The 144179-nt window shown below is 37.8% G+C and overlaps 1 protein-coding gene across 3 annotated transcripts; it reads left to right on the top strand.

Moving 5' to 3' along the window:
* Positions 1-61654: 61654 nt before the first annotated feature.
* On the top strand, positions 61655-140813 carry LOC145981146 (MAM and LDL-receptor class A domain-containing protein 1-like). 3 transcript variants are annotated; one of them, XM_083114286.1, is made up of 18 exons: positions 61655-61740; positions 86673-86846; positions 92126-92222; positions 96626-96775; positions 98090-98216; positions 105919-106135; positions 107054-107230; positions 107758-107914; positions 111970-112154; positions 115812-115896; positions 117376-117558; positions 125434-125542; positions 127809-127992; positions 128660-128747; positions 136172-136333; positions 137464-137669; positions 139571-139736; positions 140569-140813. In XM_083114286.1, exons 2-18 carry the CDS (start codon positions 86751-86753, stop codon positions 140616-140618), a joined length of 2439 nt encoding a protein of 812 aa, XP_082970412.1. In that variant the 5' UTR covers positions 61655-61740; positions 86673-86750; the 3' UTR covers positions 140619-140813. The 3 variants fall into 3 exon arrangements, with proteins under 3 accessions (XP_082970412.1, XP_082970401.1, XP_082970407.1); XM_083114275.1 differs by having other exon boundaries at positions 92126-92627; XM_083114281.1 differs by having other exon boundaries at positions 61689-61740; positions 86679-86846; positions 92126-92627.
* Positions 140814-144179: the final 3366 nt, after the last annotated feature.

Below are 144179 nucleotides of genomic sequence, written 5' to 3'. Positions count from 1 at the left end.
ACTTATGAGACCAGAGCGAGATGAACCTTTCCATCCTGAAAGAAACATTCTTATTAACACGATACCATTTAAATTACATCAAACATGCCTGGATACGTAATATTGATTTGGAGTCAGAAATACTGCTTTGACTACAACTATTTATTTACAATAGCATGCAAACAAATTTGTATTAGACAATGAATATTTTCTTACAGGTCAGGTGCCAAGTACAAATTATTATTTTTCCTACCGAAATATTTTAACGGTTTCAAATACCGGCATTGTATTATCCAAACAAAACAAAACTGAAACATTCATCAAAGTTTGTCGTAAAGACATACGTCAGAGACCTTTAACCTTCTTTAACGACTGTAAGTAAAATTCCTCAACGTTCTTATTTACTTTTTTCCAATATGGCTGCCACGGACGCCAAGTTTTCCGCCAAATCTTAAAACAAAGAAAGCACACGAATTATGGCCATTTGTGACACACGGATGCTAGCATTATTATATTTGTGAAAGAATTTGGGTGTAGATCACAAATTCTTCCCATTCTTGTAACTGTGATGCAAGGAATGACATCAAAACAGTACTTACGGATCAGATGCCATCGGGGAAATTTCCGTTATGTTTAACTTAAAATATCCATCTTTATACACAATGGAAAATCCATACTCATCGAGATTTTTGACGAACAGTCCTTCCTCAACAATTTAAGACATATGGATTCACTTAACACTTCCCATTATGTTCGATATCCATTGATGCTTCCTCCAATCCCTTTTTACATCCAACAAGATTATTTCCTCTCCTGGACCGAGTCCTGAACAGTTCCCTCGATTCCGATTCCTGCTCTTTCCAATCCACCGCTTATGCACAGGTAACGGGTGCGATGACCCGTTCCTCGAACCAGTTCACTTTTATTGTGCAGTCTTCCGGCGTTGACGAAAGTTTTTTCTTTTGTTGCAATACCAAAGCGCAAGTTACTAATTGCGATATATTTTAAATGTTCATAATCTAATTTAAATATTATTTTTTGATGTATGCACAATACAATCTTATTTATATCACTCATACAAACATTCGTGTTAATTTTCACATAAAGTACCTTGAGGCCATCTATTGTCAAATCTTTGTACTAATGTTCGGTTCAAGGTAAATTTAACACTCAAATGCCATCTATCGGCAGTTTCGGCACAATCGGCCTTAAATCACTTTACAAATGTTACAGCCAAATTAACACTCAAATGCCATCTATCGGCAGTTTCGGCACAATCGGCCTTAAATCACTTTACAAATGTTACAGCCATGACAAATATTGTCATATCAGCCTATTTGGTTCGACACACAATCAAACACTTAACTACCATAAAGAGACAGCCGAAAATTTTATGAATATCGAGAAGAGAAAGCAAGATGTTGCGTACATAGACATTTTAGTGGAAATTGCAGGCTCTACCAGGATCCAAATCAGGGGACTGGCATACCGTGCCATCGCTCTAACAACTGAGCCACCGAGTCACCCTTGACTTCGACTGATTTTTCGCTAAAATGTATACATATCACGTATATGTCAAATCGTAACGAACAAGCACAAGAAATAAATGAGAAAGAAGAAAACTGAAGGACATTCCCACCGGTTGAGGAGACATTTGACTTCTGTAGTCACCACGAGCTGCCTCTTCTTGATGACGATGACAGTGGCCTACTAAGGGAGATTTCACACCGTGTCGCCTGAGGATTTCACAAGTCGAACGTTGGTTTGTGCAGCCTTTTGTGTCGCTACGGTGTGAAATGTATCTGAGTCTTGAAGATCCACGTCACAAGGATGGAAAATTAGGGCTTTGTTAAGGTTAGGTGCGATGCAGGCGACAGCACCCTAAATTAATTGATTGATTTAGTTTATTTTACTTCGCGTTTTGTGCCTCTTGGCTAATTTGCGAAGATGGGAATGGGTGATGAAATGATGAAATTGATGAATGGACGTTCATAAACAACCAAGCCCGAGCGGGATTCGAACCCGGGACCCTTGGCGTCGCAGCGCGATGTGCTAACAACTATTTTTTTAAAATTCTTTATTTTATACAATATTGACTACTTACATGATCCTATGATATCATTACACATATATGAGATCTAGATTACATAATTAGGTGTACTTACAAGAAAAAGGCCTGCAAGAAATTTGCATAGAGTGTTTTGCGGTTAGCTTGGTCTATCTGGTAATAATTCTCATTGTAATGATATTGCAGCGAAATTTGCATTGACACTGAATTATGTCCTAAAATATAATATATATATTGAGCTACTAAAAACTGGACCGTTCTTACTTTAGTAGGAGGGAAGAACACAAAATCTGGTAACAATAAATGATCTGCAGTAAATGTATCAGGCGATGATCTACATATAGTACCAAGGCATTTACAGAAATACTTCCATTGATCTACCGTTGCTGGACATGTTACAAAGCGATGTCGTAAAGTGTCTTCAACTTGATGATAATTTGAACGTACCGCACTGTCAGTCATTTGGTATCGCTACTTTCGAGCACCGGTCGCAATGGCATCGTGAACTACTAGGTACCACAGGGATCGAACACGGTTAGAAAGATGAGATGCAGATATATTTCTCCATACGTTTGACCACACTACATTAGTTCGGAGAAGCACAATTCGTGGCTGGTGATGTAACCTGCAAGTCAATTGGTTATAGAAAAATTTCACTGTCATGCCATCGACATCCATGTGAGGTGAACCGATTAGGAGATAGCAAAACTCGACAATAGTTGTCCTCAAATAGTTATAGTGGGAAGGGATCTTCCCCAGATAAATAGGTGTTCGCAGTTCAACTCCATCTATCAGAGTATGTAGTAATCTTGCTGTTAAACTATCAGGGTAGTGCAGAAGCAACTCAATGTTCCGTTGTAGAAACAAGGCTGAGGCTTGTCTCTCCACTTGGCGCAAGTTCAGTACTCCTTTACTTGCTGGGAGGCATAACGTTTCATGTGCGACATGAAACAAATGTGCATGCCATATGAAGCGCGTTATCATCTTTCGTACTTGCGCCACGACTTTCGCAGGGAGCGGCAAAACTTGCACCACATACCACAACTTCGATGATGCAAATATATTCACATACTGTATTCTAGAGCTTAAGGATAGTTGTCTATAACGGTTAATGTTCAACACTGCCTTGAATTTTGGGAGAATAGTTGAAAAAGTTCTGGAGACAGTCTCTGTGATGGTCGTAGTGAAGTTTATTCCCAAAATTGTCACTTTATCTACAATGGGTATAGCTACAGGTTCAGTCCACCGAGTGGGGTGACGCCCTAGGGGTAAGATTTTAGATTTATTCTGGTTCAAACTAAGTCCCGTCTGCTTTCGTAACGTTTCAAGTACTTCCTCCATACGAGTCAAATCTTGCCGATTTTTCACGATTACGGTCACATCATCTGCGTACGCACATATTTTGTGGTCTCTCCCAAGAAGCCTGAGTCCCTGAAGTTTTTCATGCATCATTCGTAAAAATGGAGCCAGAGCTGAGCAGAATGCAAATAAGGAAAATGGACATCCTTGACGGACAGAACGCTGAATAGAAAAGGCTTGCAACAGAAAACCATTGATAGATAACTTAACTCGAGCTTCTCTGTATAAGCTCTGAATAGATTGTACAAAGAAATCTCCACATCCCACTTTTCCAAAGTATTGGAAAAAATAGTAATGTCTGATGGAGTCAAAGGCACTTTTAAAATCTAACACCACTAAAGCAGCTGAAGAACCTTCAATATCTTGCATAGAAGTGATGATGTCACGTACACTAGTTAGAATGTGAAATATTTTACCACTTTTACCATATACATATTGATACGGCCCTAATATAGTATCCGCAAAATGTTGTAACCTTCTCGTGATCAAACATGCAAGGATTTTATAATCTGCACATAATAATGTGATTGGTCTGAAGTCTTCTGGCTTTCTGGGTTGAGAGATTTTGGGAATCAAAACCATAACACCCGTAAGACTCGTTCTTCCAAGGCGTTTCTTCGTAAACACAGCATTGAGCCAGCGTGTGAACAGTGGAGCCACCGTTGTCCAAAAAGTTTGGAACAATTCTATCGGGACACCATCGATTCCCGGAGCTTTCCCTCTTTTTCCACTGTGAACAGACTCGTACACTTCTTTCTTTGAGAATGTCTGTTCTAAATAGCGACGGTCATCTTCCGTTGACATGGGGAGGTCCATCCCTTGCAGTGGATGGCGATGGGAGTATGGATCATCCTTTTCTTTAAACTGATCTGCATAAACGTCCCGTAAGAAATTTCGTATTAACTTGGGTTCGGTTATTCTCTCCGTGGCTGTATCGAGACACATTATCCTCTTTCGCTCTGCACTGCGCCTCTCTGCTAACACCTGCACCAGCCAGGCTTCTTCTTGTGCATCAAACATAGGAAGACGACTCCTAACATTGTAACCTTGCATACGCTCTCTGTGCATGCTCAGCAGCACTGCTTGCACTCGTTTCACTTCTTGAAGCACTGGCTTCCCTTGTATTAGCTGTGTTGTTAGTTCGTGAAGAACTCTGTAGTAAAAGTTATATTTCTTATTGAACTCTGAATATTTTTCACGACTATATGCTAAACAGAAATATTTGATTGATTGATTGATTGATTTAGTGTTTTAAGTCCACTTTGTGCACAGTAAGGCTAATCGGGACTGGACCTACAGTTTAAAGTGGGATCCGAACCACTTGTGTCTCCACCGGGTATCGAACCCGGGACACCTTGATTACAAGGCAACGACGCTACTACTGCGCCATCGTGGAGGCCCATAACAGAAATATTTAATGGAAGGTTTTAGAAAAGTGTCCAACCACATAATAATGTCAGTTTGACGCACGCTCATTGCTTCCCACTTCTTCCATTTTGTTTAAATTCGGTACGAAATTGTTCATCTTCCAATAACCGTACATTGAACTTCCAAAATCCCCGCCCTTGTCCAACTGAAGGTACATCCAAACTCATGTCGAGTTGGACACTTAAATGATCACTAAAGCATGTTGGGAGAATTCTAATCACAGATATTTTGCTAAGCATGTGTGCACTCACGTAAAAACGGTCAAGCCGACTCGCTGTGCCGGTACGTATGTATGTGTAACCGTCTATATTCAGACCTTTAGCCACCCAAACATCGTGCAGTTTAAACCCTTCAACCAGGGCTTGCAAGCTAGGTGATGTATGGAATCCTGGATATTGGTTCTGTCTTCTTAGAGTACAATTAAATTCACCCACCAGCACAATGTTTTGACGGGAGCCACCTAATGCCTTCGCCACTTCTGTAGCGTAAAATATGTTCCGAGTATTTCTAGCGTTGGTACCTGATGGTGCATAAACATTACAAAACCATATGTTGCCTATTTGGATACATGTGATACGACCAGACGGGTGATGGTAAACTTCCGATATACATGTAGGCCTTCTTTCACAACTATGGCGGTTCCTAGAGAATTGTGAGTTAAATTGTTGTACACGGTACGGTATATTCACTGCCCAGACAAAAATCTTCGGTCGCGACTTCTTGCAGGAAAATTACATCCAGGTAATTTCGCTTGATATAATCTAAGAATGCATAATGCTTGACACTAGATTTCATCTTGTTAATGTTTATTGTTGCAAAATGATATATGGGTGTCGTCATGTGGGAGTCTGTTGTATTGTACCCCGTGGGAATGTTATGTGCAGTTGCTGATGTTAAACTAGTTATCTTTTTCAAATTCACTAAGACATACGACAAACATACCCATAATAACATTGTGAAGAGAACACCACACGTCATAACTATGATATGTTAGACATATATCACTCATTTACTTCAAGCGGCCAATCAGAGCCGCCGTCATATTTCTCCCTTTGGTTAAATATGACATATACTGGTCAAGCTGAGTCACCCACACTTCCTGCGCAAGGGTAACATCCACTGAGAAGCGTACTAGAAAATCCCCTAAAGCGCGTTGTTTCGTCGTGGAGCTTAAATTATTTATGTTCACAGTCGCTACTCTAACAGTTGTGTTCATAACTATATTTATCAGAAGTGGGGAAAACAGATGGATTACTCTCATTAACATGTTGTATGTTCACACTGTAAATCTTTTCATAGTCCGCACTTTTCCACTTACTGCCTTAGGGGAGAACATCACTTTCTCAGTCACGCAATGGGTCGGGGGTCACCTCCATGTCTTTGTTCTTCCATTCCTGCCCCTAATATTGCTTGGTTTTGGGCATCTAAGCCAGAGGTAGGAGTATTTCCAATTTTATTGGCACTTGAGGAATCACTGCTTACAACTGTTGATCTACTTACCAGTTCACCCTTTTCCTTCTTTTTTGGTCTCAGTGTCATATGGTCGTATGGGGGGGGGGGGTTGCCTCCTCTCGTTGTCGATCTGGACCGGGATGGACTGATGGAAATTCACTCTCAACGAACATCGTGCCTGTCAAATTGGGGGAAACCTCTAAAGGTTGTTCACTACACACAGAACTCAAAGTGTGTCAATTGACACACAAAAGTGCATCATTTTTTTGACTCCAACGACACATTAAAAATGCATCAAACCCAACGATCCACCTAAATGCATCAAAATAAATGTGTCAAATGATTCACTAAAATGCATAAAACTGGATGATGCACCTAAATGCATCAAAATAAATGTGTCAAATGACACATTTAAGTGGATATTTTGTTTGATGCACCAAAACGTGTCGTTGGAGTCAAAAAATTTGATGCACTTTTAGTGTGTAGAGTGACACGTTTAAGTGCGTTAGGGTGACACGTTTAAATGCGTCAATTTTTTTCGTTTTCTTGCTCATGCGAGTTGCATATGCAAGGGAAAAGTTCCAATACATGTCTCCACTGTAAAAGTATTTCACTTTTCGTACACTTTCTTGAAGCACTTCACATTTAATGTGCTTTAGAAGTGTTGGAATTGCTGAAAAAGTGATGGAAAAGAGTATTGTCAATATTAAATATTCTACAAGTGTGTAAAGTGCATTCTGGAAATTACTTTTTATCATTTATGGTACATTTCATTCATACATTTAGAACATGATGAGAATACTTCTTAGTACACAATGAGAGAATTCATGATTAATGGACATTTTTAGGTGGAGGGATGCTTAGGCCTAGTGTAAATTTCTCTACTGGAGGAGAATGTGGGTGTTAGTATCCTCCTACTTAAGACTACTGACTTGAAGCTGCACTTAAATAAATAAAGGGCTTCTCTTGTTCACTTTTCTCTTTCAAAGTGGTATCTTGTGAGTTTATAGTTATATGTGCAAATATTAAATTGATACATAAAAATAACACTTTCAGGACATTCTGAAAATAATTTGTGACAAAACTAGAAATCATAATCACTTTTAAGGTGAGAAAAAGAAGTAAATTGATTTTCCTTCCCATTTAATCTACATGTTTATGTCTTACAATGTACATGCAGATTAACAATCACAGAAAAATCGAAAAATTTCAATTATGAACAAAAATTAAGTGATGCAGGAGTAAAAAGCATTGTCGAGAAACTTAGGTGCAATTCATACTATCAAATTATATAGAAGATCCTGAGACAGAACATTTATTGTTTGACACAGATACACTGGTGTTTAATGCACATTCTTTTTTAACTCCTTGAACTTCTCACATAAGATAGATGACTTGAGGCAACAGTCTGTATTTGTGGCCTAATACGTAGTATGTACTCGTCAACTGCAAACAAGTGCACAGATAAATGTTTGTAAAGTGGCACATTGCACTTTCTACCATCCAGCTACCAGGACAACTTTCCTCCCACTAATAGTGCCAGCCAGATAAGGTGCTTCATTTTCAAAATATTCTGTTAGCAAATGGAGATACTTCCTGAAAATAAATTAAGGAAGTACTCATAAATCTGATATTTTTCTTGAATTTTATTACAAAACATCACATTTCAATTCACACTGGGAAAACATTACCACATGTAGGTGGGGTAAATATATGTAATAGCAATAATAATTTTGTACTGTAAAGGAGATATATTCTGTTATATGATTATGCTTATAGGCCAAAACGAAGTGACATAATACTTTACACAACACACATAGGTTAAACAAAAACTTTCTTATGGATAACATGTTCAAATCAATTTCCAAATCCAGCCAGTTACGATCAATATTAGCAATTCAAAAACACAAACAGAAAACAAATAGAACATTCAATTTTGTTCATAAACGTTTACCTTCTTTAATATATAAAAATTGATTTAAAAAAATACAAGGCAGTATTTTTTCTGTTGTATCATATAATATGAATGTGGAACTGTGGGCACTTTATCACAGAGGAACATGACGTGGAGCTTTGAAAATAAAATAATTAGTGACTTATGTGGGACGAAAACAGATTAAATCAAGCAGAACTGGAAAGATTACATAGTTTTGAATGGTGTAATTTGTTTACGAATTACAATCAGGAACCCTTTATAACTCTTCTCTCTCTTCCCTCCACATAAGAAGGATAAGAAAGTAAAGCGAGAGAGAGAGAGAGAGAGAGAGAGAGAGAGAGAGAGAGGGAGACCCACTTAAACCTTTAAAGATAGTGAAATAATGAGAGATAACTTCCTTTCTCAAATAGAAACATTTCTCCTTCCTCTCTCGCAATCTCTCTCTCTCTCTCCTTCTTGGAGAGAATGAAAAAGGAAAGAAATGCAGTGAGAGGCTCGTAGAGAGAGAGAAAGGGAAGATGAGAGATAGAGATGACACACACACATATATTTATTTCTTTATCTTTCTGAAAGAGAGACTCTCTTATACCTAGGTATATGTATCTTGAAGAGAAGAAGAATGACAGAAATGCAGTGAGAGACAGAAGGTGAGAGAGATATATAGGAGAAGAGGGAAGGAGTCTTCCTCTCTCTCTCTCTCTGACAAAGAGTGAGAGGGGGGATTGAGATAACAGGTGGAAAAATAGGAAATGAAAAAAATAAGAAAGAATGAAGGAAAAAGAAATGAAGGGAGAACAGATACCTCTCCTCCTGTACCACTTTTCATGACTAAATATCATTGGGTAGCTTGATATGCTAAAAACTTGTATGTTAATAGAAAAAAGAAATATTAAAAGCCATTCATCGCGTATCTCAAGCAATTAATAAAATGAAAGAGAAAATACATGACTGAATCTTGTGTTGGGCATTATGTATATATAGTTACTTAAAATTATTTATCATTTGCATTTAAAATAAAGAAAATATTTTCAGGGGTGTATCCTGAATTTTCCATATGAGGGTGTAAGTTTGTATTTAGGGGTGGTAGGGTATATTTATAGCCAAAATGACCTTATGACTTCTAAATGTATATTCCACATGTCATTAAGATAATAGACATCGTGCTGGAGACACATTTGAAATGAAGCATAAAAGGGAGTAATAAAATATATACAATAGAAGAGGCAAGATATAGTTATTGCACATTAAGCAGTCAAAAAGCAAAATTAAACAGGAAATTGACATGATATCCTTATTTATAACGCCTATAAGTACAGAACTCCACCACTGAAACAAATTTAACATTAACTCTTTGGATTTTGTATACAAATAAGGAACACACATAGTATAATTTACATGCACACATACAGAGAGCGAGACTACATATATGTTATCAATTATCAGGATTGTCAAAAGGGGGGGGGGGTAGATATATGTATTTTTATTAATAAGCCCTCAATTTGCCATCTTTTCTGCCTCTGATGTTCTTTTGTTAGGAATGCCAGGCCAAAGAGGTGGTTATGATCCCCACCAACCCCTCTTGGGCATGCCACTGGATGTTATGTCAAGCAGTTTAATTAATAAGTCTATAATCTATCTAATGTTGAAGCGAAGGAAAAATATTCTGAAGACATTTTCAAATACTTTATATTCAACATTGAAATATACTATTTATATTTGTTAACTTGCAAGTCCTAATTTAAAACATGAGCAACACTTGCACCATGGTAAATTTTCTGTGGAAAGTGAGATTTTCTTAGCACTTATTGGGTTGGAAATGTAATTTTTCTTGTGTCGGATAACAATATGTCACACACACCTACCTTTTGCTTGCTTTGTTGGTGGGTATCAACAACAACCACAGAATAGTCCCTCTTCAGTCCGTTAATATGCTTGACGTTCCTCTGCACAATAGCTTCTGAATATTTCTCTCTTGTCTTCATGACAGGAACAAGTGCCTTAAATTATAAAAGAAAAACTTTGCATGAGACATTTACTTGGGATAAGCAGAAAAACAAAATACTAGTTGAGTATAATTTTAATGGCACAGTTAAAATTAATGAACAACAAACAAGTAGCATTCAAAAATAAAATTTCAATCCTAATTACTAAGATGAGTGAAATATCACATTTTAAAATTCTTCTGTTGTATGAAATAATATTAGTATGGAATATTAATTCGACATTATCCATTGTCTAGTTCATAAAACTACACTTATTAAAGCATTAGACAATGGATAATATCCAGTTAAAATTGAATGCTAATGTAGAACCCAGTGGCGTGCCCAAGGACAAAGTTGCTTTGTGGGAATCATACCCCCCCTTTTGCTCCAGTACTCTTAAAAAATAACGTCAGAGGCACAAAAAGATGGCAAAGTGAGGGCTAACTACTAAAGAAAGTATACGTAAGCCCCTTCACCCTTTTGAAAAACCTGGGCACACCACTGGTAGAACCAGGGCCTCCCCGATGGCACAGTGATAGCGTCGTCGCCTTGTAATCAAGGGGTCCCGGGTTCGATACCCGGTGGAGGCACATAGTGGTTCGGATTCTACTTTAAACTGTAGGTCCAGTCCCGATTAGCCTTATTGTGCATAAAGTGGACTTAAAACAATAAGTCAACCAACCAACCATTGGTAGAATCATTATCACTAACATTCAGGGATGATAAAATAATATTTCTGAACTTTCGTAAATAAGGTTAAGATATTCTAGATTTTTACTGTATGTACGCCTCCTCCATTTTTATAGAAGATAGAACAAAATTCAGTTTGTGTAAATGCGATGTTGTTGGTGATTGGTGCAGGCGACCATGGGAACCCGTAGATTGCTTTTCTATATATTTCTCTCCGTCTCTCGCTCGTTTCCCTATTTATGCCCCCCGCTCTCTCGCTTCCCTATTTCTCTCTCTCCCATGTATTTTATATTTTATTTCTCCTCACCCTCTCCTCTCTGCCCCGGTTTTGTATCCCCCCACTTCTTTGGTGTATGTCTGAGTCTGAGTATCGCTTATTTATTTCGCTTTATCTTTCACTTGTGATTCTCTTCTTATGACGACATGCGAGCATGATGTCAATATGTCTACATGGCATCACACTCATAAGAAATAAGTGCCTTAAGGGAGATGAAAGAAGCGGCAGAAAATGTGAGAAAGGGAGATAATCGAAATTCCAGACAGAGTGAAGGAAAGAGAAGAGAATCACAAGTGACAGACAGATAAAAAAGAGAGGAGCGAGGAGCGCCCGCACACACACACACACACACACACACACACACACACACACACACACACACACCCCCACACACACACACACACACGGGGTGGAGGAGGGGAAGGGAATTGTTTTTTTGTTTTTTTAAAATCCACTTTATGTACAGTCACGGACAGTTCTGGGTTGTAATGAATGCACTGGCTTTCAATGGAATCATTACAACCCAGCAGTGTCCGTGACTGTACATATAGCGTGATCGGAACTGTGCCTACAGTTTTCGGTGGGATCCTAACCACTGTGCAAATAGAGAAGCGAGAGAGGTAAATAAGATAAATAGGGAAGCGAAGAGAAATAGAGGAACAAGAGAAAGAGAAAGGAATAGAGAAACGAACGAAATAGAGAAGCAAGAAAGGGGGAGAATGAAAGAGAGATAGAAAAGCGAGATAGAGAGAAAGAAGTGAAAAAGAGCAAAGAGAAATAGAAAAACAGAGAATGAAATAGAGGAGCGAGGGAGGAAGAGATATATAGAAGTAACGCAGGCAGAAAAAGAGACAGAAGGAAGAGAAATAGTGAAATAATATTAATGGAGAGAAAGAATAAAGAAACAGACGAAAATATGAGGATAAATGTAGAAGAAGGTCCGAAACTAGAAATTAGAATATAGATACAAGAAAAGAAATACACAAAAGAAAAGTGGGAGAGGAATGACAAGGCAATTTTACCTTATTACAATAGCGGGTGTCAAGTGAAATCCCGTATATGCTTCACGACACTGGGGTTGTCCTCAATTGCAAAAATAAATTATGAAATAGGCAGATAACAAAAGCAAAGAAACATTGAATTCACGCCTAAGACTTATAGTTTTTGCAACTTTAGATGACAGTGACAACGAAGTTTAGTGTGAAACTATTGGGTCCTGAAGCTGATCTCCCATTTTAGTTCAATCGTTTGAGCTGAACACGTGCTTTTTTTTTTACTCAAGCGTTTCGAATATGGCAGTGAAATCTGAACTTCAATGGAAAAAGGAAACCATAAATTAAAATTGTACAATATGCATAGATACTTACTTTTGTTACTCCGAAAATCTGTAGTTCTTCTCTCCTTGTAAAATCTGCGTACAACTACACAAAACACTCGAAAACAAAGCATATGTATCACAATCTCACAAGACGCCACGTCAACTACGGAAACAGAATGCTTGCTTCTGGTGGTCACGTGGTGAAAGTTGTCCTCAGTGCATAGCGTCAGCCAGCGCCCCTCAAGAATTTCCGTTAGAGTGATGAGTCAGTCACCTAGGGGTTGTTTACAAAGAATTTTCCGAATCGGGCGGGTGGAAGGGGGAGGGGTTTGGAGTAATAATAAATAAGTTGAGGGTGTTACTGACATCATGTTAGGGAGGTCATGGTGCAAGTGTATGCACCAAAAATCTTCTGTCTCTATTTGATTTTTGTTATTAGCGTCGCTTTTCTTACACTTTTCGCTAATCCCGACAATGGAGATGAGTGATGATATGATAAAATTGATGAAGAGACACGCACAAAAAAGAATCCCCAGTCCGAGGTTCGAATTCGAGATCCCTGACGTCTTAACGCGTTGTAATAATCTCTCTGCCTCGGAGCAGATTAAGGTGTTTTCCATATCTGTATGTCATGAAAAAGTACAAAGAGCCAAAAAACTGTTCATGAACAAAGTGATAGATAGATGCTTATGGAAAGAAGCAAAGCGAATCTAGTTTCTACCTAAATAACGTACACAAGTCTGAACTTGTTAACAAATCCAAAGTATTTTCAATTTCAATCTTATGATTTGTAAAATAATAATAACCATCACCTTTATTCTGTCACCTTTTTATTTATGAACATGTTTAAATATCCTATTTTGAGTAGTTTTTATAAAGAATTCAAGAACAAATCAATTTGAAGAGTACCGATCCTTCCAGATCAATAATAAAACTGAAATTTTAATTTTCTATGACTGGAGAGCAAGATGTGACCCCTCCCCTTTCCCCCGAGGAAAAAATACTGCTCACACCCTTACAATGCTGTGATGAGTTCAATTTATTTACAGTGCCGAAACAATGCATCAAAAATGCATTATTAGTGACTTGTACATGCACGAGTGGCACCAATTTTGACATTTAAGTTAGGAAATATAATTTAGTTACTTCAAATATATTTACTTTTGTTCTTGATACTTTATATCTTTTACTTCGATGAATTTGGGAGCTGATTAATTCAAAATGCATTTCATATTTTTGTAAGATCAAAATTTATTTTCTGTATAAGGTAAGTAAAATCACCGAAGAATTGCTTCGTATGAATTATGCATACAAATGTATAACTTGAAAAATATGCATTTAGATGCATAAAATCCCATCGGACGGGCAATTGACACACTAAGGTACATCAAAAGACACACTCCACAGTCGATATTCCATTTGATGCAGTAAAAGTGCATCAAATCCGGAGACAATTTCCAATAATCCAAGATTACACGTTTAGATGTGTCCTCTGATGCACTAAAAATGCATCAAATTCGCTTTGATGCACTTCGAGTTCTCTGTGTAGGGGTTGGAGATGTAGATTCTGTTCCTTCCTTTGTCTCTGTAGAACACTGCAGATCTGGTTGCACAAGGTAATCTTTTTAATTTGACTCATTGGCGGTCTGGAGCAACTTTGTCGGGGATTTCGTTAGTGTCACTATTCTCGGCGCTGGGCAGTAAGGTGACAGAAGGTTGATACTTCGGTTCTCGATCACTGGTATCTGGCTGACGGTAGTCCTAACTAGATTCGCCCTTTGGGCTGTCGCAAGGCTGGATACCGTCGCGGTTGCTCTGGTGCCCCTAGGGCGACGCTCATTACAGGTATTGGCGTAATGTGATGGGGAATCGCAAATGGCGCACGTTTTTTCCTGTCCATTATAAGTAACCCAATAACGCGATCCACTTATCGTAATGTATGACGGGATGGCCTTTGTCAATGTCATCTTCGCAAGTTTTCTACCTGTCCGGACTTGATATACAGGGTGTTTCTAAAGGTCGTTTACAACGCTTGGGAGGTGATTGCTCACACGAAAACAAGCAAATTTGGGATTTCCAGCAAGAACAATGAATGGAAAGGATATGTAACGCAGCAAGAAGGACCGTGACAATGAGAAATGCGTTAAAGACAACACATCCCGACCTCAAACATCAAAACATGAGCACCGAACACAAAATCAGAAAAGTTGAGCACGGTTGCATACCCCAGTTACACGCGAGGAATGAACGAGTCATGTCATGTGGCATACGAGAGACACATTACTCCACCAGGAGGAGGGAAAGAAAAACACAATACTATCAGATGATTGCGACAACGTGTATTTTTACACGCGACAACTACGTAATATCCCCCCCCCACACACACAACAAACAACAAATGCTACAATGTCTTACGCACAGACAGTGCGTGTCACGTACACCAACTGAAGATGTCACTTTCACCACAGAAAGCGGGTGGGGACCAATACCAAGACTGTTCTCACTGGGATTTGCCGAGGGCGATAATCATAGACGGGTTTCAAAATGTCTGCCGTTCACTTCTACGCAGAGATGACAGCGACGAATCAAGGATTATCGAGTACGAGCAAACAAGCCAGGTGTATTTGCTACCGTCGCGGCGGCGACGTTGATGCGAGCAACGAGGTCCTCGGCTGATGTGACAGGTGTGTCGTATACGGGGGCTTTTATTTCTCCCCAGAAGAAAAACTCGAGACGGTTGAGATCTGGCGACCTCGGTGGCCAAGGCACAGGCTCATCCCTACCAATGAACCTATTTCGAAACACGTCATGCACGAAATGTCGTACATTACGATCGAAATTGGCTGGTGCCCCATCGTGTTGGTACCACATTTCTTGCCGCAGTGCCAAAGGTACGGTCTCCAACAGTTCAGGCAGAACCTCACTAAGAAATGCATGATACGTGTGACCATTCAGGCGAACAGGGAGAATGTATGGTCCAATTAAATGATCATGTACTATCCCGCACCACACATTCACTGAAAACCTGTGCTGGTGATGGGCCACAAAAAGTGCATGTGGGTTGTCAAAGTCCCAGACATGACTTTTTCTACTATTGAAGACATCCATCCTGGTGAAAATGGCTTCATCTGTCCACAATACCTTTGCCCCGAAGTGAGGGTTTGTGTCCAGCTGATGCAACAACCATTGGCAAAACTCCATACGAGGGCGAAAGTCACGAGGTAACAGTTCTTGTACTTTCTGCAGTTTAAAAGGGTGCATTCCTTCCTCTGACAAACACTCGCCAAACATTCACATGAGACGTGTTTCGTGCCCGAGCGAGTACGCGCGTACTGGTGCCAGGATGTTCTGCGACCGCTGTTAACAAATCTTCTGCAAACTGCTGTGTGCGTACACTTCGGGGTCATCCAACTTCTTGCCGCGGTGTTAACACTGACCTTTTTTCACGCAGTCGACTGTCCACTACCTGAAAGAAGGCGTGAGACGGTAAACGTCTATGTGGAAAGCGTTCTCCAGAAGACGCCTTGCCTCACGGCTATTACCACGTGCCTCCCCATACATGAGATGCATGTCTGATAGCTGCTGGGTCGTATACGCAGCCATCTGTGTAATACGGAGCTGGAACTGCAAAGTATCGTTTTCGTTTAACACTGGCACACTGCACAAATTGGCCGTATCACCATACGAACACCACAGACCAATTGTTGCGATACTTAACTTGCCCACTCCACCACGTCAACTTCTTTCAATACAACATACTAGTACTCTTCAATGCGTATGACAACCTAGAGCGAACTGCTGATCATATCCCAGAACCTGCAACACGGCTGGGACGACTGCCGGAGAGAAATAACCCTTCGAGCTCCTCTCGCGGGTACAGCAGTCATGAAGGTCAAACGTAGACTACGAGAGCCAGACTTGCCTGAGCAGCGCTTCCAAAACTGGTCTCTTTTACGTCACAGTGATCACGTGCGAACACTCTTGGTATTGCTCCCCACCCCCTTTGTGTGGTGAAAGTGACATCTTCAGTTGGTGTACGTGACACGCACTGTCTGTGCATAAGACATTGTAGCATTTGTTGTTTGTTGTGTGTGTGTGGGGGGGGGGGGATATTACATAGTCGCGTGTAAAAATACACGTTGTCGCAATCATCTGATATTGTGTTTTTATTTCCCTCCTCCTGGTGGAGTAATGTGTCTCTCGTATGCCACATGACATGACTCGTTCATTCCTCGCGTGTAACTGGGGTATGCAACCGTGCTCAACTTTTCTGATTTTGTGTTCGGTGCTCATGTTTTGATGTTTGAGGTCGGGATAAGTTGTATTTAACGCATTTCTCATTGTCACGGTCCTTCTTGCTGCGTTACATATCCTTTCCATTCATTGTTCTTGCTGGAAATCCCCAATTCCTTTGAGGACTCCATTGCGAATGCGTACAGTGAACTTTTCATAGTGACTTCCGGACTGAGCACATACGATTCCTTGATGATTCCCTTCGAACCGCCTCTTTATCTGTGATAGTATTCATCCCAGTTAGGTGTGACGTTCACTTTGTCACCTTTTGCGAGGCTCCTATCTCGAAAACGAAGCCTCAGTCGTAAAAATGGAACTCACACTTTTTGCTTGTTTTCATGTGAGTAATCACCTCCCAAGCGTTGTAAACGACCTTTAGAAACACCCTGTATATGCTGATCGGAATCCTTCTCGTCTACCAGTGGTGCGATTATCGTCCCGAATTGTGCTAACACTGGTCGTATTTGGTCGTCACTTAATTCGATTGGCACAACATGTATTCTCACCGTCACATAATCGCGATCTGCCCAAGTCACTTCTATTTCGTAATCACCGTCAGTACCTGCTCTGGAATAACTTTTAACGTCTCGCTGATCCATCGGTGAAGATCCAATGTAATGGTTTTCCGTGTTACTGTTTGAAAGTTCAATTTCAACGTATTCACGCGTTTCAGAACCACTTTACTCACTGAATTTTCACCAAGACGAACGCTAGTCGCGTAAGGAAGGCTGACGCGCGAATCTTGCAGCGGGAGTAGTCACGCACACGTCTGCTCGCTACCGCGTCCCGAACGAGACTGCACCACTCGGCCACCACAGGGTCCGGCAACAGCACCCTAAAGGATAATATCCAAACCTACAGGAAGAATGCATCTTACTTCAGTCTTAGGGGCGGCGCCAGAAATTTTCGACCGGGTGGGCAGAAGCTCCTTATTGATAGATTAGGGTGGGCAGTATAAATGTAAGACCATATATAGTATATATGTGTATGTAAGACGTATGTATTCCCCTCTCTCTTACACTCCCGATTTTCCTCTTGCATCTTTTCCCTTTCCTTTTCTTGTTTTCCTCTTTATCTTTTCTAATCTATTCTCGCATCTTGTGCCATTTCCTTTCGCTTTGTCTCTAATGGACACAATTATTTCAAGGAAGTGTTTACCCATGCGCAGCCATACTCCAGCTATACATTCTAATCACATTCTTTCATGCATGTTAATACAGTGAAATAAATGTCAATTAGGTATAAGCTTGTGTTGGAAATACAAGGCACATACTCGTACTTGATTTTATGTATTCGGCGACAATAATAGAAAGTGCGATGGTAGACAATCGTAAAGTTTCTCGTAATTTAAATGCATGTTCCTGAGCATAGTATTTTCAAACTATGACAAATCTATTTGAACTGACAAATCTATTTGAATGTTTGTAGTAGCGGCGTTTGGGTGCCAACATTTGAGGGGCAAGGACAATATACTTTTTCTTGGTAGAAAATGCTTAGCATAAAGAAGCCATAGTGCGGGGGCAAATAGTGGCAAAATGTGCCGGGGGAACTGCATCCCCCACTTCCCGGTCCTCCTAATCACCGCCTCTGAATGTTTGGATTAAAATGAACATCTTATTAGGAATGATTTAAAACACACACGAAAACAAATTCTTTGTTCATTGTCCATGAAGTATTCCTAGGCTAATGAAAGGCGATTTTGACAAAATATCACTCATAAGTAATAAACAAGTAAGATTGAAAAATCTGTTCAGAATTGAAGAGATTATTAGCTAAGTTGCTATTCGTTTTCTGAACTGTCATGTTACTAATGCGGGGGAAGCAATACACGTCTGGTTACATGAACATATTTTTTGAGGTAACAAAATTATTTAGGACACAAGGAATTCATCAAAGTTGATCACCGTGCCAGTAATAATTTATCTATTTTTCATAGATGACTTGGGTTGTATGGTGGGATCACTTCGAACACACTAGAATGTCAACCTCTACCCTGTGCAGCATACCCTGGAAACTTTATTCTTTCAGGGCAACGAGTCCCTGGCGTTTGGAATCACTGGCAAAGTAATAATTTATGATGGTTTGTATTTTGAGTGTCAGCATGTGTTTGTTTTCGCCCCTTCATTACTTTCATCTAATCACCATTGAACCTTATCGTCGTCATTATCAAAATTAGCATAAAAATGACTTAAAATAAAACAAATCAACCACAACTTACTCTTCCAAAAATGGAGTTTAATTAGTTCATAGCTCTTAGAAAGTTGAGGTGGTAGTTTCAATCGCACAGCGTTTCATTAGTGGATCAAGGCAGCTAATTCCACAATGACGTTGTTTTCCGAAAGTCTCAAATATTTGTCTCAGGCAATCACCCTCTTAAAATGGACTCATCTTCTGTGGTGATAAAATGCCACGTTTGGTGCGAGTTCTTTCTGTATATTTTTCCCCAATGACATAACGATGTCGCATTATAATGAAGAGGTCCTGTGTTTGACTCCTCCTCCTCTGGTGGAAGCACAATGCACACTGGTTCGGACTACACGTTAAACTGTAGGTTTAGTCCCGATTAGTCTATCTGAGCATAAAAGTGGGCTTAAAAACCAACTAACAAAATCGTCTTCTTGATACTTCGTGACATAACTTTTTTCTTTACTTCAGCTGCATCTACAGATTCTGTTGATATTTTCGGTTGATTAATGTGGCAAAATTTATGTGTGGGACGAGGATTTCTAATTAGGATAAGCCACTCATTAGTAATTGAATAATTCTGTAGCTTTTTCCATACATAACTGGTTTATTAAAATTTATTCACTTCAGTATGGTAGTTATTATTGTGATTCCTTCTTATTAGTAGAATGAATATAAAGTTGATATTTGAAGATAACAGGTATATACAAATTGTAATGAAATAAAAAATGGGACACTTCTGGAATTTCAATGCAGAGCTAATTAAAACTATATTATACTCTCAAGCATACTTAAACCCGAAGGTTTATGGCTGCAGCAACAAAAGCCTTCAATCTGTCCCTATTCGGGGCAAGATCAATCCAATCTTTCCCATCATTGCCGATTTCTTTTAGGTTCATCTCAACGTTATCCCTCCATCCTCGTCTTGGCCTTCCAACTGGTCTCTTACCATCAGGTTTCCCAACAAGAATCCTATAAACTATTCTTTCCTCTGCCATTCGTGTCACATGGCCTGCCCATCTAAGTCTTCTTGATTAAATTATTCTAATAATAATTAAAAAGTCGAAATAAACAATAGTGTTGCCGGAGGAAGTAACGCTAAGATGATGTTTTTATTTGTGTATTTGGAGATTTTATTTAACCATACCCAGGCCGGGATTTAAATACGTATGTGGAGGCCCGGAGTTGCAGTCCTCAAGTTCAACCTAAATTCTGATCTAATCTTGATCATACCCTGCATAATTTTGAGCCTCCTAAGCCTGCTAGCTGCTTTTAATCATTGAAGTATTCATTTGGTTACAGTTTTAGTTCAATAGCTCTAGTAATTGCTTTCACTTTCTAATGACAAAATTGGCTTTTTATAGGTTGATAATATGTGAACATTTCTAGCATAGATAATATTCACAAGTAAAATATACATGTTATTAACACCAGAATACACTAATTTATCGAATCATTCATATAGCTATCTCCAAGTATATGCACTTATTGAATTTGATTGGGTGGGAAATCGGGTGAGCACAGGAATTTTTAGGTGGGCGCTTGCCCACCCGTGCCCACCCCTGTTGCCGTCCCTGTCCAATACGAAATGATCAAAACTTCTGATTAGTTCGACATAAAAAGTGGCGTGCTCAGGATTTTTGGAAGGGAGAGGGGTTATACATGTTATATTTGGTGGTCACTCCTCATTTTGAAATCTTTGCTTTTTTTTTTTTTAAGGAATACTTGGTCAAATGGTGTTACGACCCCACCAATCCTCCCTTGGGCACGTCACTGGAGATAAAGGAATAAGAATGGAATTTGATCATATTGGGAGACGAAACATTAGATGTGTTGGGAACTTTGCATTAATTGTTTCGCGATCCAGCTGTATTCGAGAAGACTTTCTTTGTTTCGTGCTCATACATGACAAGACTGATGTGACACAATTTTGAACACTTGCGAGTTCTTAGACCTGAATATGAACAATTTGGTGGGTTTCGGCTTTTATAAGAACTGCAAACATGGGAGATCAAGACACATTAGTGGTGTTCAGGCTCAAATCGGAGAACTGTCTTTATCCAGTTTGCAGCCCACAGTTTGAATCTCGCATTATCTAGTGGATTATCCAACCCATGCGTGTGGTGTAACAGCTTCTTAAAAGCAGCTTCCTTGCACCCCCCCTCCGTTTTGGAACCAAATCGCCATCACTGGCTTTAAACATACAATTATGAGGTTTTATCTATACCCCTAAAAAATATGGTGTTCAGCCCCCCGAAAAGAATTCCTTGATACGTGCCTGGCTAGATATAGTATGTTTATGCTCAAAGAACACTAAACTTGACTTCATTTGGGTCGTCCCTAGCTGCCATGGGTTGATAATACAAGAATTTAGATTATTACACTACGTTAGGTTTCTTTTCTGGTTGCGAGTATGTGCAATTCAACGACAGGAGTAAGAATCAGAGAAACTCCCAAAATTATAAAGAAAAAACGTATTAAGTGCGCAAGCGCATGATATTTATTATTATACACTATGACAGTGGCCGCGGTGGCTTAGTTGTCGACCTCCGTGGCAGAGTGGTTAGCACAGAGCGCTACAAAGCCAGGGGTTCCGGGTTCGAGTCCCGGGTAAGGCATGGATATTTGTGTTTGTCTGTCATGAGAAAATAGTCCCATTGATATGAGTGAAAGTCGTGTGAATGATGGGAATACTTCCGCATAGTGGGTATTCCTCTATTTTCTTAAAAAAAGAAAGTCGGTAATGCGTCTAACTATCATGCTAAAGGTCCCGGGTTCGATCCCCGGCCGGTTCAAATCCGGGATCTTTTCTAACGTTGGAAGCGGCCCCGGCGCCCACCCAGCGTCGAATGACATGGGTACCTGGGGGAAACCCTGGGAGGTAAAGGCGGTCAGGGGCGTGATGCTGATCACATCACCCCCACTCACGACCTGATCAAGAAAGTGTGGGGCGTTACCCTCACACCCCCTATGCGCCTTCATGGCGTAGTGCTAAGCACAGGGGAGCACTTTACCTTTTTTATGACACTATGCCCTATCCGATAACTTATTATTAACGTATGTTTTCCTTGCATTAAGCAAACATTTTCCCCTCGTATTTTCGTCCTTTGTTTTTTTGGCAACAACGATTTCAAAATTATAATACCTGTAAATAAGAAGCCCTAGTGGTTGCGAGACATGAAACAGAAGATAAAATATTTTTTGTAATAACTAATCTTCTCTATAAGTATGTGTATATAAAATACAGGTTTGGCTTGAGTTAGTGTTTTAAGTCCCCTTTATGCACATTAAGGCTAATCGGGACTGGACCTACAATGTAATGTGGGATCCGAACGACTATGCGCCTCCACCGGGTATCGTACCCGGGACCCCTTGGTTACAAGGCGATGACGATACCACTGCGCCATCGCGGAACAAGATACCACTGCGCCATCGGGGAAGCCCCTATAAAACAAAGGACCATATTTACTAGCCATGTGGAAAAATATGATATCAGGTGAAAAAATGGAGTCGGTTGTTAATAATAAAACAACTATAAAAATAAAAGTACAGTCGCATGGAATTATTATGTATTATTCTTTACCGGATTCACAACAATAAAGCACTTAAATTGTGAAAATTGCAAGTGGCGTAAACAAGTGCTGTGCAAATTTTAAGGTTTTCTTACGAGTGTCGAGGTCTATTGTTTTTATTAATTTAACCACAGTGGTAAACAAATTTTGATGATGTTTTTGTTGATTTTATACTATTGCAACTCTGTGATTTTTTATCTCGTACTTGGTACGAGTGTCATAATTTCTTACGAGTTAAATTACGTAACATTGCGATGGCTCGTAAGGTAAACTATTGTGCAATGTTTACGCAACAAGTTATTATGCATACCCGTATCTAGCGTGTTTGTTGGTTTTGGCGTAATAGGTGTCTTCTGATTGACTTACTGTTTCGGATGTTTTCATCCGCGCTTAGGTTACTTAAAGGGTTTTCGCATTACAGATCAGTCAGTATCGTGAGAGTGTTTGAAGAGTACGGATGTGTTGTTGCAGTGTTAAAAGTTAAGTATTTAATTTATTTTAAAGCTACAAACTATTTGTTATTTTTAAGTTTAAAAAGTGTATCAAGTGATTTTTTTTTCATAATAATTTCGATCAGATTGAGTTTTGATGTGATTAGATGTTACTTGTTGTCTCCGAAAATTCTGTATAAATAACATAGCTGAAAATTTTATCGTAATAGCTAAAATTATTTTATTTTGAAGGTGGTTCAAGTCGTTTTTCACACCGATTGAATTTGTATGAATTTGTATTTGTATTGAATTTTGTATTTTTTCCCGAGAAAATTTATATATAAATACCAGAGCTGAAAAAATATTATAACTATTGTTTTTTTAAGTTATATTCTATCAATTATCGTAAGTTAAAAGTGGTTTTTTTTCTAGTAAATAGAATCTTATTGAATTTTGGTCCTCCTCCGTAGCCGAGCGGGGCAGTTCGCTGACAGCACTGGCACGCGGTGCATCGTCTCTACGTGCGGTCCGTGTTGAGCATTTACGTGCAAGCGAGTGAAATTCCGATAAGTCTATCTTCCGTGTTCTGAACCATGTCTGTACGGCGAGTGAATACTGTGAAATTGGACTTCACGAATGTGCGACAAAAACCGACATCGATACAACTGCATCGGTGGATACAGCAGAATTTGTCACTAACAGAAGATCAAGTGCTTAGTATTGAAATCGATCAATATCGTAAGTGTGTGTTTATAAAGTTAATATCGCGAGTGTTAGGCGAGCAGATAATTATTACGATCGGGAGGCACATTAGTATACACTGATGGCAATGGAGAGCATGAGGTAAAACTGGAATCGGCGGATCAAAATAGTGTAATTGTGAATGTACACGTAGTTCCTATGGAACTTCCAATGGACGTTCTACAACAGACACTGACAACATATGGTGATGTGAAATATGTTGACGATGAAAAATACACGGATGAACATATATAACCTACGCGTACCGGTACAAAGCGAATTCGCATGACGCTTAAAAAACAAATTCCATCGTACATCACTATCAAAGGTGATCGATATTGGGTAACGTACTATGGTCAAAAGATTACGTGCAGGATATGTGAATCTACAGAACATCTCTCAAATTGTTGTGATAAGCGTAGAAAACCAGGAAGAAGGACAGCTTCAACATATGCGGAAGCCATCCACCGATCACCAATCAATATTGATGCAGCAGAACAACCACTGCCATACCAGCCTACAAGTTTTCAATTACCCAAGACAACCCTGGACATAGAAATGAAAGAATTCCCAAAGGAACTGTATGTAAAGGAACCCGAAGGTGCCGCACAGACGCCACTGGATCCTCCGACAAACAAAGTTTCATCAGAGAGGGCAGCAAAGGAAAATTCCCATTTGTTAGCAACAGAAGTTCACAATTCGACATGGGCCGCAGAAGTTGAACGCGAGGAACTTTCGAGTAACTACCAGGTCACGCCTGAAGCCCCGATTAGTGATAAGATGGTCCCTCCCCTACCCGCGAACAGCTGTGTATCGGAAGGTGAAAAGAGCCAGGCAGGTCATGAGCTTTTCCTGCCAGGCGCTTCCTCGTCCACAACGACCTTGAAACTAGCAGAAGGAAACGTGAGTGAACAACATGACCAACCTACAATTGTTCCCCCCCTTCCCTCATCACAATCGCAAGAAATGGTATCAGGAGATGACTCACAAACCGAAGAGGAATCCACAGATGATAAGCAAGTTATGGACAAAGGTCAACGAAATAGAAAAAAACGCACCAGTTCACGACTGAAAGCGGTAACAGAAGGTAAGAAAAAGAAATGTACAAGGATGTCTCTAAGCCAGCAGTCCGTCATACCCAGCAAGAAGACCCAACAAAAGCGAAATGTTAATTAGATTTGGTTCCGATCGCCTTTCCCTCCCCCTTCATTAGGTAGTTTGTGTAAGGAGAAATGTTTGTTTATGTTTTGAGATGAGAATGATTTACGGGTGTAGTGCGGGACAGAATTTTGTTACTTTCCTAATGTATACAGTGTAATGTTACATATTACATGATAGTGAGTTACAAGATGAATATCGATATAATAACAGGTAGAAAAAATAATGTAAATTGTGTCATGCACATGAACGATTATTATCATTCTGAAACCACTTAGGAATAATACTTACTTTAGTGTAATTGAGCACCAAAAATGCACATTTACGTGGTATTCTTATATTCAGTTTTTTATAACTTCATATTGTGCATGAATTACAGCACTCGTCTTTGTACCCTTAATATCAATGGGATCTTCACGCCAGTGAAATGCAAATTGCTTGCGGACTTTGTCCGAATCCACTCGATTGACATTTTATACTTGCAGGAAGTTTGGATTGTAGATTTTAACTTCCTGTATGGGTACGAGGCTATTGTAAACTTGGGGACAAGCGGGAGAGGGACGGCAATTAGAATCAAAAGTGGTATAGAAATAAAAAATGTAAAGAAATTAGTCGATGGGAGGGGAATTAGTTTTCAAAGTCAACACTATACTTTTGTTAATATCTACGCCCCCTCCGGACAGCAAAATAGGTGGAAGAGAGAACAATTTTATCAGGCTGAGATAGTATACTCACTTCCAAACAATGATTCGTGTATAATCCTAGGTGGTGATTTTAACGAAGTGCTGCGACCAAGTGATTGCGTAGGAAAGTTTCAAAATAGTTTAGCATTAACGACCTTGATCAGCGATTTACAGCTGAAGGACATCTGGACCGAAAAACGAAAGGACATAGTGTTTACGTATTTCAATAACAAAGCAGGTTCTCGACTCGACAGATTCTATACACTTGGTCATACTATAAAATATGTGACGACAATAGATGCTTTGCCGGTACCTTTTTCAGATCATATAGCAATCAGAACGAGTATTAATCTACAAGAATCAAAATTAGTTTGGGGTCCGTCTTATTGGAAAATGAACTCTGCCCTACTTCATCAGACTAATGTAAATGATATGTTTGAAGAAAAATGGAAGTATTGGTGCCGGCAACAAAAACACTATACTGATTACAATACGTGGTGGATAAAATACGTAAAACCTCGAATAAAATCCTATTTTCAATGGCTAGGGAAAGAGAGTGCACGTGACCGGAACTTAATGTTGAACTTCTATTACAAATGTTTACATGAGTTATGTATGCGACCTGACGTCACCGAACATTATCCACAGATACAAAAATACAAAGCACAAATCCTTACGTTGCAACGGCATCATTTGGAGGGTATAAAGATAAGAGCTACTCATGCGTCATCTTTGCAGGATGAACGAACCTCTCTATTTCACTATGTACAAACACAAAAACAAAAGAGAGCTCTTTTGATAAACAATATTGTCGATTCCGGCGGAGATACACATAGAACTCAACAAGGTATATCACAGGCGTTTTACAAGTATTATAATAATTTGTATACTGGTAAAGAAGTAGATCAATTGGCTGTACAACAATGCTCACCTCGGTAAATAATTTTTTGACGGACGAAGATAGAACTTTGTTAGACAGTGACGTCACTGTCGATGAGGTGTATGAAGCACTGCGTACTTGTAACGTTAAGCGCACTCCTGGGAACGGTGGTATAGGCTACCAATTTTATATACGTTTTTTTGATATTATGAAACATGAATTGGTCAAGATAATACAAGATGCTTTTCGAAACAAATGCGTGCTTCAAAATGAAGGTATAATTGTACTGATTGCCAAAAAAACGCGTCCAAGTGCAGTGACTGACTTTAGACCCAATACTTTACTAAACTGTGACTATAAGATTATGGCCAAAGTCTTGGCTAATAGACTGAAACCTATATTATCTTCCTTACTCAGTTCACAGCAAACATGTGTCAGTAAAACTCAAAATATATTTTCAACGGTGGCGGGTATACGTGATTTCATATCTTATTATGAAATGCAACAAACATCAGCTTGTGTACTATCCTTTGATTTTACAAAAGCTTTTGACCTTGTAATTCACCAATATTTGTTTGAAGTACTTCGAGCCTATCGCTTCAGTGAAGCTTTTATATCTGTTTTGCAAAGCTTCTATAGAAAGGCAACCTCCTGTCTTCTTATCAATGGATTCGTGACTCCTGCAATACACGTGACGAGATCCATTCGCCAGGGGTGCCCCTTGAGTATGCTTCTCTTCGCCTTGACCTTGGACCCACTACTCCGATATATTCAGTGCCGAGCCCCACCCGCAGCGAGTGCTTTCCTTGAAACGCAAGTGTTTACATTCGCAGACGATTTATCAGCTTGTGTAACAACAACGAACCAGCTTCAAAATATACGAAATGCAATGTGTTTGTATTGTTCTGCCAGCGGAGCGGAAATAAACATGACAAAATCAAAAGCTTTACCTGTTGGCAACTGGAAGCAAGATAATCCGGACATAGGGATACAATATGTAAACGAACTCAAAATACTGGGCATTACTTTTCATACTAACGAATCCAGAATGCTGGATCTAAACTGGACGAAAATTGTAAGCGAAATCACGTTACAGTGCTATCAAATGAGAGGAAGACAACTCAATTTAATTCAGCGTGTTTGGTTCCTACACACTTTTATTTTTAGTAAATTAAATTATGTCGCTCAAGTGTTGCCAATCACACAGCAATATCTCCGACAAATAAAGTCTGCTGTGGGATGGTTCATGTGGTACGGACATTTTTTTCGGGTACCTTTCCCGATCATGTGCCAAACACAAATGACAGGTGGTCTAGAACTATGGAACATTGAAAATAAATGTAAGTTGCTATTTTTAGCTAGAAATTATAAATTGTACTTAATCGAACAGTCGATTACATCAATGTGGTTGCGCATATTTACCGATACGTTTCCACCGAAAAATCCACCCAACTTGTCTCGACTAACAAAGAACCCTATGTATGTACGAATTTTTGTACAAGAATGGAGTTATGTGGAGTTTCCCATGGATTTGAAGGAGAATACTTTGTCCAAATATTTGTATGAACATTTTCAACGACAACTTACCTTGCAGCAGAGTCGAATAGAGAAAAAATTTCCTAATGTTATTTGGTCAAATGTATGGCAAAATCTCCACAAGCCTTTCCTTGACACGGACATACGAAGTTTGTGGTATACCCTGGTGCATGATCTAGTTCCAACAAATGTTCGACTAAATGAAATAAAAAGATTACCAACAAATGAGTGTAGACAATGTGGAGAGGTGGATACAAATGAACATCGCCTCACTACATGTAAAGGCATTCCAGAAATTTGGGCCTTTCTCATTATGTGCCTTGCCAAAATATGTCGTATATCGCCAAAATGCTTTCAAGCAAAAATATGTATATTACCAGACTTCAAACATTTCCCTGTGAAGAAACAAAATGCCATTGTGTGGCTAATACACATACAATATACTATATATATAGCAAAAAGTTTGAACCAAATATCACCCTATATACAATGTATCTTAAAAGATCTAGATGGAAACAATCAAAAAAACAAAATGTCAGATTGTCACAATGTTTTGGTAAATATCTGGATATAATGTAATTGTATTTATACATGTAGGGAAAAAAATCCATAGATGTAAACAGAATAGTGAAATAAAACTTATTTTTTTTTTAAAAAAGCGGGTTAAGGCGTTCACTCGTCTTGAGATCATTCGCTGCGGGACGGCGTAGGTTCGAATCCGGCTCTGGTCGGAATTTATTCGGCCTACGTATAGGGCCGGTGGCAACCCAACATCGTGAGGAAATTGGGGAGCTCCGAATGAGTGAGCGGTAACCCGGTCGAGAAGACCTACAACGGCTGGGGGTTCGTCGAGCTGACCACCCGTCACCCCAATACTGGTCTAAGATCTCCACGCTATAACAGGTGACGGAGGAACAGTGTGGGAAGGAGACCAGAAGTCGGTAGGTAAGCCAAGGCTCTCAAGGGCTGTCGCGCTGTGGGTTATTATTATTGAATTTTGAGTTGATTGTGCGTCTTATTGTTATTTACTTAAAGCATATTAACAAAAAATGTCATCTATCAAGTTCATCGAATGTGTTATTTGTGGAAAATTAATCTCCAAAACTAATATTAGCAAGCATAGGGCAAGATGTAGCGAAACAGGTTCAACAATAAATCGTTCGTTACCTACTAAGCCTTGTACTCAATGTGGAAAAATAATTAGCATTGTTAATTTAAGGAAACACATGAAAATTTGCATTGCATCAACCGGACATGGAACATTGAAAAGAAAAATTGATAATCCTGAAACTAAAGCTTCTACTTCCAAACAAATTAAGATGTCTAATGACCAAACGCCGATTAGATCCGAATTCAACAACCAACTCCTGGATTTTCCTTTTACTTCGAAACCAGGCTGTGATATTTCTAGTTTTTTGAGTAAAATTAAAACATCTATCATAAATATTTTGAAAAATAAACTGGAAAACAACTCCATAAAAGTATATGTTGATCTAATCTGTAAATATGAGAAAACCAATGGTACAAGAATTTTTTTTTTCACAAAACGAAAAACCAAGTTCTTTATTTGGCAGACATTAATAATTTGAATGTTTTTTATTCTAATCTTACTAGTGAATTGATTGGGAAACATGATGAATTCGAGGCTAAGGGATCAGGTTGGTCTTCATGTAGAAGTCCTCACAGATTAATCGCTTATGTAAACAAATTTACACCTTTTTCTGCTTCGAGCTACGTTCCACTTCCGGTAGAAATTCAGCATAAGAGAGCTGTGCTGAACATTCATAACACTGATAATAAGTGTTTTATGTTTTTCATAAAAGCCAAACAGCCAAGCTTCGTGCACACATCAAGATTTGTTCAAGGTGTTTAACCATATTCGAAGATCTTGACCAACGTAATTACCAACATTTCCAAAATCAAGAAATTGCCAAACAAAAACTTGCTGAACATAAAGTCTACTGTAGAGTCAACAGACCGGCTCGCATGTTGATGCCCAAAGCAAATGAATTCGAAGAATTTAAAATGCACAAGGCCTTATTGGAACATCCGGCCACTATCATTGCAGACTTTGAGGCTTTTCTCAAACCATTGTTCGATTGCGATCCGGATCCCAAATTTTCTTCCACAACACCGTACCAGTTTCATGATCCAAATAGTTTTGGATATGTTGTTGTTTGGCAGGATAGGATAGATAAACCATATATATATATCGCGGACCAAATGTTATTGAACTCTTTTTTAAAAAGATGGTGGAGGTTAAGAACAATTTCAGCCTCTTATGCCAATCGAAACCAATGCTTCCATTATCCAGTGAAGAACTTCAATCTTACAATAACATTGAAACGTGTCCGGTGTGTGATCAACATTTGATGAGAATCGGAAAGTATTTCAGCATAATCATTTCACCGGAAACTACATTAGTGGAATCTGTAACACCTGCAACCTCAAAATTCAGAAGCCTAAATTCGTACCAATATTTTTTCACAATGGATCCAATTACGACTTCCATTTTTTAATTCGGAATCTTGAATACGATACGCAAAAAATAGATATTCTTGCTCAAAACGAAGAACGTTATATTTCTATAAGTAAGAAAGTTAAAATTCCAGGAACGAATGAAATCATAGAAATGAGGTTTCTAGATTCTCTTAGATTCCTATCGGCAAGTCTCGATGCTTTAGCGAGTAAACTTACTGACGAACAATTGAAAATTACAATAGCTAGATTCCCCAACATACACGTAGAACTGATTAAACGGAAAGGCATTTATCCTTACGAATATGTACCCGATGAATCTAAATTTGACGATGACACTCTCCCACCTCAAAAAAAATCTTCAGTCAACTGAAAAAAACCGGAAATACGAATGAAGAATACGAACATGCGAAATTAATATGGAAGGAATTGAGATCCAATACTCTCGGCGATTATCACGATGCATATCTCAAATTAGACGTAACAATACTTGCTGATGTTTTTCAGGTATTCAGAAAAACAGCAATAAATATTTATAAATTAGATCCAGCGTACTTCTACAGTCTTCCTGGTTTGGCGTGGTCTGCTATGTTGCTCCAGACCAGGATCAAGTTGGAATTGATATCGGATGTGGACATGTTACTTTTTATAGAAAGAGGGATACGTGGGGGATGGTGCAATGCTCGCAGAGACATGAAAAGCAAACAATATTCACATGTCTGGGAATCAATACATTGCAAATCGACCATCGAATTACATATTTTACGCTGACGTAAACAATCTCTACAGTTTCGCAATGATACAAAAACTTCCATACGGAGGATTCGAGTGGATAGATCCCATTTCAATTTATATTAATCGTTTCGATGATCGTGAATTTGGTCTGTTCATTGAAGTGGACATTGAATTTCCAAATAATTTGCATGATACTTTTTCCGATTTACCTCCGGCTCCCGAAATAAAATGTCCACCTGATTCTAATCAAAGCAAGCTTGTGTTAACTTTAGAGAGAAAAGAGAGATATGTCGTCCACTACAAGAATCTCCGGTTTTTGATTGGGAAGGGTGTTCAGGTAGTAAATGTGAGAAGAATTCACAAGTTCAAACACTCTCCATGGTTAAAATCTTATATTGAGATCAACACGAGACACAGAACAGCTGCCATTTCAGATTTAGATAAAGATTTTTATAAACTGATGAATAATGCCGTTTATGGAAAAACGATAGAGAACGTCAGAAAGCATATAGACGCAAAACTGGTTTCAGATAACAATAAATGTAGAAATTTAGTATCTGATCCTAGATTCAAATCGCGAAAAATTTTCAACGAGAATTTAACACTTTTTAATCTAGATATAAAATTAATAAAATTCAGAAAACCTATTTACGTTGGTGCAACAGTTCTCGACTTGTCAAAACTGTACATGTTCGAATTTCATTATAATATTATGAAACCCTTCTATAATGATAAGCTGTCAATTTTGTACATAGACACCGATAGTTTTATTTATGACATACAAACACCTAACCTCTACGAAGATCTTAAACATCCTTCCATGCTTGGGTATTTTCACACTTCTTCCTATCCTCAACCAACAGATTTGGAATTCCTTCCCACAAGAAGGTTCTTGGCAAATTAAGAGATGAATGTAACGGTGATATTATTGTTGAGTTCGCTGGTTTGCGTTCGAAGATGTATACATTCAGAACAGAAAGCAGATCACGAAGAAAGCAAAAGGAACGTGCAAAGATACTGTGGAAAACAAACTAACATTCCAGGATTATATTGATTGCCTTTCTTCACAGTCGAGAATACTTCGAGAGGATAATAGAATACAAAGTTCCAACCATGAGATTACAACGAATAAAATAAAAAAAGTAGCCCTGGATCCACAAGAGGTTTATTCTTGAGTGTGGAATCCATACTTTGCCTTGGGGGCACTTTAGTTTAGAAGTTACTAATAATTACACTCAACACATGTGAAAAAATAAACTTAACATCAAACCAAAATTTTGGAAATAACAAAAAATCTACACGTAGTCTAATTTTTTATATATTATTCTCTCCTATTAAAATTTTTTATCACTCTTTCATTTTTTACATCATAAATATATGATTTCTCCACAATTAAAATTGCGCTGCATATTGTATTTTCAGATACAGTTTCATGAAATTCACAGATCAATTTTATATTAGTTCGATCATTGATAACTACCTATTTTCTTTTAGACACATTTATTAAAAACATTGGTCTGTGAGTTATGAACTCATCTGGATTATAATACATATCTATGTTACCTTCAGTTATTCTTTTAAATGCACTATAAGCTTCATATAATTTTAAATAATGTTGTTCTGCTGTATTTAAATTGTAATTTTCACGAGGAAATACTTCATTTCTGCCATTCTACAGATACACATTTTTAATTCAAACTGGCTTCTATTTTAGAGAAAGCAAGACAGTGGTTGGAAGTTCAAATTGTAAAGTAGATAAGTTATACTGTCCAGGAGGAATAATTATTTTTTCATTACCTAATAATAAAGTATTGTTGTAGGTAGTTACATTCGGAATCAGATACATACTGTAGAATGCTCTCAGAGCTATGGATTTTGGATAGATAATATCATCGTGAAGATGTAGTTTCAAAACCGAAGTCTCGCTGGAGAGATGGAAAATTCCCATATTTAATATATAATACTGCTTTTTGAAAATCTTTTAATTTGATGTTTGGTATTTTATTTAAAATTCTGAGGATCGTAGTGCAAACATGGCCACATATAATTTGATCGAAATCTTGAATACGATCGTCGTTGTAATAAATTTTAACATGTTTCAAGTAACGAATTAATTCTGTAGGGGGTACCCCTCCGAAAGAATCGAAAATAAAAGCATTGTCATTTTGTTTATAATAGCATATCCAGTGACTACCAACGTTTTCGGACTTGTCCAAATTCACCACGCCACATTCTCGAGAGTGAAGACTACCTTTAGGGGGAGAATCAGACATGAAAACCCCATTGAAGTGTTTAATTTTAAATATTTTAACTAAAGATTCAATGTCTTGGTTCGTGAGTGCTTCTTCTTTTTTTTAATTTTCTAAGTGCTCTAGACATCACACCTTTGCCTATTTTTTTCTTCATGGCAAGATTATGACGCTTTTGCTCTTCTAGTTCTGCCTTATTTTTTTCGAATCAATTACAGTTTTGGCAATAACAGCACTACCCCCAGCTAAGCTCCCAACTGCCCCCAATGCAGCCAGGATAGCTGGAATGCTGAATATAAATCCTCCACTGTGTGTTTTCTTTCTTGTATTTTGCAATATTTTTAATTGTGGCGTACTGAGTAATAATTTCATTTCATTTCCTTTGGCTATACATTGCCTCTTTTTTTCTTGTTGTTTTTTTAGTTAAAATCGAATTAAGTTTTAAATTTTTAAGATCAAGATATGGTATTTGGTATACAACTCCTTTTGGTTTCATGTTGTTTTATTATTGTTATTTTTCAGGGTATTTATATTACAAACCCCACCCTAATTTTTGTTTTGTAGTCATAGCAATAGTTGTACCCAACGCTGTTATTTTTTCACCCAATGATGCAACTCTGCTTGTTAATCTTCCAAAAGCTGACTCTTCTAGTTTTTGATCAGCCACATGACGATCATTCACATTTTTGTGTGTGTTGTATGCAATATCATGTTCTTTACAAGCTGCACCAGAGGATTAATACCCCTGTCCCTCTTTCTATTCCTTTCTTAAGGTTTGGACCAGGACCACAATATTGGTAACCAGATACGTGTAACTCGAACGGAAGTTTATTAAAAATATCATTCAGTAAACCTCGACCCTCTGAATTCTAGAATTTAGGAGGTAAAGTATTGATAATTTTCATTAAGTATCCTATACCTTTAGGATCGTTTACAATACAATTAGCTAATTTGTCACTAATCATGTTTACAATACCCATTTTCTCATTATGGAAATTATTGTTCCCAGCATTTTCCTCCCCTGCTATAACCAGCAACCTATCTATAAGTTTTCTTACATCTTTTACCCATACAAATTCCTTAGGTAGACTATTGTATTGTTTTATACCACTACCGGTTTTTAGTTGATTCCAAATGGGTTTAATCAGATTTTTGTATTTTTCCCCGCTGCTCGATTTCACACGCTTTTGACTGGCATCGTATTTTGGTACAAAGCATCAGAGAGTGTTAAAATTTCAGAGTAACTTTGATAATCATCTTCTGTAAAATTTTTTGGTTGTTTTTTGGTAATAAGCTCCCATAGCCCTACGGTACCAAGATATCTGAACCAGCTGTTTCTCCCACCCAAATTAATTTTTATGTTGTCCCCTTCGAATGTAACTTTAGACTTGCCAATTTTCCATACTACACCTTCATTAGTCTCCATAGTTGGATACAATCCAAATACTTCATCTTTTTCGAATTTTCCTGTACTCAGGTAATCCCTTGCCAGGGGACCCAACTCGATTTTCTCTGATTCTTCTATACCTGCTTTAGCAGGTGGTTCCTTAAGTACCAGAGGAGTGTGGATACTAGACAATGGCGTAGGATGGAAATCTGCATAATTTTTAACAGTAAGAGGTACCAATTCATTGATGAGGTTTTTATTTTGTTCTGTAACACTCTTAATCTCTTTAACAAGACCACTAATTGCATCGATAATATGTTGGTCTTGACGCTTGTGTTGTTCGTAAAAACCTCGATTCTCTGATTTCCAACCTTTGAAACGTTTGGACAAGTACTCTCGTAATTTCGAATTATCTTCAATTTTGTGTTTCTTCATATTTATTTTTTGATTAATGGTTATTTTATATCGTTTCAACGTTTGAAAAGTCGTTGATTTTATTTCTAAACTTACCATTGTTAGGTTTCCGAGTCATGTCGATAGTAACAAATCCAAAATCGTCGCTGTTCCAACAAGATGAACAGAATTTTGAAAATTGGTTGTAATTTATGTCTCCTCCCACATAATCATCGTATACATGTTTCAAATTAGTATGATCTTGACGAGACAAACAGATTAAGTTTGTATTATCTCGTAGTAATTGTTTGGGAATTTTGGAATAAGTTTGAGCTAAATAAAAGCAGTCTATTTCTTTTTGACGACACTGTGTAAAAAAATTCTAATTTCATTCTGATTTTCCAGAATAACATCATCGAATACCACAACATCATTTTTCAAACATTGATCGAGAGGTTTTATTGTTGATGCAAATGTAGCTATGTCCAGTCCCTCGTACAGCTTCATGAGTTGTTGGTATTTCGGTTGTTCTAAACTCTTTGAGAATACATACAAGTGTCTATTTTTCCAATCTAGCCAATTGGGGGCAAGCAAGAAATTATCAACCAGCAAAGTGGTATTTCCACAACCTGATGGGCCTGCAATGAGGCATCTTATGTTATCAGGTAACAACTCTCCATTTTTCTTATTAGTTTCTACTACATCTGGTAAACGCTTTACCACATTCCAAGTTGTTGTCAAAGAGTCACCTGGTTTGCTTCTATCCAACTTTTGTCTGGCAGACCTAACCATTTTACATACAATTTATTATTTTTCTTCTTCAATATTTTCTCGATTAGATATGTATCTCGATATTTTGTTTTACTAAGTTCCTTTTCATAAAATCTCCCTATCAATATTTTGTTATGATTATCTTTTATTATATATGTATTTCTATTCCCTGGTAAAACTTGAACCACTGAGAATAACTCTGTACTCCAATTTATAGTAAAACCCTTCTCGAATAACTGTTTATATTTACTGACCCTTACCTGATCCCCTATTTTAAACTTTGGCTTCTTGGTAGTATATTTATATTTTTGACACTAAACAGTAGAAATCAATCGCTGCTTATCAGATTTGGTTACCTCACAAGGTTTCATGTGAATGGTACTGTGTACTGTATTGTTGTAATCATGAACTAGCTCGGGTAAAATTTGCACCCACTTATAATTGCCCTGTAGAGTAAATTGTCTCCACATGCGATTTTTTAATGTTCTGTTGAATCGTTCCACTATACTAGCTTTATGATCACTGTATGTAGAATAATGTTTAATATCATGTTGTTGCATTAACTTAGAAAATGTAGAATTGTAAAATTCTTTCCCTCTATCTGTCTGTAATTATTTTGGTATCCTTCCCTCACTAAATATCGACTTAAAAGCCTCGGTAACACAAGTACCAGTCTTGGATTTTAGGGGAACAGCCCATTCTTATTTGCTAAAGGTATCAATAACTGTAAGCATATATTTGTAACCATGATTTATCTTATCCAATTTTTTAAAAATCCCCCTTGGAGGGGCCATCTCAATCAGATCAGCCTGGAAGAATTCATTTATACCTTTTGTTACTACACTTAATCGCTTATAATTGCGACGAGCTGGTTTGTGTAATTCATGAACTATATCTTGTCTTGACATCGAGTTCGAAGTGAGAATATCGCATAAAATGGATTGTCCTCAGGGTATAAGCACTTTATGCCTGGAAGAATTCATTTATACCTTTTGTTACTACACTTAATCGCTTGTAATTGCGACGAGCTGGTTTGTGTAATTCATGAACTATATCTTGTCTTGACATCGAGTTCGAAGTGAGAATATCGCATAAAATGGATTGTCCTCAGGGTATAAGCACTTTATGCCAAATACTAGCTTGTCACCAATTTCAATATCAAAAATTGATAATTGTTCGCCGTCATGTACTTTATATTTATTGGTAGACTCATCCCAGTATGCAATAGGTATTTGAACTGCCTTGTGTATACCATCTTTTCGCACTATAGTAAACTGAGGAACTTCAATATGTTTGCCATGTTTTAGAAAACTAAACTTCAGAAATCGTAAACTATCATCAACAAAAAAATTCATGTACCTGAGTGTACTGATATAATTTGTAAACATTGCCAGCATTGGCGTACGTCCAGTGTCCTCGAGCATTTGGAACACTTAGTAACCTAACAATTTCCATAGAAAAAAATTGACGAGTATCTACGTCATCTAGTCTGCTTAATACCGGTTCCAAGTGTTCGTTGATAGTACGAACCAACTCATCGTAGCTAGGTTTGATTTTTACATCAACATTCAGTTGCTTATATTTTTCTTTGAGATCGTGAAGTTGAGTAGCAAAACCTGATAAAGCAGATTCTTGACTTGCTTCAAGAGTGGTAATTTGTAACGTAATATTAGAAATAATCTCCTGTAAATTTTCTACAAGTTTCAATTTAGAACTCTGGGTAGGAAGATCGTGTACTTGACTTCTGATTTCTGTAAATAATCCATGTAGTTCGTTAATTATTTGATTGTTGGGAAGACTAGCAACAGTTTCTCTGATTTGTTCAATTTCTGCTTGAATGTTTTTGATATCCTCAGATTTTAAAATTCGATGTACTGCTCTCCTCATAGCTCTGATTTCCTGAGAAGTAGGCAAAGCAGCTACAGTATTCTGAAGTGTGGTAAGAGTTAATTTTATAGCATCGAGTTCCGTTGTATCAGCTGCATTTTTCAAAATTTCTTGCAGTTACGTTATGTCATCCTGCGTAGGTGTAGACTGTTGCAGTGTCTCTAATTTACTCTGAATGTTGTCAATAAGATGATGGAAATGCGATAATTCTGATTCAGTATTCAAGCTTTCAAGCTTAGTAACTTGCTGTTGAACTATAGCTAGAATATCAGTAATGCCAGGCAGTTTCGATTCCAGAGTTTCCTGTACACTTGTTAGCTCATTTCGCATAGTTGCCATAGTATCTTTTATGTGAGCTATGGTACCTTGTATCTTCCCAAAAGCTTCATAAGTCTCCAACTGTAATTTGATGCCGGCAACGCTCCGAGCAATAGCATTTAATTTAGAAGATGAAGGTAAATTATTGATATAATAATGTCTGTAGTTTCGATTGAACTTCTTTTATAGCTGTATGCAGTTCATCTGTCTGTAATTCAGATTTGATACTTTGCAATGTAGGAACTTTGAAAAATTGAAACTGTTCTTGCAATTTAGCAATACTAGCATTTACCTGCTCATATTCTTCTTGAGTTTTGATATTCTGGATGATAGTTTGCAGTTCGGTACGAATACTATTTGCCTGGTCATTTAATTGCTGTTTCAACTGGTCGGTATTCGTTCTCTGGATTTGTCTAAATTTATCAAGTTCTTTCTTCAAGTTGGCAATATTCTCTTCTAAGTTTTGAAGATTATCTATTGAAGCTAAATTAGTATATTTCTCAAGCAAAGATTTGAGTTCTCCATCAATTTTTACTATAGGATCAATCAGTTGAGTTTGAAGATTTGTAATCTCTGCTTGAATATTTAGATTTAACGAATTCTGTAATATGAGTAAATCTGATTTCAGTTTCTTTAGACGTGCATCTAAACTAGCAATATCGCTGGAATTATCTGGAATCTCCTGTCGCCTTCTATTACCAAATATATCCATGTTTTTTTTTGTTTTTAGGTATTTTATATATTAATAAGAGGATAGATTATTCTTATTTCGATAAACAGATGAATCAATTTATCATACTCTCCAATTATCTCAGCATACAAAAATTCACCAGCTTCCACATCATAAGACGTATCAGGACTATGTTTAATTCTATACAAATTTCGACCTATGTGCAAAACTGCCGCATTCGGTGGAGAAATGTTTATTTGAATTTTCCCACTAACAGGTAACTTATATGATGATAAGTTATTATTAAATACAAATAAGTGTTTTCCAGTATCCTCGTCAACATGAGACCAAATACTGTTCAAGTGAACAAGAAGTAACCCTTTCAATTGATGATAAATTTCTCTCAAGACATCCATGTTTACTGGAATTCTCTCTACAGGCTGATTATGTTGTTGCTTCTTAAACCCAAAAATATTCATGACGTTTTATTTTATATTAGCTATTTTTTATTATATATAAAATATATATTTGTACTAAGTATAAAGAAAATTAATAAATACACCAAAACTCAATCTGAACGAAATTACTATGAAAAAAAATCACTCGATACACTTTTTAAACTAAAAAATAATAAATAGTATGTAGCTTTAAAATAAATTAAATACTTAACTTTTAACACTGCAACAACACATCCGTACTCTTCAAACACTCTCACGATACTGACTGATCTGTAATGCGAAAACCCTTTAAGTAACCTAAGCGTGGAAGAAAACATTAAGTCAATCAGAAGACACCTATTACGCCATAACAAACAACATGCTAGATACGGGTCTGCGTAATAACTTGTTGCGTAAACATTGCACAATAGTTTACCTTACGAGCCATCGCAATGTTACGTAATTTAACTCGTAAGAAATTATGACACTCGTACCAAGTACGAGATAAAAAATCACAGGTTTCCAATAGTATAAAATCGACAAAAACATCATCAAAATATGTTTAACATTGTTATTAAATTAATAAAAATAATAGTCCTCGTACCAAGTGTTATTTTGAAGGAATCCAATTATACTACTACAATAGTATAAAATCAACAAAAACATCATCAAAATAGGTTTACCATTGTGGTTAAATTAATGAAAACAATAGACCTCATACCATGTATGAGGTAAAAATCACAAAGTTGCAATGGGTGTGCGTGGGTGTGCGTGGGTGTAGGTGGGTGTGCGTGGGTGTAGGTGGGTGTGCGTGGGTATGCTTGGGTGTGCGTGGGTGTGCGTGGGTGTAGGTGTTACGTACTTTAACTCGAAAGAAATTATGACACTCGTACGAAGTATGAGATGAAGAATCCCCGAGTGGCAATACTATAAAATAACAAAAACATCGTCAAAATAGGTTTTCCATTGAGGTTAAATTAATAAAAATAATAGGCCTCGTACCAAGTATGATTTTGAAGGAATATGATTACTCTACTAATACACAACTTGGACCGAATTTAAACTGTGCGATAAAAAAGATTCCGGTCTTGTTACGGAACCCAATAGAACCCATTAGAATTTATGGGTTCGTGGACGTTTAACAAAAATGATTTGAAAACTAAATTTCTGGCTCAAAATTGAATAAAGGTTCCAACTAGTGTAGAAATGAGTAACCATAGACGTGCGCACGGGGTACAAGTGGGAGGGGGTTCCCGATAATAGTGTTGCCTCCTCAAGAAACACCACTTGAATTCGAAATTTTCGCATTCCAGCATCCCCATAATAATAATTAATGTAAATTACTATGACTGGAATCAAATTATACGTGTGAAATGTATACCTTTAGCTGACATTCGTTTTCAAAAGGGGAGATGTGACCATCCTTGCCCCCCTTTCAGATTTCCATGCCCCATATGTTATTATACCAGAAATTTAGGGTAGAGGAATCTTATCGCCGGTTATTAAACGATATTATGCTCTTGAAGAAAATGAAGTATTTTCAAGCCGATGAAAGTTCACAGAGCAACAACGGCGGAAGAAGCTGCAGTGGCGCAACCACAGGGGGCAGGGGAGATTAGCCCCTCAAACTTGTACTAGGGGCCAAGGGGGGCAAACATTGAACTATAGAAAAAAGGTTGCAGAATCAGAGAGTAGCTACACAAAATGATACTGAAGATGGATTTTGTTTTCCCGTCTTTCGTACACTATTTCTTCCAGACGGCCAAGAGCACCTGCAAGGGGGCACAGAGGGGCAATTGCTCCCTCTCTATTTCTATCTTTATACAAATATAAATAAAGTTATATAAACTTGGACAGTTGCTGCTGCTTAGGGTTTAAGTTTTGCCCGTGTAAGGTAATAAATAGATTTATTATTAATTTTTGAAACCGCACCGTTCATTTATAAACACACTGTATATGAGTCATTAGTCAATTAAAACATTATGTGTTGTTGCGATTGATCTGCAGCTTTGATACACGACATATTGTCGGCGGTTCTGCAGGTAGGAAGAAATAAAAGTTATAAGTGGAGGAGAAAGGCTATTGTTGGCTAATTTCTGTATTAATATATCGTGGTAAATATATCGTGGTAAAACGTCAACTTGCCCTTTATTAGCTATACTGGGTGCAATGTAGCTTGTCAGTTCGACAAGATTGGTTACGGTTGAGCGCTTTTAGACAAATCCGTGCTGTTTGTGGGAAAGAATGGTTTTAATATGAAAAAATATATGTTTGTATATTATTTGCTCGAAGAGTTTTGCTTTTACTGACAATTTTGCAATAGGCCTGTAGTTACATATGTCAGCCTTATCAGCGGCTTTGGGAATCGGACAGATTTCACTTGTTTTCCACATTGCTGGCAATCTCGAAGTTCGGATAGCCAAGTTGAAAAGGGTGTGAAGAGGGTACTTAAGAATTTCCGAACATCCTTTAATTACATAAGGGGGGATTGAATCAGGACCGGCGGATTTTTTAGGTTTGAGTTTTTTTAATGGCTTCCTCAATTTCATTTAGTGATATTTCATACATATTTAAGATACTAGGAAGTGAGTTCATATTTACATTAGGATGCGGATCCTTGTAGAAAGATGGTTCTTTGGAATATACGGATTCAAAATACTTTGCAAAGAGATCTTGGATACTTTCATTGTCGTCAATGGTTTTATCATTATACTTAGTTGGCTGCACGGGTGGATTTTTTCTTTGATTTTTAATGAAGGACCAAAACTGGTTAGTGTTGTGAGCAAGATTGATTTCTGAAGTTTCAATATAGTTTTGGTAAGCTTTACTGATCTCCCATTTTAATTTCGTTCTTAAGGTTTTATACTTAATTTCGTGATGTGTTACATTTCCCATTCTTTCTTTCCATTTTGTGTGGTGACGTGATTTGCTGTATTGTAGAGACAACCGCAGATTAAATAGGAGGAAAAAGATTTTTCCGACAGAATATAAGTTGGCAATGCTGTTTACACCGATGCATTCTTGATAAGACGCTTGAGGAGCGTCGAGCAAATTTTCCTGAAAAAGCATAACCCCAGTATCCAAGGTCATGCTACACGTGGATTGGCAACTTTCGGGACCATGCTGTCTGTGTACACAATTCTACCCAAATACCTGTTTCAAAATGAATCTTCTGCTCGCATTTTATTTTTCAAATGTAGTTCTGACATTGTAGTCATTTTGCAATTATTTTTATTTGTTCTTATTTAGCTTTGCCTTTATGTCACTTTTATAATCGAAACTATGAAGATGGATGATAATTAGATTAAATTGATGAAGATACACCTAAAGAAAGATATTTACAGACCAGAACTCGAACCCGGAACCTAAAGCGGATAGGTTGGGGGAAGACCGTCAATAACTCCCGCCACGAACTGGCTTATAATTTTTGTAATTTCTCAGGAGTATTTTTTGTTGTGTTCATGAATAATACCTGCTTTCCAAAACTTAATTTATAAGTGACACACTTCGTTCGGTGGGGACAAGCCACGTATTGTTTGAGAGGAGGGACACATCTCGTTCATATACTAGATACAATCATGGACTATACTTGAAATCGCCTCCTCGATGGCGCAGTGGTAGCGTCGTTGCCTTGTAATCAAGGGGTCCCGAGTTCGATACCCGGTGGAGGCACAAGTGGTTCGGATTCCGCTTTAAACTGTAGGTCCAGTCCCGATTAGCCTTACTGTGCATAAAGTGGACTCAAAACACCAAATCAATCAATCATGTACTTGGAATGTCACGTGCTAAACACTACTTTCGGAGATCAGTTGGACATGGCAATTTTGATATACAAGTTTCTCTACTTAGATTCAGTATGTCCAAATTTTATCCTAATAGATAATCTAGCAACAACGCAAAATGTTTTAATTGACTCGAATTCACAATGACTCATATACAGTGTTTTTATAAATGAACGGTGCGGATTCAAGAATTAATTATAATACCCCCTAGAATTCATTTCCGTACAAGTTTGAGGGCTAATCTCATCTGCCCCCTGTGGTTGCGCCACTGCACATTCTTCCGCTTGCTAGTGTCGTAGAGGCTTGAGCATTTTACATTATACTCAGTAAATCACTGTTCTACTTCACAGCAAATTATGAAATAACAATAATGTATATAGATCAAAATCACAACACTGTTCTCTGATGAGTATACTTATTATTTGCACTGAAAAAATACATTAAATTATGCACCAATTACTATGATTCGAACTATATGCAAAACGTTCTTGTTATCTCTTTTCACTTGTTTCTTACAACTGGTTGCTACGCAACAAAACAGTATGCTATATCATTTCTTTCTTTTTCTTTTACACAAGAAGTGATTATATATTTTACAATTTGAAAACAGTCACTACATTCTCCCTCCTTCGGAGAAAAATTTTAGAACATTGGTTTTAAAATTTTTAGATAACATGAAAAATTACAATGAAAACAAACTTTCTCATGACATACATATTGTCATTAATGAACACAGAAAATATTTAAAACATATCATAATTATTTAAAACATATTAATATTTCTTAATATAAGGCTGTTGATATCTTTTGAAATTACTTAAGTTTACATAATTCGTCCTTTCTTTCCTGACTACAATTGAATTTCTTTAAATTGGATACATTATGTGTTTGTACAGTTCCCTTTCCATCCAACGATAACAGTTCACAGCAGTTACCATTGGCTACTTTAACTAAATATGGACCAAGCCACAAGTCCATAAATTTGTGTATTCGTTTATACTCAGCACTGCTTTGTCCATGGTTTTTGACTAATACTATATAATTTTTCTCTATCCTTGGGTATCTATCACTAGTTTCCTTAGGCTTGATTTTATATTTTTCCTTCAAACGAGATTTGGCAATTAAACATTTATATTTCCAAGGAACTGCTTACAATGTCTCAGGCCAATCAATTTGGTTTAAAACAGGATCTCTTATTTCATAATGCAAAAATAATTCATTTGGAGTGTATCCCGTTACTTCAGATACGGAGTTACTTAATAGTCCTAAAACAAAACTTAAATATTTTGACCAATGTTCATGATTTTTACTTATGTACAGTTTTAATAATCTAATTAACTCCTTGTTGTATCGTTCAATAGGATTGGCAAACGGAGAATAAACTGAAGTTGTGATATGCCTTATTTTAAATTCTTCGACAAAAGTTTTCCATTCTTGTGACATGAATTGCGAACCATTATCAGACAGTAGACTATTACATACAGGATAATGATAAAAATATTGCAGTTTAAATTTATTAATTACTTCTCTAGATGTTGCTTTCCTTAAAGGATATGCCATAAGAAACTTAGACATTACATCTATTACAGTCAATATAAATGTGTAACCTTGAGATTTCGGAAGTGGTCCTATCAAATCAACTGAAATCAAATAATGTGGACTGGTAGAATAAACGTGTAAATCATCCTTTTCATTTTTCAAAACAGCTTGTTTAGTTCTGGCGCAAGTTAAACAAGTATTCAAATACTGTTTAATACTGAAGTTCATCTTTGACCAATAATATAATTTCTTACATTTACTGAAAACCTTTCTATATCCAAAATGTCCTTGCAAATCATGCAGTTTATGTGAGATTTTCGGTATTAATGAAACTGGCACAACTAATCTCCAATTATCTTCAGAATAACATTTTAAAAATAAAATGCTATCTTGGAAAGCATACTGAGTCTTACAAGACTTGTAAAGATTTCCGTTCTCAATTTCTGAATTAAAGCACTACAATATGCGTCACGATGTTGAGACTCCTTCCAGAATTCCAAAGTATCTTCTTCAATAATATCCAATTTTAAGTTATTAATAAACAACTCGGATAAATAAATATTTCCTGTAGTAGTATCGGGATATCGACTTAATGTGTCAGCCGCTTGATTGTTTACTCCCGAAACATGGTGGATATCATAATCAAAACCTTGCAGTTTTAAACACCATCTATTTAAACGTGGATTTAAAGTTCTTGACAAGAAAGAGATTTGTGATCTGTGAACAAATTAATTTTAGTTCCGGCTACATAAATATAAAATTTCTCAAAAGCAAAAATAATTGCTAAACATTCGATTTCATGTGTACTGTAAGATAACTCATTACCACGAAGAACTCTACTTGCATATTGAATAATCCTGGGATTATCTTCTGGTGTCTCTCCATTTTGCCATAAAACACCTCCAATACCTTTCTTTGAACCATCTACATTTATGTTAAAAGGTTTAGAAAAATTAGGCTGTGCTAAAGCTTCTGGAGATATAACCAAATCACGTAACCTTTCAAAAGCTTCTACATGCACTTCCTTCCACGTCCAGAGAATATTCGACTTTAGAAGTTCATAAAGTGGATGGGCAACTTCTGCAAATTTATTCACGAATTTTCTTCTCCAGTTAACTAAACCCAAGAATTTTCGAAGTGACCTTTTGTTATTTGGTGTTGGAAAATTTATTATAGCAGAATTCTTGCTACTATCTACCTTAATTTCATTTCCAGAAACAATATGTCTAAGAAAAGCAATTTCTTTAGAAGCAAATTTGCACTTTGAAAACTTGATGGACATATTAACATCTTTCAAGTTTTGCAGAACAGCTTCCAGGTGTGTTAAATGCTCCTGCCAAGTTTTACTAAAGATCAAGAGATCGTCTAAATAGCAAACAACAAAGTTGTTGAATTCTCTCGTGAAAATTTTGTTCATCCTGTTTTGAAAAATGGACACAGCAGATCGTATGCCGAAGGGAAGATATCGAAATAAATACTGTCTACCACGATATGAGAAAGCAGTATAAAGATGTGATTCTGGAGTTAATGGGATCTGGAAATAGCCACACGATAAATCAATAGAAGAGAAATATTTTGATCCCAAAAGTCGTTGTAACATTACATGAATTGGTTCAACTCTAACTTGAGGACTGATGACATGCTTATTCAAATTTCTAAAATCCACTACTGGTCTCCATAAACCACCTTTGTTTTGGCACAATGTGTATAGGATTTAAATATGGGGAAGATTCTTGATATATGATACCCCAACTTTCCCATTTGTCGAGTTCTTCTTCTAAATTCTTTCTCCTAGAAATTGGTATAGGATAAGGTGCCGTGGCAATAGGTACGTCACTGTCTAACTGTATCTTATATGGTTCTTTCTTGGCATGTCTTGGTTTGTCAGAAAATTGTTCGTGATAATTCCATAAGAGTGAAAATAAATCACGTTTCTGTGAATCACCAATATCTTCAATTGCAAATATTTTCTCGTGAATATCCCTCGGAGAAGGCATATAATTTGCTTCAATATCTAACATATGTACATATTTTACCATCCTACATGACTGGAATTCATTCTCAGTTATGTCAGTATCATGCTTTACACCAGATACAAGCTTGTCAGATTCAACACTTATCGTACTAGAATCCTTATTATCTAATGTTGTACACACTTGCTTTCCTGATGAAGTTATTAAACTTATATTCTGATTCCTAAAATCCACAATTGCTTTGTACCTTCGTAAGAAAGGAACACCTAAAATAATGTCTGCATTAAGTTATTTTAAAATGAAAAATTCCATTGGGAAGTATTCGCTGTCAATCTGAATATTTATCGTCCATTAACCGACAATTTTGCACCTTTTATTTCCAGCAAATCCACTCACTCTCCACGGGCAGTTTCCCTGATTCTTGGAAGGAGGCAACAGTAATTCCCATCCCTAAAAAACAGAACCCGGTTTCTGTGAATGACTTGCGGCCCATCAGCATTCTGCCGGTGCTTTCAAAAATCATCGAAAAAATTGCAAATGATCAAATTCGAAAGCATATTGACAAACTTCATATCCTTCCCCGGCAGCAATCCGGTTTTCGCCCTCACCATAGCACACAAACAGCGCTCTTAAAAGTAACCGACAACATTTTTAAATCAATGGATCAATCTAACGTAACGCTACTGGTGTTGCTCGACATTAGCAAGGTCTTTGACACTATACCGCATAAGCTCCTTCTGGCCAAGCTTCATTATTATAAATTCTCGCCGACTGCACTTAAATGGTTCGAAACTTATCTTAGCGGGAGAAAACAGCGGGTTAAGACAGGGGAGCTATCTTTTCCACTTCACGTACGAGCTGGGGTGCCTCAGGGCTCGATCCTTGGTCCGCTGCTATTCACGCTATCGGCCGCTGATTTAGTCAAGTCTGTGAAAATATGCAACGTTCACTGTTATGCTGACGACACTCAATTGTATATATCCACACGCATATCAAAATTACAGGACGCGGTCGCACTTTTTAACCAAGATTTGAAGAACATAAGCGATTGGTGCGCTTCAAATGGGTTAGTAATAAATTCAAATAAATCAATATTTACAATTATCGGAACAGGCAGTCTCTTGAAACATAATGACATCAATGAATGCGAAATAATTCTTCACACACAGCGTATTAAATTTTCTGAAACAGTAAAAAAACCTAGGACTGATCATGAACCAGCGTCTCGATTGATCTGAGCACGTGATACAACAATGTGGCAAGGCGTATTCGATATTAAAAAGCCTCTATCTTCTGGTAGACTTTCTCTCTCCTAAGATAAAATTAAACCTAGTGCAGTCTCTTATCTTCCCCCTGTTTGACTATTGTGATGTCGTTTACGGGCTAAGAATAACAAAAAAGCTTACAATAAAAATACAGAAAGTTCAAAACGCATGCATTAGATATGTATATAGAACAAAAAAGTGTGAACATATTCTCCCTGTACTTAATGAGCAGGGAATCCTTTCCATGGCACGACGGAGAAAACTGCACTTGTTTTGTACACTGCACAACATAATTAACAGCAAGAGCCCAAACTACCTCTTTTCGAAATTAAACTTCAGAAGCAAAATTCATACGCATTCAACCAGAAACGCTACCAGTTTCAGCTTACCTCGTTGCAGAACTTCAACTTACCAGGCCTCTTTCAGTTACGCAGCACCCAAAGCCTGGAATGCACTACCAAATCTAACCAAAAATCAAAACTTCAGACGTTTTCGCGATATGCTCCGTGAACTGATCAACGATCAGTAGCAGGGTAAATCAACTTATGAATAATGATAAATACTGTGAGTTGCCAGAATTTATTTTTTTCTTACTATCAACTTTCTCGACTTCAGTTACTTTATTATCTAATTCACTGCCAATATTGTTCCAATGTATATGATTTTATTCCTATTGTATTTTATTGTACTTTCTTGATCAATTTCTTTGTAATCTGAATTTAATTTTAATTTTTAGTTTTCATCTGTTCTATTGTATGAAATTTTATTCCATTTGTATTTTATTGTACTTTCTTGTTAATTTTCTTTGTAATCTTGAATTTTATTTTATTTTAATTTTAATCTGTACTTTTTGGGGTTAGGTGGTAGACCAGCAACACCTGAACCTCGCCCAGCAATAAAGTCAATTCAATTCAATTCAATTCAATTCAATAATCTAATGTCATCCACCTTGTCCAACGTAAGATTACCAATACATGATGATATCTTACACCAAACCTCATAATTCATAACATTTGCTTGGCTACCACAATCTATTATACAAATGATAGGCAATTGACATATAATTCCATGTACAATTGGAACTTCTGTTAAAGGTACAGGAATATCTTCATCGTTAATAACCCAGTCAGGTTCTTCCTCAAACCATTCTAACAAAAAAATAATTTGCAAGTTACTTAATGCATTTTCATTCGAAAATTGCATAGCATCACAAACATTAAATAAATCATTTGACTCTTCCTTGTGCCTCTTGTAGGTAGTGCAGAGGGAAAGAGGATCTTCCGACTTCCACTTTAATTTAAAGTAGACTGCCTTTCCAACTGCTGTTGCCTAGCATCATTAAATTGTAAAGACTGAACACCAGAAGTTGGATTTTGAGTCAAATTAGGATTTACACCAGTATTAGATGTACTCGTCATTATATTACTTTGCATATTGCTGGGCTGATTCCTCATTATATCACTCACCACTGGCACATCTCGATTTTGTGGTGGACAGTTTTCGTAAACAGAGGGAACCAAAGATCTGTTACTATTAAAGTAACCATTCCTAGAAAATCTGCTGCCTAAAATTAAGACCATTATCTTGTCTGGAATTCTCATTCGGAATATTTCTATTATTATTACGGTAAAACCTGCCAGTATTGTAAAAATTCCTAGGAAACATCTGATTTCTATTTCGTCGGAAATTTCCAAAATTAGTAGCATTACTTGCATTATATCTTGAACTCATAGATTGGTTTACATTGTCTGAACTATTTTCAACAGAGGCACCCAAATTATCAGAAGGCAGAGTTTGAGAAGAAGCAGAACTAGTACTTCTTGTTTGTCGAATATTTACTTGTCGTACATTTAATCTTTGATGTTCATTCTTCTTAAGACCTTTGTTAGACTTGTCGCAATCTAAATCTTCAGGTAAATACATAAGTCCTTTCCTACTAGTTCTAATAACATCTAATTTACGAAGCATATTTGTAAGCTGATCCAACGTCTGAACACTATGACAAGCTATATTGTTAGCAACATTATCAGGCAACTGGCTCATTATCAATTGTATAACATCAACATCATTCGGATTGTTCACTAAATTACAATATGTGGAATGTGTTTTTAGTGCAAATGTTTCTAAACTTCCATGTGCATTTTGGTCGTATTTTTTATTCCTTAAAACAGCTAACTGTGACTGTAACATTTCAGGCGAAGCAAACTGTTGAATAAACTTACTTTCGAAATCAGTATAAGAACAGCAATATCTTTTGTGTGTTCTAAACCAATAAGCTGCTCTATTTGTAAAACAATTCTGAATGCTCTGCAATCGTTTATCAGCAGGCACTCCTATCAGATCTAACGTTGAGTTTAATTGTTCCAAGTATTCTCTTGCAGATTGCGTTTCAACTATACCTGAGAACTTTGGTAATAAAGACAATTCATTTAACTTCAAATGTCTATCTTTCCTCATGTACAAGGGCAAAGAATCAGAGTTCGGTCTTCCATTACAATCTTCTTGAAAATTATGTGCACCATTACAATTTTCTATTCCATTCACAAATGCACTATCATGAATGTTTGGTGACTGTTTATTACCAGCAAAATATGTGCAAGGGTAAGAACGATTAAACAGTTTCCTTCTAGACTCATCGTTATCATTATGAGAATTAAATGCTCTCTGTGTATTATTCATTCTTGAAGCTGTGTTATCAGACCTGTCTGGATGAATTTGAGTATAATTAGTAGAACCGGAACACCAAGTGCAAGGATAGTTTGTGTAATTCAAATTACAATATCCTCCATAACTGCGGAAGTCCTCTGGCCTACCTAACATATTTGATGTTGTTTCAGGAAATGCGTTATTCGAGGAAAAATCAATGTTATTCTCAGTTTATACTTTGTGTTCGTTTAAAATACAACTAGATCTATTCATACAAGAGCAATTAGGATTTACTTGCGTCTTTCTAGCATTATGTAAAGTAGATTGTTTGCGATTTTGCTTCCAACTTACATGCTTAAGATGTGGTTCCCTTACATAAAACGTCTTTATTTTAGTAGTATCCGTAGAGTTAATAGAACTTCCATCTGAATCACTCAAACCAGAATCATGATTATCACCATTTCCAGAATCACACCTTACATTTAATCTTCTCGATTGGCGATTTGCAACATTATCAATACCATGAACTTAAGTGTTCGTATTAGAATATTTGTTATAAGAAGTACCTGTAACAGTACAATCAGCACCACCATAATTTACATGAACTCATTTCTGCATATTATTCTCAATGACATCAACACGCAATGCAAGCTGTTTCAAATTATTATCGTACTGATTACAATTTCGAAACACTGTGAAACCTTAGAATCGAATGTTCCAACTTGCGAACAACAATCATCAAGTCTACTTTTGAGTTTACCTATATTGTCTTTTGAACCTTGCAAAGAACCTTCAATTTCATTTATTTGTTTCTCACGAAGATCTTGTGTACTAAGAATGTCTGATATTTTACAGTCATAATTTCGCATGCTTTCTTGCAACTTCTGGTTTAATTCTTCATTTGAACTTACACACGTTTCTGCTAAGGATTCGATTCTTATTGCTACATCAGAAGCCAACATGTCTATACGGTTATTAACCTGCTTAAAATCAAAATTCATAGATTCAATTTTAGACTGTAATTCGACATTGGAAGCTTCAATTTTGGATTTCAACTCTTCGTTGGAAGCTTCAAGCTGAGATTTTAATTCCTCGCTGGAAGATTTCGATTCTCTATTGGAATCTTAAAGCTGAGATTTTAATTCTTTACTAGAATTAACTACCACGAACTGAATGCTCTTGATTGTTTCTAGCAGATCGTTAAAATTAGGACTAATACTCTCTTTGTAAACTGACAATTCATAAGGATTATAACTAGGTTCACGAGATTTACAAAAGTAATTCTCTACCGTAGTAGAATAAATAGACCAATGAACAACTGACAACTTAAGACAAGAAAAGTGAAACCATGAAAGACATTTATAGCACTGAACAAATCTGATGTCAGCTTTCGTATCACCACAACATTCCACCTTGCGAGTACTGGTATCAGTCTTATCATCAGAATTAACTTCTTGACCTTGAACGTTTGTAAACGTTGCTAGATATGTGCCCTCATATTGCTAAGAAGTTTTCTTTCTGCTACGAGATTTAGATGAATCTCTGGAAGACATTTTTCATTAATGAAAAAAAACACCTTACGCACACACTTAAATATTTGAATATCAATCAAATGCAGTTTGAATCCGCTTCAGTCCCAGACCTACTGAGATTATATTTCACATCATTTATCCGAAGAACTACTTAACTTCAGAGTCCTGTCACACGGTCGCCACTTTTTGCTAGTGTCGTAGAGGCTTGAGCATTTTACATTATACTCAGTAAATCACTGTTCTACTTCACAGCAAATTATGAAATAACAATAATGTATATAGTTCAAAATCACAACACTGTTCTCTGATGAGTATACTTATTATTTGCACTGAAAAAATACATTAAATTATGCACCAATTACTATGATTCGAACTATATGCAAAACGTTCTTGTTATTTCTTTTCACTTGTTTCTTACAACTGGTTGCTACGCAACAAAACAGTATGCTATATCATTTCTTTCTTTTTCTTTTACACAAGAAGTGATTATACATTTTACAATTTGAAAACAGTCACACGCTGTTGTTGCTTTGTGAACTTTCATCGGCTTGAAAATACTTCATTTCCTTCAAGAGCATAATATAGTTTAATAACCGGCGATAAGATTCCTCTACCCTAAATTTCTGGATTAAAGTACAATAATATAGGGGCATGGAAATCTGAAAGGGCGAGGATTGCCACATCTCCCCTTTACAAAACGAATGTAAGCTAAATGTATATATTTCACACGTATAATTTGATTCCAGTCATAGTAAGTTACATTAATTATTATAATGGGGATGCAGGAATGCGATAATTTCGAATTCGAGTGGTGTTTCTTGAGGGGGCAACACTATTATCGGGTTAATATGCCCCATGGATATATACCTTACTTGTCCTTGCGTCGAAAATATCGGCAGACGTCCATGATTAGGGGGTGGGGCATTTGCACCCCCCCCCACACCCTGTGCGCACGCGTATGGCTACTCATTTCTACACTAGTTGGAAGCTTTATCCAATTTCGAGCCAAAAATGTTGTTTTCAAATCAGGGTTGTTAAACATCCACGAACCCATAAATTCTAATAAGTTCTATTGGGTTCCTCCGCAACAAGACCGGAATTTTTTTATTGCACACTTTAAATTCGGTCTAAGTTGCGTATTCTTTAATTTCAATATGGAACTTAGACCGTCTTTAAATTGATCCGGAATGAAGGTCCCTGTGCCGTATTTCAATTGATCACGAGAAAAGGTTCCTGGAACGAATTGAAATACTTTAAACATAAAAAGGCTCTTTACTGTCCAGATCCATTTATGCTTGCTAATATTCCCTGCTGAACCGGAATTGAATTGATACAAAATTCCTGACCCTTTAACAACCCTGGTTGAAATTCATTTATCTACAAACAAACATATTTTTAACGGCTATTTCACATTAATCCCACACGATATACTGAGTTATTTTTCGCAATTTTCCAATGAAAGGTAAGAGATTTTGGCTATTCCTTTTTCTTCCTTTATGTTAAATAGATTATATTCGTCACGCACCTCTAACGTTACAAGTTAATATTTGTGAATTGTTCTTTCCTTGTAACGTTAACATCTACCATACTGAATTTATTTACGTTCATTATGCAGATGGTATGTACCCAACTGCATTTTGTTCCGTTCCGCTACAGTGGTTTACATTTTGTTACATTCCTATGTAACGTTAATTAACCATATTGCCTTTCACTTTATTCCGTTACGGAGGATTGTATTCAATTACGTTCCTATGTAACGTTATTTACTACCATGTTGCATTTCGTTACGTTTTTGTAACGCTAGTATATACCACATTGCATTTCGTTACTACATCCCTTGTAACGGTAGTATTCACCATATTGCATATTACATTATGTTCCAATGTGCTCATTTCGTTCCTTTCCTTTATAACGTTAATATCTACCATAATACATTTTGTTCTGTTCCTTGTAACGTCAGTCTATAACATATTGCATTTCGTTACGTTACATGAGTACCAGCAGTTGAACCATACTCTTCCTCCTACAAAATGGAACGTACCGTGTAACGCAAATTGGATACGTTACGACTCCCTGGTACGGTGCACAGGAGTCGCGGGTCTGCGCAGGTTTCTTTCCTTGTGGTTCAGTTCGCCTTCTCAAGGTCGCGCAGCAAGCAACTATTTTTCTTCTTCCCATAGGAAAAAGCTTGTCTCTCGCTTACGTGGATGAACGCGTGGCACGGATGATTCTTTGGTTGGTCCTTTATGTTTCGTCCTTCAGCAACTTAATCTAAGCACGAATCATTCTCATCGCCAAACATACTGTATTTTTTAATTGATGTAACACATGTAAACTGAGAGAGAGAGAGAGAGAGAGAGAGAGAGAGAGAGAGAGAGAGAGAGAGAGAGAGAGAGAGAGAGAGAGATTTCATCTTGCATAGATAATCAAATTAGAACAAATCCACGTAAAGTGATTAAGTATGCAAAAAATAAATATATTTGTTATAAATACATAGTTTATCAGTAAATTCCGATAACCAGAACTTCCCTCACGCCGAATCTTATTTATGGATGTTTTCAAACGTTTTGTTTTACAATTTAATGTTTTCACTGACATCCAAAACGAAAATACGTATTATAACTTAATGACTTTCAAGGTGTAAAAATACTGTAATGTTACTATGCTGCCGATCACAATTATGAGGCTTCTTCGAACACGCCTTCGATAACGGTATTTGCTATTCGTAACGGATATGTGTATCACTTTCTCGAAACAAACTTTTGTGGATGAAAAAAACTGTAACGTTACAAAAGTAACGAGCACAATTATACGAGAGACCTGTGTTATTCTCACCGGAACACGGCATCGGACACGGTATTGCACATCGGAACGTCTGTATGATGCCAGCTATCAATAACGTTGTTGCTTTGAAGCAAAGAGTGTAACGTTTTTACAGTCGTGACCTCAATTAAGTTACTGGTTAATTGTAACGTTGTAACGTTACTATCACTTTCCACACACACTAAAGTTACTAGTCAATACGTGACGAACCTCTTTCTTACCCTGTAACGTTACTGGTTGCCGGTTTGGATGTAACGTTAAAGCGTCACCTAACGACCTACTGATTTACAGATCAGTTATGGTTCGGTACCGTTATGCACAGCTGTAACGTAATGTTTCATATACCTGAGATAACGTTTCTGTTCACGAAAAAAGTTACTCTGTTTCTGGTTGTAACGTAACGAAAACCGTAATTGAAAATACCGCTTCATTTCGTTACGTTACGACTCCCTGGTTCCAGATCCTGCTCGTAGATGCTCACAAGCTGGCGATCTGCAGATATAATTTGTGATGGAGTTGCCGCTGCAAGTTCATTTAGAATACTGAACCTCTTTGCGACAGTTTCATAGGAAAAAGTCCTGTCTGTGAGTGATGAGGTGATTTGATCAATCACTGGTAGAAAACTTTACACTCTGAAATGTTCACTAGGCGAGAGGTGGATTTGAGGTTGAGAATTTATTGTTTGACTAAGTGTGACTTATTTTCACACCACAGCCAAATCAATCCATGGTATATACTGAGCTTCAGATATCTACAAACAGATCGACTGAGAGCTGTGCTACATTGGATCCAGAAGAGTGTAGACATACGACAATAATGAAGTTTTTTTTATTTTTAAAATACAACTTCTTAAGTAATTTTTCACAAGCATAGACAGCTGGTTATTTTTTTTTTGGTGGAGGCCCTTAAGAGCTTACTTTTGGTGGGGGCCCCAGGGCAATTGCCCCAGTTACCCATAGGTTAATCCGGCCCTGCTGCTAGGTGTCAACGAAACTCATATTGTGCTTGGTTTAGCATCATTATGCTAGGATTGGCATGGCTGCCCTGCTTCAAAACAACTTCCAGCTAAATTTATGGCTTGGGTCGGTGGCCTCTTTTTCAGTGCCCGAGGCGAAGGGGGGCTGGGTCCGACTATCCATGTGTAGAGGGAAGCTCCGGACGCACACCCACCATCGGAAGGCCCTTCCAGGAAATTTATCGTGCAGGTCTACGTGTGCGCCTGTCCCATTTACCCCCATTGTTTCTTGCTGCACACGATACCGAGGTAGGGGTCGTAGCCGATGTTATCGGTGTGTGTGCAAACGCGCTTACTGTGAAGCGATGCTCAGACATGACTAAGCATCGCCAGTGCCCACAGCAACAGCACGCATGTTTTGGCTGAGAACTGCCTGGGATGGTGCTTCTGAGGGGGATGCTTGATTGCTTGGCTCGGATTGCTTCGCGTTTGGTATGAACATCTCAAAAGTGTTTAGGAATACTTACTCTTCATCTCCTATTTGACGCTCACTACAGCTGAAGAAGTATTTGCCAGCTTAAAGGCGTTTATAATATCTCATAATATGGACTGGTTTAAATCCGTTTGTAGTTAGTACAGATGGAGCACGAGCAATGTCGGGAAGGCTTACTGAACTTGCAGCACGAATAAAAGAAATCGCCCCGTCGGCAACATGGTTCCATTGCTGCTTACACAGGGATGCACTAGTGACCACGAAGATACCAGAAAAGCTTCAACAGATGTTAAATGAATGTGAAAATTGTCAATTTCATCAAAAGCAAGTCACTGAAATCAAAACTTTTTGAGCAGCTTTACAAAGAAATGGATAGTGAATATCATCAATTTTTGCTTCATTGTAAAGTTTGCTGGCTGTCACGAGGTAAAGTTTTGTCTCGATTCTGGGAATTGAGAGACGAAATAAGAATATTTCTCTTGGATAAGCAATTTCATCTCAGCGATCGTTTGAATGATTTTTTCTGGTTAGTCAAGTATAACTTGACTAACCAGATATCTTATCAGATATCTTCATCTATTTAAATAATCTGAACTTAAGTCTTCAAGGAGAAAAAGTAACCATCTTTTTAGTTAAAGATAAGATTGAAGCAATGATCAAAATGTTGGAGTTGTGGCGTCAGCGTATACTGAATGGAAAATATGAGGAGACCTTTCCATACTTGGTCAAATTTTCTTCGTTCCACGGAAGAAGAGTTGACAGAGAACGACAAGTCACTCTTCGCACAACATTTGAAACGCTTGCAGCAGTCGTTCAGAGAATATTTTCCTGTGCCGGATGCAAGCACAAATTGGACCAGGGATCCATTTTCAGTTAGCGTGCATGAAGTAGAATGGCTTATAGAAGCAGAAGAATACCAACTCATGGAGGTAACAACGGACTGTGCTCTGAAAATGCAGTTCAAAGAAAATACACTTGCAAACTTTTGGGCTTACTTACAGGATGATTTTCCTGGACTATCAAAGAAGGCCATGAAAGTATTAATGCCTTTCGTAACAACCTACCTACGTGAAAAATCATTCGCTGCTCTCATCTATCTTAGAAACAAGTACAGAAACAGTTTGGAAAATGTAGAATAAGTACTTAGGATTCAGGTTTCTACCATTAAACCCGATATATCACAACTTGTCAATGAAATCCAGCATCATCTCTCTCACACGAAATAAGATTAACAAGTACTGTTGTGTCATCTCGTGTTAGTATTCATTATTAATACAAAAATCGTATTTTATATACTTTTGATTAATTGAATGTAATTACTACAATTAACATTACAATAAAATGCAAATAAAAATAAAATGTGTGCGTTAATTTAATTTTCCCTTCCTTAAGTGATGATACACTAGAAATAAATATGTATGATGCAAATTCCGGGCTTTAAACTTTGAGTTAATTCTTGGGGGTCCACGAGGGCGAGTGATCTCTGATGAAGGTCCGTGGTTTAGGAAAGTTCAAGACCCGCTGCTCTATACTATTATCTTAAGAAGCTTCCCCTTTGTCCTGCGATGCTAGGTCAACATCGAAATTCTGAAGACCGGTGATCGAAGCAGGGAAAGCTCGAACCAAACTAAAGGCGCTTTTAGGTACTTTATCTTTTCTACTATTCTCACACAATACACGCACGAACAAAGGGGGTATCTATACTCTGTCCCAACTATCTCTGGAGCAAGGCCGCGCATAGCGCCAGATAAGGGTGGGGGTCGAGTGGGCAGAGCGAAGCAGTACACGTTGCTCGAAGGTTGGTAACTGCAGTCGCTTTTCCCCTCCACGCAATCCCATTCCCTCTGACGTGTTCATTGGCGGAGCCTTCTCGCGTCACTACTTGTTTTCGTTCGCTTACTCCAGATATAACCGGGACAGAGTATAGTTCTCAATGTCTTTGTCAAATGACATTTTACTGAAATGATAAAGAACAACAAAAATAACAGTATTATAAGCTGATTAAAGAGTGTCATGGTTGGCTTGCTTTTGTTGCAAAATAATACGATCTATATTCCGCTAGTGCGGATGTGAAGGGGACGTATTATTATTTCGTTTTTGTAAAAAGTGTTGCAGCATTCTCATGGGGGGAGGGTGTCATTATTCCCTTCCGCCTACCATTGTCAATGGCACTGAACGGGGGAGGGTGCACGATTTATTTCATTCTTCACCCCAGTCCCCAGAGGCTTGGAATCTTCAGCATGAGAACAGCTGTTTCATTTTGAGGTCGTTGACCCAAACATCGGCATTTGAAATGAGCTCTATTTCTGTCAATTGTCATGTTCTCTTATTGTCCTATCGATTACATTGCAAGGTGCTGGAAATAAGGTAATAGGCACGTATTTAAAAGGAGAACATTTCCTGTTCACGTATTAGTACATATTCTGTTCTGCATACGATATCTGACGCGCGGGAGTTGATTTAGTTTATTTTACTCCACTTTTGGCTAATCGCGAAGATGAGGATGAATGTTGATAAGATGGGACGATCACAAACACATAGGACGACACAACACCAGCCCCACAGAGGATTATACTGGCTGCGAGTCCAGACGCCAGAGCCTCGCTAGTCTGCAAAATGCAGACTTGAGATACGAGGAAGAAAGTTGACATTCGGATGTCTTATGAAAGGGGGTCATCCCTTATACCCCTGACGCTCGAGAGCTTCCCCGGTAGCGTAACATTTAATACCCATTGCCTCGTAATCAAGGGGTCCAGGGTTCTCGAGTTCCATTCTCCTTTGTGGTATGTTTAAGTAGTTTGGAGCTCTCTTCTAGGTTCACAGTCTCTAATATCGACTATCTTATCTCTACATCATGTGGAATTAAAACAGACTGGATTTGGTTAGAGTTGTGTTTCTTTATCCAAGTTTCCATTCTGAATCCGCGGTTATCTTGTAGAATAACCTCGATGCAACATAATTAACAAAGAACACAACAATCATAATTCCCAGCGCTTCAGATTTTTGTGCATCAAGGCCTACAAAGCCCCCTCCCCCGCTCCTTGTTGGGCGACATCTTGGAGGACACGATCCATTATATCATGCCATTAATATGAGTCACATTAAGTCCAGGCATGAATCACACTTACCCTTCTTGAAGTAGATTCCTAATTATTCTCACTTGTTAAGTACATTTCGACCTACATACTAGAACTCCAAGCAAAGAAAATGTGGCAACGCGAAGAGTCATATTACCTAACTAAATTGGTTAGGGCTAGGCTCAGGCTAACAATATCTATACACAGAGTTCGAATTGATATTTTCAGATCTTCCTGTTATCACATTTTGAGAATTTTTGACCGGACATGTAGCAATTGGTAAAGCAAAGGCGTAGGCACAATTGTTCCGGGGGCGGGCTATATCAACTTTATCATGGACATCATTTCTCGGGACCCCGTGCAAACAGTTACTTCTATCAGAATTTGTTTAAGAGGCAGAAAAAATGACATTATAATATTAACTAATTATGTTCATTGCAGACCAGCGTTAACATTATTTGAATAGGCACCAATACTTTCAAGTATAAACTTGATTTAACTTTTTTAAATATATTCCTGCGGGGGGGGGGGGGGGAGAAACAAAATTGTACTAAATTATTTCGCAAATCATCAACTTAATGTAAAATATAGTATAAAAGCTGACTATTTAGACTGATTGATTAGTGTAAAATTTACTTGAATTTAAAACATGAATTATCACTTCAAATACTTCATTAAAAATAAATGTAGATGGGAAAAATTCTTTCCCTGCTTGGGAATAAATTAGCAGTTACGAAACAAAATGAAGAGAGGGGGAAAGTCCCTAGTTCCCCCCTTCAATTCGAACACTGGCTATGTACAATTCCAGTTATAAGTTTTAGGATAAATTATTTGATTTGGATTTGATTTATTTTATTTTACTTCGCGTTTTGTGCCTCTTGGCTAATTTGGGAAGATGGTGATGATTGATGAAATGATGTAATTGATGAATGAACACTCACAAACATCCATGCGCAGGCCGGGATTCGAACCCAGGACCCCTAGCGTCGTAGCGCGATGTGCTAACCACTCAGCCACGGGGGCCGGCAGGATAAATTTTGTCATATTGTTAGTTATAGATTTTTATATTCTGCCAGAGTCCAAATAAATATATATTAATTTTGTGACCCTTTAGAAGGTAATTTTCCCCAGTGGGTGCCTGTCCTCAGCAAATGCCCGGGGGCGGGGGGCAAACCCTCCTCAAATTGGGGTTTGAGTATCTTGACAAGAGGGATGTTGTCATGGAAAAGTTTGACGGGTGGATACAAACGAAGTGAAAAGGACAGCGTTACAAAATTTGTTATATAGAGGAGATAATTACTGATATGTGTTCGTGAGGCACATCTTAAGTTAGTAGCAGTATCGGCAACTGGGTGCTAAAACTGGGGGACAAGGACAGTTGAATTTATCTTGGTGGAGAAGGCTTAGCATTATGAGGCCACAGTGCGGGAACAAAAAGTGGCAAAAAAGTGGGGTGCAACTGCCCCCACGCTCCTCTAATTGCTGGCACTGGTTAGTAGTGTTACCTTGAAGGTAAGGTAAAGGTCCCCGTGCACTTTTACACCATGCCACGAGGCATATGTAGGGGGATGTGGTGGTAGGGCCCCACAAAATCTCGGAGGACTCCCGGATGGAGTAGTTTTAACGTCGTCGCCTTGTAATCGGGGGTTTCCGGGTTCGATACCAGGTGGAGGCGCATAGTGATTCTGATCCCACTTTGAACTGTATGTCCAGTCCCGATTAGCCTTTCTGTGCATAAAGTGGACTTAAAACACAAAGTCACAAAGTCCTCGATCTTGGCTACCTTGGGGATGATGTGATCAGCACCAGGCTCCCGGTCGCCTTTACTCCGGGGTTATCCCCAGGTACTCATTTAGTTACGATGAAGAAGGATAATAAATTACTGAAAAAGTATTGTCTATGTTTTCACATCGATTTGCATCAAACGGCTGATCGTATAAGAACAAAGTAACGGAGCATAATAATAAGGATGATAATGATGGTAATCATCATCATCTTCTTGCAGAAACAATAAGTAATTATCAAAGTAGACAAAAGAACTGCAGTCACTGCAAAGTAAAGTAGACTTACAGTTAGTTACTTGCTTTAGAAAGTAACGGTAAAAACCTACTGTTACTTGAGAGTCCATTACTTCTGAGCACCTGGAAATTACTAAATTAAAAAAGCGGAGTGGTTGTTTCCATGTTTTCCAACAATCGACCAGGTTCCGGCGCCACTTGTGTCACGCAGGTCACGTGGCTCGTGTCATCCATTCGGGCGCAATATGTGAATGTGTGGCGGGGATGCCGCTCTCTCCACATGTCAGTCGTCCCCCGAAATGGCTCTGTGACGGAAGTTGACAGCGAGTGGTCAATATCCGGGAGGTAAGTACCAGATCCAGGCTGCCGTGTTTGCGTTGCCGGCTAATAATCGACTGGGTGGTATATGTTATTCTTTGACAGAAACGCGCCAGTGAATGCATCACAAAATTATATGAAATAATGTATTTTTAGTGCGACATCTCTTCTATTATTTATCTAGCTCACGTGCATCTCTGGTGGTGCGACAAGGAGTACCAAGTGACAATTTTAAATTTGTACAAAATTTTAAATTCACTAATAACATTAATATATTGAAAATTGATAACAACTGTACTCCTCATTATGTTACATTGAATATGCATGCAATGTACGTATACATGTTCCAAATACTTGTGGTCGAATCCAAAGTGATAATTTACATATGTGTTCCTTTCATGTGTAAAAAAACACAATATATAATTGAATATCGTTGGTTTTAGTTAATAGCTATTTGTAATCAAGGGGTCCCGGATTCGATATTAATGGAGGTACATAATGGTTCTGATCCCACTCTAAACTGTGGGTTCAGTCCCGATTTGCCCATCTGTGCATAAAGTGAACTTAAAAGAAGCACTCACAGTTAATAGCTATTTAAGAAAATCTGAATTTATCCTTTTAATAACTATTAAGCTTGATTGACACTTTTGTCCAGTGGCGGCGATTAGGAGGCAATTGCCCTCCAACCCCAAATTTTGCCACTTTTTTCACTATGGCCTCTTAATGCTAAGCCCTGTCTACCAAGAGAAGGTAAACTTTCCTTGCCTCCCCAATTTTGGTACCCAATCGCCGCCATTGCTTATATCTGTATCCTTGTCAAAGTATCAAGATTGATGAAATGAGTGCAAGGTACCAAGAGATGTAGATTGTCTTCTATAAATATACTTTTACTATACCTTTCTCTCACTTCTGTTACATTTACGAGAGTTAATTTTCACTGTTCTTTGCACAGTGTGGCATTTTTATATTCCCCATGAACCATAATCCGAAATATTTTATAGTAGTTCGCCTATTTAGATTCTTTTTTAACTAAGTACACTCTCGCTACATAGTCACTTCAAGAAAAGGTTTATGCAATGATTGACAGGGAGAAAAATATCTTTAGAGTAGCTATACTTTCTCTTATCCTCCCTATAAACAACTCGCATACTACCAAATTGTAATTAAGTAATTCCGTGTTCACTTACTGGTAGAGCCACATTGTACCCGCACAAGGTTTCGGATCCCACTTTAACAGTCCCGATTAGCTTATTTGAACATCAAATGGAGTTAAAACAAACTTTTGACCAAGCACATTTTGTTCATATGTTTGTTTGTTGCCTTTCTTTTCCTCTGAAAGATGATGATAAGAATATCATTCTAAAATCTGTTCCCTCAATGTCCCACAAAACATTAATTTATGTTCCTTTTGCATATTCTACAGCTTTTGAAGCACATATTTTTATTTCAGATTGTACTAAATTCTCAGTTATTTGTTATTTTTCTTATCTGTCGTATTTCTGCTACCTTGTGGCTAATCGTGACGATTATTGATTGATTTTGTTTATTTTACTTTGCTTTTCTGCCACTTTTGGCTAATCCAGAACATGACGATGAGTGATGATATGATGAAATTGATGAAAATAGCAAAGAACACCCATCCCAGGAACAGCTGGTGTCGTAGCCGGCAATCACGACGATTAAGATGAACACTGATTCGATTAAATTGATGCAGAAACATTCACAATATATATGAATATATTATCCTTCATAATCCAGTGAAAATACTTTTAAACTACGATTGATTGATTCATTTCGTATTTTAAGTCCACTTTATGCACAGTAAGGCTAATCGGGACTGGACCTACAGTTTGAAATGGGATCCGAATCACTATGTGCCTCAACCGGGTTCGAACCCGGGACCCCTTGATTACAAGGCAATGACGCTACCACTGCGCACAGGAGGCCCTTTCTAAGCTGCGAGTGATACCAATCTAGAATATATTCAGAGTCTTCCATGTTACTTAGAAGAACACTATTCAAACATTCCTCCAAACCCACACCACACGATATCTGTTGGTTGAAAACCGCAATACAGGAAATATAATTGCTCTCGGACTTAAGTCTTTATTTAATTTCTACACGCTTCTGTGTACGGTTGTCAAGCAAATATATCTCAACGTCCTTCTAGCGCAAAAAAAAAGAAAGAAACAAGCGACCAATTTTGGCAGATTTCCTGTTAATAACGATCAAATTGGGTTGAACGACTTTTGGAGTATTCTGTATAAAGGGAACAAGCTTTTTCAAATTATATTTATGTGCTGCTCATCAATTTCTCAGCGTAAATAAAAGTTTCGACGAGATATGAAATAGGTCAAATAAAATTCCAATTTAATCTATGGGCCTTACGTTTATGGCACAAGGCTCCCATTTCAAGGATGATGTATTCACTCGTGTTTGCCAGCTTAACCTCGAAGCGGTAATATGAATCTAGATGTCTCGTTTTACATCAGATAAAACTTCTGGTTATGTTCCCGTAGCTTTTTTTCTTTGTTCGTCATACACGACATGGATGTCGGTGACCCACAGAGTTCATCATATCCGTTTTACATTTAAAAAGCGTTATTGATAATACTTTATACCTTGGAAAGGAAGTTATATTGACCCTTTAACTGAAGTTTGTTGTAATATTTACCTTTCCTCTGTCGCTGGATGTATTTGATTGTATAACATCGGTTCATACTTCAGTCGTATAAGAGGAATATCATAACGAGATGGCATTATAACATACCCAGTGGAGTATACGATGGTGTGGAGATCCAGAAAGGTCCTTGAACGAAACAGTTATCATAGAGCTCGTCGGCGATGAAAAATGATCTTCTTTTCTGAGCCTTTAACAATGCTTTAAAACAGTTCGTTTCCCTTCAGTTAGAACAATAAAACATTGTTTCTATTTTGCATTTTTTGTTTTGCATTTTTTGGCCTCTTTCGTTTTGAGGTCATTTTTCAGTATTTTTTGATGTTTTTGTTGCATTTTTCTTCATTTTTCTTCCTCTGTTTAAATGCATTTTCTGGTGTAACTTACATACGTATTTCAATTTCCTGACATGGTCTTTTCAGCAAGTTCGCCATTAATAGAAAATATGTTCAATGCAAAAGCGCAAGATTATTTTTAACTGAAATGTTTGGCAATGGAGGAAATTATTGATTCTGGTAAATTTAGTTTTCTTCCACCAAAGTTAAAATACTTTCTGTCAAGTTTACTTTGAGGTTCCCTAATTATCATTTTAATCTGTGGTTTTAAAGTAAAATTAGTCACAATGTAGAAAAAATATGTAATCTGATGTACGCGAAATACAAATGTGTTTTCAGATGCTGACCGACTACTGTATCGTGCAAGGTCCACTCTGAAAGGAGGTATATGACTTACCTATATAGAAAAACCTTGCGGTGTATTTTATGTAACTTTGAAGTAAAAATAGAAAACTACATTAGCACTTAATTGCTTTTCCCCGTTTGTTTCAGGAGTTAGAACCACCAAATAATGGCTTTATCGATTTATTCAACTACTCCTGCAATTTATGAAAAAAACAAGCTTTGATTTTAAGAGCAACAATTATTTTAGATAATTTTTTTACAATTTTAGGTAATTTAAAAATATTTTTTATGTCATTCCACAGGTTATTTTTTTACATTTTCTTGGTCATCAACTTCCGAGTTCTAGTTATTACCAATTATTAACTTACAATTTTGTATTTTATAAAGTCCTACATTTACACTGAGACTGTTCTATGTAACAACTCCAATGCAATAATTTTCCTTTTCTTTTTTTAATTTTCCGGGAGGCAGCATCTCTTTGAGAGCAAAGCCTACCAAGAAACGTTTCATTGGGTGCCGACTGGTCAGCGGATTACGAGGGAGGAGTGCACGTGGGATCAGCGCACAGCAAGATTTCGTGGGAATAGCGCATAGGATCTCAGGTGTTAGTGGGATTAGCGCACAGTATGATTATCAATAAGAATCTTCTCTCGCACTTTTCTTTCCAGACTTGGGACTGGACAACGTGTAGATTAATACACGAAGGTAGTTTAGAGGTTCATCTATCAGCAGCTTCTCTTACAGCTTCGTCAACTTTTCAGAGCGATCTTCAATCAAACTTTGCAACGTACGACAGAGAATTGAGGCAACGAAATAAATCTTCAGTTGCAACATATTTGTCTAAAATTGTTTTTATACGCTTGTCGGTTTCAATATACTGTTTCCTTCTCTTGCGACCTGGAATGCCTAGGTCTTTTGCAATAATTTTGGCGCTCATCTCCTCAGCGTCTTCCATCAGTTTCTGAATGAGGAAATAAACATTTGGTTTATGTATTCCCACCATCCTATTTAACTTGTTATTCCAACCTTCCACAGGGATGTTTGTCCTGTGTCTTTGTCTACAGGGTGTTTCCGGGCTGACGATACAAACTTTCAGGGATGATGGAGAAGGGCACATGTATCAATTTGAGATAAGGAACCCTAGTCCGGAAACGACTTAGTCGAAAGTTATAAGCGAATATCAGTGTATGAAGATGTAATACTTTTATTACCTGCACAAGTTTCACAAGCTGTTCCGTAGCCAGCTCGGTCACCTGATCTGACCCCACTTGATTTATTCTTGTGGGGTCATGTGAAAAGTCTTGTGTACAAGACACCTGTGGTAGACTGGAGAGGATCTCCTGGCAAGAATTCTCGCTGCCTGAGACATTGTTCGAACGACCCCGGGGTTGTTCCAACGGGTAGGCCAGACGATGGCATGCCTGCAGCAAAGCTGGGAGACGCCATTTTGAATAACTGTTGTGAATGTAGTAGCTTGTGAAACTTGTGCAGGTAATAAAGGTATTACATCTTCATTCACCGATTTTCGCTTATAACTTTCTACTAAGTCGTTTCCGGACCAGGGTTTCTTATCTCAAATTGATACATGTGCCCTTCTCCATCATCCCTGAAAGTTTGTATCATCAGCCCGGAAACAGCCTGTATAAACATTCCACATGGTTTTCGGCAAAGAAGCATTGCCCAGCCATTGATGTACGAAATAGTCAAGAAACTGCATCAGCTTTTCATTCTGGGGAGTGATCTGCATGATGCATATCAACGATTCGTCAATTTTTTCAGGTGGTATCAAGGCTAAAGCTGCGCACATACGACATATTTTCCTAATATCTTCATTTTCCTTATATGTTGTGGCTAGACCTATGTTTTGTATATGACGCCAAAGGCATTGATTAAAATGGTAATTAAAACCTGATACTGATCCTTGAGGAGACACTTCTCTTATTGCTTCTATTACTGCCATCTCAAAGTCTGCTTTAACATTCAAGCATAAGGAAGCTCGTCTCATCGAAAAGTCTCAACACATTTTCATCCAAGGAGATTTCGGAACGACCAAACGGATTTTGGGTTGTTCCCAGTGTTTTCCTACGTATTTCACACAAAGAGGTTTTACGTCATCATATTTTGGAATTTCAGTAACTAGTTCATAACCTCTATTCGTCAGTTTCCCAAATTCTTGTTTCTAGACGACGTTCACTGGCGTAGACAGTTCCTCCCTTGCTCTTTTCCTGCATACAGACATCGTTTTAAGAACTTTCAACTCTGCAACATTCGGAACACACTGATGAGGTTTTCTTTCCAAAACGTCGTTGTTCAATGTTGTCTTTAGTGATTCCTTGCACTTCAGCCGGCGTTCCTTTACACATCTCCAGTAGATAACATTTTCAGTCTTACGGCCAACACGATACTGATGTCCGTCCAGTAAGAGACAAGGTTTACCCTTGGCTCTGGTAATAACTTCCATTGCGCATTCACCTGCAAGGAAAGAAAGTTGAACATTTGAATGTGAGCTTCACCCACGATATTTTTCTCTCTGTGCGCAGATCACAATGTGCGCTCCTCCCACGTGCGCTTCTCCAACGACACCGGTCAGCACATCGAGTCTCATCGCCGATGATTTTGGCTTTCGAGACGGTCTATACTAGAATTGTCAACACCAAAATTTTCTAATCGAACCCGGTCCGATCGCTAAAAAAATGTTTTGATTTGTATTTATATATTTGTTAATTAAGGATGCTTTTCTGCCACTTCTGTCTAATCGCGACGATGAGGATGAGTGATGATGTGATGCAAATTATGAAGGGACACTCACAAAGAACACCCATACCAAGGTCTGGATTCGAACCCGGCACTCCTAGCACTTTGATTTGAGTTCACTCATTTGCTCAGGTACGCTAATCGAGACTGCACCTGCAGTTAAAAGTGGAATCCGAACCACTCACTGTACAATGTGTCTCCGCCGGCGATCGAACCGGTTCGATTGGGTTGTTTGTGTTTGTTTTAAAGTCCACTTTATGCACAGAAACGTTAAGCGGGACTGGACTTCCAGTTTAAAGCTAGATCCGAACCTCCACCGGGTATCGAACCCGTGAACCCCTTAGAACGCGACGACTTTACCAGTACACAATCAAAGACCTTATCTGATTAGCGAATCACTTCCCCACAGTACAAATATGCATATGGTAGAGGGAGGAGATTACATTTTTATCTATTTGTGTAGATGTCCTTGAAATCCAGTCCCCTTCTTCGATGCTCCTGCCATGCACATTAATCATCACTTTTTTACAATAACTGTAAATAAGTAATTAGTAACTGCAGTAAGTATAAACTTGATGTCACTTGCTATTGTACGTCACGGACACTGCCGGCTTGTAACGATTCAATTGAAAGTCAATGTATTAATTACAAGCCCGCAGTGTCCGTGACTACTTCGAGCGAAATGAAAGAGAAAATTCTTACTCTTCATTTGCTCTTGTTGCTTGTTCGGGTCTCCTTGGCGTTGGGTTTCTGGGGCAAATTGACTCCTTGTCGCCTTTGGAAAAGACAAACTAAAAGTGCCACAGTTTGTTGTTTCTGTACAGTATACTTGCACATAATAATAATAATAATAATATCGTCTTTATTGAAAGGGCGTGTTTCGGCCTCGCGGGCCGTTCTTACAACAAACCCTTAAAAAAAAAAAACATTATGCAATTGACACTTTACACTTCATGAAAATCACTATTGCAGATGAAAAATAAAAATAAAACATCAATAAAACATGTATATTTATAATGTAAACAATTAATGTACTGAAGGTACAGAGTTAAATCTTTAACCACAATCAGAATACAATTATTACAGAGAAAAAACTAAAACCAATACCTCATTCCCGTTCATTACAGAAAAGACAAATCCAGACACTATTGTTTGGACAGTAGATGCTTCTTTAGGTTTATTTTGTGTGTTGCAGGGTGGAGCTCCCCTGAGGTCAGTGGTGGGGGGCAGGTCATTCCATTCTTTTATTGCAGTGACTATGAAAGAATTTCCATAGAGTGTTGTTCTGTGTGTGGGAATCGTGAATTGTGTTTTTTTGGCGAAGGTTAATTTGTTTTTCCTTCCTGTACGGGGCAGTTTGATCATATAAATATTTTGGTTCCTTATTGTTCAGGATCCTGTACAATAACGACAATGCCAAAAATGTTCTCCTATTTTTGAAATTAGATTATTATAATTTCCTTCAGTTTAAACTATCTATTCCATTTCTTAAGTGCAATCGACTCTTTTGATTTTTCTGTGTGGTTGATTGATTTGGTTAATTTTACTTCGCTTTCATGCCACTTTTGGCCAATCGCGAAGATGAGGATGAGTATGGTATGATGAAATAAATGAAGGGACACTCACAAATAACATCCATGCCCAGGTCGAGATTCGAACACGGGACGTCTGGCGTCGTAGCATGCTATGCTAGCCCCTCTGCTTTTCTTTATGAAATGATTGATTGACTTGGTTTATTTCACTTTGCTTTTCTGACACTTTTGGCTAATCGCGAAGATGAGGATGATTGGTAATATGATGAAATCGATGAAGGGACACACAGATGTCCATGCCCAGGCCAGAATTCGAACCTGTGACCTCTGGCGTCGTAGCGCGCAGTCATAACCACTCCGCCATGGAAATCGGCTTTATTTATGAAGATGGAAGATAAGTAATAAGGTTTTCGAAGCGTTCAAAGTGAACCCTACGCTTGTACGAACCATATAGTGTGCTCCTTATTGGGTTAACTCTTACTTGTAGTTGCCGGCCCCCGTGGCGGAGTGGTTAGCAAATCGCGCTACGACGCCAGGAGTCCTGGGTTTGAATCCCGGACTGGGCATGGATGTTTGTGAGTGTCCATTCATCAATTTCATCATATGATCACTCATCCCCATCTTCGCAAATTAGCCAAAGTTGCACAACAAGCGAATTAAAATAAAGCAAACCAATCAATCAATCTTCCTTGTAGTTAACTAAAGACGTTTTCTGAATGCAACACGGGAAGGTACTGTGAGAGTGGAAATGAGATGTATAGAAATATTGATCGGGACTCTTGTATTACAAGAGTAACAATTATGCCTACTCAGCCTTCAGCTAGGCCTTGGGTTTGCAGTGAATAATTTATTGCAACTTGCGTTGCACAGTGGAGAGTGCACTCGATCACCTATTGATGTCAGCTTCTCCTATCAACAGGTGACAGAGTTCCTCTCTTTTGGCCGTCAAGTGCTTATTATGCTCTATTTTATGTAAAAATCGAACATGAATTCACCACGCTTCAAAACATGATGTAAACAGGAAGTATTTGAAATGTTGCCTAGTTTTAGACGTTTTCCCTCGATATAGAACTAAAATTATGAGCATTTACTGGTTTCACTCTAAGGTAGTTGAATAATTAACAGCAATCCACATAGAATTGTTTTCACTTGAGATATTTTCTATGAGACTTTATTAGAAAGTGCAGTCGTGAAAATGAGGCCACGTTAGCAGAATGATAAATTAGCATGTTTCAAGGAAGGGAGAGACAATCAATATAAAACATATTTAGGAAATATATTTTCGCATTTCTCCTATAATATTCTTTGTTTGCTTTCAGTTCACTTTATAATCAGATACGCTAATAGAAACAGGACCTACAGTCTAAAGTGCGATCCGAAAAATTGTGCAGTGTGTGTCAACCTATAGAATCTAACCTGACAACCGGTGGCGGGGATTGGGTTCGAAAAACCGGGGGGGGGGGTGCAGGGTGCCGAAACTGGGGGGATTGTGTATATATCACATTATTAATAAGAGAAATGCATCTTTCCCTTGAATCTTGCCATATCAACATGAGCCACAATATTTTCCAACACTTTTGTAAGAGTTAAAATGGATACTAGGCTATATATGCATGGCGGTGGAAGGGCCTGGAGAACCATTCAACCATAACCCGAGGTTATAATTTGCTTTAGTGATTTTCACTGAATCGTATCCAGATCGCACTTTGACGGGGCAATTTTACTGCCCTTAACTCATGCGCCCCAGGGCTTACTGGGCCTAGGCCGAAATCTGACCCTCCTCATAAAATATTTTTCATGTGAAGGATACAGTACATGCACAAACATATACCAGTGTTTCGAAGTAACAGTTACTTTTTGGATGAATTCTAACTGTAACTAACTACTTTTAAATAAAAGTAACTAGCTGTAACTGTAACAAATTGAAGTAACGTTATCAACAGATACTTTTACAGTTACTTCACAACACTTAAATTGTTAACTAAAAATTTGTAACGTGGGGGAAGAGGTAAATTTGGCAACACCGTTTCCAACTGTATGTCTTCTCTGGGTGCCAAGTTGGAAGGATTTTCATGGAATCGCCTAAAGCAAGGAAGCTAGACTTCGTTGCATGCTAAATTTAGAACATCCATGCTTTATTGAAATACATGAGGACTTTATTTTTTACCAGAGATATAAATAAAACATATATAAGTCTTCATGCATTTATTTTATTACAATTAATTATCACTGATTGTGTGTAATTTGTTTTCAATAATATTTCAAGCAGAAAGTAACTGTAAAGTAACGGACAGCTACGTTACAAGTACCAGTATTGTAAATGAGATACTTTATAAAATGAGTTAACTGTAGCTCAGTTACTGTTAGAACCAAGTAACTTCAACTGTAACTCAGTTACATTTAAAAGTAACTTTTCAAACCCTGACACATACACACACACACACACACACACAGAGAGAGAGAGAGAGAGAGAGAGAGAGAGAGAGAGAGAGAGAGAAAGAGAGATAGAGATAATGTAAGAGAAAGAGAGAGAGAAAGTAAGAGAGACAGAGCAAGAGAGAGAGAGAGTAAGAGAGTGAGAGTACGAGAGAGAGAGAGAGAGTAAGAAAAAGAAAGAGAGAGAGAGAGAGAGAGTGTAAGAAAAAGAAAGAGAGAGAGGGAGAGAGGAGGTTTGGCACAGAAACAAGGCCAAGTCTTAAATAAAAAAAATGTGGGAGATCGGACTTTGCCGGAAACGGGGAAGTGAATTGACGACAGTTTCGGGTTTTACACTAATTGGCGCGATACTTGCACTGCCCATGCATCTCATTTTCGAATTCTGCACGGCTACGCGCCAAAGCGAACAGAACAGTGACAAGCGCTTCCGGTTTTAGTAACGCCGGAACCGAAGAGAGGCGGAGGAAACGGAACGGTCCAGTGGCAGGGGACGCCGCTGTTCTGCCCCGCCGACCGTTGCGCGGACAAAGTTTATTATTTGCATGAAACCCCGAACAACAGGAACAAGGTTGTTCGCGAAGGGATGACAATGCAGAGAAAGAGAAAGGCCTTATCTGTCACATCGAGCGGCGACTGGGCTTCACTTTCCCGCAGGAGAGTTGGCAGCAGAGGGGCCGTCGTTAGCACCCCGTTCAGGCAGGATGCTGTCTCGTCTCCGCTCGATTTCCGGACTAGACCGAGAACGAGCCCAGAGAACTACAGTAAAGTCGCCGTTAGAACCGGTGTCAATTCACAGAGCAGGACGGTTATTTTGACAAAATCCCGTTTCCTTGCTGGCTGCTTCTGGGAGGAGGGATTTTAATGTTGCCGCTTCTTGCCCAAGCAGTAGGCGGCAATTTTTTTTGTATATAAACGCGGCAACAGAGGGTCACTGCCATAAAGGCGGTCCCCGAGCCGGCTGATACGCCGACTCCACTGTAGGGATGACCAAATCCGGATAAAATATTATCAGGATATCGGATATTTTGATATCAGAATATTCCTATTATTCGAATATTAGAAATATTCGGGTTATCCTAAATATCCGAATAACCAAAATACCGGAATGCGTGAATTATCCAGACGGTTTTATTGTTTATCAGTTTTACTGGCTTTTTTTATTTTATTATTGAAATTAACAAGCAAATTGATATAAATTTATGAGAAGAAATAAGCAGATAAACCTAAGAAGGAAATTAATTTCATTAGCATTACTTCTTTCAATTTCCAAAAAGTCTTGTACGTAAACTTATTCTTGGACGCCTTGTGCATTCGAAACTGATTTTGCAAATTTTCCCAAAATTCAAATACTTGTGCGGTATTACATAAGTGACCAGCAGCCTTCTGGTACTTTTTCTGTTTACTTCAGAAGTCATTATAAGTTACTTTAACAATTACTTTATACTCAATTCTTACACACACGTAATTCATGCAGTATTTTAAGTTCATACTCCTCTTAACACACCTCTCTTTTCTACAAAACCCAGCTAAAAAAATTTCACAAAGGCTTAATGTGATCATTTTGTTGCAAAAAATGTATCTCTATCCGTCCCTAGACTCCTCCTTGAACAAATAGAAAAGCTGACTTTAACCAACACACCGATATGACAAGATACTTGGAAATATTTCTGCCAGAAGCTACTTGCAATTAAAGTAGAGTTCACAGCAGGATTGTTTTATAGTTGTTACTACATCGCGCTGCGACGCCAAGGGTCCCGGGTTCGAATCCCGCTCGGGCTTGGTTGTTTGTGAATGTCCATTCATTAATTTCATCGTTTCATCACTCATCCCCATCTTCGCAAATTAGCCAAGAGGCACAAAACGCGAAGTAAAATAAACTAAATCAATCAATGAACATGAGGTGATGTGGAGGTATAGTGCTCCACATATTCTTGATCTCGGCCATTGTTAAGATGTGATGAGCATCACGAACGGCCGCCTTTACCCCACAGAGTTTCCCTCAGGTACTTATTTAAGAGGCTGGGTGGGCCTCAGAGCAGCGCAGAAACAAGGAAATGACTGGAAAGAATTCTGGTCCAGATCTCCTGCCCCGGGATTCAAACCCGGGTCTTCCGCGATGTAGCCAGATGATATACCAACTTTTTTAATACTAGAACGGCGGGAGGGGTCAAAATGACCCCTACCTTCACCGTTTCTTTAATAACTATCCCGTTTTTCTTATTTCTTCCTCGAAATGTTGTGACTTTTCATAATTCTTAGTCCTTTTTAAGATGGTATATTGAAATCTACAAAATAAATTTATTTCTGTGAAATTTCATGTTATACCCCTAGCCCCTGTAAAGTTTCATTTATGCGTGCTGAAATATGAAGGTTAGGTTGCGGTTCCTGTGTCAGCCTGTCTTTAGTATGTTCCCACTTGTCACAGTTTACATATCGTCATGTAGGTAGTGTTCTTGGACCGGGAAGGACGTCTCCGAACATGTGGCATCAAATAGTAGTTTCTAGTGGTAAAATGTTGCGTATTCTGGAGTGTTCAGTATATTGATGATTATAATTTTTGTTTGTAATCAAAATGTATCACAAACAACCTGAACACTTTGATTATAATACATAAAGCACAGAAAATAATATAAATTAATATTATGTTCCCATTCTAAAATAATTAGAATTTTAAATGCATTTCTAATGAGGGGCCAAAATGACCCCTTTCCGCTGTTCTAGGAGGTATCAGATCCTTCGCCGGTCTAGTGTTCATGGAATACCCCTAATCGGTAGTATCCCCCGTTATTAACTTTTACTCAATTTTCACATGTGTCAATTTTTATTAATTTATCTGTTTTCTCATTTTGGACAAACACAAACATCCACCTCCGGGACCTCTCTCTTCGTAGCGTGCTGCCAACTGAGCTACCGCGGCTCTTATACTAGTTAAAAATCAACCAAATAGAAATTCTGTAGCCAACTATCGTTATTTTAGTGTTGTCTAGTGCAAAATTGTTATCTGCAGGAGATAATGACATTTTCTGAGCTGGAATGAATAAGGTATACGTTTGAGCTTTCAAAACATTTCCAATGACTTGCATTCACGGGATTCTTGATCAAGAGTTGAACTGCCACTTCCTCCCTCAGAGGTTCTTATCAAGTAGTCCTGCCTCACAGTCTACCTACTTGATAACAAATAAATATTTGCCCTTTGTATTCGATCGCTTGGAACGTTCCAAACAATAGATTTGTTTACCGAAGAATTATGCGTACCGAGCGAACAATAGACTAGCGCCAGCAATGTTTACATGGAATCTTTCAGCAAGACATTTTCGTCGTCTGTGTATCAGGTGGCAATTGCTGGCTGATAAAATTCTTTATGATTAACTCCTGCACGTTGAGTGTTCGATTCTCGGCCAGACGATGGGGGTTCCTCTGTGTTTCAATTTCATCTACTCAGGGACGTCGGAACTTATTTTGGAGTGGGGGAGAGGCAGGTTCTCAAATCCGCCGAACAGTTTTTACAATCTCCCCCCCCCACACACATATGTATATATATATAATAATTATTTTTAAATAGCTTATTATATTTTATTGTTATATTTATATATTTATACATATAATAAATATAGAGTTATTGAATATATGAATATCCACAGTGACGAATCCTCATAAGAAATAAGAGGATGCCCAGAGGCCTCTATTAAGGATAATTTTATTACTTATAATTCCATAAAACGGCGCTCAATACAAGAAAACTGAAATATTACGTGTTTCGATAATTGCCGCAAATATCCATCCGTACCTGGTACTTGAGCTTCGCATGCAGTGAGGCATTATTTCTTTAGTAACAACTGAAAATGCGCTCCAGGCCTTCCCGACGGTGTAGTGTAACGTCGTTTCTTTGTAATCAAAGGGTCCCGGGTTCGATACCTTGTGGAGGCCCATAGTGGTTCGGATCCAACTTTAACATGTAAGTCCAGTCCCGATTAGCCTATCTGTGCATAAATTGTACTTAAAACACCAAATGAAATCAAATCAAATCAACAAACACGTGGACAACAAAACACAAACTTCCATGGTGGGTTTTACACTAGTTCTTAGACCACACGCCAGAACCTCGTTAACCTGCAAAATTCTGTCCGGCGTGTTCTAACTACATGGAGGCGAGGTTGACGTTTGGGTGTCTCTAGAAAAAATTATAACCTTACACCCTGAGAGGACGATAGATAAAGTTCTCTTTTGATAGGTATTGTTTATTGTTGTTCTCACATATTGCGATTGATGTTCATACCTTTTCATGGGCGCATTACGTGGAAAGAGGGAAGGACTTGTCTTCACCCCCAGAAAGGTATTACTTCTTTCGTCACAAATTGTCTGACCATCTCAACTGACATAAATTTAGTCGTTCAGATAAAATTGTTTCTGCAATGAGATACCTTGGAAGGCTAGAAAGCTGTTGTATTTGTATGAAATTGCATGACGGGTACAGACCTCAGTGGAAGAATGGTTACGACGCTACGACGACAGGGGTCTCGGGTTCGAATCCCGGTCTGGGCATAGGTGTTCTTTGTGAGTGTCCATTCATCAATTTCATCATACCTTCACTTATCCTCATTTTCGAGATTAGCCAAAAGTGAAAGAAAAGGGAAGTAAGATATACCAAATCAATCCATCAGATGCCGAATGAAAAACCGACTTCATTTGTGCTAGGCGCTCTAAACTCAGTATACTCAGTAGGGCTTATATTGAGCCACAATGTACAATAAAATGTTTAAAGTATAATGCGCTATTTAGGAGGTTACTGGAGGCCCAGTTTCATTTTTCTGCTGCTATGAACGCTGCATATTTAGAGTTTTAGAGCTGAAATTTTGATACCTTAGAGTATTTGTCAATTATTGGAACTGAATCCAACAATTCACATGTTTCAAGATAGTAGACGAAAGCCCGATTTTCTCTATCTTGCAAGAGCTTCAAATACTACTCATTTTTTCTACACTACATTCTAGTGGAATAAGAAATGGAAATCTGAGATAATTTTATCTCGTTACTCAAGTTATAAGCTTTTAATGAAAAAAAATATATAGGCTAATATATATTTAATACAGTATGTAGTTTAGAAGGGACGAGAGATGAAATGCAGGCGTCACCAATTTTGTGACAGCGATTAATGCAGAAAATATGGAGGTTTCAAACTAATTTAATGTAGCCACTAGATAAGTTGACTGCGAAATCATTAAACCTCTTTCTGAGGTCTAAAACTAAGCCATCAGGCCTGAACATGACGTTTATAGCAAACAGTAAATTTTAATAATCTAAATGGCCAAGAAATAAAAGTTCCTCCCTTTCCACGAGAGGAAGTGGTTAATACAGTCCAAAGCTTACAGCGTTAAAACCCGAAAGTGGTATATCGAGACAATACTTGTATATCTCTATAGTCTCGTAATTTTCTGTCCTTTCACACACAAAATATAAATTAATAAAGAAAACGTTAAGGACAAAGTAAAACTTACGAGTCTTTTGATTCTATATCAGGCGACTAAATGCAGGGCAGTGATCTTCCGACGCAACCATGTAGTCTGTGAACTTTCTGCAAATGATATACACATATACCTAGATATATAAACTATTACATCGCTTGGTGCGGAAGGAAATTCAAACTCATCACTACAATTCCCATAGTAAATGCCGAAACACAACTTCTGCTGTTATTCTACTCTGAACAATGACTGTGTCCTCTGACCAAGTCTGGGAAGGGAAGGAGAGATTAGCCTAGACTTGAATTTCCAAGAACTTAAAAGGTCCTATCTCATGGCCGATAACCTTTTGACAGCAAGAGGTCCTTAAAGAAAGCTGATGTTCGGAAAGTGCACCGGAAGATTTAAAGTTAAGCTGTCCTCTGTGCCCCTCCCTGGTGTATTGTTATATGCGAGCGCACTTGTGTCCAAAACCTGGCAGACTTCAAAACAAAACTGGAAACAGAAGCAGGGACTTCCTTCGGGTATACTTGATTTGTAGATACCTGACTGCGATATCACGTGCTTCTTGCTGTTAACGGAAACTTGACTGCACGTTAACATATCGAATGCAAAAAATATTTTTCCAAATGTTCTTATCACTCAAAATAACTTGAAATAGATATTGTTTCAGGGGGGAGGTTAGCAAAAACACAATCTTGCCACCTCTCTGTGGTTTCTTCACATCAAGCAATACTGAATGTGAGCGTATTGGCCCCACTCATTCTCGATCTCGACCATTTCGCAGGCGATGTGATCAACACTAAGCTCCGGCCGCCTTTACCCCCCAGGGTTGCCCCCAGGTACCCATTCATTTAAGGCTGGGTGAATCCGGATCCGGTTTCCGATCTTACCCACCCCAGGAATCGAACCCAGGTCTCCACGTTGCAGTCACACGCCCAAACTACTTTTTTTTTCATTTTTAAGGTAAGACCCCTACGCGGCTGCCTTCCCCATACATCAATTCATACATACCAATTTCTCTCAATTCTCGATTTTCATCAGGACAGACAAACATAAACATCCATGTACGAGTCGGGATTCGAACCCGGGTTCCCTGACGTCGTAATGTGCTGTACTAACCACTCCGCCACGGAGGTTGACTAACATATCTAGTGGAAAAACTGACTAGACCAGCGCGTCGTCTCGCATTCGTCTAGAATTTTGATCACCTTCAACTTTTACTTAGCAGGCTCAAGCTCCATCTGCTCCCCCCCCCCCGTCCCCCCGTCCCCTGGTTTGGAGTCCTTGCATCCGTGGAATGTAGTTACAGATGAAAAGAAGTGATTTAAAATTAGGCTTCCCTCTGCCCCCTCCTCCTTTCTTATCAGGGTACAAAAAAAAAAGGTAAAGTGTTCCCCTGTGTTTAGCACCACGCCATGAAGGCGTATAGGGGGTGTGGGGGTAACGCCACACACTTTCTTGATCCGGTCGTGAGTGGGGGTGATGTGATCAGCACCACGCCCCTGACCGCCTTTAAAGCTGTGGTTCTCAACCTTCGTGAGACCTTGACCCGGTAAAATCTATTTTTTAAAAAAAAGTCAAAGCCCGGATCCCTAGAATTTTCTTCGTAAATACCTTCCATGTATTTAAAATGTTTTACACGAATTAACATGTACCCTCGAAATTAAATATTCATAAATAAATTCTGGGATAATCATAAAGGATAATAGTTAGATTACGTATAGGCATGTTGACAAATATAAAAATATGAATGGAGTAGCTGTAACGTCGCATTGTAATCAATTGATCCTGGGTTCGACACTTAACTAACTAACTAACTCTCTAGCCTTCTTAAACCCGAAGGTTCATGGCTGCAGCAACACAGGCCTTCCATCTGTTCTTATCCTGACGAAGATCTATATACTCTATTCCATCCCTACCGATTTCCTTTAGGTCCATTTCAACGTTGTCCCTCCATCTTCGTCTTGGCCTTCCTACAGGTCTCTTACCATCAGGTTTCCCAACAACAATCCTGTAAACTCCTCTTTCCTCTCCCATTCGTGCCACATGGCCTGCCCACCTAAGTCTTCTTGATTTGATCATTCTAATAACATTTGGACATGAATACAAATTATGTAGTTCTAAATTATGTAACCTTCTCCACTCACCTGTCTCCTCATCCCTTTTAGGTCCAAACATTTTCCTAAGGATCTTATTTTCAAATACTCTCAATTTATGTTCTTCTTTCAATGTAAGGGACCAAGTTTCGCATCCATATAATATTAGAGGCAAAATTACTGTTTTGTATATTTTAACTTTTAGTTTCTTAGATATTAAACGAGAAGACAAAAGTTTATGAAGAGAGAGGTAACATTCATTTCCTGAATTAAGCCTACATTTTATTTCCTCTTTAATATAATTTTCACATGTTAATATTATTCCTAAGTATTTGAATTTGGAAACTGGTTCAAATGAGGTGTTATCAATAATTAGATTTTGTTTATTACCTAACACTTGGTTTCGGCCTGTAAGCATATATTTAGATTTCTCTTTGTTAACCTCCAAACCTATCTCTTTAGCAGTTTTGAAAAATATTTTGCATTATTCTTAATGCATCCCCTAATAAATCTACATCATCTGCATATGCTAACAACTGAGTCACACCGTTTAATTCTAGTCCTTCGTTAGTTTCTTTTACCTTCCTAACAGCATATTCTAAGGCAAAATTAAAGAGCAATGGAGATAATGCACCCCCTTGTTTTAACCCATCATGAATTGTAAATTTGTCAGACACATTAATACCCACACGAATTTTACTTTCTGTTTCACTGGTGCATACTTTTATCATATTAACAAGCTTCTTAGGTATTCCAAACTCTACTAATATATTATATAATTTATCTCTTTTGACCGAATCATATGCTTTTTTGAAATCAATGAATAGCTGATGGACATTTTGATTATATTCCCACTTTTTTTCAAGTGTCTGTCTGATGTGAAAAATTTGATCTGTAGTTGATCTGTTACGTTTAAATCCACATTGATAATCACTTATAATTTCATTAGCATATGGGGTTAGTCTTGTTAAAATAATGTTAGATAACATTTTATATGTTGTTGTTGAGAGTAGAGAAATTCCACGGTAATTATTGCAGTTCATTTTATCATCTTTTTTAAACACACGAACAATTATGGATTCTTTCCACTGTTGAGGGATTTCTTCTTTATTCCAAATAACAAATTAATTTATGAATTTGACATATTAACGAATTTCCACCATATTTAATTAACTCAGCTGGTATTAAATCAATGCCAGGTGCTTTGTTATTCTTTAGCCTTTTAATAGCATCTGGTGGTCACATACTAGTGCGGATACTAATTTAAACTGTAGGTCCAGTCTAGATTAATCTATTTGTGCATAAAGTGGACTTAAAAAAACTCACAACTCAAATATGAAATTAGGATTACTGGATGTTTTTTGTCATTTTTAAAGCAGAACCTGGTATAATTGATACCATGGCCGCGACCCGCAGGTTGAGGAACACTGCGTTAAAGAACGGCCATTATTTCTCACAGTATATCAAAGTTTTTCTTGCAGACATTATTTTGCGCGGCTGTATCTCAGAGAACGTGCATTTCCAGCTCATTGTGCGTGAGATAAATTCCCATTCTGATTTGTACGCGACTGATATTGTACACGATTACCAAAAATTAAAGCCACACTTTGCTGTGAAGTGTTCATAGCAAAGTGTTGCCCTTGTCAACACTGCATCATTTTCACTAATCGTAAACAAATGCGACTGTAGGGTTAGGGCTGGTGTCTTGGCTCTTGAATAAGTAATTATGTCCCGGCTTCGATTTCCGATGCAAGCACATGCCAACGAATCGGATTCTATTATTATGCTGTAGGTCAAATCCCAACTAGTCTTTGAGTACATAATTTGTGCTTAAATAACAAAGTCTTAATGCTGTCATTAGCATATGAAAACGATGGGTTAATCACCGGTCAACCACGTAACGTACAAAACAACGGCAGCCAAGGTTGTTGCCTCCCACGTATGGAAGGTGATAATTGTTGCCCCTGGTTCATTGTGACCACTGAATCGAAAGTGAACGCAATGTAACGGGGCAGGCTTATCTCTCTTCCGACCCAATGCCATTGAACTCAATAAAGTTCATTGGAAACTGTTCGACCCAAATGGCCAGCGCGTGGTGCATGAACGCAACAAGAGAGATTTTAGAGGTCTCGGTCGTAAATGGAAATCAGAGGGGCATCGCGGTTCGGCAGATGCCAGAAAAGGAATTGCACGCGAAGTCGGTCTTAAATGTGAAAGTGATGGATTCTCTAGTGAAAGGGAACTAACACAACATCCGCGAATTCCTGTTTGGAAATATCAATCCCAAGAGTGACAGACGTTCACGGTTGTCATCAAAGACCCATAACTGATTGTATATTCCTGCGTGTGTCGCCTAGCACTTTGAGAGGTCGACTCTGGATATCGCCACCCAAGTTCCCGTGTTGGCCTGGACATTGACATTCCTCGTCCCTTCATCAACTTCATATAATCACCATTCATCCACGTCGTTGCGATTAGTCCATATTGGCAGAAAGGCAGCGCCAAAATAAACATACCAAACTAGTATAATATGTCATATAAGCAAAAGAATGATTCTTCCCGATAACATACTGGTTAATACTCTGTGTTTCCGCGTTGGATTACCACTAAGGACACATGTCGGTGCTTTAGATACACTCTAAACTGTAGGACAAGTTCCAACGAGGACATTTGTGCAGAAATGGACTTAAAACATTTTAATTACCAAATACGGTTTACTTCACTGCTCGATTGACATTAACACTTGTCTCAAAAATCTTTTATGTATATACTTCAATTTTTAAAATGTTGTTTTGTTCGATGACATATTTGAAAACTTAATACTAGGGTTTTTAGTATAGGAGGGGGGAGGTTGGGGAAGTTAAATAAATAAATTTATATCACTTGAAGCAGGGGTTTAAGTGTTTAAGATCTATTAATATCGTAATTTTTCTAGACCCTGTCTGCAACTCCAGAAAACAAATTTCTGGCCACTACTATAATATATCAAGAGATCAATATAATACTGCATTACTATTGCCTGTTCACATATTTTATCCGAAGAGTTACGTTATAATTTGTTTTTTTTATTTTTGTTGTTATTGATTTCCTAGTTTAACACGGCTTTAAAAATATATCTCATTCATGTGGTTTATTTTATATATTTTAATTCTAATTACCAAGGCACCTCTTGTATGCTGATATTTTGAACAACAATTTTAAATATAAACCATTTATCCAGGTAAGAGAAAGCACATACATGCACATGGATATATGGGTTATTTAGAGTAGTAAATATTAGTAAATAAATGCATGTTTTGTTCACTTTCACACAGTGTCACATGTTGGTATCTTGTTTGATGTCATGTACTGTATAGTGTTTGGAAATTCTTTATGAATTTACATGTAACATATTGATGTAAATATGCATACCTGATTGTGTGGTTATCAGTTACTCTCTGAATTATTGTATCCAGACAAACAATACAAATGAAATAACTAAATGTGTCAAGATCGATTTTCTTCTCTGGGGTTATCCTGAGGAATGAAGTATCATGTGATTCTCCCCCATGCACGTACTCCACACACACAAACATGTACATATTTCCCCAATAAAACAGATTAAGTCCAACATTTTCATCCGGAATAAAAATTATTTCATGTGATCACAAGAGTAAACACTAATTTTAATATACTACCCTTTTGTTTCTAAGATGTCCAGGAAGATCGATTATAATCGATAAATGTCGTTTGGACACATTCTAATAATTGATTTGGATGTGACTTTATACGAACTCTAAGACAGTGACGCGCTTCAAGGAGGGGGTTTGAATATCTTAGCAGCCGTTGTTATGTTTCACACTTCATATCTTCTTTCTAAGAAAAATGTGTCACAGGAAGGTTATGACATGCATCAACTTTACTAACATGCCACTCAGTCTCCTTATCTCATCTGAGCATACATTGCAATTTACTGAAAATTTGCCACTAAAACTTCTACAAATATATGTATTAAAATTATATGCAGATCTATATGACCATCTCTAATATTTTATTATTTTGTGGAACATTTAGCCGCCCCGGTGGCGGAATGTGTTGAGTGGTCGGCTCATGATCTTGCCACCGAAGGCTTAGCGTTGAAGCCCTGGTCTGCGAATGGATGTTTTTTTATGCATATCTCATCACCAGTTTCATCCAATAATCCTCTTCGACATGAAGCAGAAAAGCGACGTAAAAGAAGAAAAATACAAACAGTGAGGACCCTAAAGGGCGGAAACCAGGGAGGAGTCTTAGCCCCTCAAAAAATATTTGGAAAATATTTTGACTACCAGTATATAATGACATTATTTTTACCGCATCCACTATTCTGGATTATCTTGCAAACTCCAGATGATTTTTGCATAACCACCCATTTCTCACCCTGGTCCCCCCTGGCTCCCCTTCTAACATTTGCTGGCGTTGCTACTGAATACAAATACATCATTGTATGGAACTTTACATTTTATTATTGTTGCATTTGTGGTGCAGCCAGGTAATAAACTGCACCGATAAATCTGGAAACTGCACAGTCTTGTTTGTCTGCAGTTGGAACACACAAGATCAACGACATTTGGAGGAGGAAGTGGTCATTCCTGTCCGTAATTTCTGATGTTTGAACCTAAAACATATCGACCCGTTCTTCCGTTGTTCCTACCAACCAGCCTTTGCATTACACGATAACATCACACCGTCCGATCGATTAGCGGATGTCATAACTGGAAAAGCTTACTCCTCCGTGATATTGACTGAGCAGCAGACTCTACCAGCTGCTTCCTGTCTTCTCATCACGTAGAGACAGTGAACCCTCGCCTTCTCAACCAGGGGTTTAACCAGAATATTTCATTTGGGGGGGGGGTAAGGGTAAATTTTGAGCCAAAATTACCATAGATTTGGCCCTTTTAATTTTTTTGGTGGTGTTTAGGAAATTTTGAGAGTGTGTGTGGATAAATCACTACCCTGAACAAACATGATTTCATGGAAAACTTTTTTCAAATGTTCTTAAACCATATCTTATCATCGTAATTGTGTTCTGTGGTGCTCTATTTGATTACCGTTAGGTATTGTCTTTTCTTGCTTTACATCGCATTTCTGCCTCTTTAGGCTAATAGCGACTTTAAGAAGTTAATGAAGGTACATTTACAAAGCAACATTCGAAATCGTGATTTCAGCTGTAAATGTGATCGGCTACCAAGGTGTCTCATGAAATGTGTGATTTGACAAAACACAAAAATGCATCCATGTCTCACCCATAATTCGAACCTGGGATCTGTGGTTTAATAACACGTTACGCTGAACACTTCTAATTGTTTCTATCAGAACACATAACCGATGATAAATGGATGTAGAAAGGAGAAGCTAAAAGTAGAAAATATTTTTGATGTATAGAGGGAAGCTACAAAGATGACCATTCGAATGATGAGCTTTGCTGAATATGGAATATAGATGTTTCTATAAACTTATATAAATAGCATGTCAAAGTAAATTTTAAATATTTGTGACGTAATATGTTTATGGCACGTCGCAGATACATACTCAGTTACGTACTTACAGTTGTCTTCGTTTCAATGACGAGTTTGGATGAAACGAAGACATTCTTGCTGGTCTCTTCTAAACCCTTCCCCTGCAAAAAATTCAAAAAAAGAAATGGCTATTAATACATGTATTCTAAACTTCACTTATAATGTTGACTTATTATGAAAGTAAAATATAAAACCACACTGTAAATCACATAACACAACACATGCACAAAGATGTGTAAGAAAGTTCCAATACCCTGATTTCTAAGGGCAATCTGTAACTTCGTAAAAGGATCATTTCGAAAAGGATAATATAAAATTTCAGGAACTATTAATGCAATGAAATCCAATGAAAACGTATGGGCATCAGTCGAGAGGTGATATTTTTAATGTGTGAGCACAACATTTCAGAATTACCATTTAAAAGTTGTTTTTTGTAACAGGGTAACATTTACAAAACTATTAATTGATTTTGTGTTTTAAGTCCACTTTATGCACAGGAAGGCTAATCGAGACTGGACCTACAATTTAAAGTGGGATCCGAACCACTATAAGCCTCCACCGGGTATCGAACCCGGGACCCCTTGATTACATACAAAACTATATATATATATATATATATATATATATATAACTAATTATCTAGCCTTCTTAAACCAGAATGTTTATGGTTGCAGCAACACAAGCCTTCCATCTGTCCCTATCCTGGGCAAGATCAACCCAATCTTTTCCATCCTTACCGATTTCCTTTAGGCCCATCTCAACGTTATCCCTCCATCTTCGTCTTGGCCTTCCAACAGGTCTCTTACCATCAGGTTTCCCAACAAAAGTCCTGTACTATATGTATACACACACACTGTACCATACAATGAAATCATGAATATGCATAATGTGAGTCGAATGGTGTTAATTTGAAATTATATTGGTGACATTTTTGAGCGAAGTGTACGAATGTTTTCCATAACTTTAAATAAAACATTGACCCTTTCTTACATCTCAGTTGATAGAGAACACACTCCTTGTAGTACCTCTCAAGATGGACACCACATACGTTCAAAATGTCACCTGCGGTTTCGTCTTATGAATGTTTGTGAGTCGTTAAAAGCATGTACAGTTTAGTCTTCTTTTCAAAACAATTAGCCCATTAGGAAGTTATAAACAAAAGGAGTAAAAGTTAAAGCGTACTGTACTGAATATTTCCAGTAAATATGGTGAATTACTCTTACTTTCCGATTAATTTTTTGAGTTCCAAGTTCATTAGTTTTTCAGTAGTAACAAAATAAAATAAGGGAGTTTTGAGGTAAATTCCCTGTGTTTTAAATATTCTTGCATGTATATAAGTATGTGCGTGTATGTGTATATGTGTATATAAACCGGCTACATAAGTGTTTTTGTATTTTTTATTTATATTTCCATTATCAGAAAATTAATATGAGTGTGACTAATAACCACATTATTTCATTAATTGTGATGTGGACTCTTCTAAAGAAGAACGTAAAAGTGGTTAATCCTATTTATTGACGAAGATATCAACTGCAGTTTCGAAACATTTGACAATCTAAATACAAATGACGAAAAATAATATCTTCATTTTCTAAATATACCTACCCCATAATGAAACGTAATTACATTAATTTTCTTGTAATTTTTGGAACAATTAATATATTTTAAGGTGGGCTATTTCAAAGAGTTGAAGTAGATTTACTCAAAGCATACGATATCATAGGAAACTTATATTTTTTTCTCTAAAATTACACAAATTTAATTTATTTTCTTCTAATATTTTAGTTCAAGCACGAACTGAGGAAGTAGTCTTCGGCAATCTTTCAGCTTATGATTCAGCTTTAGACGATTTGACGATCAACGATGCACTTCCGTGTTCTGGTGCTACTTAATGTGTTTACTCACATGACGACGGTGTTGCTTCACCCTGCAGACATAGGAGCTGCATCTGGCAGATCGGTAAGTTTTCGCATATGTTGGAAGAATATTGATTTTCAGATACAGAATTACAAAAACACGAAGCAATTTGCTCAAAATGTCAGCATATCTCAAGTATTTTTTCCTGTTGCATACATTTGCCACTTGTTTTCAGTGTTGCAACTTATCCAAAAGTCACACCGCAATTTGCATGCATGTGTATTTTGTATGTTCAAATGCGTTTATGATGGACGATTTAAATTAAAGTTACGAAATAATTAACATTAGTAAATAGTTAATTATTTTTTTGTCTATCTTACGTGTTCCTTGATTGATTTGCTTTATTTTACTTCGCTTCTTGTGCAACTTTTGACTATTTTACGAAGATGAGGATGAGTGATGATATGATAAAATTGACGAATGGACACTCACAAGCATCCATGCCCAGGCCAGGATTCGAACCCGGGCCCCTGGTGTCGTAGAGCGATGTGCTAACCACTCCGCCACGGGGGCTGGCGTACGTGTTCTTGTTCTTGTATCTGTGTAAACTTATATAGTTATAATTACTTCATAGCATACTCTCCCTATCTTTAAATTAACTTATGCTAGTGGACTACGCCGATAACACAGTGATAAGCACTCTATCCGTCTCGTATTCGATTCCGGATGGAGACACATATCAATATTTCTGGTTTCAATTGCATCTAATGATCCTATTCTACCTGTGCACAAAGTAGATTTTTGATTTTATCCTAGAGAATATGCTAATATGTTTTATATATAAAATGTCTTCATTCATAACAACCATTGTTCAATACACTTTACTGATGTGCTAATGAAATAAAAATAAATTTTCATTGCTACACAAAAGTGTAACCTACTCGAAATAAACATGATGCAGAAATGAAAATTCAACAACCCGAAACAGATAAAGAGTTTTAAATAATAATACATATTCAGTGTATATTAAAATGTAGTTAAAATAATTATACTCTGTCCCGGATATCTCTGGAGCAAGCGAACGAAAACAAGTCTCTGCGCAAGCTCCGGCAATAAACACGTGAGAAAAAAAAGAATTGCATGGAAAGGGGAAAAGCGACTGCAGTTACCAACCTTCGCAGCAGCGTGTACTGCTTCGCTCTGCCCACTCGATCCACCCCCTTCTCTGCCGCTATGCGCTACCTTGCTCCAGAAATAGATTAGACAGAGTATAAGAGGAAGGAGAAAAGTAAATAACTATTAAACGTATTTCTTTAGTTGATACCGTTAAGCAAATTTATTCTAGTTAATCCTATTCATGATATGAACACAACTCTATAAAAAAATTAATATAAAACATATTTAAATTAATAAATTAATTTTAATAATGCCGCGCCAATAACCTAGACATTTCGTTCCAAATGCCATTCATGTGAATGGTATAATGATTCTGACTTGTCACTATTTCACCCGAAAGCATTAGTAGGGGACCATGACTTGACAGCCAGAAAACAGCGGCGACCGTACTCGATGCGTCGACCACGCGTCATCCAATAAAAAGGCGTTTTGGTAGGCCATGACTCTGAAAGGGCTGTTGTGTCAGTGTCACCGAGTTTAGTTTTTCTATGACCTAGTGCGTCGAGTGCACGACTGAAGGAGTTTCCGTTTGAAAATGTGTGTTCGTTCTTTTGATTTTGTCCTTTCATCAGTTTCATCTATTCTTCTTCTTCGTCGTGATTAAGGGGTAGAAAAGCCACTTGACGTGAGAAAAAAATAATAATTAGATTGAATTTCATGTTTGCTACCTTGAAAGTAATATTTCCTTTCTTGTAACAAGAAGGAAATGGCCATAGTTCTGCATACTATGAGACTAGACGTTATTTGACTGTCTCGTGCCGAGTACAAGTTGAAGTAGGACATACATTGATCGGTTTGCATCGTTTGTTGCAAAATGTGAACCAATATGTAGGTTGTTCTCTTGGAAACATTATCGACAACCTAATGGCACATTTATATCCAGGCACACTTCGTGGTTACTTTATTGGGGTTATTCTTGACTAAAAGAATATAAATTTTCTAGGTGTGACGGAATAGGACTCAGAAAGGCCAAAATAAATATCCGTCTTTGTCATGGAGCAAGAAATGAGAAATGTCCCCCGTAAGTTATTCGTGTGCAGAGTCAATTTCTTCCTATTGATAAAAGATGTAAAATAAACTCCGATGCCAAAAACGTGTCCTAAGTCCGAAAATAGCGTCCAAATTTCACCCGCAGAGCTTGATATTTTTCTATTTATTTTCTAAAGGGTTGACTGGACAGAAAAAATGTTTGAACAAAAAATGTTCAGCATAAAATTCTTACAAGAAAGTTTGTAATATTTTTTTATTATCCTTAGATCTTACCTGACAATTACATACAAATGCCGAACATTGTAATTTTTCTCCTTTATGTCAAGTTATTAACCTTAATCCTCAAAATGTTGTTTTAACTTATTGAAAATTATTAACTACACTCATTGACAAAAGAATGAAGCACCTAGAAGGAGTGGTGGAAATAAAATGAAATTGCACCTGTTGACAGGTTATGTGACTGTATTGCAATGATTACAAAATCAGATCAAACGGACATCAGAGTGTGCAGTACGGGCGTACTGCTGACTCCATGTCAGTAGGATGTGATATCCCCTCGGGTCTTGATAGATGCCCCAATTCGATTTGGAATGGAGTCGTAGAGCCTTTGCATCCTCTCCTGAGGCAAGTCGGCCACAGCCGTTGTAACTGGCATATCCTGCAAATCGGCACTGGGTGGGAGTTGACGTCCGAGCTGATCCCTTACATGTTCTATCGGGAACAGATCAGGTGATCTTGCTGGCCACGGGAGTACCTCAACATTATTGTAGGCAGTCCATAGATACATGTACCGTGTGCGGACGAGCGTTGTCGTGTTGAAAGACTGTACCAGAATGCTGTCTCAAGAGGGGTAACACATGAGCACGCAGGATGTCCGTGACGTAGCGCTGTGCCGCCAGAATCCCCAGAACCACTACCATAGGTGATCTGAAGTCATACCCAATGTCTCCCCACACCATGATGGTAGGGTAATGACGGTGTGTATCTCCACAACATTGGCAGGATGTGTCCTCTCCCCTCGGCTCCGCCATACTCGTACACGGTGGTCTTCCGTGGTAATGCAGAACTAAGATTCATCGCTGAACATGATGCAACGCCACTAGTCACTGTCGTCAGCAGTCAATGCCTCCTGGTTACGGCAACACTCCAAACGCAGCTGTTTGTGTTCTGGGTGTTAACGGCAGCGTCCGCATGGGAAGGTGAACTCGTAGTCCGACTGCTGCCAGCCTACGACCAATGGTGCGGGATGACACAGGGTGTTGTGGAGAGTCCTGTACGTGTGTCCGGATAATAGATGCAGATGTCATGGGGTTGCAAAATGCTTGTGCGCACAATACTGCGATCCTCCCTTGGTGTGGCCAGTCTTGGTAGACCGGAACCGTCACTACATCTGTAGGTGCCTCCACGTATCCATTGCTGTCAACATCTGGCCACTGTGACATCTGAATGGCCGAGAAGCCTGGCAATTGCACGATTCGACCAATCGGCCTCATGGACTCCCAATACGGCCCCATTCGAATTCCGTCAAGTGCTGGTAACGCTGTCTGATGCGTCTACGAGGCATTCTCTGTGTTGCTCACCTTCTCTCACGGTGCTGACTGACCGTCTGACGCTCCACACACGCCTTATGAACGCTACCAGGTCTGATAACACTATCATTCGGTGGCACAACTAATGTACTCTGGTGGCCGTTCTAGGCGTTACAAATCATTGCAACTCTAATCATTTATCATGTACATACATATCGAAGGTGTGTACGAAATAACGTTCAAATTGGACCTATCCTTCTGGGTGCTTAACTTTTCTTTTGTCAATGAGTGTATTTGTATAAAAGTACCAAGTTTCTTTCTTCAAAACATACGTTTATAACAGCCGAAATAATTAGCAAAAATGACGAGAAAAACAATTAAAATAGGTTTGAGAATATGATCGCAAACCTGATTTCACAGGTGTTGATGGGAATTACAGTCCCTAAGAAGTAATATTGTCCCACTTATTATGATCATATCCACCTCCTTACAAGATTCATACGGATCCTTGCGTAGTCGCATAGTATTTTCCTACTTGGTTCTAGCGTACCACGGATAATCCGAGGGTGGGGGAACCTAAATATGCCAACACGAAGACAAATGAAAAGGTATTTACAGCCCTTCAAGTGGAAATGGTAAGGGAGTGTGATGTTTGCTCGAGCCTTGAGAACAGTTCGTGGGATGCTGCTATCTGATTTTAACATGGTGATAATGAGACAGGAAGAAAAATGCTTTTCGAAGAAATCATAGATGGGGATACCATCCCTCCATGATCCTCCTCCCCCTCTCACTTCTAGCACTGGATATTTGAAAGAAAGTGAATTATGTCCAGAAAGTCAGATGCATGGTCGGATTCGGAGGAGCGAAGGGAGACGACATAAATTATGTAACCATTTGGGAAAAGTTATTATACTCAAGCTTAAAGCAAACGTAGTTTTTCCTAAAATTGCCTAATTAAACATTCTTTTTATAGTGCTTATCACACAAGCTGAAATAATGAGATATACTGAGTGAGATGGAATTAAGGATTTTGCAAAATACGTAAAAAGTCAGATTTTAGTAAATTGTTTTAAAAAAATTGATGATATTGTGTTAAATATGTGAGCGTTAAGGGAACTGGGTCTAGCAGACATTTGAGTAAGATTAATTTAATTGAGTGTTAAATAAAATAAGTACACTAATATTTGGTATGCCTCCCCGATGGCGTAGTGGTAGCGTCGTCGCCTTGTAATCAAGGGATCACAGGTTCGATACCCGGTTTAGGCACATAGTGGTTCGGATCCCAATTTAAATTGTAATTCCAGTCCCGATTAGATTTTCTGTGCATAATGTGAACTTAAAACTCAAACTCAAGTTAATATTTGGACGATTTGAGTCGCGTCGATGGTGGAGTGCTTGATTTTACAAAGGCTTCGAAGGTTTTAGGTTCGAGTTCCGGTCTGGTCACGGCCATCTCACCATTTTACCTAATTCTCACTCAACCTCATTGTCATGAATAACGGGATACAAAAACGGGGTGTTAAATAACACATATTATGTGTGCCAACAATTCCAGTATGCTTCGAATTTCATGCTCCTAAAGTACAAAACGTGGAAAAGGGGGGACAAAATAGCTAAACTATAAATACAAAATCAGTACAATTTTCATGGTATCTTGAGAATGAAATGTGGAATCTTTGATTGCAGGTGGTGAACCAGTTCCTGCCGAAAGGCCGCCTTGGTATATCAGAGAACCAGGAGGAGGAGGAAAGCAATGCCAAGGGAACAGATAAAGAGGAAGAAGGTGAGGACGACAGAGGGGGTGGTGGTGAGGAAGCAGGGGGGACGGCAGGGGAGGATATCTTAGATAACGAGGAGCCCACAACCGAACAGAGCCCGCAGGATGGCGAAAGAGACTCGCCCGAAGCCCGACCTGCACCAAGTCCTCCGGTGGTCGATGAGAAACCGGAAACAACCACTCCGTACCAAGAAACGTCGTCGGTGCTGCCTGTCGATGAAGAGGCGGCCGAGCAGAGGACCACCACTCGAAGGGTAGATAGTAGTACCCGAGCTACTACCCAGCCGACCCGAGCCACTACTCAGCCCACACGAGTTACTACCCAATCCATCCGAGACATCGCCGAACCCAGAGGAGGGCAGATGACGACCCCTACCCCTGCCAACCCCGCGTCCTCTAGTCAGAAACAAGGTAAGGTCGAGTGCTTGAAGGAGAGGATCATGCGAGGAAACGGCTGGCGCGAAGAACTTGCATGCGGGCTACTAGATAAGAGAAAATACGATTTCTGGAAGCAACAACTGTTAGTTTTTGTAAACTGTCAAACATATAGCTCGGAACACATTCACGGAAATGAAACAGAAGATAAATGTGATGCTGGATAAATTGTCATCGTGGGATCGGAATTTCTGTGAAAGTATGAAATTTTCATTAAGAAATGGCCAAAAAGGAAATGTATCTCGAAAGATTTGCAATCGTGGTTTCTTTTGTTTTATTTTGCTTATATTCTCATAATTTGCGTACAAAATTAAGTTTTACAAGTTGACCATTACTTAACTTAACCAATGTGAAACATTCGCAAACTCTTATTTGATTTTTGTTTTACTGTAATTGGAACACGCACATTGCCAATTCAACACCTAAAATATTGTAGCTAAGTTCAGAAGTGTTTAAGGGTAGGTTTCCCGTTGTATTGTACTCTGAAAGAAAAAGCGTAACTGCAAATATGTATTTTGTTTCAAATCAGTACTACTTTGCATCCGGTATTTTAACTCAAAATAAACGTTCACGGTTTTCAATCTTGATAAATTCATGTTTTCAATACTTTTTGATCACTATTACCGGTCTTCGTGTTGTAGAAAAAATGGCAGGTTAATTTCTTTGTTAATTTTACTGGCAGAGAAAAAAGATGTTCTGGTTTTTTACTCCGTAAACCAAAGCAACAATTATATTCTTGATTACGTTCGTTTGTCGAAAACGATTTAGCCAAGTTGTGCTTAGGCACTATATCGTATATTAATACTATCTAAACACGTTAAAATATTTCCTCTCTTAGTTTAATATGAACGAAAAAGAACATGAACTGAAGCCTGGAAATGTGAATGCCGCAAGTAGATTTTTACTTAAAATTCTGCATGAGAATCAATGCATGTGCTTTGGTGAATTGCATGAAGCGAGATGCAAGTAACAAGTATCTTTCTATTTTAAAATGTTTCTTAGTTTACGTCGCTTTTCTGCCTCCTTAGGCTAGTCAAGACGACGGGGATAAATGATGATTAGATTCATGAAAATACACTCTCAAAGGAACCAAGTGGTCATGCCACGACTCGAACCTGGAACTTTCACTGGCGACCTCGTGAGTTCAGCACTCGAAGCGTTCAGCTACATAGGTGGCTTGAATTGACAAGTGACTTGAGTGTTCTCATAGTTGCCGGCCTCTCTTGCGGGGTGATTAGCACATCACACGCAATGGCGCTAGAGGGTTTCAGGTTCAAATTCTGATTAACACATTGATGTGTGTTTGTCCCATCATCTATTTCATCATTCATCCCCATTGGCGTGAATAATCTAGAGAGGTTATCTACCTCTACGTCAAGTAATCGAAAAAGAATATTCTCATAACCATCTGGTGACTGCTAAATGTACAGTACTTCATCTGATTTCGTACTATCTACACACCTTACATGGGTGTCCGTAGGAGGGTTATACTTAAATTAAATTCTCTCCGTATATATTCTCCATAATAGTTTAGGCAGCCTAAAATACTGTAACAAACAATTCATTTTACAAGTTGTTTTTCGCTTGTTTCGGTATTAGTAAGTGGTGTACAAAAATGGAAAAAATAATACACTGTAGACCACCTGGGTGGCTAAAAGCGATGAGTACTTCATACACGATACATCAATAACAAAGTCACCTTATGTAATTAAACGGTAAGGTATCCAAGAGAAAATGCTGGAGGTTATATCCTCCTTTCGATGGAGATTTAATCAAATTGAGCTTCAGAGATCTCCTTGGGAAATAACACAACTTAAAATTCTCACAATTATTCACTTTAGAAGTTGTAATGAATTCAAACATAAGTAGTGGCCAGACTTCAAGTAGAAAAATAATTTCCCTAATATTTTAAATATGAAAGTGTCAGGAGCATATTTTTTGTAACAAGGTGTACAGGTTTGTCGTAGATTCGATTCCCACCACCAGTATAAGAAATTTCACTTGAAGACGAAAGAAGAGGTGTTAGGATAAATACAGTTTAAAGCACTAGACGATGGATAATGTCCAATTAACATTGCATGCTAATGTAAAGCCATTGTCACTAACATTCAGAAAACTATAAGATTCATTTTGCCGTTATAATGTCATTCCGAAATTCTTAAATAAACTAGAGAAAATCAATTTACCTACATTACATTTTCAATAAACAACTCGGAGACCTTATACATCTTCTCGTGCACTACTGATAAAGTAGCCAGGCACTTGGCGTTATAACCTAGTCTCGTGTTATTCTCCCAGAAACCTTTCAGGAAAAGATGGTAAAATGCAGTACTGACTGTCTAAAAAGTTATCAAAACCCATTTTACGGTTATATAAACTCGTCACATTTCCGCGGACGCCACTGAAAATAAACAACCAAAAAAAGTTCATACGCTGTATACTGCACATGAATTTTTTTATAACCATTCTACCTGATAATATACAAGAATAAAAATATTAAATTTTAGTAAATGTATTAACATGTGCATTATATTAATATGTAAACATATTTTATATTACATAAATATTAAAATTGCACTTCACTACATGAAATTATCAATATTTAAATAATGTTTTGGATTGAAGCAATGTGCAGTAACATGATATCCTTTTCTAACAATTTTAGACATATTTTAAATTATTACTTAATCTCCAAAGCTTGGCACATTTGTATGCTCTTACAGTCTTAGAGTATAGTTCAAACCCAAGCATTTCAAAATTAATCTCACTTCTATTATTTAAATTTATGTGTCTCGCATGCACATCGTCACCCATTAATAAAATTACATTCAGTATCATATTTTAACAAAACAAACATTGTCTGCAAACCAAGTGATCATAAAATACCGTATTACTCACTGTTGAAATGGTTAAATATATGTGGCCAAAAATGACTTTAAGAAGAAAGGGAAATTTCTTTGGAACAAAATTTTCAAAGGTAAAAGAAAGTTCATACCAGATTAAGTTATCAGGAAGATGATCCCAATCGTACAAGGTAAAGTATCTCTTGCGGATTTTAGAACTAGGTACTGGCTTTACACCGAAGGATCTGAGAAGAAAAGTGGAAGAAATTGGATTGTGAAAGTGTTGGGCGATGTTAGAAATCCTCCCGAATAAACTCATCATCGAACCGGACAGTCGAGAATTTGTGATTTGGTGCAGGTTAAATAAAACAGCAAGAAACGTTTGAAAATTAAGCTCCTACATGATCAAGAATCCGGGTTTAATTTTCTGTACATGGTTGAAGTGAAAATTTGAAAACTCAAGAATCAAATGCATATATTTGAGAATTTGCAACGTCAGCAATGAAGCGAAAGGAACAGAATACTATTGGTTACCTTCAAATTATTGTTATATTTTTGTTTTTAGAATGCCTGAATTAGATATAGAATGCACAATTTCTGAAGAGGAATCTTGTCTTTTCAGATGTCTTGGTACTGCAAATGACATTGTGATGATGGATAGCTTAGTTTATATATAAGTGTTTAAGTCATTTGATAATTTTACAGTTACGTTAGTCACGCTATTAAATTTCATATCACTCCCACTACAGCTGGATTTTTACGTTAATCTCTGCTCGATAGTGTAGCGGTAGATAATATAAAATTTAATATAAGATTAAAATACAAGAAGTGCTGGTAGGTATGTGACAGAAGTATACGTATTTTTATTCTTAAAAAAATCTTCAAGCGAATTACGCTTAAAAATTATTTGTACTCAACAGCTTTCTTTCTAAATTTATTCGCTTGCTAATGCTTGTGGGTTTGCTTCTTTTCTGTAAGGAAACGTTCATATAATCGCTTGTTAATGCTTGTTGGTGTGTTGTATTTTCTGTTAGGGAATAATCTTTCAAGAAGTTTGGGATTTGACAATGGTAGATTCATATTGTAAATGGTATAACTTCTTTTAGAGGTTAATGACGTTTGTACTTTTAGGATCTTGTAATTTTGGAGAAAATACAAAGCAGACAATGTGTGCATGGCACAACCATGACACTACTGCTTTGATGTGGCAATCTGGAATAGGCTCTGACTCCAATTGGATTGGTGGACCAAAGAGAGACTTCGATTCCAAGGATTCGACAGGTAAGTTCCATTCATTTAACTTTACAGTAGGTTACGTATGTATGACTACGATATTGATATTATTTATTTGTCCAAAAACCATGTGCTCATACGTAAGTGTTTTCATTGTTCAGGACAGTATCATTTATCAAACACATTGATATTGTTTACATACTTAATAAAAAGTAATAATTTATTTAAGATGTTTTCACTTATTTCTGCATCTTGAGTGATATTTTCTGTTATGATTTCATATGGTTAAATATATGACATTTAGTAACATTGCCTAGAACGATCAAATATACGCCAGTTGACCAATTCGCTCACGGAGGTTTTTAATCTTTTGGTACTCACTAAGGGTATTTACACCTAATTAAAGTATGCATTTCCGACAGATTAGGAATAAGGTATCATTTGGAAAATGTTTATAATTGATCTGAGGATGCTGTGTGTTTAAATCTATTGAACTTTCTTACAATGAAATGTAGCAAACTCACCTAAAGAACATTCCCTGACATTCATACTGTGTACTAACTTTGACTACAGAAGGTGTTCAAAATAATGTCCCTCTGCTGCAACACATTCCTCGCATCTCCGAAGGAAATTGGCATTTACACGTGCAATTTCGTCTACTGTAATTCTCCCGATTTCTAGTACAATATTCTCTTTTAACTCACGGATGGTGTGCGGATTCTCTTTGTATACTTTATTTTTTAGATTTATTTATTATTTTTAGATTTAAGAATTTTAGCGGCTCTAAATGCTGTGGTTTTTTGAACACCCGTTTCTTGTGAGAGGCGGCGGATAGATTTCCGAGGAGACTGTTCTAACCTTTGTCCTATCTCATCGAGTTTTTCCTCAGTAAGCATACGTGGGTTTTTCTTTCCACTTTTATTCAGAACTGACCCTGTTACTCTAAACTTTTTTACCCGGTTTAATATAGTGGTCCTATGTGGAACGGGAACACCAGGAAATTTCTTTGCAAAACGTCGTCGCACTTCTCCACAATTCCTCTTTCCGAAGTAACACTCGACAAGATAAATCCTTTGTTGTAATGCAAACTTTTGTGGTGCCATATTAAGCCACAATCTTCAACACACGGACACGACCAAAACAACTTCCGAGGGAGGATTATACTGGCGTCAGACTGCAACGTCAACAGAAAGGGAAAGAGAGCGAAAAAGAGCAGACTGTAGCGTGCAACTGACGCGGACCCCGTTCATCGGGAAAGACAAGCGCTGACGCCGGGCCGCTTGCCGCCGAGTCTCGTAGCGAATGTCAGGGAATGCTCTGTAGTAAAAACGTAACTAATCTGAATATATGTGATTCTTTTAGGTGGGTATGTTTTTCTGGAAACTTCTCAGTCAATGCCGAAACAATCCAGAACAGACAGCACTGGGGCCATGTTGGAAAGTCCTCTGCTGCGAAGTACTGGTCCCAAAGGAGCATGTTTCGTGTTCAGGTAAGTTTTTACTTAATTAATACAGGGAGGTTATTTCAGTCGTTTACCGCGAGAGCGTCGGCCGTTCGGCGGCCCATTCATGCAACAGGTCCCGGCAAATTGGATTACAGGAAGTCCGTAACAGAAACCGCTTTTTTTGTAATGTTTCCACTTTTCACAATTACAGTTACAATTACAATTGAAATAAGCACGTACCTTGTCGCAAGGATGCTGGAAAAGGTGTCCTCCCAAATACAAATATTTCTGACACCTTATTTCTGACATCTAATCTTAGATTAGACATCGCTACTTTATCCTCAGTTGACAGAAAGGGAAGACAGCATCCCGGCGCATAAAGCAAACCGAAAGCGTAAAATTACATTTAAAAGTAATAATAATAATAATAATAATCACTAACCTCCTGTGTTATAAGTAGGGCTCGGAAGTTGAAGACCTATAAATTGCCAAAAAAGACCTATAAAAAGACCTAAAAATATAAAAAGGACCTAAAAATGGAAAAAAGGACGTATAAATGTGATCCAAATTAATTAATAACTTCAGTTTTAAATACATATTTAATGAATAAAAAATATACAAAATTCTGGTGGTATGGAACACATAGTGCAAAAAAAACCTATATGAATGACATGCGTCTTCTTTCAGACATTATATATTTTTTAGATTATCATAATTTGAAAAATCATATTTGAAGAATCATATTTGGCCTAACCACACTAGGTTTACAGAAATAGGACTTCGGAAATCTTACCTCAGTTGGCATTGCAGAATATCACAATATATAGGTAGTCATATCCAGGATCTTAGGTGTAAAGGATCGTAGGTTTTCAGACAGCACGTTGCGAAACATCGAGAAACTTCTCTTCACATGAACAGATGTTAAGGGTGCATACTTGAAGCAAGTGATATCTCGTGTGAAAATTCCTCTTCAAAAACACTCACATCAAATTTTCTCCTTTCAATATTTCACTTATCTTGCACATAATTTGCTACCCCTGTTTTTTCAAGCACTAGTTTCAATTTTTTGCTGACGGCTTTTCCTATTTCCCCTTCACATTGTTCTAATTGTTGCTGTAAAGCACTCACCTTTGAGAGAACTGAATGAATGGTTTCATTACGTTTTTCTCTGGTTTCAGAGATGGTTCAAATATATTTCTTTCTTTTTATATATATATATATTTATTTCTTTACTACAGAAAGGATGTTTAAGAGGTAATAAACTGTTGATGATTCGAATTGAGAATGGGCAGTAAAAACGTAATCGAAAGCAGGTGAAGTTTAAAAAAAAAAGCCGTTAAGACCTAAAAATAGGCTAAAAAGGACCAATAAGCCAAAAACGCCGAAAAAGGCAAAATACAACAAATAAAACCCACCTTTTTCTAGCCTACAATGACCCCGTTGGGCCTCTTCTTCGGACACTATGGAAAAAAAGGTTTTTTTCCTCAACTTCCTAGCCCTAGTTATAAGAGATGTTGAAAATGACCTCTTTCAACAGCAATACAACACGTTTCTTAGGTTCAAGAGTTTCTGTCTCTCGTAATTGCCTGACAACTTTTCTGCAAGAGTTCGTTTTCACGTAATTATCGTACATAAAAACTCTTTGTTCAAGACTATATTTGTTTAGCGGCATAACTAATGAATTAATAACAATTAACACACAATAAAGCACCAGCACTGAATAGCACACAAACTGAATAACACAGTATAAACAACACGCGTACTGATAAACGCAAACAGAAGTGATTCGGCAATGTCCCTACTAGGGTTGCCCACGAAACTAGACGAGACGAGACTTTGGCCTGTCTCGTCCCGTCCCGTGTCTCGTCTCGAAAATATACGTTTGTCTCGTCCCGTGTCTCGTCTCGTCCCGTCTCGTTTTGTCTCGTCTCGTCTCGTAAAATTAATGCAGGATATTATGCCAACAATAGTTAAAACTGGAAGACATCACAAAATGTTATTCCCGAAAGTGGGTAAAACCTTAAAATATTTTGTTCACTGTATAGTGAGAAAAAATAAGTTTCGTTAACCATAAGGACATTAATCTAATATAGCCTATGTATAAAAATGGATGTATATGTGTGTGTGTGTGTGTGTGTGTGTGTGTGTGTTTGTTCTGGCATAACTCTCGAACGCCTGGAGCGATTTCAACCAAACTTGGTACTCGTATCACTTGAAATCTCGAAAGAAATTCTGTGGGTGTAAGACAGCCCTGGAGGTGGGGGTGGGGAGGGGGTGACATGTAAAAATAATCGAAAACGACCGATATTAGTGTGGAATCCATAGTTTCCGGGGTCGATAAGATGAATAGGGACACACCCAATGCCGTTCAACTCCAAGACACCCCTGTCACCCCTGTGGTGGGAGTGTGATAGGTGACATGTAAAACAACCGATATTAGTGTGAAATTCATAGTTGTCGGGGTCGCTAAGATAAATAGTGACACTCCCAATGACGTTCAACTCCAAGACACCTCTGACATCCCTAGGGGTAGGGGTGGGAAGGGGGTGAAATGTAAAACGACCGATATTAGTGTGGAATCCATAGTTTTCGGGGTCGCTAAGATAAATAGTGACACTCCCAATGACGTTCGACTCCAAGACACCTCTGGCACCACTAGGGGTGGGGATGGGAAGGGGGTGACATGTTAAACGACCGATATTAGTGTGAAATCCATAGTTTTCGGGGTCGCTAAGATGAATAGTGACACTCCCAATGCCGTTCAACTCCAAGTTCATTTTACACTATAGTTAGAATTCCTGTTCAATAGAAGATTGGGATAAATAAATACCCAAGCAACGACGGGCAATCAGCTAGTATTTAATATAATGTTTGTTAATTACCAATAGGTAGAGAATGAAATCTACTTTGTCGTTTTCTGCCTTCAATCAACTCTTTTATCAATCGTACACTAAGGGAGCTTTCACACCGAAGCAACAAGCGGCAGACGATAAGCCGCATGGGGAGTTTGCACCGAAGTTACGATCAACACGAGCCCCTTCCGTATATAAGCATATATTCACCACATAGTATGCACTACCAACTAACAGACCGAAGCTATACTATGCACGATATTAAGTTTCAACGATAAAAAACACGAACACTTTGTCGTGTTACTTCGGTTCGGGAGGTCACATTTACTGAGTGTTCGATTCCAAGCGGTTGCTTGTCGCTTCAGATCGAAGTGACAAGCGACATGGTAGTTCACACGTGACACAGGCAACTTCAGTTTATTAGCAAGCATTCACATCCGAGGCAACATGACGCACGGTATTCAGAAAACTGTCTAATCCGTTCAACACGTAAGCGACAATCGACCCCGAACAGTTTGTTGCGTCGCTTTGGTTGCAAGGTTTCATGTAAGGGAGAGTTCAAACTGATGCGACACGCGACACATGTTGCTTGGGAACTAGCCCATCAACAGCAGCATTGCACACCATGGCGGAATGAGACGCCGTGCAAGCCTGCGTTCGATCGGTGGAATCCCCAAGCGGCACAAGGGTTTGGCACCGGAGTGACAAGCGACAAGCGACACAAGGGTTTGGCACCGAAGTGACAAGCGACACAAGCTCCTGTAGTCTCTAAGCAGGCCTTCCCCACGCATGCGCTACCAACGGACAGAGGCGACACGATGCACTACATTAGAAAACGGTCAAGTCCGAGCGACACGAAAGCGACAAGCGACACGTCCCGCTCGCCATGTCGCTTCGGTTCTGAATGTTATATTCATTACTGAGGGTTCCTTTCCAAGTGGCAGGCGTCACTTCTTGCTTCTTGCGTGTCGCTATTTACTTCTTTGACTTCAGGCAAAATAGATTCTTTACGTCAACGCAGAGTATCTAACTATAATGGCCTATTACCAGGTTTTTGGTGCGAAATCTTTGGAGTTTGCAACCAGTACCGAGGATGGAGCTGTTGGTTTTGAGAAGAGGGGTCGCAATGAATGAACTGTTTGTGCTGGCGAGTATTTTATGACGATTCTCCCCAATAAGGATGGAAGAAGACCTACAGTAAACAATGGCAGTGGCTACCTCCACATCGTTTGGCGCAAGGATGAATGTAAGTTGTTGAGGAAATTTCAGGATTTTGCAAGTAAAGATACCTGCAACAAGAGGCTATAGCGTGGGCAAATTCGATACGAGCATCGTGTGGCGAATTAGGTTTTGCGAGGGGGAATCTTACAGAAATAACTCAAAAGAGCTGGAGAAATATGACAATTAGCAAGGGAGGTTACATGTCAAAAATCACATCACTTCCTTCGATGAGAAGACTACAAAAATTGCTTTAGGTCCGTTCCTTAGATGGCACGATTTTATGTGGAATATTCCTTTATTCCTTATTCCTTGTGCGGGAATAATCGTGTTATGAAGATAACAACTATTGTATGTCTAGGGACAGCATAAGATAATGACTTTATGCCATATAACATTTCCCCCCACATGGATAAAATTTATCAGGTAGAGGGGGATACAAGTACCCAGAGGGGGGAAATCCCCCATCCCCCCTACAAATACCACCCTGCGCATTATAGCAGTAGTTTTTACTTTAAATATATTTAAGCTGTTTTAAGGATAAACAAATAATAAATTTCGTTACTATGGAAAAGCAAACAAAGCCCGCAATTTTCGTAATTTTCGTAATTTTCATGAATTTTCATTCAAAGTAATTATCGAGAATACTTCTCTCTCACAATATTATATACAGATACATATCTGAATCTGTATTTTAGGAAAGTACTTCTATCTGGAGTACTATTACAGCTTAAAATTACTAAGCTTGAATACATTGCAAAATGGAAGTAATACTAGATTTCGGAAGAGTATAAAAACTAAATAAGATAGCCACCCTTTTTTTATGTAATAGACGATGATTTGGGTTTCCAACGAACATCCTTTACTCCGAGTAAATAAATATTCGCAACTGATTAATTATTTTGTTTGTATTTTTCCGAGACATTCGAGACGAGACGAGACTTTTCACAAGCCGTCTCGTCCCGTCCCGTGTGTCATCTCGAAAACGAGACGAGACAGGTGGTCAGTCTCGTTTCGTCTTGAATTTTGAAACGCTTGTCCCGTCTCGTGGGCAACCCCTACAGACGTAGTCAAAATGTCCTTACAACTGACCAAATGTCCCTACGCCAAGTAAAGAGACTAAAAAAAACACCACCTCATGAGCATGCAAAACAGAAGATAAAATATACACATTTACTTACCAAATCTTTCTGCTCGGTGCTTCCACAATTAATGAAGGAGCGAATTTACAATACAGGACCCCCCGATTTTTGTAATATTTCCCATACTCACAAATTGAGGCCTCCTAATCACGAATTTGAAGTTAAAATTTGGGGGTCACGTGTAGAAATTGCAAAGTAAGTGAAATTGAGTGGTCCGCGATCGGCACTATTGCTCATTATTTATCGGAAGATTTTGTGTTTCCAATACTTAAAAAACGAAATATACATTCCTGATATTACTACATCCCCAAATTTTAACTATGTTTGCCTAACCTAACCTTACCGTGAATGGTTCGTGGGGCTATCCGTCAATGGTTTGTGAGGCTACCCGTGCATGGTTTTTCGACCCCAAATTTTAACTGTTTGCCTTGCCTAACCTAATGTTACTGAGAATGGTCAGTGGGGCTATCCGTGAATGGTTTTGCGCTAATTGTGATTACGAACTGATAAAAAAATCTTATTTTCGTATCACTTTAATGGCAAACGTTGATCATCGAAGACGCCATTTTCGTATCCTGCAATTTTACGATCGATGCACTGTTGCCAAACTTACCTGTAATGAAATCAGTTCACATTCCACATGTTCTTCTACATCGTGATTATCACTGTCACATGTAAGCACCTTCTTTGGGCAATATACCGAAATCCATAAGTTTATTAATTAGCCCACGGCCATCCTCCTGCACACTCCACCTAACAATCTGTACAATATTAACAACTTTTTTACCGTTCTCTTCCGCCATTCTTACACGATCCATGCTCTCCAAGTAGACAGCGTAACTAATTGCGAACGTCAATTGTTCATATCAACAAATATGGCTACCATACTTGTATACTGAGAATCATTGCGAGAATTGAAAATATTATTTTACAACTTCTACTAATGAACAATATTTTCACCTCACCCCAACATGTTAACTTGAGATAAATCATTACGGCTAGTTATTTCGTGAGTATAAGAGGTAGCATAGAAATTACAGAAGGGTCCGGTATTGTAAATTCTTGCCTTAATGAATAACGTTGAGTCGTTTACTGTTAATTATGTTATTTGAAGTCATACATGCATGCTGCTGCTGTGAAGAGATAAATGTTGGTTGGTGATGCTGTATTTCCTGCAGTCTTTAACAATTCTGGTCCCATTTCATTTCTCTTTTTTGTTTTTGTATCACTTAACATTGAAAATATTATTTCCGTTTCCGCGTTAGAATGTGGCAATGTTAGCACTATTTTCGCGAGAGTGGAAATGTTTTAAAAAAAGAACATGTTTCAAAATTCTGATGGAGATTTGTTAGTTAGTTCTTTTTTTTTCCTTCTCGCTAAAGTATCCAGATAAACTAATCCATTCATTCCAAACCGAGCACGAAGAAAGTGCAACTGACTGGCGAGTAAGCTTTGCACCTTTGCACAATAAAATGTTATTTTCCAAGATTGAAAAAAGTCCCTACGTTTTCCCTCATTTGGCAAAATCTGTCCCTACGCGGGCGAAATATAATCAAAAGTCCCTATGCGTAGGGACATGTCCCTACGGTTGGCACCACTGCCGACAGGTGTCGCATTCGTGCAGTATGAAGGTCCATCTCGCGGCTGACAACTCCCCCGATAAGCTGCCGGCGCTCTCGCGACAACTGAGGATAAAGTAGCCATGTCTAATCTAAGATTAGATGTCAGAAATAAGGTGCCAGAAATATTTGTATTTGGGAGGACACCTTTTCCAGCATCCTTGCGACAAGGTACGTGCTTATTTCAATTGTAATTGTAACTGTAATTGTGAAAAGTGGAAACATTACAAAACAAGCGGTTTCTGTTACGGACTTCCTGTAACGCAATTTGCCGGGACCTGTTGCCCAGCGGCCGACGCTCTCGCGGTAAACGACTGAAATAACCTCCCTGTACATAGACAACAGATGATTGCCACAACACAACATGTTTTTTTTTTACTGAAATTAGATATTCAGATAAGCAGAGATTTGAACTGGAATCAGCACTTAACGATCAGGGCAATGCGATCAAAGTCAGTTTCAACTTGTAAATGATATATACTTAACTATTAGGTAATTATAATAACACTATTTCCTTAATTTTTCTCCTCAAATCATTTTTAAACGAAAGTTAAAATAAAAATTAATTAAATATAATAATATTTTATTTTCCAAGTCAAAATAATTCTGATAGGTAACTTTATCTTTGAAAACTCAAAATAATGATATTTTGAACTTTTGTGAGTGATAATCAAGATCAGATCACAAGATTCAAATATTGTTTCTCTGAAAGTTGTTTGTAATTTCAATAATATAAGCAACATTGTAATTGTATTTCCTATATTTTATCATATTCCCGTTTACAATTCATTCACGTTTATTCAAAATTTAAATTAGACGCTGATTTTCTTGATGATTCATCCACATACTTATATTAATATATTTATTTTGGTAGTGTATTACCTATTGAATATATAATTTAAAAATGACAAAATAGATACGCCATTGATGGTCTGAGCCCGGATAGACTTCGAGTGCTGCTGCATCCCATATCATCACCAGAATCAAAAGTATCTGACAATACCATAGAAGACAGTTCTATGAAAGTGAACAGCAATCACACAACTGATCATGAATTATGGCATATTAGAGATCATACGCATGGAAAGTGGAAAGAAGCTAAAATACTCTACACATTTAAAGGCCCTCACAAGGTAAGAAATAACTTTATCTGCGACATAACTATCAAATAATTTGTGATGTATACCTGGGAGTTAGTTTCACTGATGCAAATCTATCGATAAGGATTATGAAGGGAAAGGAAGGAAATTTTGATGCCTTAACAGAGATTCTATGCCAGCACGCTTAATCTTTTACTGTAATCTTCATCAACAATTATATATCGGAGGTACTTTGAAATCTGGGATAAAAGTGATTGTATTGGTAATATTATTGCAATATGATTTCATACCCTCAGTTTTATAGAGGTAAATATTAGGATGTTAGATTACATTAGCTTAGATTATGTTGAAAATTTTCTTCATATGGCAGCAGTTCTAAAATTTTCAAAACAGTTTGTATCTAACATATTGATTTGTTCTAAAAATGAACAGCTTTTACAGATATAAAATTCACATAGGATATATACATAAATCCAATAAAATTTTGTGTAGGAGGGAGAGTTGGAGAGAACACCTCAGAAAATATGGTTACTTGTATCCTATATTAAAACGAAATGAGGAAATATAATCATTAATTTCTGGTAAAATATAATGTCTGTGAATTATGTATGTATTGGGATGCCTACGGTTTTGAAATTGTTACATATACATGTAATACACATTCGTCAACCACTTCATTTTTTCGCTTTGTTGTCTTTACAAAAGTCTGAAGTGTTAATGTCGTCTGTAGTTTTGTGTGATTGTGAAAGTTGATGATCCCTTACGCGAGTGTAAGAACAAAATTCAATCTTACTCAGTAGAATAAATATGAAAATACTAGGTCAGCCAAATTATTTGACATCTGAGAAAAGGAAGATTCTAAGCAAACAACATGATTCACAGAAGTTTTCATATTTGATAATGAATGTTTGATAGCAAACCATAAACAAGTGTTCAATATTTCATTTGTAGATTGTTTTCGAAGGCATCCCCAAGGAAATAACTGACCCAATTAGGACTTATCGAGGCTACATAGCAATCGATGGAATTGAACGCCGAGATGGTAATAATTGTAAGGGATTCTGCACTTTTGATGCAGGATTTTGTGATTGGAGTAACGAAAATGGAGATGATTTTGATTGGTCGTTGGTAAGTGATAACTTTAATTTTAAAATTCTAATTCACCTGCATCTTTCAACGAACACAGATGTATACTGGCATCGAAACGACAAGTTTTTGTACAGCGAATATTAGGCTACTTAGAGAATAAGATTTATAAAATAGAGAAAACCTTTGTTTAAAATGAAATTGTTGCTTTCCACTACACAAAGGGAAATACGAATGCATACAAGTATGAAATAAGTAAATTTGTAGCAAATATGCATGAAATTATATACATAAGTACATTTGTGTATCATTTTTAAAAATAATTATTTCATTTATTATTTTCAACTTTAAGATCGGTTAATAAATCTTGCAATGTTTTAGTAACAATTATCTATAATTGACTCAAATTCTTTTATTTTCTGAATGAATACATCCATGAAATAAGAAAGAATTTTTATATATGTTTAATAAAACGTCACCATTTAATCTTATTTTTGAGTAGAATTTGTTGCAAAATCGTGCAAATTAAAATGTTAATTATATTTCCTCTATCATTATTTCGTAAATAGAGCAGAGGAAGCCACGACTCATCAACAGGTCCAGCACAAGACAGTTCGAGTTTCAATACAGGCGAAATGGCGGGCGGATACAGTTTCATTGACTCATCCTATCCTAGACGGCCAGGGGATGCAGCAAGACTTGCAAGTTCGATATTTAATGCTACAGGTAAATTGTACTCAATTACTGGTTTATGGAATGCAAATACAATCCCTTCAAAAAACGGAAAGGAACTATAAAATTTATCTTCTAGAATCATAGGAATTTGATTTGTACATAAAATTACATGCAGGTGGACAACATACACACATCTGTACAATTAACAGATTTGCTCGATATTTTGTATTTCATTAAGAAGACATGTACAGTTTTGTTTCCAAACAATGATGTAGTTTGTAAATAAATCCTACACCATAGTTGCCAACTTAAGCAAAAAAATCGCTAGATCTGGCGGTATAGACCTGTCCAACTTTTTGAAAAGATTGCAGACATTCATATTGATTTGTTTGATACGAAGAAAGTAACTATCACCCATTTAAATTAAAAGTGAAAAGTATACCATATTCATAATAGCTACTGAGGGGTAACAGAGAAGTTGAAATTAACTACACAGAAACTTGATCTTAATTTAAATAAAAGCATGAAGCGAATTTTAAGAAACCATTGAGTTTAAAAATTCATCAACTCCAATCTGATTTATTGGTTTGAATCAACTGGATACAACATTTCATTCACATATTTATAACAAATTGCCTGAACGTCGGCAGATCAAATCACCATAGGGTTTTTTAGTTCTAAATTTTAAATAGGACCCCGGAAAATTATGTTTGAATTTTAACTTGGAATGAAAATAGTTAACTTTTATTTAGATTATATTTTTGTATGCATATTTGATTTTGAGGCATTTTTATGTGCAGATTTAGCAACGTCCACGTTACAATAATTGGAAACATTGTTCTGGACGAAAAACTTTTCACATAATTTTTTTCAGTACGTAAGCACAGAATGAAAAGTTCCGTTCTGAATACACCAAATATCTCCCCCTCCTTCGCCTCAGAAAAGTTACGGATGGAAATATAATTTTGTTTGCGATGTCACGAACTGACGTTTTCCAATTTTATTTTTATTGTGCTCACCAATCATAATCCAGTTTGCATGCAAATCTCTCTCCACATCTCAACGACATGTACTGGTTCACCATATATTACAAAGAGTCTTCGTTGCTAAGCTATTCCACTACAAATTGATTTGAAAGGAATGCTAGATCAATCAAATGGTTGAACTATTTCTGCTTCCAACCTTCAATTGCGCACAGGTTGCAGCATATGGAAGGAATTATAACATAACCTCTGGTTGAAAATTTGAATTTTTTTAACAGAAACTGTAACAATAAAAACAGAATGTCGTTTTAAAAAGCGAGGTCATTATTAGTAAATCTGGAACCGTCAATATGCCAACAAAAGCTGCCCTGGGACTCCTGGACTTCTCCTTAATGGGTGCTTGGTTACAACCTTAAAGGGTAAAGGGGGTTGGAAAGTGGTGCTGATCACATCACATCTATGTTTGCGATCTAGAATGTGTGGAACCCTATTTTCTACAACGCAAATGGAAGCTTTACGTCTTTTAGCTTACTGGAGACGAGAAACTGAGAGAAACTCACAAAGAAGGGAGAGAAAGTGCCTAAGGCTTTCATTGAAGGGACCATCCCAGCATTCTACTGGAGTGACTCAAGATAGTCAGCTGGGAAATTCGATAAAGGATAAAGAAAGGTCTGTGCCACCTATAAAATGTCAGAGACAGAACTGACTTCGGGACTCAATGTGCTGTCACTAATACGCACAAGAAACAATATTGATGATGAGTTTGAACCCAAGCCCTCCATTTTTGCGGAACCTAATTTAGCTGCACGTTTTTTTCGAATTTGAATGAGATGTTCGAAACATTTTTGACAGCCCCTCTGAGTTCAGCAAGCTGTGAGCGCTCTTTTTTGCCTCTGAAGGCTCAGGGTTTATACACGCAACATAACTGTACAAGAAAGGCTTCACCACCTTGCTGCTTTGCCTATTGGCCTGTCGAAAATATTAGCGGATTTTAACTCCGCAAGGAAAGAGATTACAACTTCATTAGGGCCAGATGTTTGAATATTGTACGCCATAATGCGATATGTGCCATGAGACACTTCCTTGCTTTAATTAACCATACAATTAATTTGTATTTTGAACAAACTTTAGATTTTGTCTCTCTCGTACAAACCAAAAAAATATATGGGGCTGGTTATTATTCCAATAAATAATTAATGTTTAATTAAAGCTGTATATTAATATACAAATTACTTATGCAAAATATATTTTTTATGATTTTGTAAATGTAACAATTATTTAGCAAAATAGTCCTGGATGCTATTTCGACGAGATGGAAACCTTTTTGATCCTCCCCCTCCCCCACCGTACCCATAGTGACGCCCACGCGTTCGGGGATAATTCGGAAACCACTAGAGCAATGAGGATGAAATTTGTTGAACACCTGGATTCAAACCCGTGACCCTTAATTACACAGCGACTTGATAAAAACGGTTAAGCTATTGGGAGATTCTCTTTCATTTACCGTGTTAGTGCTATGAAACTAAAGTTTTATGAACTTTTTTGATATTATTTTCATTGAAGCTCTGGTCGCCTAAAACCTGCCGCTTTCATTTCATAAATCGAGATTATGTTACTTTGTAAGTACATTGTACACACAGTCAACCAAGCGGATGTAGCCTTCGTTATTTTCTGTTTCCTTCTATCACACCTGCCTCATATTGGGGACATGGCCAGCAATCACAATGCAATGCTTGGTACACGCTTCACTCCACAAATGTTACTGAGGTTTTCAAAATTATCTTCTGTAAATGTTGAATATAGTGTGAAGATAACATCAAAAAAATGTTATTCCGATAGATGTTTCACTGTTACATTTTTACATGACTAAATATTAGCTTAACACTTCAAAATTTAGAGAGCATATAAATGCCCATAGATAAATAAATAAATAAATGAAGAGAGAGACTTAATCAAATGATATTGTTAAAATGTAACTCGTTAAGCGATTTAAAATTAACTTTTGAAACAATATTAAGTACAAATGAGTGCATTTTAATCTATTATTCGATTTACAGTGAGGGCACGCTTTAGTGTTTCGGCCCGCATTTTAAACTATAACGTTTGAATTCCTTTTGCCATTTCATCCCAGGAAACGAGGAAAGATTTTAAAATTTGTTTACTGAAATTGTTTTTAAGTCCACTTTTTGCACAGATATGGTAATCGGGACTGGACCTGCAGTTTAAAGTGGGATCCACACTACCTCCCGGAACTATCGAACCCGGTACCCCTTGATGATAAGGCGACGACGTTGCAACAACGCCATCGGGGAGATCCTAAAATTTGTTTGAAACTTGGTTATTTTAGGACCATGGTGGTTCAGTTGGGAGTCTGACTGTCACGCGGGAGACCCGGGTACAATTCCCGATCCCTAGTCGGAATTTTCTCTCATTGTTTAAACGGCTCTGGGAATGACCCAACCTCTCATTAGTAGGTACAGTCAAAGGCAATGGAAATGGGACATCTAGATCCTGAAATACGCTATTCCCTGCAAGGTGTTACGCGTGTTGCCTAACTCTACGGCGATAAGTGGATTTTAATAGCACATTTTCAATGACAACTTCTATCACCGCCGTAAATGTAGGCAACACACATAACGCCTTGCAGAGAAGCGAATATTTCAGGATCTAGGTGTCCCACTTTTATTGCCGGTGACTGTACCTTGAGGATGCAGGTAAATGGAGCGTGGTGGACATCACCTCTATTATGGCCAATATGAACACTGTGTAAGGGAGAATATGAGGTCGTTTTAAGAGGGGCAAATTTAGTTTTAAATTGATGAAAGTATCAGGTGGATGTTGGGGAAAAGTTGCTGTGTTTAGAAGTTGTTAAGGGAGTCATTTTCTACCTCCACGCCACTTCCGTGACCTCATGGCACAGTGAACTGCAGAGGGAAGAATTTTACCTTTTCTACATTTTCTCTGTGATGAAGTACAACTACTAATCGACACTTTCTTCATCATTCTTCACACAATATTGAAAAGAGAGGATAGCCTGTTAATATATTTTACTAACCCTTTATTAAACTATAATTTGTATCACTGTGCCCATTGTGAATCAGTGTGTTTCGATGTTTCATGCAGAGATGGACTCACCCATGTGCATGAGATTCTGGTTCCACATGTTCGGGACAGGAATTGGCGCGCTTCGAGTGTTGGTGCGGCAGGTGGACAACAAGAAGACGAAGGAAGCCTGGAGTTTGTCCGGAGAAGCTGGAAACGCGTGGTTCCGTGGAGAAGTGTCCATTTCTTCATACGAACGATTTCAGGTACGATTGGATATAAAGTCTCATTTATAGCAGTTCCGTAATATTTTTGCTAGACTAACCCAGCTGGAAATGTCTAAAATGGTTCTTGGGAGTCCGGATTAAAAAAAAAAAATGAGAAGGTTCGTTGGCACCCTGGAAAATCGTTGCAGCAACACCATTACTTCGATGTAAAGCAATGTTTTGGAGGGAAATTGCTTGCCTCCACCTTCCCCCCGCTTTGGAAAAAATCCCGCTGGTGTCCTTGAATTGGTGCCAATTCAAAATTAAAATGAATGGAATTGGCTTTTACAGACAATTTTAGGGAATTGGAGTAAAATTGGATACTCTCTGAAGGATAAAGAATGAACTGCCATTACCAATTGCTGAAGAATATGCATCTGTAATCTCATAGTTTTTGGAACATATTGCCCCAATAGAACGGTAAAACTGCACAAAGTGCATTGTGATAGTGTTCCAGTGTGAAATACTAATGTTTCTCAGTGCAATATGCTTTAAACTGTGTACATACAATTAGTGTACCAGCATGTTGCTGCTAATACATGTTCGATTTTGCACCACATATTTGCTGAGAATAAGTTCGTTGTAACTTTAACCAGTTGAATGCAGTTCATTCCACTAATCCAGTTTGTTCTCATGAAGGGTGTTAAAAATTCAAATTGGCTGCTGGAACCAACGGAAAACAATTCCAGCTGGGAAGTAAAATAATTCAAAGTAAAATATTAATTTGGAATGCGAAACATAAACCCCGCATAATGTAACTAAATAACAAGAACCAAGTAGGAAATCCCCTCACTCTTTTATGCCAATTTTTTAGACAAATTATTTTGTACTGAGAGAGATTTAGATTCCTAAGTGTTGAGTTCGAATCCCTGGTAAGGCATGGATTAGTATTCGTTTATCTTTACAGATTTATTTTACCAATTCATAACTCATTCTTGGGTACAAGGGGTGACCTATTTAGAAGACACTCAAACGTCAACCTCACGTCCACTTAGTATACCCTGGACTGCATTCTTGGAGACTAACGAAGTTCTGGAGCCTGGACCCACAGCCAGTATCATTCTCTGTGGCACTTGTGTCGTCCTCTACATGTGTGTATGTGATTGTGCTCTCGTCAGTATAATATTATAACCTTCATCCTCATTTTCACGTATAACCAAAAGTGGCAGACAAGTGAAGTAAAATAAAACCAATCAATGAATGAAAACTCATTCTCATTTAACATGGTAAACTGATTGAAAATCTTTCGGGAAACTGGTGAATAGCAAATACACTCCTACTGTGTAACTTATTATCTAAGTGTAATTGTTGTTTTAGGAGCTTAAGTCTGAATCCCACGGAACTGGATTTCCAGTAGGAATGCCCTAGTTGGCGTTGGACTAGCTACCCATTTGCTAGTTTTCGACTCACATGATACTTGTTACACCGTACTTGTCGATAGTCTTTTGTTCCCATAAAACATTCCGCAGAGCAGACAATCTCTGTAAAGATGGACGAGCAATTTGAAGAATGTTGTAGGAGAATTACTGCTTTGTGTTTTTTATAAAAACTATAAAGAAAAAGTATGGACCAGAGATTGGCTCGAAAAAAAATATGTTAATCAATGCGTACCGAACAATCTTTTTAATTAACTCGGGTATGCAGATTCATACATGAGTTTCGCAGGATTCATTCATATTTTCTTTTAAAAAAATCAAAAATTTAATTTAATGCACTTGTAATAATAAGGATTTTCATTTTCGGCTAATCATATTTGTCACGTACACATCTCTTCGCTTTGCATAAATACCTACATATTAATGAACTGAACACGAATGCACTGCACATCTCTTTCGTTTTCATTTTTTATCGAGAAACTAAGAAAAACAGCCAACACTCGGAAACTACAGACAAGAAACTCCCTTTGCAAGCTCACATATTATCTTCACATGGCCAAACTTTGCTCTGATTGGCTGTTCCACAGAATCCAGTCGAGGAAAGCCAGTAGCAATTAGAACATGTCCTATTCCTCCAAACCAGTCAAGCAGTCAGCAGGCAGCCATCACATCTGGGCAGGTAGCCAGTTCAGCTCCAACTAACTTGATATCCAGTTCCTTGTGATTCGGCCTTTAGTAAGACCAAAATAACTTGCTACGTTTTCATCCCCTAGAACAGTGACCAGCACTGAATTAGCAAGGAAGCTACCAAGATTGCTTATGTAGTTTCCAAATCGGCCGCTTGTTGACAGCACTGCTCAAGACTAAAGTTTTGCATTTACGCTGCGACATCGTTGTAAGAATTCTGAACTATCTAGAGAAAGACAGGAAAACAAACCTGTGGATATTGCGGAATAAACTTTCGAGTTTGTTCGAACGGAAATGAGTGTTGCTTTTCTGCCACTTTTGGCTAACCGTGACGTTGAGGATGAGTGATGATTATCTGAAATGGATTAAGGGACACTCACAAAGATCGCATGTTCCAGGCAGAGACTCGAACCCGGAAACTTGCGTAGAGAGATCAAAAGTCGACCACTTAGAGCACTCGACCGCAATACAATGAGCGAAAAATCCCGTTTTCACTGTGAGAGGAGCTTACCTCTTCATGGTAAAGTGTGACATAAGTATATTCATGTTTGTAGATGTAATATCTTTGCCTCCTTCCCTTTCCCTTAACGATTTCCACACACTAATGGGTAGACATATTAATCGAACATCTACTCACATTCCATAAAAACGTTAAATTACAGTTATGTCAGCTAAAAATCATATCCGTTAAAATAATTTTAAGATATTTGTATCAATTGTGTTTTGGTACTTAAGGAATGTACGGAAACTATTTCATAGTCACAGCGATAAAAAATGGTATGAACTCCCCCCACCACACCACTGACCTCAGGGGAGCTCCACCCTGCAACATACAAATTAATCTTAAAGAAACATCTACTGTCCAAACAATAGTGGCTGGCTTTGTCTTTCCTGTAAGGTACAGGAATGAGGTATTGGCTTTAATTTTAATTTTCACTCTGTAATAATATTATAGTAATTGTGATTTCCGATTTTACTCTGGGTAATCAGTACATTAACAATTTATATTTCTAAGTATATGTCTATCATTTTTCTATATTTTAACTCTTCTACTGTGAAACTGATTTTCAGAAAGTGTTGTGTAAAATATCAATTGTAATATGTATTTATCAAGGGTTTGTTGTAAGAGCGGACCATGAGGCTGAAACACGCCCACTCAATAAAGGCGATTCTATTCTATATTATATCCTGTGATTTATTGAAGATTTTTTAAAAATATAACATTAAAAGGAATATATAGAGAGGAGTTCTACAAAGTAAAAATATTTCGGCAATTTATTTCGTGCTTTCTTCTTTCCTGAAAATAGTCTACGATAGGACATTGCTACTTTTAATACCTGAAGCCATTGTTATTACATTTGAAACTTAAAATATGTAGTTCATTGTCGGAAGTGTAATGTCAATATAAATCGCATGCAATGGAGATCGAATTGACCACGTACAGAAAATAGTTTGAGTTGTAATTCAGAAATATTCTTCTTTGACAAATCCTAATATTTCTGTACCAGCTCTCTCTTGTTGAAGGAGAGGAAAACGGTTAACGTTGATTAGTGTTATTACTTGCATATTCAAATGTTATTATTCTTTATTTCAGATAATATTCGAGGGAATTGTGGGATTTCAGAATATGGGTGATATTGCAATAGATGACATATCTTTTACTTCAGGCGCCTGTCCAGGTAAGACACATATATAATGTACGATATAATGCTCTAATGATAAAAAAGGAAATTTGTAGAATAACAATTAGTTGCGCCCAAGGTTTTATCCTAAATTTTTCATCTGGGAGTGTAAAGATCTATTGAGCACCAGAATATCTATAAATTGGTGAATAAGTTTAGGTATGTTGGACTGGCTATGACTGCAGTAAGGAATTTGCATGGGATTTTGCCAGTCCCCAATTTTCAATAATGCGCAAAGAAATGATCGTGGCGCCTCTTTCGGAATCATTACTTAAGAACGGCTTGCATTCTCACGGAGAATGGATAAAATTAAGCTAAGGCCTATTTCTTTAAAATTCAATATATTTTTAGACAGTTCTTATATGACTTCCCAGCTGGCGGCAGATGAAGAAATTTCTCGTGATATTGACCAAGTGAGTTTCTCGATAGACTTCTGAATTTTCTAGAGTCAACGTCAATCACTCCCGTCTTCAACTTCAGTCCCTGAGGACGAGAGTGACATTAGCTCGTGAGCTTGGAAGCCAATCCGGAATTCACCTGGTCAATATCACGAGAAATTTCTTCATCTGCCGCCAGCTGGGAAGTCATATATGAACTGTCTAAAATTCCATCATGAAGGGATCACATATGATCTTTCATGGTACAGTCACGGATACTTCTGGGTTGTAATACTCTCACTGAAAGTCAACGAAGTTGTTACAACGCAGAAGTGTCCGTGATTGTACTATTATTTTCTCTCGCTACATAACTTGATATTTGCTGTTACTATTATTTACTTATTTATTTATTTTTAAAATATCCATATTTTATCACGATATCAACACAGGAAATAAATCAAACAAATAATAAGAAGCACACACACACACCCATACATATATAACAGGGATGAAAACAAGTAAAATAAAACCAATATTATTTACTCTTAAGCTGCTTGATGCATCGCCGTTTTGAAAGTCTGTTTGGATAGATGGATGTCCGGGACGTTTTTCATAGTTGTAAATGGTCTGTAGCCTGTAGTCTGTAGCCTGTAAAGAAGTGATCTTTGTTCTAGAGATAGCCTTGGAGATCTAGTGTAAAAGTAGTTGTTGCATTTGCTGTTGGTTCGTGCAGTGGGGGGGGGGCAAAGTCACGAAACTAGGGGGGGCAAACTACGGGACTTTCCCTTGGCAAATAAGGTTTAGCATAGTGCGGGAGCAAAAGTTGCAAAACGTGGGGGGGAGGGGCAACTGCCCTCCCTAATCACCGCCACTGGTTCGTGGGATTCTGATATTAAGAAGTGGCAAGAGTTCGCTAGTGAAAATTTGTACATTCATGATTCTGAAAAGAAATGTTAGGTCTGAAACTTGACGGCGAGGAGTAAGATCATGGATTTGAAGAGCGGATAGAATTTCGTATTTGGAAAAGTTATTAAGGGCTAGACATCTATGTTTAACTATTCTGATGAAGAAAATTACTACTTTTTCTGTTCTCTTTCAGTGGCTCCTCAAGTGGCGAATCCCTCATCTGGCGATTGCACTTTCGAGGTGGACGAATGCGGATGGACTAACTCAGGAGCTCGCGAGAGAACCGACGACATTGATTGGGAAAGGACATCCTCTCAAGACCCACGCTACAGACTCCGCCTGCACGTTCATGGAAACAAGGCCAACACAGACAACGGTGAGCAACACCATTTGTTCCCAGCCAGGATTGTCAATTTGTAGAGGAATTATGCAATTTTTTTCTTCGGTGCTGACAACAGCAGGTACTGAGTAGAATGTGTAATAATGAAAGTCGATGCTACAAACTGGAGAGGTAAAAGATATAGAGAGAAAACCTTTCGCCATTAAAGGTCACAAACTAATAAAATTAATATTGGACACTATATTATTGCTTCTAGAAACAAATAAAATGATTTTATGAGGGCTACAGTCAAACATCAAAAACCATATATACAATTTTTATATCTTCCTTCAAACACTTATATAAAATTTAAAGACATTTTGGTGTACATTTTATCAGTAATTTTACATAATGCTTTTGTAAAGCTACCTTTGCACACTATATTACAAAAGTATGTGTAAAATTTGACCTGTATTTCAAAATTTTCACACTGAATGGCTTGAAAATGAAGCATCTCCATATTACTTTCACATATCCACGGTTTCTTTCCAGTTATTTATTGATCCTTGTGCTTGCAACACTTTTCATGTCTTGTGCACAAAGCTTGTGTGATAATATGTCCAAGTTGTTTTATATTTGTTACTTTATTTAAATATGCGAGTGATGTTGAAAAAGTAAAAATTCAAGTTATTCTGGACAGTATACATCGAAATATTTTTTTTCGAAATTCAAAAACATATAGTGCGTAAAAGTTTCATTATTGTACCAATACATCACACAAAAAAAGTAGCCAAATTGAAAGATTTCTAGCCGCGCCTCTTCGGGCTTGAACTTTAACTTCTTCAATGATATAATTAAGATTGCACTTGATGGATTTACAATGTATTGTTGAATTAAAGTTACAGGAAAAGGTGAAGAAAATAGCTTTGTATTTATCTACACAGTACAATGAACAAGCGAGAATAGAAAATTTTGGGTCTATAGGGTTGGGAATGGGGAGGGGGAGGTGGAGCAGAGGCCAGAGACTGTCGTCATCACATGCTACTTCATGGGCGAAGGGTTTCTGCCAAATACTCCTGTCCCTGTAATAGAGTCCCGTAAAAATTTTAGTTGTGATTTGTCTAACCAATGGAACCTAGTAGAATACATATAGGAGAGTCAGAAAAACTTGGGTAGACATCACCATATTCTGGACCGGGTGTTTTAGACGCCAAAATGGCCGACAGAGACAATATTTTGCTTTTATTTCCGCACCTGAAACCGTTAAAGTCATAATTTTGGTGTCTAAATATATGTTTTGAAGGGTGAGGAATCGAATAAAATGGTTCCTGAAGTTGTGTGATTGTTATTTTTTTTTTAGAAAATCTGTTGGTTTTTTTGCATCTATAAAGGATAATATGAAAAAACCTGACTACAATTATTTAGAAAGTTACATTTACACAACATAAAGGATTTGAAAAAATATATAATAAAATAAAGCTCACATTAAAAAAATATTTTACAATAAAGCACACATGATAATTATGAAAACTCTGAACTTAAATGTTTTTTACAAGTTATTGCAATAAATTGCATAATAATATGATAATTTCTTATTTTTCTCCCACACTATCTTTTACATTCTTTGACGCATTTGCAATACTCAGTGCATGGTAAATATTTCATATTACATTTACATCTACTAGTAGCACATGCTTTACAAGTATACTGTATTAGTAGCTCATAAGGCATTTCGTGAAGGCAGATATCAGGCTATAGTACGCCATTTAAATCTTTGCACCATCCATAATCGATTGGTTGCAGAGTTCCATCAGGAAAGTAGCTTCGTGAAAGTTTTAAGCATTCCTGCAGAACAAAAGAACATCTTCTCAAATGTCCATTTCTTATTGAGAAAGATGAGGGTGGTAGCTCAGATATGTGCTTCTATTTGTGTAATGAATGACGAAGCTCATCAAATGTCTTATACTTTGAGGATGGATGTAAAACTTGAACAAGATATTCCTCTGATTTATTAAGTGCTTCTTCAGACAGAGTATTTTCTTCTGCAAATCCAATTAGTAATGTTTCTGGTGATGCTTTCACTGAAGATGGCTTTGTTCCTATCTTGCTTGTAACATCACTACCTGTAACGATGTGTGCCTTAATTAAAGTGCTGCAAAGCGTAGCTCCCAGTTTTATCTCCAGCATGTGTAGATGCACATAACGCACTTTGTCACCCACTCCCAGTTTAATCCACATTTCTTCCAACCCTTTCGTGAATAGTTCAAATATATATCGAAGGACAAGAACAACTACATCATGGACTATGTGTGGAGTATCATTCTGGAATCTCCTTCTTCTACAAAGGTCTAAAAGTCAGAGCAAGTTTGAAGTTCTTTGTTCATAACTATGAAGGCATCTCTGATATCTTTGTCTCCTGTGATGGTTCCACTTATCACTGTAGTGACGTTAGTCGTTTTTGCATGTTCATTAAAACCGGTAGCAGCGGACATTTGAAGCAGCTGTTTCTTTTTGCATGAAGACCAGAATCTGTCCATCTGTATAGGAATTAGAGTGCCCCATTCGATTGTCATCATTTCAATTAGTTCAGCAGGTCTCCGTTTTTCCCTTTCACCTTCTTTTAGTGACTGCTCGATGTAGCTGTCCAATACAAAATCCACTCGTTTAGTTCCGTGGTATTGAGTTGCATTAGTCCAGACTTTATCAAATATACATTTAAAAGTTCCCATACACTTAGTTCTGAGTTGGCGAACTTGTGACATAAAATCAACTACGAGAGCAGTATTCATGACTTCACGTTCTTGAAAACAGTAATCAGTTGGATCTAGTTTTTTCTCCAGTTCAGACAACAGTAGATACTTTACAGGTTTGGTTGTGTAGCCATTATCATCTTATAACATATTAGTTGGTAGAAGATCATATTTCAAAATATCTTTAATTGTTTCTCCTCGTGCTTTAGCTATGTGTATACTTCTATCAGCTGCAGCAATATTATTCTTTTGGGAAGCAAGTGTTGTCTTCGATTTCGGAGTAGGCACTACTGTTTCACCCATCATTGTTGGGAGTTTTACCTTCATGATGACACAGAAAATTTTGTAGTTTTCTTAACGAAACGTTCACTTCTGAATAGTTCATAACTCTCTTCTCCATGCTCTCTCACTTTCATCAGGCGGATACCATCCTCTCTAGGTACACATTGTTTACTGATAAAATTATGAAGTTGGGTCTGGCTGGATGTTTCATATGGATTGCCTCTACTGTTCATAAATTCAATACTGCATTCACAAACATCAACATCTTGGAACTTAAGTTTCCTGATAATTCATGATGAAGACTTACCTCACTGTAACTGGTATCATCAGCACAAAGTAAACAGTTGCTTATTCCTAGTACCTCGTGATATACCATCTCCCATTCAGTGACATACTTTTGTTGCTTTGTTTGTCCAATTATTCCTTTAGAGCTCTTTCGAGATCGTTGGATAGTTTGCTCCAATTTCATGTCCGGCGACACTGCACTAAATGATCGATTGGTTTGCCTCACTACAAAATGGCCTGTTTGAAATTTCTGATACACTTCAGGGTGCTGTTCCTCTAACCATCGCATTTTTTTCCAGATACCATGATGCATATCTTAAATAGTTAATACTGTCAAATTTACAGAATATAGGTAGAAGGTTCTGAATAGCTTGAAGGTGGCTATTCCAATCGCCATCTCTGTCAGACGCTATGAGAAATTTCAACAAGTTTACCAGGTAAAGGAATGTATCCCAATATCGGCACGTTTCTGACGTAGTGGCACAATCATTGGAAAATTTCTGAAAGTCATTGTACAAAACTGCTGATGTTGGTAAAAGTTCATTAAACTCTGTTGGACTTGTTTTCACATTATTAGTTGAAATACTTTTTTTCAATTTCTGGGCTTGTTGATTGGTAATAGCATAATTTTCTTTTGGGTTACATTTCCAAAATGCTGACCATTTCATCTTCAATATAGCTTCTTCAAGAATCAGAAAGACCTTGAGCGATCTGACATAATGACTTCCATTCATTACTGATTCTGCAGTTTTAACACCAAACACTTTGCGCTCAATAAATGCATCCTTTGCACCACTGCCACACTGATATGTTCTAATAATGTGCAGGACGACCTTTGCGCAATGGAAGTTTCCGATCATTCGGCCACTATTTTATCAAGATATATTTTTAAAGTATACGTTTTATAGCACTGGTTTGTTACATGATACACAAACACTTCTCAGCCGACAAACTTTTCAGTCTTTTAGCCACTATGTCATCTCTTATGTCGGCTGCTTCGTGATTTATTTTATACCATTAACTGTGGTAACTGTCTTGTTACTGTCCACAGTCTGACAAATAATGCACTTCTGCACATCAAACAATATATTTTGTTCTTCCTGTTGAACATCTGCCAGTTTAGTTCCTACCGGTATCCGTCTTTGCTCATCCATTTTTAATTAGTGGTAGTTAACCTGTAAATAACAAAGTATTATTAGAATTTTGAATTATATAATTCAGTTCTGACAGCTTTATCACCCTAAACATACAGTTAAGTAGGCCTCTTGTATAATTGTGTAATAAATGAAACCAAAATTATACTCTTGTCCCTGTAATAGAGTCCAGTAGACATTTTTCGAAAAAGAAACAAAAGGAAAAACAGTTTTTTTTAAAATAAATAACAATCAGACAGCTTCAAGAACCATTTTATTCGATTCCTCACCCTTAAAAACATATATTTAGACACCAAAATTATGACTTTAACGGTTTCAGGTGCGGAAATAAAAGCAAAATATTGTCGCTGTCGGCCATTTTGGAAAATGGCGTCTAAAACACCCGGTCCAGGATATGGTGATGTCTACCCAAGTTTTTCTGATCCTCCTACATGTATTCTACTAGGTACCATTGGTTAGACAAATCATAACTAAAATTTTTACGGGACTCTATTACAGGGACTGGATTAAAAGTGGTTCAAGCGGTTGTGCTACAAGTTTTCACGTACACTTAATTTCAGCCCTGCATTGTAGTTTCGACATGGAAGTTTCAGAATTCAGTAGTGTTTGTGCTGAGAATAGATTTGGATGTGTGTGTGTTTGTGGTGACCATGGCTACCGCTAAATGATCTGTTCGTACAAGATGCAACATAAGTACGAGTTATGAATCTCTATTCGGAACTCCTTGTGGTTTCAGTTCCAGGACGTTACCTTCATACAGTGCTGTGATGAGATGCTACAGACTTACTCGTCTAGAATTGAAAGGGGAGGGGAGCAAAGAACCAGCGATTCCTTCCCTTTGCGAAGAAGTGGCAAAAATGTTGGGAGAAGTGTGGTTGCGATTCTCAGTTCCCACAGTTTCCTTTTATAGGATTATTAGCATGATAGATGGATATCACAAAAGTGTCACGGCTATTTTGAAAAATGTGAAAAAATAAGCAACCAGAAAAACTAGAGAAATTTAAAGAAGATTTCCAAAAACTTTTTGATATTGCTAGTTGCAAATGTGCGGATTTCAGTTCGTGCAGATGTGAAAAATCTAAGAAAATACCTGAAAAGGAGAGAGAGTTTATTATAGATCAGAGAACAGACAGAAAAATGGCAATAGGTACCGTCGATGTACTGGAAACGAAAACTCTTCTGAAAAGGGAAGGAAGAAGAGTAAGTTAACGTGCTGCCGTAGAAGATGATTTGCAAGAACCGTCGACCAGTGGGATGCACATGATGACAGTGACTTGAAGTGGTCATATCCCCTAGAGTCTCGACCAAAGAGACGAAAAGGTCAATCTTCAACACAGATGAGGGCACCACTTCCAACTTTAGCTAAAGTAAAGGATAAAACTGGTGTGACTTTAAGAAAGGTCGCTGCTATCGCTTCTGCCGTTTTAGAAGATTTGAACATAATTTCACACAAAGATCAACAGAAAGTGATAGACAAAAGTAAGGTTCAAAGAGAGGTTGCAAAAAACCGTAGTTTTGTGCAAAAAAGAGAACTTAATGAAGGCATTAAACCTCAAAGTTTATATTTTGACGGTAAGAAGGAATGCGACTGTAATGTTAAAGAAGATTGGCGATCAAAAACCCAAATAAACTGCAAGTGAGGAACACTACGTGCTAGTTGAAGAACCAAACAGTCGATACCTTGGCCATGCATCGGTGTCAGGATCATCCACTGTTATTAACATTGGAAGTTCGATAATTCAGAAGCTGAAAGATAATAATGTGGACTTGATAGATCTGAGGGCAGTTGGTTGCGATTGAACTAATATTAACGTCGGAGTTCGGGGGGGACTCATAAAATTTCTCGAGAACCAAGTTCAAAGACCTTTACAGTGGTTAATTTGCCTCCTGCATTTCAATGAATTACCACTTCGACACGTGCTGAAGACAATTGATGGACACAACAACAGGACCTTATACATTTTCAGGCCTTGTAGGAAAAATTCTCCATAATTTTGAGGACAGGCCAGTTACGAACTTCGAGGTTATACCTGCCGAAATGCCAGCCTTAGATATACAAGATTTGAGAACAGATCAGCAGTAGGCTACCTTCTGAAAATATGTCAAGCTGTAATCAGTGGCAAGTGCGACACACGTTTAGGAAACAAGAAGCCCGGAAAATTATCTCATGCTAGATGCCTGTCTCCTGCTTCGCCTTTACATTTCCACAGAAAACCCAACAGAAGAACTGAAGATTCTTGCTAAGTTCGTTGTGTATGTTTGGTTCTCTGTGAAATCAAACCCGACATGCAAAGATGGTGCTAGGCACTTGTATCTGTCAATTAAGCTCTCAAGGTACCTTGAGGAACCTTTGAAAACTGTAGTGAATAAGGTGATCGCCAGGAATTCATTTTTTGCTCATCCAGAGAATTTGTTGCTCAGTATGCTGACAGATGATAAGCGTAAAGTCAGAGAAATATCTGTGAGAAAGATTATAGATGCTCAGGCAAGGAAAACATCCGGTGAAGGGTCGATACGTAAGTTCAAAGCGCCAGAAATAAATTTCATGGCAGAGGACTACATCAACATGATAGACTGGGATGTGTGCCTTGTAACCTAAGCCTCCCTTAGTTGCCCATTTGAATTCCGAGGACATTGAGAAGATGGTGGATGACCAGAATATTGCAGAAACAACAATTGCATACTTCCCCTGTCACACTCAAGCAGTTGAGAGACTGGTTAAGTCTGTTTGTGGTGAAAGAGAAAGAGTTGCTTATATCAGATCTAAACTTGATGCAAGATAGCAATTACCAACATATGAGAAGAAATCTGATTATTTTGAGAAAAGAAAGAGTAAAACTGAAATTAAAATAACAGTTTAGGGGAGGGAAAAGTGGATGGAGGGAGGGTGCGATGGAACTCGCTGGCAGCCACATCCACGCGGTGAGTTCTGGGTTGGTGCAACCTGCAGCATTATACTACACTAGACCAGACATTCGCGCATTCACTTGCGCGCACATGAATATATTTTGGTTTCATTGCTATATTTGATTTTGTTGTAACTAATCCAAATAGTTACATTTCGTTATGAAAGTTGCAGTTTGCATCAAGCGAAGAGCTGCACTTTCTTCCATTGGGCATTGTGCTCAACTAGACTAACTAGACCCTCGGGAGGCGTGGCTAGAAATTCTTCAATTTAGCTAAAAAAAAATTGAGATGTTTTGCTACGATTACGCAACTTTTGCACACTATATGTTTTTGAATTTCTGAAAATATTTTTTTGGGGCCTTTTTCGATACACCCTAGTATACATTCGCCATCTATTCAGTTTGTATTATGACAAAAACCGTTATATATGTATAAAAGGCAACATGAAGAGCTCACAAGCCGCTTTGATTATTTGCATTGTGAAGAAACAGTATTGAATTTTTTAAATTGCAATCATTGATGAAGCAAGGAATTTCAATTTCTCCTTCCTCTAGGGTTTTTCCTTGGCCTGGGACGTCCGGAGTTAAAGCGAACAGGGAGTACAGCTCAATTTGTGTCAAAAGAATTCGAAGGAAGTGAGAATCCAAGGTGCATCTCATTTTGGTAAGTCAAAGAAAAAAAAATGATCATTTTTTTAAAACTGGGAAACCACGTAAATAGAAATAGTTTTTTTTTTTTCAAAAAATAACATAGCATTTCTCGTGATTAAGGATGACAACACTTGAATCAAATTGCATTAGTAGTAAGAAATTCTGTGATACAAGTTAAATTAAATACATATTCTTTCGTTGCTTTTCTAGTTACGGATGTTGTTGTTGTCTATTTTGCTGTGACACCTGAATAAGTAATACATCTAGAAAGAGAAAACCTCTACAGTAAGACTAATAGAAATACTAAAACTAAATAGATACCAAACTATTCTGATTTATGTAACATTAATATCTCAAAAGTCTTTTTGCATCAGATTTCCTATCATTTCTGCTACCTAACAAAATATGTGTGTGATTATCCTTACAGGTTACCGGGGCCCCTATCCAGAAAGCCTGTAAATATTAATTTCTTGCCCAAGATTGGATTACAGAACTTTAGTATTAGAGTCAAGGCCGCACAGGGGATATTTTCTTAGAGGAGGGGGCGGGGCAGCAGTGTTTAAAGTGGGGGAAACGTGGAGTGATGCTTTTCCCCCAGTTAAGAGAATTTTCAAAAATCATTCCCAGATCTAGGACAATTTGGATAGGTACTTAATCTGCTGTCTTACAGGGCACCCCTCTTCCATGTTTTTACGCTACACTTCCATCATTTAAATTACTTTTAGATATCTCAGGGAGCGGGCACTTGCGCCCCTGGTCCCCCTTTGCGGGCGCCCTTGATTGGAGTGCTATATACCTATCCTCTATACGTGGAATTTAACGGTCCCGGGTTGGATAACCATTGAGAGAACCATTTCAATTGCTTGTATACCACTTCAGACTGTAGTTTCACCCCAGTCACCCTAACTGTGCATAAAGTGAACTTACAGCAAACATACAAATAAAAACTCTTCAAGAATGGAATAAATTGCATGCAACTACAAGCACATGAACATAAGATATCGGGTACTTTCGTAACAAAAGTATCGAATGAATCATATGTTCTTTTAGTTAAACACACCCTTTCTGGGAACCAGCAAAATAAAGGACTTCCGTAGGCATTGTGCCTCACGCAAGCATGAGGTGTGAATCGCATATCCTTGCGGTTAATGAACTGTGTTGGTCACTCTGTAACGACGAATGCGTTCAACCAGGAAGATACCATGCTGACTGGATTCGTGGCGTGCGAGATACCAGGATATCGCGAGGGACTTTCATCCGGGAAGCCAAAGGGACTCGTATTAACCTTCATGATGTCCCAGGTCGACATCCGGACGGAACAAGTGGCCATGCGGTTTCCTGCCACAGGAGGGAATTGCAGAAACACAATTCTCCTTCCGACGCCATTAGAACTGATGAGAGAACATGGTGCTACGGCCTCCTTTTTTGTTTCACAAAGAACATACAAGCACTCTGCTGCCTGGCTTAATTTTTCCTCAGTCACTCCATTCTAAAGCTGGGATGGTACCCGTAACGAATACGACAGAAACTAGCGACCTTCATAAAAGTGATCAACCTCCTGAGATGCATCGCCTAATTTGGAGCATCTGTTAAATTTCCTGAGAACTTATCTTTTTTGGTTTGTTTATTTGAGTTTGTTTTAAGTCCGCTATATTCACAAAAAAAAAAGTGGACAACCTTGATCAAAAGATTACTCATTTATGCAATTGCAGTGCATAGACATAAGAATAACCAATGAAATTCCACGTTGAAATAAAAAAAACAACTGACGTGATTATTTATTCAAACAACTAGCTGCTACAAGGTTGAGTTATTACTTAAGAAAGATTTCTATTAACTTATACATTAAAATATATCTGACTTCAGCAGTATTCGTTAGAATTCAGAAGACATTCATTTCATGTACTGTTTTTCAAATACACTTCTGAATCAAACACTGAGAATGTGGTGTCAAGAATTAAACTATCTGTGCTTGAGACAATATATTATTGTATAACATATTGTAGCAAGTATTATGCATTATTATTAACATTGTTTTTTTCAGTACGGTAGACCTACTGTTCTACAGTAGCTGTAGTACAGTAGACCTGCAATTGGGTTTCAGTACATTTCATAGTGCCCAGTAGAAGGCATTTAAAAGCAGTAGAAATTTCCAGCAAGGCACAGGAGCAGCAGCAAATGAAATGGAGTACATGCTCCAGAAACTTGAGGTGTGACGAGGTGCCGAGTTTTATTCACACAACCTACCTTCAAAATTGTCTCTTTATGTCCAATTGCAGGTACTTGATGCACGAGCCATTCATCGACAACACAGGCCCCAGTTTGGGTGTTCTGAAGGTGCTGCTGAGAACTAAAGGAGACTTAGGAAACGACATCAACACTCCTATCTGGCAGTTGTATAACTACCAAGGAGTTGAGTGGAATTTAGGTCAAGCGATGATAATGGAAAGCAAAAGATATCGGGTAAGAACTATTGATGAATTATTTTACGTCGCTTTTATTCAATTTTTGGCTAATCGCGAGGGTGATGATGAATGATGATAAGATAAAATGATGAAAGGGCAATCACAAACACACACATACAGGACACAACACAGGTCCCACAGAGGATTACACTGGCTGTGAGATCAGACGTCAGAGTCTCGTTAGTCTGCAACAATGCAGTCAAGTGTGTACTACGTGGAAGTGAGATTGAAGTCTTAGTGCCTTCTCAAAAAGGCCACTCCTTACACCCCGGTAAGAAAGATAAAAATGGATACAAAAGTCCAGTAGTTGTGAAATACAATATAACCCATATTTCTTGTTAAGCCCATTGAAATGAACATGATTGTTCATTACTTAATAGACTTTTAATTCCTGATTATGTTGTTTATTTCTATTTTCTCTCCTTTTTGTTGATACCTTTTTATTCTCAGTGTACTGGTACTATGTTCTGAAACAACTAATTGATAAAATTCTGTCCTAATTACATTTGAAATTGTGAAATTTAGCAATAATCAATCTAATATTTTGAATGCAATCAAATATATATAATTGCTTATGGGCTCTCAAAAGCTAATGTATGTTTGCAATAAGCCTATTTTCAGGTTCAATGTTTTCTCCATGGCAAATATATTTCGTTTCTGTTCAGGTTGTTTTCGAAGGAACATGGGGGCCTAATAGGGCCAGTGGATCCATAGCTTTCGACGACATTGCATTTTATGATGGACCATGCAGCAGTAAGTAGCGTAAATGCTGTTTTGTGTATTTTCAAATGAATGTATTTTCCCGTTATTGTATATAAAGGAAACATAAAACATACTCTTTATTGCGCAATGGTACTGGATAAGGCATCGAAATCAGTATGATAGTATAGGATGAATTTCTCATCAAAACAGACACGCGATGCTGAGATGAACCGTTAAACTGATTTGTATTTTTGTTAATAAGCGTTGGTTCCCTGTAATTCTGGCTAATCGTGACTATGAGGATGAAATTGACAAGTGGACACTCATAAAGAACATCCATGTTTTGGCTGGGATTCGAACCTGGGAACGGCGGTGAGGATATCGAAAAACGATCACTTAACACGGGCTCAACCACCGAGACCGTCTCCTAAGATAATAAATTGGCTATATTTCCAATCATGCTAGCAATTAAGAAAAAATAATATTTGATGCAGCAACATTGCAAACAGTGTAGCTATCCAAAACCGTAAGCATACAGATACTCAATTTATGGCACTGATTGAATAAATGAATGAAGTAAAATATTGTTGGGTGTTTGGACACACATGGCCGTTTTGTACTCTTCAATGTATGCGGGGAAATATCCCCGTATATAAAATCCTTCTGAAAAAAAGATCTCTCACATGGAAACTTAAAAATTACTAATATTTAATAGGCTATGCAATATACAAGGTGTCATTTTAATGACGCCCACGGACCACAGATTCGTATAGAGGACATCAAAACAAACATCTTTTCTCAGTAATATTTTTCTTGTTTCTGCGTCGATTCGACGCTACAGCCATTCCAGAAAGACCGTTTTGCCGCCTGGATGCTGGCAACCCAACACAACATTTAATCGTACCTGTGACGTCATTTCCTGCGGTGAAACAGCGCACGGCAGTGTTGCAAGGAACACACAAATTTTGTTAAAAATGACAAACTACCAACCACATAATTAGCTGTAAAACGAAGCGAGAAACGCGTCCAGTAGACCGAACATCATAGCCTACCAGCCAGAAGGTCAGTAGTCATCTCAGGGGAAGGGAGAAGTGAACCAACGATATGGGAAATGGTAAAAATTCAAAATGAAGTGTCAATATCGGCTTTTGTCTCAGCTGTGACGGTCCTGTGAATCCGCACAATATAAATATATGTTTATTGAAATTATTAATTTCATATTATACAAGTCACTTCCAAATAACAGTTAAAAATGTATAATAACTACTTTGTACAACTTCAATTATGTTTCATGTTATTTATTGTGCTATACGCTGTATAAGTGAGGTAATTTTTGGAATTCTAACGTTGCTATAGCAACGAGAATCAATAATCACTATGTAGCAATGAATACAATGGAACTGGAAATAGATAATAGTGAACTGCATATTGGTCAGTTATTTTAATAATACTTAGACCCATAGAAGTTGTACCTTCACCTTCGCGTTATAATTTGGAATATTTATAAACGAAATGTAATCGTGCAAATTATTGACTAGTGAATGTCACAGTATAATTGATGGTCCAGTATTGTGGAACGTTACCAGCACGATCTTGAGGAATGTGTTTTGCTTAAGTGTTCACTTACACCATTGTTCTCGTGAATCTAGTTTGTACATAAATTTCAATTATGTGCGCATCAAGAAATCCTTATAATCTGAGATCCAAAACAAGTTTTACAGCAAGATCTATCAATTGTGGTGATGAACCTGATGAATCACAAAATAATAATGGTGCCATGGATATGGTGAAGTGCTGCAAAGATCCCGATAAGGAAAGGTTGGTAGTTTGTGAAAATTGTGGCCATTGGTTTCATTTACAATGTTTGGGTTTGTCCGATAAGCATTGGGAGTTATATCAGTTAAATGAAAATTATTTCTGTAAAGATTGTGATCCGTCTTATGATCCGTTCAGTATTGAAGCTTTCGTGCAATGCAAACGATGTCAGGAAAATGTTCAAGAAATTAACATTCGTCCTTCTGTGTTGGCCGAGACGTCAACGGGACAAAGTAATGTTCCCTTTCAAATGTTTGATCTGCTTGCAGAGTTAAGGAAAATCAGCGAGTCACAACAGGTGGAATTTACAAAAATTAGGGAAACTCAAGATTCTATGAGGCAAACTCAAGATTCTATGAGGCGAACTCAAGAGTCTCAACAGCTTGAGTTTACAAAAATGAGGGAAACTCAACAGTCTCAAAAGCTTGAGTTTACTATAATGAGGCAAACTCAAGAGTCTCAACAGCTTGAGTTTACAAAAATCAGGGAATCTCAACAGGAAATTCAAATTTTACAACAACTACTCAACCTTGACTTCCACGAATTGAGTACATCGTTACGGAAGGAATTGGCTGAAGTTGCCGAGTCCTGCAAATTAGCAACACGTTCATTACATCAGGAAATGGAAAGGGAAGTGCAAGGACTAACAGAGAAAATCGAGGAAACCAACACTACTTGTGCAGAGAATTCTGCTAAACTTGCTGGATTGAATGATCAAATTACAGAATGTCAGGGCAATGTTTCAGGGTTGTCTCGGCAAGTTCAAAGATTTGAAGTCGTTGTGAACAAGGACGAAATAACAAAGCGCGTGGAGACTTGTGAAGAAAAGATTACTAAATTAACATCTAATATTTCGACTAATGTTGAATCAAGTAATCTTGTACAAGTTTATAGCTGTCACGTGAACGGTAACTGCCAACCTAGTATTCCTGCACGAAACTTAACCTCTCTGAAATCATCTGATTCTTCAGCCTGTGATGTTTCTGATAACGAACACAATCGCATTGCTTCACAAAGACACAAACGCTCTAGAAATAATCGCATGAGATCTAGTAATACTAACAAGTTATGTCAATCAACCCGTTCTTTGTATTCTGATGGTTCTGGTCAGGAAAGAAAGAGGCAAGTAAACCAAAAGTCATCAAACCCGCAGAATCGTCGATGTGATTATCCTGACAATTGTGTGCGTTCGCTTACTCAAGAACCTCGACGATTGGTAAGATTGAATGAACTTACTGTTCTTCCTAAATATTCGGGAGATCCTGAGAAATCAAGCTCACGTAAGTTTATTAAAACTTTAACGTCCTACTTAGACTTACTGAAAGTTCCTGACATGCAAAGGCTTGAATGTATTACTAATTGTTTCCATGGACCTGCAGAAGGTTGGTATAATACTCATGTTGATTCATTTACATCGTACAAACAATTTGTTGACGAATTTCTGAATTACTACACGTCTTATTCGTTAACTCAGGCTTAATTGACTGAACCGTAAATATAATCCTAAATCGACGAGTAGTATGGAAGTTTTTGCTATTCGAACGCATTCAGCATATTATAATTTAGTTGATCGTCCAAATGATGCAGAAGTTATTGATATTTTAATCAATCAGTTTCCCACATCTATTGCACAAACTATATTAGCTGCTAGATTAGATAAAATGGATGATGTAATTGCGTTACTAAAGAGGTTGGATTTAGTGAATTCAAGATCGAACAAGAGTCTTAATGTTCAAGATAATGTACGTGAAAAAATTTCCGATATGTTGGGAATAATTCTAAAAGTTTTACCGAGAATAATAGTACAAGGGCAAAACTGAGAGTTCAGGGTGTTGCTAAACATTCATCGGTTGCGAACTGTGATCAATATAATGAAAATGAATGTTCAAGACGATATGTTGTAAGACCTTACAACAGCGTTAATTTTGTTTCTTCTAGCGATGAGAATAAAAGAATTAAGATTCCATCTGTTGCTGAAACCCAACAATCAAACTCCAGCAGAAGACGATGATATTTAATAGAAATAATAATTTTGGGAAACCTAACCTAACTAACAGGGTATATAATCGTCACAGACGTAATGGTGCAGGAATTCAAAACTTCCAGCGAAATAGAAGTCCACAAAGCTGTCGGTACTTCAACAATAATGGTAGATTTATGGGCCAATGCCAGAAACGAGCAAGAACAACAGCAATTTACACTGCGTCCTAACTCCCAGTTCTCTAACGATAATTTCCACTCATTCCAACCATGCAGTGTATGTGCTAATTGTGGATATTCGTCGCCTCAGTTGTCAACGGGAAACAGTTGCAATGCAACTACATGGCGAATACTCCATTAAATGAAACTGCTCCATTTTTCGATCCAAGAGAAACTTCTTGTAAACAGTTAATTTCTTCTGCCCCTCAAGAAACATTAAAAACGTCGCGGGTGAACGTGCACTAGTTTGCTCGCACTAACGTAAAGGAGGGTTCGTCTAAATCATATCGTAGTGATATAGTACAATGAAGAACCTACTTGGACTGTAAATGATACTGGCAAGATGATACTTCTTCTATTTGGTTAAAAGCTCAACCAGCAGATGAGAATTACAATAATAGAATTTCTCGCCTGAAAGTTAGTACAATTGATAATATCTTTTCAATACATTTTATTTTGTTGAATTTATATACTGGGCCATACCTTGTCACGAAAATTAAGGACAATAATGAAATTTCTTACACAATGAACCAGAAATATTATGACAAGATGAACTTTTCAAATCTTCGAGTGTTTAACTGTTTAGAAGGAAAGAGGAATGAACTGTTGTCTGATAATTAAATTTATGAGAGTAGATACTGGAAAATGGAAACTTTTCTGTTTATTATTTTGTACAATTGAATGTTGTATTATGTTCTGATTTGTTATTACCTGTTAGGCACAAATCTGTTTATGTGCACGTTGTTGTCGAATGTCAGATAATATTGTGCATTTGTAACTTTGTTTTACTTATGTTCATAAACATATGAATGATTTGTAAATGAAAACTCCTCCTCAGTGTTTTGTAGTTTTCATTTTTCCCGGAAGAGGGGAATGTTGAGACGGTCCTGTGAATCCGCACAATATAATTATATGTTTATTGAAATTATTAATTTCATATTATACAAGTCACTTTCAAATAACAGTTAAAAAAATGTATAATAACTACTTTGTACAACGTCAATTATGTTTTATGTTATTTATTGCGCTATACGCTGTATAAATAAGGTAATTTTTGGAATTCTAACGTTGCTATAGCAACGAGAATCAATAGTCACTATGTGGCAATGGATATAATGGAATTGGAAATAGAAAATAGTGAACTGGATATTGGTCAGTTATTTTAATAATACTTAGACCCATAAAAGTTGTACCTTCACCTTCGCGTTATAATTTGGAATATTTATAAACGAAATGTAATCGTGCAAATTATTGACTAGTGAATGTCACACAGCCTACATGTCAAATATCAACAACAATACATTTTATTGGACTTACAGCTTACATGTGGCTGTTTACGCCCAGCTAAATGTCAATTATATTTGCAAATCTCGTTGCAAGGTTGATATCTACAGGTTTGTATCCAGATGCCTTGTGGTACTTTTGTGCTGATAACGGAAGTATTCGAGGTTCACGTTGTTACATTACGGCTAAAACACATACAACCACAGTGACAATCTAATGATGAATCAGTAGCGAATATACTGCCCTGCTCACAGTTGCAAACTATTACATGTGTATCGGGTGCGTAGATAAACACAGTCGTCAGAGAGTTTGTTTTATTACTGCTTATATCCCTGTATTTTCAACCATTTTTGTCACCTGCCTCGTAATGCCCTGAATATACTAATTATGTGTTGCTTACCTTTGGAATTTTGAGTTCTTTCATTTCTATTTTGTCATCTGTTCAGTGTGTCACAGACAACTAGTATCAGAAGAACGAAGTGGATAGACAAAATTGTAGATGCAAATATTTGACGTGTAAGCTGAGACAAAATTCGATATGACCACTTCCATTTGAATTCTGTTTTCTTTCTACCATTTTTCGTATCGTTTGTTTACTTCCTGTTAGGTTTCATAACGTGTTTTCTCGTTTTGTTTTACGGTACATAATGTGGCTGATTGTAGCTATGTCATTTTTCACAGAATGTGTGTTCCTGGCAACCCTGGAACGCATCGCTTCACCACTGGATATGACGTCACAAATGCAATCAAATGTTGTGTGTGGTTGCCAGCATTCAGGCTGCAAAACGGGCTTTTTTGAACGACTTTAGTGCCGAAACGATGCACCAACGAGAAAAATGTTGCTGAGAAAAGTTGTTTGTTTTGATGTCCTCTATACGTTTCCGTGGTCCGTGGGCGCCATTAAAATGATACCCTGTATAACATTATTTGCTGCATTGCAATCAATGAAGCATTATTCTAAATATCTACATGAACTAATTATTGTTAGCATTTAAAAAATGTATAAAATACTTTTTGCATTTTTGAGAGTCGAGTAATATGATACCAATAATATTTATAAAACAGATGCTCTTTAGTGCATATTCAATACCTGAGGCATTTAGACATTAGCTTTCTTTCTTTAATTAATGACTACTTTTCTGTGTGATAAGTAGACCTCGGATTTTTAAGTTCTAAAAAGTGTGCTTTTAGGTTCTTAAATAGGCTTTAAAAATATCAAAATAGGCTCTAAAAATCATAAAATAGGTTCTAAAAATCTTAAATTAGGCGCGAAAATCCTGAAGTAGGTTCCGAAAGAAACTTAAAATGCTTCAAAATTCCTGAAAGATACTGATTTGGTTCATCTTCAAAAACAAAATTTCGAAAGAACCGTAAGAAATTTTAATAGCTATATGTAACAACAAAATATTAAATTTCTAACCAAATTTTCATTTGGATACATCATTTTCAAAATTATGCACAAATTGTTGTAATCCTATATTTGTGTTGTTAGCAAAAGTTACTTGTTGATCTGAAGAATGAATTATGATTTGCTGCACAATACCAGGGTATCTAGTCACTGGGAATTTCTTGAATTCCGGGAATTATCCGTGAATTATTGACTCCAGGAATTCTGCGTGAATTTTTCTGAATAGGCGTGAAAAATTGAAACTTTTATTAATCCAAATCTCATTGAATTTATACCTATTTATAAATGCCCTGACACTTTCCACAGTTTCTTTTATTTTTATCGAAGAAGGAAAGGAATAGAAAGCTTCTTGGAAAATGAAGGGAGGAAAATCGACAGAAAATGTGTTTCAAACACGTAAGTCATCGATTTCTTTGTATCAAACAGAGCAAATACCTCTGTGTGACATAAAAATCCTGGAAAAACTTAAACTATATACCTAGGTATAAAAACCTAAAAAAAAAGTTTGATTTAGGCGCATAAACCTAAAATAGGTTCTAACAAGCAAAATAGGTTATTTTAGGCACTATAAAACTTTATCAGTTGTTTCGTTTCTTAATGAAACGCTGACGTATCTTGTTATTTCTTATTTACCTACAAAGGAAGAAATAGGTTAAAAATCTAAAATCCGAAGTCTAGTGATAAGGAAGAGAGTCTTCAAAGATTGAGAAAATACAGATCTAGATACCAATTAATCTTATTTTGAAACTTGCTAATTGTTTTGTTGCAGTGAAGCCCTCGAGTGCCAGTGTACGAGCCGAAGACTGCTCTTTCGAGCGAGAACTTTGTGGTTGGCTCAACAGGACTGCGATTGGTCAAAACATCACTTGGCAAACAGCCTACATTTCCCACAGGCCTGCGAATCTCCCAGACAGAACATTTGGCTCTTCAGGTACTTCTTTTCCCTAATACACATCTTGTATTGATTCCTTCCACCAATTGCGTGACCAGGATTTACATAATGGAGTATGTGAGCAAAGTATAAGGTCTAATGAGTTCGTTTTTAGTTTTCTAGTTTCGTGTACACAACTATTTAAAAATTCAAAATTCAATGGAGGGCGGAAACCCCAACAACCTCCCCTCGAACACCCCACTGATTCCTAGTACATTCATTAGAATAGACCTGAATTATTTTATTTTTAACTGCACCGATCTTAAACAGCAATCATTCCTGCACTGCACAGTCCATAAATAAAGCTAAGCAAATTGTTCATCACTATTTTAATTTATTCATTTCTTTCATTCATCTCTTTTAAGGGATTAAATAACATTGATATTGGTGCAGAGGTTGCCAACTTTATTTACAATATTGTTTCAATTTTTGAATTTCACATTGTGCAACACAAAGTTATTCAACATGGTGATGGACAATTTGCCTGGTAATAATTGTGCACCTCACTCTATATACAGTAGTTTATAATCTTTCTGAATTTCTTTCGTTGTTTTCCATTGTAATGACTCATGCAGCTCATTTAGTATTTTTATAATATCTACTAGCTGCACTTTCTTGGGTCTATAACCCCATAAATACACAGCTATCACATGTGTAATCTTACTAACTAACTCTCTAGCTTTCTTAAACCCGAAGATTTATGGCTGCAACAACACAAGCCTTCCATCTGGCCATATTCATGACAAGATCAATCCAATCCTTTCCATCCTTGCCGATTCCTTTAGGTCCACCTCAACGATATCCCCCATCTTCGTTCTGGCCTTCCTACAGGTCTCTTACCATCAGCTTTCCCAACAAGAATTCTGTAAACTCTTCTTTCCTCTTCTATTTGGCTCACATGGTCTTCCCATCTAAGTCGTCTTGATTTAATTATTCTAATAATATGTAGACATGAATACAAATTATATAGTTCTATATAATGTAACCTTCTCCACTCACCTGTCTCCTCAACCCTTTTAGGTCCAAATATTTTTCTAAGGATACCTAACTTTATATGATCCTGATTCATATTGCTTGTTGAGGTGTAAGAAACGCAAACAAGTTTATTAACAATTGCGTAATTTTTCTAGGTGGCTATGTTTACTTTGACATTTTCAACACTAACCAAAAGCAGAGCGCTGTTCGCTTGGTGTCTCCCACTGTCCAGCTTCGAGATAATGAGAGTTCTCTGTGCTTCACATTCTGGTATGCAGCGTTTGGCGCAAGTGACACCACGATGCTGTCTGTCAAGCTGGGGAATTCCAAGGACGACATGGGTGACTCTGAAAGTGAAACGGTAATAATAGTGTTTTACACAAGGACATTAATAAACACTTATAAAATTTCGAAATATTATGTCAGTGTATGAAACGAATTAAGCTTAAGTCTTCATTGGAACGCCAGTTCGGTATCTTTGGCACAGCTCGAGAGGGAGCCGTCATGATGCGTATCTGGTTTCGAGCCAGCACCTGTTTTTCTGAGAAGCGCTGTTTGTCACTTTTCCCTGCAGTGATTAGGCATACATTCATCCACTACAACGTTATACTCTCGAGGTCTCCATATTGTTTTAAAAGATGGCACAACACAATAACAAAACCGCAACCTCACGTTCAGAAATCTCTAAAGAAACCGAATTGGCAACATCTCATTTACTCCACGTGGAGTTGACAAGAACTGTCAGTTCTTGGTCGGACGTTATTGGTGGGATATGTTTGAGGGGAGGATTTACTGGGCTTCCATGTGGACTTGACATGTGGTTGTCAGATGGGAAGCTTATCTCTCCGAACTTTCTTTTAAGTAACATGGCGTTCGGATGTGGACTGAAACTTTACATAAATTGAGAATACCCTTCATGCTCTGTAACAATGTTGATATTCTTTGACATTTGGCATTACATATTTATATCTCCAACAATCACGAACTTCTAAGTTGCAATGATTTGATTTGTTTTACTTTCCGTCGTTATTCTTTCAGTTTCGGCTAATCGGGCGATGAGCATGAATTGTGATGAAATGAAATGGACGAGAAGACAAACCACAACCACAAAAACCATACAGAGGGTTATACTGTTGTGGGTCCAGGCGCCAGAGTCTCGTTAGACTACAAGAACAGAGTCCTGGGTGTACTACGTGGAAAAGAGGTTACGCCGCTGTTAATCTATTGATTGATTGATTAATTGATTTGGTGTTTTAAGTCTACTTTATGCACAGTAAGGCTAATCGGGACTGAACCTACAGTTCAAAGTGGGATCCGAACCACTATGTGCCTTCATCGGGTATCGAATCCCAGACCCCTTGATCACAAGGCAACGACGCTACTACTGCGCCAGCGGGGAGTCCTAAATGACTTTCTAAAATGTCAACCACTGCACTCTTGAGTTGCAATGAGTCCATTGACTCTCAATGGGAACTTTATAGCCCAGAAGTACCCGTGGCTGTGCAAATAACAACTTTGTTTCCATAAAGAATATTTGGTGCGTTTATGCATACTTATATCTTTACATAAGTTTTGAAGCAAATCTCTTAGTAATTGGATGATTCAATTGTTTCTCGTGCTTAAGTAAAGCTTGGTAAGAAAGCTTTTATTTACTTTCTAATCTGAGTAAATTATAAACAACAAACAAATTGAAGTGCTCGGGGGTAAAACATGGTAAGTGGCATTTTGGTCATTACTGAGTTTCTTAAGCAGATATATTATTACAATGTTGTTGAGTTTACCAATTTTAGAAGCATTCAATGAGTCCAATGCAAATTGCGTGACACTTTGACACGGCAATTACACGCAAAAATTGAAGGATGGCTGTTTTTAGCTTTAACCCCATAATTGCGAAAATGATTTTTACCATGTTTCACCTCCAACCCCTCAATTTATTTATGTAAAGAAATATAAATTAGTAAATAAGCAGTACGAATGTGTGTGGATCAGCCAGCGGCGGCTTGTGGGTCCGAGTTAAGTGAAGAGAGAGTTGGGAAAAAATGGTGTAATAGACAAAATTAAATCAATAGTTACACGTACTTATTAGAAACCAAATTTTCTAATAAGTATGTGTAACTATTGATCTAATTTTCACTATTACGCCATTTTTTTTCCAGCCCTTCACCTAATTCGGACCCACCAGCCATCGCTGATATCAGTACCAAAACATCTAAAATTTCTCTATTTAATGCAAGTGTTGCCTAATATCGCTATTTGTTGCAGATTTGGAAACTGACTGCCAAGGGCCTGGACACATCACGGCCTGTGTGGCTGCCTGCCCAAGTGAACGTTGCCAACAGCAGAGAGTTCCGCATCATTCTTGAAGGACAAGCGAGCAATGGAGGTTTCGCTGTCGACGACATAAGGTTTCAGAGTGGACAATGTCCAAGTAAGTTTTTATTATTTTGAGAAATATTTGCTATGAGAATGAAGTTTGTTAGTGTTAAGACAAAGTGAATATTTATGATTAACTTGTCCCTACTTTATACCGACCAGTATCCAAATGAGAGCTACAACTATATAGAAAAACTGTAGCTTGTTCTTATGGAGATCAGAGACTACAGAAAATAATTAATTTTTGCCATTAGTACTAATTCATTAAAGAAAGGCTTCCTGTTTGCGTTGTACTTCCCAAGTTCTCTCTCTGAAAATTCTCCCAGAGATTCAAAAGTTACTAGAGAATATTGTGTAAGGTAATAATGATGCTATTAAATAGAAAATCATTTTATGTAAAATCTGAGGGGGATGGGGAGGGGGGAATGACCGGTGGCTGGTAAAATTTATTTAACTTGTGAACCTTCTGTGTTGATGCGCCGCCTCGGTAACCGAGCGCGTTAAGTGATCGACTTTTGGACTTGCCGACGAAGTTCATTGGTTCGAATCCCGGCCTGGGCATGGATGTTTCATGCAATTAATTGTTTCTTTAATCAATTTCATCTAATCATCACTCATCCACGATTTGTCAAAAGTGGCAAGAAATGCAGCAAAAACTATTCTAAGATATCTCATTGTCCCTCTACAAGACGAAGTTATACCAAAACAAATTCAATATGTAGCTCATATTTAATTTGTTATGGCATTATATCCATTCAGCGTAATGCATGTATTGCATTGCATTGCATTACAGTGACATGACACAAATAAAAAGCATTGCGATTCAATTATTACAATTCTATTAGTACTTATTATAAATCTGTTATGTTTCTGTTCTTGAATTTCAGTACGTCCTCCAGAAGCAGCGCTAGCCAAGAGATTGAACAACGGCGCGTGAACACTTGTCTAAGTTGATTAATCTATTTATTTATTGTAGTTTTCCGTTGTTCAATAATTTTGTTCTGAGCTCACAGGGCACCGTAATAGTGTTTTGCTTGAAGTAATATGTTTCAATGTGATGTGTGAAAGTACTGTTTACTTTAAATATGTGAAATATTTGTTCTTTCTAAAATAAATCAATGATAAGTCTTTACATTTTTTGATACAACTTCTCCTTATGATTCCATTTATTTTGTAATTTTAAATCGTGTATTATAGAAACAAATTTTCACAAAATGAAAACTACAGGGTAAGGACGGCGCAAACGGACACCCTAAGCACAATTTTCAAAATAACTGTGAAACATTTTATTGAAGAATGAAAATAACTATTGGCATAAAAGGTGTGAACCTTCAGTTAACACATGATAGCACATAGTATGCAAGCAAATAAACATCTGTCTCAAAATAGTCTGATCAATCCCCGGATGCGGCAGTGTCCGTTTACCCCGCACATTCGGGGCAGACAGACATTTGATCAAGGCAGATAGACAGGTGATGATTTATGAACTATCATCACTCTCACAATAACAACACACATAATATGGGCCATTTCCCTTTGCAACACAATTTACATGGAACCAGAGAGAACACTCTAAGTACTGCACCCAATTTTGACCCTGGTTGTACAAATCTTTGAATTTACGGAACTCATCACTTGTGGTGAGTGCGTTCAAACTTCTTTGATTTTTTGCTGCAGCTTTCAGCTTTTTGTACTTGAGGCGAGCGATGAAGGAAGGATCCCTCAATACATGTGATTGCCCAGTTTTGCGTTTCCTCCTGGAGGTCCCAGAAGTTGATGGCAAAAGGTTTAGCTCCTCAAAACTTCCACGAGATGACACATGCTCTTCTCTTGCTGTAGGCTCTGATGATCGCTCATCTTGAACATGGACAGTTGCAGGAACAAAGACATGCCCAGGCAGTCGTTGTGGATTAACGGGATATATTCCATAAGCATTGAACCCATTTACAGCATTGTTCGTTCTTGATGTCTCACCATCCTGTAACAAGGGCACATTGTAATAGAAACACAAACATTTGAAGGGTACAAAATGCATTCTATACAATTCACACTTGCCACTTCCATTACTGAGTCAAATATACATTAGTATCTCAATCAAAAAGTACCTAACAATAGTTAAATGCAATACAATTAATCTATGTCCATTTGCCCCAACGGAAACCTGTCCATCTGCCCCAATTACAGCCTTTGACTTTACATTCCTAAAAAGTCCACCAGATGGCAGTACAATGTTGTCAACATGTGTGTATATATTAAAGAATCACTGCCTTCACCACACTTCCTCTGTCCGAAGGGATCTGGAGTGGAAACCTCACGGTGCCCAACGAAGCTCCAGACCATCGAACGTCGAGATCGCCGCGGCATAGACACGCGTTCGTGCGATGTCAGTGAGGAACTTCAACCTACCCGACCCCGTCCGGGGGAATAATGGAAGACGTTCAACAACCCAATCATCCGATAGGCCAACGATCTCAACCATTCAGGGGGGACAATTCGTGTTCCCAATTCCTCCCTCTGATAGGCTATCGAGGCAACCAATGATAATACAGAACGCCTTAGCGATTCTGAAATGCACAATATCGACAACCGGGAACCTCAGGGCACTGCATCGGAGTACGGTTACACATCAGATTCTGTTGTAAATGAAGAGAGAAGAGTATCCGCCCACACGGGAGCCATCTCCAAATCGCAAGGAGGGAAAATGCGCCCACCACGACGAGTATATTCCAGATCTTCCGAAAAGTTATTTATGAAGCCAACGGATAGAAGAGAACGTTATATGCAATCCACACAAAACAAGACCGTTGATCCCGATGGGTGTCAACTCGTACCTCCAAGAAAGAAAGTGCCGGCCAGTACTGTGACTGCTGATCCACCATCAACAATTGAAGCATCAAATAGATATGATGCGTTCACATCAGACCAACCGGAATTACCACCTGAAAACATGCAGATTCAAACAGAGGGAGAAAACGAAATACCTTCCGTTTCCAGACCAAAACCTACCAGAGAGCGGTTGATCTATGTCTATCATCAACCTGCACCTCATAATTTTGTCATGAAAACTATCGAAACTACCAAGATTAACCCAAGGGTGCGTTACACATTGGATAGTATACGTTTCCAATGTACTTCATCAAATGATTTCAACAAATTGAAAACATATCTTCAAACAAACAGAGAAAGATTCACCATAGCTCCGAATCGTCAAAATCGTCCACTTCGGGTTGTCATTCGACATCTTCCTATAGATCTAGATACGAATTTCATCATGTCGGAGCTCATTGATTATGGATTTGAAGTTATGACTGTTCACCAAATGAGCCAGCGTAACCCAAAAGGTCCCGGAAGGAAGAACATACCACTATTCCTGATTACTCTCAAGAGATCTAGGCCACACCCAGCAACAATGGTTTACCATACCACGCTGTGTTAAATGTGGTAAACCACATGAAGCATATAAATTTCAGAAGAAGAGGGATGATCCCCCCACATGTGCGAACTGTGGGGGAGAACATCCCGCAAACTTTAGAGACTGTCAGATCTTCACTGTAATAGATCAACAACAGAGAAAACCTCAGATGATAACTGCCAGTCAACCTGTCAGAACCACCACTACAGCTCCAGCAGCTTCAGCTCCAGCTCCAGCTCCAGCTTCAACGTCTATCAGGCCCACTGAAGCAGCACGTTATACATCTTATGCCTACAGAGCTGACCCACAGTCTCGAATGGGACAACGTCACCAACCTACAACAAATACTGGGCAAGCTGGCCAAGGTCTGCAAATACTTCTGGATCTGGCTAATACATGGAAATTTATCAAGATATGGCAACATGTATCCCGAGGACTACAAAAGATCTCCCAAGCAACCTCGGGAATGTCTATAATACCAATCATAATACAAATACTGATGGAAATGCAATCTGATGACTGTTTTTAGTCGACATAATTTGCTACAACATATCAATTTGCTGATATACAATGCCGATGGCATAGCAAATCAGACACCTGAACTCACTCATCTACTTTGCAATAAAAATATAGATATTGCACTAATTAACGAGACTCACCTCAAACCACATATGAAATGGACCATCTCTCGTTATAGAATTTTCCGTGAAGACCGACTCCAACAAAGCAAAGGAGGACTTCTCATATTAACAAGACAAGGAATCAACGCGGCAAGAATAGCAATACCCACATTTACACCAATTGAGGCAATTGCAATTAAGGTGCGTACTACTTCAGAAGATCTGATATTAGTTGCAGCGTATCGGTCTCCAGCTACAGTGCTGGATTATGAAGACGTACTACAATTGGACACACTGGGATCCAACGTTATTGTTGGAGGCGATCTTAATGCCAAGCATCCTATATGGCATTCCAGAATATCTAACCCGTCTGGAAATATTCTACTGCAAGCGCTGCCAGATACTGAATTTTCTATATCTGCTCCACTGGACCCTACTTTCTACCCTAGGAGTAGAGGAACACCTG

The sequence above is a fragment of the Lepisma saccharinum genome, chromosome 2, assembly GCF_977018435.1.
Source record: "Lepisma saccharinum chromosome 2, izLepSacc3.1, whole genome shotgun sequence".
Lineage (NCBI taxonomy): Eukaryota > Metazoa > Arthropoda > Insecta > Zygentoma > Lepismatidae > Lepisma > Lepisma saccharinum.
Note: the sequence above shows the minus strand (reverse complement) of the source record. Positions and strands in the feature narration are given on the sequence as shown.

Excerpts from the sequence above, each read along its gene's own strand:
- LOC145981146 (XM_083114275.1), top strand. The coding sequence starts at position 86,751 with ATGCACTTCCGTGTTCTGGTGCTACTTAATGTGTTTACTCACATGACG. Across the intron at positions 127,993-128,659 it reads TGGAAAGCAAAAGATATCGG|GTTGTTTTCGAAGGAACATG; the intron begins GTAAGAACTATT and ends GTTTCTGTTCAG. Across the intron at positions 128,748-136,171 it reads TTATGATGGACCATGCAGCA|TGAAGCCCTCGAGTGCCAGT; the intron begins GTAAGTAGCGTA and ends GTTTTGTTGCAG.